Source organism: Bombina bombina, chromosome 3, assembly GCF_027579735.1.
Source record: "Bombina bombina isolate aBomBom1 chromosome 3, aBomBom1.pri, whole genome shotgun sequence".
NCBI lineage: Eukaryota > Metazoa > Chordata > Amphibia > Anura > Bombinatoridae > Bombina > Bombina bombina.
The window spans coordinates 337,664,927-337,809,105 of NC_069501.1; positions in this window are offsets into that span (position 1 = coordinate 337,664,927).

Genomic DNA, 144,179 nt, shown 5'->3' on the forward strand with positions numbered 1-144,179 from the left:
ATTTCTAAACTACTCAAATGCTATCTATAGTTTATACATTTAAAATATTGTTTCTTTGATGTCTTTTATAAAGTTTTTAATAACAGATTACTCAAATGCAACAAGAATACTAGCAATTAGTAAATCACATCCAGAGTCAGAATCTTCAGACAACAGTTAATAGAATAATCTATAGAAACATGTTGCACAGGTTGGGAAAAAATCCCACCATAAGCCTACCCCATGCACATAAAGCAAAGCCCCTAATTATTCCATGACGAACTATTGCAAATGGTATATATTTCTGATGAATACATTTTTTTATGGACTCACAAAAACAAAGAAATAAACCTACATAAGTGCACAGTTGTTTCTTTAAATGGGCATGAAACACTAATTGCTTTTGTGTAAAAAATGTGCTTTTTCCCACACTCACTCACTTATTTATTTATTTTTTAAATGCTTCAAATTGCCTAAACTGGCTGCTTATTTTCAGCATTTTGAAGAAAACGTTATAGATTTGGCTTTTTTTGTGTCTCTAAAGATCATGAGACAAATACAATTTTTATACAAACTTATGTTTGATCTCCCTTTAAAGCATAAATTGCTGCCTTCTAAACTTCAGTAGCTTTCTGATCCTTAATCATGCCTCTTCTCTTTAAAATGGGCATTAAAAAGTAAATAGATTTTATGCACCTCCCTATAATTATGGATGTCCCATTTGGAATCTAGGATTCAGTGCAAGTATGTGAAGGGGAGTCTCTGCACATGTGCAGAACACATCAGCAGTGTAATGCAGGGAAAGCTAGATTTTAACATAGCAGCAGCCATGACTAGAGGAATGAGATAAAATGATCTCAATACTATGCTTATAAAACATATTAAGTGTGTATTGCCCCTTTAAAGAACCAGTAAACACTGAAGAATTGCCCATTCAATAAATGTGTAATAAAACGACAAAGCAATAGCATTTAGTCTGAATTTTAAATGAGTAGTAGATTTTTTTTCTGACAAATTTCAGTAAATTGTTTCCCCTCCCTCTGCATCATGTGACAGCCATCAGCAAATCACAACTGCATATATGTATATACTGTGAACTCTCGCACATGCTCAGAAGGAGTTATGCATATAAAAAGTCTAAGCACATTTTGATAAATAAAAACAATAATAGGGGGGGGGAGCCTACAGCTGTTGCAGAGGGTCGTGTATGTGAGGAGCTCCTGACTCTTACTTGGATTTAACTACAATTTTCTCTTTCAAAAATTAAACTTTTGTGTCTGACACCTTAGTGAAAGTGCCCTGAAGTTTTTCCAGAAGAGTGGGTGAGGCACTACTATATTCTTATGCTCTTCAGCTAGACCGCATGGAATCTGACCACATGGCAAGCAGGCCTATGTTGTGACTCAGTTAATCTATGTTGTCGAGGCTGCCGCACTTATAACCCCCCCCCAGGATCCTATTGATTCTGGGTTAATAGCAGCATAAAATTGTTGCCTTCATTCTATCCCTTCCCTTATCTTAACTTCAAACACCACCTAAATCTTTGTTGTAACCGCTAAGATGGCATCAGAACAATGGGAACAGGAGATAATACAGCTTCTCAATGAACATTTTATAGCTCTTGAAAAAAGTTTCCTTGAAGCCTTTGGGAATATAACTAAGGATACGAACCTACTGACGCACTCCAACCCGGAGCAAAAAATTAAGCATCCAGACTCATTAGTGCGAAAGAGTGCTTCTACTCCTAAGAAGGAAATGACACCTATGGATTGTCACAGCCTCAAGGCACATAAGAGTACAACAGTGGGAGCCCCTCCTAACGAAAGTCCTAACACACTACCGCCAAAGGGAAATAAGGTCGCCTACACAAACCCCCATCCACTGATCCAAGACCAATCTTCTAAATGGAGTGACAGAGAGAAGACCTCCATCCCCACACAACAGAGAAATGCCTACGCTCTGAAGACGCCACATTGCATACCCATCCCCCAGAGCCCCCGAGGCCTGGTGGAGGTGGAGTTGCCGGGTTATGGCCCCAAACACAGCAAAAGCTAGAATCGATAAAGGAGGTAGGTTGTGTGTCAGGGGGGAGCTCCCAGTATGGGTCTCACCTAACACGGTCCCTATTCTTCTGCAATGTTCCCAGGAGCAAGATGGCGGCTACGGGGATCACAGATCCAAAGGGTCTGACGCTGCATGACAGTCACACTCAGCTTACCCATGTCCTATGGGTTGCACTCCTCAGACCGGGGAGTATGGAGTCCCCGCATTGGAACGACTGTCTCCCCTCGACTGATACCCCATCACGGCTGCAATCTGGCATTGGAGATCTTGAATGGCAACTATGGTGGTCATGTTCGAATGGTGGCAGGTATATAGTTGCGCATGCAGCCCCCAAGAGACTGGGAAAGAGACTGATGACTTTGTGCACTATGCGCATGGGAGTGAGATAGAGGCTTATTTGTCTTGATGTATGTCGGCTGGTGAGGTTAGCTTATGCTCATGTTTGTTCTGGATTCTTGGGAGGTTTAGGGGTAACTTTACTGTTTCTGTTGTAATCGTTAATGTCTAATATATGGTTGACTCACAATATGGGGTGGATACTTACTGAGAGGCCTTAATTGATGCTCCGTACTAAATGTTGGGACATATAGTGTTTCTTTTCAGCTCCACATAGGGAAGATAAATATCTGAGAACATTTGGGTTTCAAATTAATTTCACAGTGGACTCATGAAAAACTACCTTGAGGTTTACAACTCCATGGACTCCTTATAGCAGCCAGCTATTCAGTTATTTTTACAAGCTTTTTTTTTCATGGGATTCATGGATTGACAAAATCCGCTCCTAAGTACTTGTGTGTGTTTTGTTCCTTAATGTGGAGTAAGTGTTCGCTATCATTATTAATAACTCTTACAGTTCAAATGCTCACAGCCTAACCCAACAAAGGTTCTTCACTATTTCCCCCTTTTCAGTTTATCATTATCCAGTATGAGAGGCACAGCAGAGATTTAACACATACAAGTAATTTATCAGCAGACATATTTACTGTCTTCTTTAAATGGATTGCCCCCATAGTGCACTATATTGATATGCCCAAAATGTCTTTAACCAGTTGAACTACATTATTCCTAGAAACGCTAACTGTTATTTATACATACACACCTAGACTAGGTTTATATTCACTCAATTTATCTCTATCACTCATTCATGCTCCATAATAATATTTCCCTATGAGCAACTGTCACTTAGGCTATATAGCTATGTAGGGTCTGGCACAACTGAAGACTCACAACTTTACTTAATTGGGCGTACTACTGCCAATAATATTTATTCTGCTCCTAAAGTTGACAACTACTATATATGCAAACAGAATTAGACTAGATCTCTATATATCCTCTTTGTAACTATCACTCATAAGTGCGCCATATTTATATTTATATCTCCCTACGTGTAAATATCACTCAGGCTATATAGTTTTTTAAGGTCAGTGTGTGACTCTCGCAAGCTCCATGCGAATTTGTTCCCATATTTATTTATTAAGTAACAATTACCCCTTTATTTCATATAATGACATCTTTATAGTCTAAAGCATGTGTTATTTTTATTATTTTTACTATGGTTATATTTGACTATGCTTGTGTTACAGTATAGACAGAAAACAAGGTTATTCAATGGAGATACAAAAGTGGTCTCCTTAGTTGGTGCATACCTCCAATAACATGGTCATATAGATTGGAGGTCCAAAAGCGGCTTAATTTATCATTGTGGAGGTATATAGCATATTTGGTATACTACAGTATTTACATATTATGCCCTTTTCTTCTTTACCTTTTTCTGGAATGCATAACGCCAATTTACAATGCTATGCTGTATATTGTCTGCATCCCACTATTCTTACTATGTTACTTTATTATATATTCCATGTATGCCTTCTCTTAAACCTCAAATAAAAATACAAAAAAAACAAAAAAAAAAACAATAATAGACAAAGAAACAAAAAAGTGAGATATTAACACAAATAAAATAATTAATAAATGAAAACTGTCAATAATCAATGTAAATATACAATTATATAACTGTATAATCAGGGTGGCTGTATAAACAATTATTTTTGTTATCTTTAAAAACATAATTATGTTTCGTTTGCTGTCAATGACAATTTTGTATTTGTCATATAAGTGTGATATCAATTTTCTTGACTACATTTTTCAAGACATTGACATTAATAAATATGCTACATATGCAAACAATGTATATTCTCATCTTCTGGTCCCAAACAGAGCATGAGTCAGTTTCTATTACGTCATTTTAGGTGAATAAAATAGCAGCATTGTTTGGAGAAACTGAGTCATAACAACATAAAAATATCACTATTATGTTATAGAAACATATAAGTATAATGTAGAATAATGTCCAGTTATCTTCATCAGTAATTAATTTATGATAGCCAATAAGGCAAATTTAAAATTCATGGTCATTACCATTATTATTTTTCTAAAGCAATTTAAATGAAAAAATTATTTTAATCAAAACACTTTGGAAGCACGTTTTAAAAAGACGTTTATGTTAATATTTGCAATTTTAAATTATTTCATGTATTTCTCTTATGGAGTAGCCCTGCTTGATAGAACAAAACGTGTCTTTTAATGTTGATGAGGCAAGAAAGCAGGAGACCGTGAGTTTTTCTTATTGAGGAAGGATTTTGTAGTTTGTTTATTTTTACGTAAGGTTTTAAGAGTCTTTTCGTGATGCCTTCACAATAAAGTGCTTTCTATGCTCTAAGAAATGAGCAGTTACAAGATTAATTATAATCCATTATAACTTGCAACTTGTATTTGTAAGGAGATGCATTTTTAAATCTCTTTTAATTGTGTAATTCCTGAATTGCAATATTGTGTGTGTGTGTGTGTGTTCTTTTTTTTTTTTTAAATTGCATTATTCCAAAGATAAAAAAGAAAATGTACATTTGCAATATATTACAAAACATTTAAATCCATTTACATGTACCTTGGTTACCTTACATACAATATTCTATTACAACAAAACATTATAGTGCAATCAAAATCAACGTATTACTTGACCGTTAATCTTAGTTTACTAAGTTTCATGATAATACTTATCTATTGTCTACAATTAACCCCATTGTCGTCCTATCGGATATATTTGCATTATAGATAAATATTCTGCATTATTAAATGGATTACCCCTATTTTAACACAGTAAGGTGTAAGAAATCTGCTCACAACACTCCTTTAGAGTCTAGACTATTCCTCAAATATACTAGATGAAAGATGTTAACACAGGCTAATTATACATTTCCTTCAAGTAGGTTTCCCATGTTTCTTCCATTTGTATGTATATCCCTAAACTATGACGTTTAATATAAGAATATTCCTTTAGAGTTATTTGATGGTTAAATTAATTTATCCAATTGGCTAGTTTAGGATTAATAGTACTCTTTCAATTTCTTGCAATGAGAATTTTCAAACTATTGCTTGCTATATTTAACAGTTTATTCTGTACTACAGTAAACTTCTTCGGGACTTTATTGAACAACCATATGCATGAATCTAAGAGTATAGGTTTTTCTAACATTTTAGAAGTTTCTTTAACAATTTTATTCCAAATCGGGACAATCTCGGAGCATTGCCACCAAATATGGGCCATATTGCCAGGTGAATTATTACATCTCCAACATTGCTCCGAATAGTGTTTAAAAATCTTCCTTCATCGTGATGGTGTTAAATACTATCTGTGTAGGATTTTCAGATTTAACTCAAAGTACTTTCCAGATACTGAGGATTTTTTCACAGTTTGGTATATTTTAGATGCTTCGAGATATGTAATATCTATATTTAGTTCTTGATTCCACCTTTCTATATAATGTGGAATGTTGCCTATTTTGGGTTGTTTTAACAGTGAATAAAGTAACAATAAAGTATGCCTCACTGGTGGAGATTCACAGCACAAAATTTCAAATGAAGTCAGAGGTCTCAGGAGGTTCTGTTTCTGCCGGTGGGAGGTTATATAATTATAACATTGATGGTAAAAGAACCAACTGCTGTTTACAAGATCAGTTCTATTTTGTAAGATATTTTCATCCCCCATATGTGTCACAAATAATGTCCTTTCGAAGTTTGTAATGAGTGTAAGTGAGATAGTCATACCAGGTTTAAATTCAATATTATTCATTAATGGTGTTAACAGTGATTATTTTGATGAAATGTTAGGAAAAGCAACCAATACTTTTTCCCAGATTAAAAAAGTCTCTCTTATAAAATGTGTAGTGTTTTTTATTTGATTAGATTTGTTTTTTGGGGTCGAACATTGTGTTCCCAAATGAATTGAACCTGTAATATTATGTACTAGCTGTACCCATATTTTAGTTGTGTAATTTATGAACCTATCTACTATTCTTTGTAAGTGTATAGCTATCCTATAGGCTATAAGATCAGGGACTCCAAAACTACCATTATTTAATGTCTGACATATTATTTTTTTATTAATCCTAGCTTGATGTTTATTCCATATAAATTCAAATATTCTGTTTTGTAAGGTTATAAGATAATTTTTAGGTAAAGATATTGGTAATGTTTGCAAGAGGTAGATCATTTTTGGGAGTATACCTTTATTTCATTTTAAATGCGTTTATCCGTCCAACCGAATATATTGGTTTCCGTCTCCAGGATGATAATGTAGTTATTATAAAGGACTGGAGGGGTAAGTAATTAACTGCAAACAATTCATCTATCATGGGGGTTAAATACACCCCTAAGTATTTTAGTCTACGCTCTTCATCTAAATGTGCTAAGTGTCTGAATATGTAGTACCTCTCTCTCTGGCAGAGTAATATTTAATATTTCTGACTTACATTTATTTACTAAAACATTTGATATTCATCCAAATTCGAGTTGTCAATGCTGAGATTGATGCCTGAGGATTAGTCAGGAAGAAAAGGACATCATCAGCATATAATAGAAGTTTACGGTGAGTCTTATTAATTTGGAGGCGTTTTATTTCCATAGGAACAAATTTTTAATGCTAATATTTCAATTGAGCATGCAAACAATAAGGGGGAGAGTGGGCAACCCTGCCTTGTCCCATTAGATATTATAAATGGATAGGATAAAAATCCATTCACTCTCACCCTTGCTGTTGGTGATGCATACATAACAAACACCCTTGCTATAAATCCAGTACCTAGACCCATCTTCAGTAAGACTGCTTTTAAAAACTTCCAAAAAATGCGTTCAAAAGCTTTCCCTTCGTATTAACAGAGGTAAGATTTAATAATGATTTAGTTAGTGTCATATAGGTGTGGGTCTAATATATATAAATAGAAGCAAAATACATTATGGAGAGTAGTAAAATTGTATATAAGACATAATAGCTTATAATCTTCATTACTTACAGTGGGATAAGTTTGGACTGTTATCTTAAAGGGACAGTCAAGTAAAAAAAAACTTTCATGATTTAAATAGGGCATGTAATTTTAAACAACTTTTCAATTTACTTTTATTACCGATTTTGCTTTGTTCTCTTGATATTCTTAGTTCTCTAGGAGGTTCATAAGCTAATTTCTTAGACCTTGAAGGCCACCTCTAATCTGAAAGCATTTTGACAGTTTTTCACCACTAGAGGGCGATAGTTCATGTGTTTCATATAGATAACATTGAGCACAGGCACATGAAGCTCCTAGGAGCAAGCACTGATTGGCTAAAAATGCAAGTCTTTCAAAAGAACTGAAATAAGGGGGCTGTTTGCAGAGCCATAGATACAAGGTAATTACAGAGGTAAAAAATATATTAGTATAACTGTGTTGGTTATGCAAAATTGGGGAATGGGTAATAAAGGGATTATCTACCTTTTTAAACAACAAAAATTCTGGTGTTTACTGTCCCTTTAACACCGGTCAAGTATACATTGTACATGTGAGAATTATTATCAATAAAATCACTAACAAGACTTCCGGTGGGCGGGACTAGCTGATGGAGGTGCTGAGAAGAGCTCCGCAACACCAAAGTGGAAAAATTAACTAAAAGCGGCCCCATCTGCCCCCCACATGCAGAGCTTGTTGGGCGCTGTGATCCTGCAATGAGCCAACCGCTCATCGAAGTGTGAAGGGCATTGTCATCGGCCCTGTCCTCCGGGAACGCTGCAGAACTTACTGCGCCATTCTATCGGCACCATCTTGCCAGAGCAGAGAGACCTGGCGTGGAATAACAGAGTGCACAATTTCCTGATACTGCATCGCCACAGCTCGATCTGATGTGTGTCTGAATTAATGGGACACTGAACCCAAAAAAAATATTTTGTGATTCAGATAGAGCATGCAATTTTAAGCAACTTTCTAATTTACTCCTATTATCAAATTATCTTCATTCTCTTGTTATGTTTATTTGAAAAGCAAGAATGTAAGTTTAGATGCCGGCCCATTTTTGGTGAACAACCTGGGTTGTCCTTGCTGATTGGACAGCAACAATAAACAAGTGTTGTCCATGGTTCTGAACGAAAAAATTGCTGGCTCCTTAGCTTAGATGCCTTCTTTTTCAATAAAGATAGCAAGAGAATGAAGAAAAATTGATAATAGGAGTAAATTAGAAAGTTGCTTAAAATTGCATGTTCTATCTGAATCATGAAAGAAAATTTTTGGGTTCAGTGTCCCTTTAAGTGAGTACCTCTCATATTGTCTGAGGCATGACAGATTAGGCACGGCCTGGGAATATACATAGTGACATGCCATTTTGGGCCTGGCATAAGCAACCCTGACAGATCACCTGTACATAAAATTGCTGCTGGCGGTGGTCATGGCTTCCTGTCACTTATACCATTATTAAATGCAGCCTACAGATAATTATAGTATGGAAGTTGCAGTGCTGGGGGCTGAAGTTGCCTAAGTTGCCCGCATCCTATTACCTACACAGTGTTATCGGCACATGAAGTGGGCCTGAGCAGAGGGATTGGGGCAAGAGCCGTGAAGAAATTTAAACTCTGACAAACTTAACATTTCTCACCACGACTCGGATAACCCTGATTGGAATCAGAGACTAAGCAAAAACATACAGTAGGTTGATAAATAATGCACATGCATCATTGCCAATGAAGGAGGTGATGGAGACTTCTTGCTGACATATCTACATACCTTCTTATAGCACAGAAAAAGATTGTATGCATGCAGTTGGTACAGCTGAATTTTTTTTCTCTCTCTCACTCCATACACCCCATGTGTTGGGGGAGTGGGGGTATTGAAGATTAATTATTAATTTTGGAATATAATATTTATTTTAATAATATTAATAATAATTAATTAAAGCATTTGCTTGTGAGAAAGACTGCTTAATATAACAACTTTTATTAGTCACAGCACTCAAAATCTTAGATCACACGATATAATATTCTATGCTTCTTTATATGGTGCCATTAATATGAGTTACATTAAATACATTACATAAAACACATTGACATAACTGCATACAATTTCTTAAATCAAATGCAAACAGACATAAAAACAAGCTTATAGCTATAAAGTAAGTAAGTGCATAATATAATTACCTCTGGGACCCAGTAAGTTCTTGTAGCCTCTCTTTCCTTTCCTTTCCTTCTCTTCTACTACTCTCTCCCTTCTCCCTATACCTTATATACCTATAATGACAGGCCTCTTCAGCTAATACAACCCAAAAATGGATAATGGTGGATGCTTTGAGTTGGCTAAGAGTATGATTGGTTCATAAGAGCTGAATGTATATTTTTGTTTCTAAAGTAATTTGTATCTCAGAATTTTGCCTATCTCTGTATGCTATTTCTGATGGTTGGACAGCTGCTAACATGGCTTCTGACTTCTGGACTTTTTCACTAAACTATTTTAACTAAAGGAATTTATTGCCCTATCTCTGTACATAAACAGGTGTGTCCTTGAGAGACTTTTAGCAAGCTGGACATATATATATATATATATATATATATACAAAATAAACAGATAGAGTCCAGTACTTATTGGATTACTTTACAATGGGCTATCAGCAAGAACCCAAACAGATACAGTCCATATGTAGAAAGTAACAGCACCACTGCATCAATATTCTTAAAGGTGAATTATTTCTTTATTGGAGATATCACAACAGATAAAAGCGACGTTTCGGACCTACATGGTCCTTAATCATGCATGATTAAGGACCATGTAGGTCCGAAACGTCGCTTTTATCTGTTGTGATATCTCCAATAAAGAAATAATTCACCTTTAAGAATATTGATGCAGTGGTGCTGTTACTTTCTACATATGGACTATATATATATATATATATATATATATATAAACTGTTTCAATTAGCCTGTGGCCCAGCACTCCAACCTGGATGGTGTATAATAGACCTGGGTGCAATCCTCAAAATTGAGAAGTATATGAATCCATGCAGAAAAGGGCACTCTCAGGATTTGTGCATAAACCCAATTATTCCTTGAAAATATTAACAGAACATGGTCGACGTTTTGGCCCTCATTCAGACCTTCATCAGGACATATATAATCTGAAAATAAACATAAAAGAAAAAAACTAATATAACGAATACCTAAAAGTGAACAAACAACAAAACCACCCATCACCAACCTATACATAAATGGTTAAAAACAATATTAGAAGAATTCTGCAATTTACCAAAAGGGACAGACAACAATAACCAGTACCACTATTCAATTATATAAAACCAGACAAACTCTCAAGCTTGTACATAACAAGACAAACCGATACAAAGTAGGTTATGTAAACATCTTTTTTATCTGATGAAACGACCCGTTTGAGGTTGAGAAACTCGTCATAATAAGTATTAAAAGCCATTTTATTTGAAGTTGTCTGTGTTGTGGTTTATCATTACCAACTGAACAACACACAAGATTACACCTTTGCAGCACCTGAAGTCCAGCTAACAGGAGATACATACAGAGTTTTAACCAGGACAAGTGCTTTTGGAGCTTGGCTTCCACAGTGTACTAATCACTGACAAGTGCTAGCCTGCTTTCTTGCACTGGTCACAGCACAGTACCACATCTTTTGGTAAGCATAATACTTACTTTTATCTGTACCCACATATCCAGACGGTATCACGCTATTGTGGCGCCCTCTTTCTACTTTCTATGTAAACATCTACGCTGGGTAATAAGAGGAACCTTCAAGAAATACCAAAGTACCATGTTGCCTGACAAGACATAGCAAGAGTGAAAACTCATTATTATAGGTACGCAAATCAGGTATAAATAACAACACAGAGAGTAAGTCTATGTGTAAACAAACTTCATAATGTCCACCAGGAACAACCCAGAGGGAGATAATAAATGACATGTAAAAACAAAAACAAGTCAGGTTATACCTCATAAGAAAGGGAAAAATTAATTAGAAAATTAAACAAAAACCAAATTCAGGGAGATCTACCCGTCCAAAATGTACAATCAGTATGTACAAACCTCAAAGCAAATAATATATATATATGTCGTCTGCATGCACAGACTAACACATCTATGCTGTCTACAAGAAAACCACAGGGGATGCATCAGATGAGTCTAAAAGTAAGAGGTACACAAGCTTTGTGCCCAGTGAGCTCAATATGTCTTACCACATCAGATTCAAAATCGTAGCAGTAATATCAACTAAGCACCAAATCGTGACATACTAATCTCTGTCTGTACTTAGTGCTATCAGCAACCATTAGGAACAGACTTAAAACAGTGGTAATGCTAACAATAGCGGAACAAAAAGTGGCATATTAAAAGTGTCGTGCCAGAAAGCGCCATAAGACATAATAGAAAGTCATCCTACATCTAGTGTGGTCATTTGTGTATAAATATGTAATCACGAAACACTGGGTAAAATATCATCAAACAGCACTACAGTATGTCACCCATGAATTGGTTGTTGCTAGTTCAAAATCCCCATCATGTAATAGTTCATTAAGTTTTACATCTGCCTTCTCTATCATGTTGCTAATGTGCATGATATGAGTGTCTTTTCTTTCTAAAAGTTTTTCTAAATTTAAGGATAGGGAATCTATGTGCACATTGAAAATGGGAATGTAGTCCTCAGGATTGGGGATATGATTGCTATCCAGTATATTTTCTTCGCCATAGACAGGTACAGGTGTAATTACAGTATTACCAATGGTAGTGTACCCATGTGGAGTGAAACAAAAATTTGGGTTAGATATTGGACACGACTGGCCCCCATAGAGATACTCCCTATAGTTTGTGACAATACAGTACTGTCCGTCCATATTGTATGTCGCCTTCACCATAGGAGTCCTCCATTTTGTTAACTGTATAGGACATGTGGCTTCCTCTGGTATATAACTTGATCTTTCCTTGTTGCAGCAAGGCTCATTACAAATGTCTTCTGTCTGTCAGCTGTGGATAGTCTATCAGCTCTCTTTGCATCATAAGTTGCAGCTGCTGGGCTTGCCTCAGTATCCAGGATGTATGGATTCATCATACCATTCTGTTTCACGGCTTCTTTTGTGTTAACATTGTCATCCCAACTGTTAGCATTTTTTGGTGCAACTGAGGGGACTGATCCTTTGTGCCTCTCATAGGGGTTACTCGCAGCATCTTGCTCAGTATTCATGGTAGATGGGTTGCCTGCCCCACCGGACCCTAGACCACAGACTGTAACGTCAACTTCAAAGATATTGCAACGACACAGGTACTGGCTTTCCTTGACTGTGCAGCAGGTGGTGTGCAGTACTTTCCAGCTCCCATTTACTTGTATCAGAAGTTCAGGAAGGTTTAGTTGTTCTTTGTATACATTTTTCTCCAGGTATCCCACTGAATGAACCTTTGCCAGCTTGTTGAAGAAAGACTTGCTTGGATGAAAAACAGGAAGTGACATAGTGAAGGAAACAAACAGAATATCATTCAATGAGCAGGATCCTGACTTGCACCGACAATAGTCAGCACCTCTATTCAGGTGTGGTGTCACAAATCACAATACCTAAATTTCTAATAGTGGAGGTAGGCAAAGGCCTACACCCAATTCCCGAAGAGTCACTTACACTATTCACCCCCCTCCATTATAGGATTATGGACAATACCATCTAGTAAGATCCCTGTCTCTTAAGATGTCTGGGACTTTTCCTGATTGTATGTCTTTGACTACATTTGTGATTGTGGTGAGGATATAACTATCATATGCAGTACAAATGATCTCTCTAACCCTCTGATTCATTGTTCTCTCCTTATTATTTAATTCAATGATCTCATTAATTTTATCTTGAGTTTTGGAGAACAATTTCGCAATATCATGCATATTATACACAGTGAATTTTTCCTCTTTAGCCAGATCCTCAATACCTTTCAGAACAGGTTTTAAAACATGTTGCCTTTCTTGCTGTTCAAAATTGCCTATGTGTCTACGTATTACTTCCAAATCAGCCCTATTCCAAATTCACATCTCAGATCCAAAAAGACCAGGGATGGTCCCAATGATCCCATCTAAAGTTTGGAGTTTTCTAGATTGGGGAGGGCTGTCTCATCCTACAAATGGGTCTTGAGTTCTGCTGTGATAACTGGCAACAATATCTACTAATAACGAAGCATAGAATAATGATACATTGGTATTTGTGCAGACTCCAACCTCTGCCATGTTCCAATTATACAAATTTAAAACAATTGGCACATGCATGAACTGTACATTATTTAAAAGATTTCCAGGGATTGAGGTAGCAGTAAGCCCACTGGTTAGTCCTTCCTCTGTTTTTGGGCAGTCAGGGAAAATGGTGTTGGTAGGGGAAGAAAGTTCATTAATTTGAGTTGTTGTTATGGTACTTGTGGATAAAACTCTTGGGGACACCTTGAGAGTGAAGCTACCTGGAACATATTGATCCATTGTTGCTGAAGGATTAATAAAACTGGGTATAGAGAGAATAAAATTATAGGCCCATCTGCCATTGTCTGTTATTTTAGCTTCTTTAATCATTATGGATCCGTTTTGGAAACTTCTATTCTGTTTTTGTATTTCATTGAATTTACAAGTTTACCATTGTCCCAAGCTTTGTTGTCTTTGTCAGCAGGACCCCACCAGGATACACGTTAACTTCCTGTACCCTGCATGGCAATGGGAAGAATGACAGAGTCACCTTCATTACACTCAAGATTTTGTAGCTTTTGGATTGAGATAATTGCTTTGCTGCTTATTGGCCTGGATATGCTTACGAGCACAAGCAGAACCAGGATTCTTGTCATTCTTATCTGCTGCTATGGTACTCCCGTCACATGTGACTTTAATTCCCAGGAATGATACTGATTCCCTGAGTATCTGTACCTTTGATGGATTACACTTCAAACCTTCATCTTTGAGGATGCTCAGGAGTTCCTCTAGTAGCTGTAGATGCTGCTCCTTGGTGCTTGTCGCTAGTAGCAAATCATCTACATACTGCAATAGATTCTTAGGCGAAGATAAATTAGCCAAAATGTCTCTCATTTTTGCATGGAACAGTGAGGGTGAATTATGAAATCCTTGAGGGAGACAGGTGAAGGTATAGCTTTTGTCCAAGAATTTAAATGCAAATTTGTACTGGCATATTGGAGAAAGTGGCAGTGACCAAAATTGATTACTTATGTCTAAGGTACTGTACCATTTATGTTCAGGCCTAAGCATTTTCAAGACATCAGGAGATGATGCAACAGTGGGAGCACAACAAGGTGTGACATTGTTGAGTTTTCTGTAATCTATTGTTAATCTCCAGGACCCATCTGGCTTTTAAACAGGCCAGATTGGAGAATTATTTGTTGAAATGTATGGTCTGATCACACCCTGTTTCAAAAGTGATGTGATGGTTTCTGGTATGAAACTGACAGCTTCTTCTGGGAAACTGTATTGCTTTTGAGGAGGGGGATCAGGACCATGAACCTCAATCATTGTGTTAATTCTCCCACAATCATGCTTGTGTTTTGCAAATGCGTCATAGTGTCTTTCAAGTATGGGTTTTATCAAAGTTATATCTGGGTGATCCTTAAACATTTGTAAAATGTCGTATGTGGCATTGTTTGGTTTTACTGCTGCAATTGCATGTGAATCTGAAATTACCACAGTTGCCCCCAATGAATCAGTACAACTTTGTAATAACACCAGGTTAGTAAAATCAAGCATGCATGTATTTGGTACAAGAAAGTCAGATCCCAGAAGATTAGTTTCATTTGGTAATGAGGCTAAGGCAAAGGTTTGTTTGACATTGAGATTTCCTATCTGTATGTCTAAAGGTTTTGATAGCATTGTGTCCACATTATTTCCAGAAAAACTTTGCAGATGTATTAGCTTCCCTGATGACAGAGATGAATTATGTGGTTGTTTGGTATTAAGAATATATATGGCTGCCCCTGTGTCTATTAACATCGTACATTGATAGCCCCCAACTTGTGCTGACACCTGTGGACGTCCACATTTATCTAGTGTGATTGGCCATTGATTGTCAATTCACACTATTTTGAGGAGTAGATGTTTGTTGAAGGGAATTACTGTTGTCTTTTTGCAAATATTCCTGTGTGTGGTGTACCCTATTTGGTGTTATTTCATTGTAGTAATGATTTCCCCGTCCTAAGCCCTGCATTAGGTATTTTCCTCTGAGAGGTCTACCCCTAAAACCTGATTGATTGGTCCTATACCAATGTGGATTGTATGGAGTGTTCATTTCTCCTGGGGGATATGGGCCTTCCACTATGTATTTTTGTTCCCAGTTTGTAAAGATGCCACCCTTTTTACCAGGTACCTATCATTCCTGTCCTGTAGTCTGCGTTGTTTATTTGCTTGCACTGCCTGAAAAGATCTCTGCATTAATTCTACAATCTTTGTATAGCTATGCTTTCTTGCATCTATTAGGTGTTCACATTTACTTTTAATTAATGGGTGAGAATTTTGTAAGAGGAGGCTTTTATATTCTGGGTCATTTCTGTCTACAGCCCTGCCATTGCCAATATGATATGCTGCCCACAGTCTATTAGCATATACAAGGGGGTTTTCCTCATTGTGTTGTGTTATTTGGCAGGCTAGCATTGTTATTAGTTATTAGTTAGTTATTTGGCAGGCTAACAGCTGAGGGATGCATGATTTTCTGTAGTTCCTCAACAGTCTCTATACTCCTTGTGTTGCTGGCCTTTGCAGACCTGCGTCTGTTTCAATATGGTGGATCTGCCGGGTCAGATGCACTTCATAAACATGGGTTAGACAAACAACCGATAAATTTCTACTCTTGTCCTCGAGAACTATTTTCAAAGAATACTACTGTATCAGGTATTACACAAGAGACTGTTTTTATGTTTGTTTTGGTTTTTGTATTGTTAAAGGCACAGTCTAGGCCAAAATAAACTTTCATAATTCATATAGGGCATGTAATTTTAAACAATTTTCCAATTTACTTTTATCACCAATTTTGCTTTGTTCTCTTGGTATTCTTAGTTGAAAGCTTAACCTAGGAGGTTCATATGCTAATTTCTTAGACCTTGAAGGCCAACTCTTTTCAGAATGCATTTTAACAGTTTTTAACCACTAGAGGGTGTTAGTTCATGTGTTTCATATAGATAACACTGTGCTTGTGCACGTGAAGTTATCTGGGAGCAGGCACTGATTGGCTAAACTGCAAGTCTGTCAAAAGAACTGAAATAAAGGGGCAGTTTGCAGAGGCTTAGATACAAGATAATCACAGAGGTTAAAAGTATATTAATATAACTGTGTTGGTTATGCAAAACTGAGGAATGGGTAATAAAGGGATTATCTATCTTTTAAAACAATAACAATTCTGGTGTAGACTGTCCCTTTAACTGTTATTATTGGTTTAGTTAAGTTCCAACACTGTCTGCCATATATGACTATGGGTCTACATATGCAAAAATTAAATAAGTACACCCCAACTACTGATGAGCATCGTCAAACCACGAGGGAAGTGGGATTATAAGATGGCTATACTATGCGGGTATTAACTTTCCCTCTTGATGTTTTGCTGGGTCTGCGAGGTTGACTTCACTCTGCAAGTATTAGCCAAACAAACCATTGATGAAGGAGGTTTTCTGTCATACAAATCTCAAATTTATAGCTAGAAATGCTCTGTGGTTTACTAAAAAAAAAGTTTTTTGTGCTAGTTTTAGTCTTAACTCTGTTATTTACTGTTAATAGTTCACATATATTCTTTTAATGTATTCCATATGTATACTCCTCTCTGGGGGGGCGGAGGTCGAAAGGATACCATCTAAACATCACTGTGACCCTTAGGGAACCGACACTGACATATACAAACACCAAGGGGAGGGCAATCTGGACAATGGATTCTAAATCACCAACATCTAGTACCCTTGGACATCTGACAAATAGCAATATACCAGATGGGATAACTAAATGAATATGTCACTCTATTGGGGACATCATATGGCAACGTAATGCATATCTTACCTATTCTACACATCTTCAATAGCCCAGGGTTGATTCTTTCTCACACGGAGGCCCAATACAACTAAGGGTGCCCTACTCTAGGGAGGACATGGGGTATAACATGGAAAAACACCTTAATAGTAACAGGCATAGAAACCCCAGACTGTTATACATCTACTTAATGCTAGGTATCTCACCTGGATTGATAGTTTCTTGGAAGCCTGGGAGAGTGGTATTTGAGGGCTATGGTCTAAATAATTTGTGCTCCAAGGCTGTTCAAGGGAGCCTTTCTTGCCGGCAGGCAGTGTACCCCAGGGTGCAAGTCATTATGCCCCCCTAGATGAATCATATGTGAATCCCACCCAGTATGGGTCTCAATATCCTTCTGACCACACCCTTATGTGTAGATATAAAAGTTATTGTGTGCTATTCAATGAATCCAGAATTTGCCCTGCCTTGGGAGAGAGGAGGAGGGGAATTTTTTTTTTTATTTCTCTTTTTTTGTCCTTTATTGGTGTAATAAATGTCACTTAAATTAACTTTGTGGAATGGGGAGGGTATTAACTCCCCAGTGAAGAGAAGCTTGGTTCTGACTCACCTGAAGAGACTTGACACTCTGCTGTGTACATTTTAGGCTTTCCACATTATTCAGGCTAGTGATCGGGCAATTCCTCCACACGGAGTGATCTCACTTTGCAAAGTTTTAACATTTTAAAAAACAAACTTTATTGGAAAAATTGTTAAAAGTCACGTAAAAACATGTAGAAATCCAAAATTCCAATTGCAGGCCTACAACTAGGTTTAGAACAAACAACCAAACATGTTTCAGGCCAAGTCTCAGCCCTTGTTCACTGGCATAACCTGTGTTCCCATCTACTAGCTCTATTTAAAGGCTTAGTTATCTGATAATTGCAGATACCTGTTCTCTATTAACCCTATAACAAAAAAGAGACTCCAATGACATATTTCTTTAAGTATAGACAATAAAGATTTGATCCAATAGATCATATAGTAGATATAAATAAATGTACAAAAATGATGAAAGCATCCGTGTTTGAAACCAGAAGTTGCTAAATATAGAAAAATAAATGGGATGAGACTTATAGTCATACACTACAGGGAGTGCAGAATTATTAGGCAAGTTGTATTTTTGAGGATTAATTTTATTATTGAACAACAACCATGTTCTCAATGAACCCAAAAAACTCATTAATATCAAAGCTGAATATTTTTGGAAGTAGTTTTTAGCTTGTTTTTAGTTTTAGCTATTTTAGGGGGATATCTGTGTGTGCAGGTGACTATTACTGTGCATAATTATTAGGCAACTTAACAAAAAACAAATATATACCCATTTCAATTATTTATTTTTACCAGTGAAACCAATAGAACATCTCAACATTCACAAATATACATTTCTGGCATTCAAAAACAAATCAGTGACCAATATAGCCACCTTTCTTTGCAAGGACACTCAAAAGCCTGCCATCCATGGATTCTGTCAGTGTTTTGATCTGTTCACCATCAACATTGCGTGCAGCAGCAACCACAGCCTCCCAGACACTGTTCAGAGAGGTGTACTGTTTTCCCTCCGTGTAAATCTCACATTTGATGATGGACCACAGGTTCTCAATGGGGTTCAGATCAGGTGAACAAGGAGGCCATGTCATTAGATTTTCTTCTTTTATACCCTTTCTTGCCAGACACGCTGTGGAGTACTTGGACGCGTGTGATGGAGCATTGTCCTGCATGAAAATCATGTTTTTCTTGAAGGATGCAGACTTCTTCCTGTACCACTGCTTGAAGAAGGTGTCTTCCAGAAACTGGCAGTAGGACTGGGAGTTGAGCTTGACTCCATCCTCAACCCGAAAAGGCCCCACAAGCTCATCTTTGATGATACCAGCCCAAACCAGTACTCCACCTCCACCTTGCTGGCGTCTGAGTCGGACTGGAGCTCTCTGCCCTTTACCAATCCAGCCACGGGCCCATCCATCTGGCCCATCAAGACTCACTCTCATTTCATCAGTCCATAAAACCTTAGAAAAATCAGTCTTGAGATATTTCTTGGCCCAGTCTTGACGTTTCAGCTTGTGTGTCTTGTTCAGTGGTGGTCGTCTTTCAGCCTTTCTTACCTTGGCCATGTCTCTGAGTATTGCACACCTTGTGCTTTTGGGCACTCCAGTGATGTTGCAGCTCTGAAATATGGCCAAACTGGTGGCAAGTGGCATCTTGGCAGCTGCACGCTTGACTTTTCTCAGTTCATGGGCAGTTATTTTGCGCCTTGGTTTTTCCACACGCTTCTTGCGACCCTGTTGACTATTTTGAATGAAACGCTTGATTGTTCGATGATCACCCTTCAGAAGCTTTGCAATTTTAAGAGTGCTGCATCCCTCTGCAAGATATCTCACTATTTTTGACTTTTCTTCTTTTGACCCATTTTGCCAAAGGAAAGGAAGTTGCCTAATAATTATGCACACCTGATATAGGGTGTTGATGTCATTAGACCACACCCCTTCTCATTACAGAGATGCACATCACTTAATATGCTTAATTGGTAGTAGGCTTTCGAGCCTATACAGCTTGGAGTAAGACAACATGCATAAAGAGGATGGTCAAAATGCTCATTTGCCTAATAATTCTGCACTCCCTGTGAAATATATATATAGACTTTCTATTTAATATAAAAAATGAAAAACACAGAATTTTCAATAGAATAAATCAACATCCATGATCGAGTTTAGACCAGAGGGGTGCTTTGTTTGAAGATTAAAAATCTAAAACACCTCCCTCTGGTCCAAACGTCTCTCCCTGTCTCCCCATCATCTATGTCTGGGGACATGATCATTGCCCTGTACAGTTAACAGGGAATAGTTTGAGTTGTGTTCCTGCCTAAAATGTTTGCTATAGGGGTAGTACTCTCAGAATTCCCTATAATTCTCAGATGTTGTAATATTATGTCCCGGAGGGCACGTTTCGTGTACCCTACATACTGGTTTTTGCACCCCTGACACATTAATAAGTAGAAGTGTTGTGATACATGTGATTCTAAAGCGTATGTCAAATTCTTTCTTTGTAGTACTTGACTTAAATTTGGTCCCTTGTTCAATGTGTGTACAAGTTTTTCAAATTTTGCCATTGCACTTATTACAGCCTATTCTTCTATTGAGCCACGTCTGATTTTTATTCATAGGTAGCATTGAAGGAGCCAATATACTTATCAATGTTTTTGCTCTATGGGCAGAAAAGTGGCAGCCTTCAGCAATAATTTTATTCAGTTTGGCATCACTCTTAAGAATAGGCAAGCAACTATGTACAATGCCACATATTTTGGTGTAATCCTTACTGTAACTAGTAACAAAAGTAGGCTTGATACCTATTCTTTGTCCTGATTGTTTCTTATGCTTACATGTGTAGCAGATCTTCCCTACTCAATGTGTCTACTCTGGATTTGGTTTCATTCAAGAAATTGACATTATATCCACAAGCTTTTGATATCTGGTTAGTATGTGATGCATGTAACTGATATTTATGCTCTGTTGTACAATTTCTTTTGGTTGTAACTAATTGTCAATATGGAATGGATTCAATGGGGTGTCTAGGGTGACAAGACGTGAAGTGCAAAATAGTGTTTCCTGCTGTACTTTTTCTATAGCGTTCAATCTCAATAGAATGTGTTTCAATACATAAAGTCAAAGTGACTTCCAAAAATCTTATAGTGTTGACATTCAAAGTCATAGTGAATTCAAGATTAAGTCTGTTGCAGTTAGAATACTTAAAAAACGGAAAAAAAGATTGTTGGTCTCCATCCCACACTAACAGCAAATTATCGATGTACTTGACAAAATAAACAATATTCTCATGAAAGGGATTGTTTTCTTCAAAGACGTGGCATCGCTCCCAGAATACCAAATAGAGATTAGCATAGGAAGGGGCAAATTTTGCCCCCCTAGCAGTGCCACACCTCTGGAAATAATACTTGCCCTCAAACATAAAAAAATTATGTGAAAGAAGATACTGTACTGCAGTGAAAAGAAATTGATTAGTGAAAAAATCATATGTGGTATGATTGGTTAAAAAAAGTATAATGCCTTCAACCCCAACTCATAGGGCATGGAGGTGTAAAGTGAAGTTACATCTAAAGTGACAAATCTAAATCTTTATATATATATATATATATATATATATATATATATATATATATATATATATATAAATGGCTATACATATATACATACAGTGGGGCAAAAAAGTATTTAGTCAGCCACCAATTGTGCAAGTTCTCCCACTTAAGAAGATGAGAGAGGCCTGTCATTTTCATTATAGGTATACCTCAACTATGAGAGATAAAATGTGGAAACAAATCCAGATAATCACATTGTCTGATTTGGAAAGAATGTATTTGCAAATTATGGTGGAAAATAAGTATTTGGTCAATATCATAAGTTCATCTGAATACTTTGTTATATATCATTTGTTGGCAATGACAGAGGTAAAACGTTTTCTGTAAGTCTTCACAAGGTTGTCACACACTGTTGCTGGTATGTTTGCCCATTCCTGCATGCAGATCTCCTCTAGAGCAGTGATGTTTTGTGGCTGTCGCTGGGCAACACAGACTTTCTACTCCCTCCAAAGGTTTTCTATGGGGTTGAGATCTGGAGAATGGCTAGGTTACTCCAGGACCTTGAAATGCTTCTTACAAAGCCACTCCTTCGTTGCCCAGGTGGTGTGTTTGGGATCATTGTCATGCTAAAAGACCCAGCCACGTTTCATCTTCAGTGCCCGCAGCCCTTGCTGATGGAAGGAGGTTTGCACTCAAAATCTCACGATACATGGTTCCATTCATTCTTTCATGTACATGGATCAGTTGTCCTGTTCCAATTGCAGAGAAACAGCCCCAAAGCATGATGTTGCCACCCCCATGATTCACAGTAGGTATGGTGTTCTTCGGGAGCATTCTCTCTCCTCCAAACACGATGAGTTGTGTTTCTACCAAACAGTTCTATTTGGGTTTCATCTGACCATATGACATTCTCCCAATTCACTTCTGGATCATCCAAATGCTCTCTAGCATACTTCAGACGGGCCTGGACATGTACTGGCTTAAGCAGGGGGACACGTCTGGCACTGCAGGATCTGAGTCCCTGGCAGCATAGTATGTTACTGATGGTAGCCTTTGTTACGTTGGTCCTCTTAGCTCTCTGCAGGTCATTCACTAGGTCCCCCCATGTGGTTTTGGGATGTTTGCTCACCATTATTGTGATAATTTTGACCCCACGGGGTGAGATCTTGCGTGGAGCCCCAGATTGAGGGAGATTATCAGTGGTCTTGTATGTCTTGCATTTTCTAATTATTGCTCCCACAGTTGATTTCTTCACACCAAGCTGCTTGTCTATTGCAGATTCAGTCTGGTGCAGGTCTACAATTTTGCTTCTGTGATCCTTCGACAGCTCTTTGATCTTCACCATAGTGGAGTTTGGAGTGTGACTGTTTGAGGTTGTGGACAGGTGTCTTTTATACTGATAACAAGTTCATACAGGTGCCATTAATACAGGTAATGAGTGGAGGACAGAGGAGCCTCTTAAAGAAGAAGATACAGGTCTGTAAAAGCCAGAAATCTTGCTTGTTTGTAGGTGACCAAATACTTATTTTCCACCATAATATGCAAATAAATTATTTCCAAACCAGACAATGTGATTGTCTGGATGTGTTTCCACATTTTGTCTCTCATAGTTGAGGTATACCTATGACGAAAATTACAGGCCTCTCTCATCTTCTTAAGTGGGAGAACTTGCACAATTGGTGGCTGACTAAATACTTTTTTGCCCCACTGTATGTATTTATGTATTATTTGTATATATGTACAGTATCTCACAAAAGTGAGTAAACCCCTCAGGGCAAAGGGCTTTAACATAGAGATACATATATATATATATATATATATATATATATACATGTCTAAAGATGGATATGTATGTATGTATGTATGTAAGTAGACCCCTCACATGTTTGTAAATATTTTATTATCATGTGACAACACTGAAGAAATACAATTTTGTTACAATGTAAAGTAGTGAGTGTACAGCCTGTATAACAGTGAAAATTTGCTGTGCCCTCAAAATAAATCAACACACAGCCATTAATTTCTAAACCGTTGGCATCAAAAGTGAGTACACCCCTAAGTGGAAATGTCCAAATCGGGCCCAAAGTGTAAATATTTTGTCTGGCCACCATTATTTTCCAGCACTGCCTTAACTCTCTTGGGCATAGAGTTCACCAGAGCTTCACAGGTTGCCACTGGAGTCCTCTTCCACACCTCCATGATGACATCACAGAGCTGGTGGATGTTAGAGACCTTGCGCTCCCCCACCTTCCATTTGAGGATGCCCCACAGATGTTCAATAGGGTTTAGGTCTGGAGACATGCTTGGCCAGTCCATCACCTTTACCCTCAGCTTCTTTAGCAAGGCAGAGGTAATCTTGGAGATGTGTTTGGGGTCGTTATCATATTGGAATACTGCCCTGTGGCCCAGTCTTCGAAGGGAGGGGATCATGTTCTGCTTCAGTATGTCACTGTACATGTTGGCATTCATGTCTTTGTACTCCTCACCTGGTTGCCACCACACACGCTTGACACCATCTGAACCAATTAAAATTATCTTGGTCTCATCGGACCACAGGACATGGTTCCAGTAATACATTTTAGTCTGCTTAGCAAACTGTTTGCAGGCTTTCTTGTGCATCATCTTTAGAAGAGGCTTCCTTCTGGGATGACAGCCATGCAGACCAATTTGATGCAGTGCGCGGCATGGTCTGAGCACTGACAGGCTGAACCCCCATCCCTTCAACCTCTGCAGCAATGCTGGCAGCACTCATACGTCTATTTCTTAAAGACAACCTCTTGATATGATGCTGAGCACGTGCACTCAACTTCTTTGGTCGACCATGGCGAGGCCTGTTCTGAGTGGAACCTGTCCTGTGAAACTGCTGTATTGTCTTGCCCACTGTGCTGCAGCTCAGTTTCAGGGTCTTGGCAATCTTCTTATAGCCTAGGCCATCTTTATGTAGAGTAACAATTCTTTTTTTTGGATCCTCAGAGAGTTTTTTTGCCATGAGGTGCCATGTTGAACTTCCAGTGACCAGTATGAGAGAGTGTCACATAGATTATAAGTTTTGCACTATAGAGGGTTGGAAACGAACGCGACAAAAGTTGCATTATTTCACCCTCCATAATGCTTCCATTACAAGTTTCTGAAAAGCTGCCTTGTGCGTGCGATATGGTGGCGATATGCATCATACCGCACAAAATACAAGGGCTGCTTTGACGTGCTCGTGCACGCTGTCCCCATAGATATCAATGGAGAGAGAGTGTTAGAAAAAAACACCTGAAGTGCCGAATGGCGATCGAAGTAACGCAACCCCAATGATGTCTATGGGGAAAAAAAGTTACATTTAAAACCTAGCACCCTAACATAAACCCCAAGTCTAAACACCCCTAATCTGCTGCCCCGACATTACTGACACCGAAATAAAGTTATTAACCCCTAATCTGCCACTCCCAACATCGCTACAACTAATAAAGGGTATTAGCCCCTGTTCCGCCGCTCCCCGACATCGCCACCACTAAATAAAGTTATTAACCCCTAAACCTCTGGCGTCCCACATCACTGCCACTAAATAAACCTATTAACCCCTAAACCTGCCAGCCCCCCACATCGCAAAAAACTAAATTAAACTATTAACCCCTAAACCTAACAACCCCCTAACTTCAAATTAAAATGATAATATCCCTATCTTAAAATAAATAAAAACTTATATGTGAAACTAAAAAAACTAAGTTTAAACTAACAATTAACCTAACATAACTATTATACTAAAATTAAAATAACTACCAATTAAATTAACTATATGACATATTAAAAAAAACACTACTAAAAAAAATAACATACACTAAATTATGAAAAATAACAAACAAAATTATCCAAAATAAAAAAAACAATTACACCTAATCTAATAGCCCTATAAACATAAAAAAAAACGTTCAAATTAAAAAAAAACTAGCCTACAATAAACTACCAATAGCCCTTAAAAGGGCCTTTTGTACGGTATTGCCCTAAAGAAATCTGTAAAAAAAATACAAAGACCCCCCCAACAGTAAAACCCACCACCCAACCAATCCCCCAAAATAAAAAACCTAACTCTAACAAAAATAAACTAATCATTGCCCTGAAAATAATATTTTTCTTTCATACCTCATACCACCTGCTGATTTGCTGTGCTTCAGGCTTTTTACAAGGCCATGTTTGAACCAATGCAAATATCATGGTAATCATGAACTAAGAGCCAAGGCAGTTCAAAGATTTGGTTTTATATCTAAAGAAAGTATTTAAACAATATTTGTGTATGTAGCTTTATAAAGCAATTAACTGCAACTATATCATAGATGATAACTCAATGCCATGGAGTCCAAAGAATACTTTGTTATTGATATAGCAAATATTAATTAAGACAAAATGGTAACACATTCAAACACATTTTGAAAGGTTAGCAAAATAATTTAAATAATTTACTTGCAGTAAATAATTTATAACAAATCAATAACAATATATTTGTATAGAAAATTCCATGAAATTATATTTATATTAACATCTTTACATTATTATGCATATTTATATAGTAAATTGTCTACATTTGGAAGAGTTTCATGTTCATATAAAAGCAAAGCGGAAAAGCATATTTGGTTGCCTACTTTTATGTGTTCCATGTCATGTGAGCAAAAAGAAGCAAGATCTATCTATCTATCTATCTATCTATCTATCATTATCTAGTATATGCTGAAGAAGTAGTCCAAGGGACCTGGAAGTATGTTAGGAAGCCTCCATCTGATCCATCAAAATTTTGCCTACTTTTATGTGTTCCATGTCATGTGAGCAAAAAGAAGCAAGATCTATCTATCTATCTATCTATCATTATCTAGTATATGCTGAAGAAGTAGTCCAAGGGACCTGGAAGTATGTCATGAAGCCTCCATCTGATCCTTCAAAATTTTCACATGGAGAGTGCCATATCCAGTAGAAGAGATCTGTATCTTTCAGTTTCACAGAGTAATCATTATTTGTTAGTAATGCTGATAAAGATGTGTCTATAAATTACAGCTATTTTATTGAAAGCTTTTATAAATGATCTTCAATACTGAAATTAATTTTAATATTAAACCCAACAGCTCTTAAACCATTGTATCATATTAAATAAATTGGTATTAAGCATATGGATGAAAACTGCTTTTTCAAAGAAAGCTCTTTCACAATTTCTCTTTCATTTGTTTTTTTGTCTATTAGCCTGATATACTAACCAAGAAGTCTACTCATCACAAATAGTGTATTTTTCTATACATATACAGTGGGGCAAAAAAGTATTTAGTCAGCCACCAATTGTGCAAGTTCTCCCACTTAAGAAGATGAGAGAGGCCTGTAATTTTCGTCATAGGTATACCTCAACTATGAGAGACAAAATGTGGATACACATCTAGACAATCACATTGTCTGGTTTGGAAAGAATTTATTTGCATATTATGGTGGAAAATAAGTATTTGGTCACCTACAAATCAAAAGATTTCTGGCTTTCACAGACCTGTATCTTCTTCTTTAAGAGGCTCCTCTGTCCTCCACACATTACCTGTATTAATGGCACCTGTTTGAACTTGTTATCAGTATAAAAGACACCTGTCCACAACCTCAAACAGTCACACTCCAAACTCCACTATGGTGAAGACCAAAGAGCTGTCAAAGGATCCCAGAAACAAAATTGTAGACCTGCACCAGACTGAATCTGCAATAGACAAGCAGCTTGGTGTGAAGAAATCAACTGTGGGAGCAATAATTAGAAATCGTGTTTGGAGGAGAGAGAATGCTCCCAAAGATCACCATACCTACTGTGAATCATGGGGGTGGCAACATCATTCTTTGGGGCTGTTTCTCTGCAAAGGGAACAGGACAACTGATCTTTGTACATGAAAGAATGAATGGGGCCATGTATTGTGAGATTTTGAGTGCAAACCTCCTTCCATCAGCAAGGGCATTGAAGGTGAAACGTGGCTGGGTCTTTTAGCATGACAATGATCCCAAACACACCGCCTGGGCAACAAAGGAGTGGCTTTGTAAGAAGAATTTCGAGGTCCTGGCGTAACCTAGCCATTTTCCAGATCTCAACCCCATAGAAAACCTTTGGAGGGAGTAGAAAGTCTGTGTTGCCCAGCCACAGCCCCAAAACATCACTGCTCTAGAGGAGATCTGCATGCAGGAATGGGCCAACATACCAGCAACAGTGTGTGACAACCTTGTGAAGATTTACAGAAAATGTTTTACCTCTGTCATTGCCAACAAAGGATATATAACAAAGTATTGAGATGAACTTTAGATATTGACCAAATACTTATTTTCCACCATAATTTGCAAATAAATTCTTTCCAAATCAGACAATGTGATTATCTGGATTTGTTTCCACATTTTGTCTCTCATAGTTGAGGTATACCTATGATGTAAATTACAGGCCTCTCTCATCTTCTTAAGTGGGAGAACTTGCACAATTGGTGGTGGCTGACTAAATACTTTTTTGCCCCACTGTATTGTGTTTTCCATATGGACATTTTTCTTTAACATTTAATTTTGTAAGGGTTATCGTAACTGTAGGACCCAGTAACACTGCCCCAACACCTGGATAATACCCAGGAGAAGACTTCCAGTAATTCAGCTCAGAGAATGTAATTGGATGCAAAAATAGAAACACTCATGTCTCAGATAGCAGGATGTAAGAAGCTCAGAGAGTGGTCAGGCAGGCACAGGTGGGTAAGCCAGACGAGCAACAAAGGTACCAAAACGGGAGACAAGAGGAAGGTCATAGATAGCCAGAAGTCAGATACCAGACAAGTAGATTTAGGCATTCTGACAGGTGCCCCCCTCAGGGCCCCTCCGAGGACCACATGGTTTATCAGGATGAGTCTGATAAAAGTCTGCAATGAGAGAGAGAGAGTGTGTAAGTCTTTAGCAGATACCCAGAAGTGCTCAATAATTGGATATTCTTTCCAGTGGACCAAAAAGAACAAGCCTCGACCCCAATGTTTGCAGTCTAATCTGTTTATTCATACTCTGGTGAACCATCAACTACCATGGGTGTAGGTTGAACAATTTTGGTGGTGTACCAATTTTGCAGGTAAGGCTTAAGCAATGAGACGTGGAACATCGGGTGAGCCCAGAGGGATAAGGGCAAAGCAAGCTGATAAGCCACAGGATTTACTTGACCTAGGATGCAAAATGGTCCAGTAAACTGAGGACCCATCTTGGTTAAGACTTGTTTAACTGCAAATTCTTACTAGATAGCTAGATTTTTTCACCAATACGAAACTTGGGGGCCCAAAGATGGCATCGGTCAGAGGCTCTTTTATACTGGGAGATAGATGTTTTCAGTACACATCAAATTTGTTGCCAATGCTGCAGGATAGACATGTTAATTTTTTCTATTTGTTTTTTTGACTGTTTTTTTTTTAGATATTGAGTGTTGTTTTTTTTAGATTTTTTTAATGGGCACTAAAAGAGCTGATTGTCCTTTAAGGGCAATACCCATACAAATGCCCAATTAGGTGCCATGGGTGGATTAGGTTTTATTATAGTTATTTTATTTTTATTTTGGGGGGTTGGTTGGGTGGGGGGTGGTACTGTTACGGGGGACTTAGTATATTAAAAGTGAAAGTAAAAGAGCTGTTAAACTTAGTGCAATGCCCCACAAAAGGCCCTTTTAAGGGCTACTAGTAGTTTAGTGTTAGATTAGGGGGTGTTTTTATTTTGGGGTGGCTTTTTTTGTTTTTATAGATTATTATAGATCATTTTTTTATTTTGGATAATTTTGTTTATAATTGTATGTAATCTTAGCTTTTGTTATTTTTCACAATTTTAGAGTTTGTTATTTTGTGTAATGTTAGGTTTGTTATTTTTCATAGTTTTAGGATTTTTTAATTTTTTAATTTTGTAATTTAGTTTTTTTATTTTGGTATATTTTATTGTTTTAAAATAGTAATGTTAGGTTCATTTAGAGAGTCACGATGTGGGGGGACAGCAGTTTAGGGGTTAATAAGTTTATTTAGTTTTGGCGATGTAGGGGGACAGCCGTTTATGGGGTTAATAGGTTTATTTAGTGTTGGCAATGTGGGGGATGGCGGTTTAGGGATTAATAGCTTTATTTAGTGTTGGTGATGTGGGGGGCAGGCGGTTTAGGGGCTAATAGACTAGGGGCTTATGCTAGGGTGTTAGGTTTTTAAATAACTTTGGTTTCTCCATAGAGTTCAATGGGGAATGCAATCGCCATTTCGCACTCGCAGGTGTTAGGTTTTTTTCCTAATTTTTTTCTCTACTGATCTTTATGGGGGAAAACACGCACGAGCACGCAAAAGTCAGAACTCTTTTATTGTGCAGTATGGGGCTTACCGCACCATATAGCACAACAAAATAAAGTTTCAGGGTGACTTCTAATACCTCCGGTATAGAAATAGCGTAACGGATCCATTTCACACAGTGTGTCTGCTATGGCTATACTGCACAACTTGTAATTTGGGTTATTATTTTTACAAGGTGGCTCCTATAGTCTAGATAGCTATTAAAATCTACAGTTTTAAAATGATTAATTGATTTGATCTTCTTTTTATCTCCTTAGAAAGAAAGACACAAATCCAGAAATACTATTAGTAATATTAATAGAATATAAATATATAAGAGGGGAGAGAGGTGTAAATACTACTATTTTTCAAAATGATTCATGGTGCAGTCCTCAAAAATGAATATAATAGAAATTACAAGAGAGAGTCAAAGGAAATACATTACTATCTTTTGATAGAGAGGATATACAGCACTCATGAAATTGGATCAAAAAACTTTTATTTCTTCTTAAACACATGCAAAATCCGGTGAGCATACATTCAATAGACATATAACCTGTTTAAAATAGAAGACACAACAGAACCGCTGTCATTATCAAACTTGCAAACACATAATCAATAAATGCATTTACTATATATAGAGCAGTATAAACAATCTTGCCAGCCGACCAAACATATGGCAAACCAGATGCCATACTTGTCCCAAGGGAGTAAAAAGTCTCAGAGCACAAATCCCGGATAGCTTACGACCGCAGCAAGCAGCTGCACATTAGGTCAATTTACTCCCGTATCCCATACGTTCAGCTCCAGGATCTCTGTCAGAGAGACATCGCTCGCAGTGAGGTCCGATTACATGATCCTGTGACATCACAGAGGAGGATGGGCTAGCCTTGGGTAAGTAGATGAAAAGAAGCATGCTGTTAAAAACTTGTTATTGGTGGAGACAAACACCTCCCAGGTGCTGATAGGATCTCCGTCTTTTAGTGATTATCATCCACAAAATTAGCCCCAAAGTAAACCAGCATCATCCGGTGGGTACAAATCACCACGATTGTGTGTCTCCAAAAAACTATTTTTTATCTGTAAGCGGTCAGTGCATCCACTTGCCAACTTAATAGGTTTAAACTTGCCAACTTTGGGAGAGTAGATAAAAAAGGTTTTCCTTGATCATTAGATGAAACTTATCCTTTCTAGAGCCGCACATTAATGCAGTATTGCGTGCATCTAGGGGCCATACCTCGGCACCACAGATATTTCATACCTTGTACCAGACCTTTTAAAAGCAACAGTTCTCCTGTTATAATGCAGTAATAAATAGGTAATGTCCTCAGTAAATAGGTATATAGGTAATGTTCTCAGTAAAAAAACAACACTATTAAGGCTCAAACAGTGAAGGTAAAAGAAGTGCACATCAGTTTTAATCAGACACATATTCAATGTGATTAATAACAAAATGGAAAAAAATAGTAATGGTGCTAGTGTCCATAAAATATCTTTATACTACTTAAAAAGAAGAGAAGTTACCACAGACATTATTATTATTATTATTATTATTATTATTATCATTTATTTGTATAGTGTTGAAAACCACTGGGTACAGTCGTAAGGGTATACAATGAATAATACAATAACAGACTAAACATAATTAATACAGACAAAGTAGGGCCCTTCTCAGAAGAGCTTATAGTCTACAGGATTTGTTTTGGGTAGGATGAAAAACAGAGGAGAGATGTAAGCCTCTCTGAATAGGTGGGTTTTCAAAGGGCATATGTAGCTATACAAGGTTAGAGACAGTGGGTAGAGAGTTGTAGAGGATATGAGCAGCACGTGAGAAATTTTGGAGGTGTGAGAGGGATGTAGAGATAATAGGAGAGGAAAGACATAGGTCAGAGCTTGATTGAAGAGGACAGCTTGCAAAGTATTTGGAGATGAGAGAGGAAATATAGTTGGGAGGGAGGTTATTAAGTGCTTTATAGGTTAGAGCTAATACTCTGCTCTATAGAGACTGGCAGAGCGGAGTAGCTGATGTAGATCGGCAACTTAGGTGGATGATACTATTGGAAGTATTCATGATAGATTGGAGGGGTTGAGATGAAGTTTGGGAAGGCCATTTAGAAGTAAATTGCAGTAGTCAATGTGTAACAAAATGAGAAAATTAATTAGTATTCTTGTAGTTTCTTGAGTAACAATAGGATAGGTGGACTTGTGAGCTTACATTCTAAATTAAATGCATGGAGACGTTAAGGGACATATATGTATCCCTGAACAGATATTTATTTTAAGGAACGCTCCAAGCTTTGGAGACTAGAGGCAGGTCTGACTGAGCAAGACAAGACGTTTCATATGAAAGCTGCATCCTTATGCTTTATAAAGTCTTGTGATGCATATTCTAACATTATTTGTGAGGGTTGAGAATAAAAAACTAACGGCTAGATTACGAGTTTTGCGTTATTAGTGAAAAAGCAGCGTTATGGGTTATAACGCTGCTTTTTCACAACCGCTGATATTACGAGTCTTGTCAAAAAAGCTGTACCGCACACTTTTTTTGCTGTAACGCAAATTAACTTACGCAGTTTGCGTAAAGTCTTTTTTCAATGGGACTTCCATAGCGCCGATATTACAAGCTTTTCTGGTAGGCCAAAAAGTGAGCGGTACAGCCTATCCCGCAAGATTTGTAACGCAACCTAAAGTCAGTAGTTATGAGTTTTACGCTATAACCAAAGTGCTAAAAAGTACACTAACACCCATAAACTACCTATTAAGTCTTAAACTGAGGCCCTCCCACATTACAAACACTAAAATAAGATTATTAACCCCTAATCTGCCACTCCGGACATCGCCGCCCCTATAATAAACATATTAACCCCTAAACTGCCGCACTCCAGCATCGCAAACACTAGTTAAATATTATTAACCCCTAATCTGCTGTCCCTAACATCGTCACCACCTACCTACATTTATTAACCCCTAATCTGCCGCCTCCAACGTTGCCGCCACTATACTAAATTTATTAACCCCTAAACCTAAGTCTAAACCTAACCCTAACAGCCCCTAACTTAAATATAATTAAAATAAATCGAAATAAAGCCTACTATTATTAACTAAATAATTCCTATTTAAAACTAAATACTTACCTATAAAATAAACCCTAAGCTAGCTACAATATAACTAATAGTTACATTGTAGTTAGTTTAGGTGTTATTTTTATTTTACAGGCAAGTTTGTATTTATTTTAACTAGGTAGAATAGTTAGTAAATAGTTATTAACTATTTACTAACTACCTAGCTAAAATAAATACAAAGTTACCTGTAAAATAAAACCTAACCTGTCTTACATTAACACCTAACCTTACACTACAATTTAATAAATTACATAAATTAAATACAATTACCTAAATTACAAAAACAAACAAACACTAAATTACACAAAATAAAAAAAATAATTATAAGATATTTAAACTAATTACACCTAATCTAATAGCCCCATCAAAATAAAAAAGCCCCCCAAAATAAAAAAAAACCCTAGCCTAAACTAAACTACCAATAGCCCTTAAAAGGGTCTTTTGCGAGGCAGTGCCCCAAAGAAATCAGCTCTTTTACCTGTAAAAAAATACTAACAACCCCCACAACAGTAAAACCCACTACCCACACAAATGACCCCCCAAATAAAAACATAACTAAAAAAACCTAAGCTCGCCATTGCCCTAAAAAGGGCATTTGGATGGGCAATGCCCTTAAAAGGGCATTTAGCTCTTTTTCAACTGCCCAAACCCCTAATCTAAAAATAAAACACACCCAATAAACCCTTAAAAAGCCTAACACTAACCCCCGAAGATCCACTTACAGTTTTGAAGACCGGACATCCATCCTCAATGAAGCCAGGAGAAGTCTTCATCCAAGTGGCAAGAAGTCCTCAACGAAGCCAGGAGAAGTCTTCATCCAAGCCGGCAGAACTGGTCCTCCAGATGGGCAGAAGTCTTCATCCAGACGGCATCTTCTATCTTCATCCATCCGGCACAGAGTGGCTCCATCTTCAAGATAACCAGCGCGGAGCATCCTCTTCAATCGAAGTCTTCTTCCTGAATGAAGGTTCCTTTAAATGATGTCATTCAAGATGGCGTCCCTTGAATTACGATTGGCTGATAGAATTCTATCAGCCAATCGGAATTAAAGGTGAAAAAATCCTATTGGCTGATGCCTGTCATGGGACAGGCGAATTTTAAAACCCACAGGGACTCTTTCTGGTCACAATAGTGATGGAAAAGTTGTTTCAAGGGGACTAACACCTGGACTGTGGCATGCAGGAGGGGGATCCATGGCAAAACTCCCACAGAAAATTACATAGTTGATGCAGAGTCTGGTTTTAAGCCATAAAGGGCATAAATCACCTAACATTCCTAAATTGTTTGGAATAACATGCTTTAAAACATCAGGTATGATGTTGTATCGATCAGGTAGTGTAAGGGTTACGCACGCTTCACAGTGACAGACCAAATTCCCCGTTTAACGCACCGCAAACAACCGCAAACAGTACATTTGCACAATACGAGATCGATAGATAGATACATAGATTACATAGCTCAATAGATGCAATATACATTTGATAGATACCAATTACATAGATCAAAAGATGCAATATACATTTGATAGATATGAATTACATAGATCAAAAGATGCAATTTACATTTGATAGATACGAATTACATAGATCAAAAGATGCAATATACATTTGATAGATACGAATTACATGGATCAAAAGATGCAATATACAATTGATAGATACGAATTACATCAATAGATGCAATATACATTTGATAGATATGAATTACATAGATCAAAAGATGCAATATACATTTGATAGATATGAATTACATAGATCAATAGATGCAATATACATTTGATAGATACGAATTCCATAGATCAATATATGCAATATACATTTCATAGATACGAATTGCATAGATCAATAGATGCAATATACATTTGATAGATACGAATTCCATAGATCAATAGATGCAATATACATTTGATAGATACGATTGATAGTTAGATAGATTTGATAGATAAATAGCTAATTTGAAAGATATATAATTTCCCATACAGAGAATTACAAAGATGTGCGGTCTGTGACCCATGGTAAGGTTACTTCCTTTTGCACAATCGATTATACCAGTTGCAGAGGTTCTGACCCTGCATTCTGGCTGCACCTCTCCCTGCAAGAGAGATCTGTTACAGAGTTTGTGGGCCTGAATGCAAAGAGCTGGCCTCCCTGAGAGGAGCAGCAAGGCAAATCAAAATATCCAATATACATTTGATAGATACGAATTACATAGATCAAAAGATGCAATATACATTTGATAGATACGAATTACATGGATCAAAAGATGCAATATACATTTGATCGATACGAATTACAGAGATCAATAGATGCAATATATATTTGATTGATATGATTGATAGTTATATAATTTCCCTGACAGAGTATAACAATAAGACATGCAGTCTGGGACCCGTGGTGTGTTAAGTACTAAGTAGTAATATTCTTAGCAGTTTAATACCTGTTACTCCCCCTATCAGGGGAGGTCTATATGGCCTTGATTTTCGGAACAGGGAGATGGAAGAAAATGCTTGGTCTGTCAATTAGATTACACTAGCAGACTGATGTAAAAGTTTTTTATAAAAAAAATTACACTAATGTTACACCAGATATGAGTGGTGGAAAACAGAGTAATTAGGCAAAGTATATGCTGTGGGCCTGACACACAGGCCTGATGGAAAATGAAATTAGATTACACTAGCAAACTGATGTAAAAGTTTTTTTTTTTTTTTAAATTTACCCTAATGTTACACCAGATATGAGTGGTGGCACAGAGCAATTAATTACAGTCGCCTAGATTTAGAGTTTTGCGGCCAAAGGGGTGCGTTAGCTACGCATGTTTTTTTCCCCCCCGCACCTTTTAAACAACGCTGGTATTTAGAGTTCTCTGAAGGGCTGCGTTAGGCTCCAAAAAGGGAGCGTACAGGCATATTTATCGCCACTGCAACTCTAAATACCAGCGTTGCTTACGGACGCGGCCAGCTTAAAAAACGTGCTCGTGCACGATTCCCCCATAGGAAACAATGGGGCAGTTTGAGCTGAAAAAAAACCTAACACCTGCAAAAAAGCAGCGTTCAGCTCCTAACGCAGCCCCATTGTTTCCTATGGGGAAACACTTCCTAAGTCGGCACCTAACACCCTAACATGAACCCCGAGTCTAAACACCCCTAACCTTACACTTATTAAACCCTAATCTGCCACCCCCACTATCGCTGACCCCTGCATATTATTTTTAACCCCTAATCTGCCGCTCCGTACACCGCCGCAACCTACATTATCCCTATGTACCCCTAATCTGCTGCCCTAACACCGCCAACCCCTATATTATATTTATTAACCCCTAATCTGCCACCCCCAACGTCGCCGCCAACTACCTACAATTATTAACCCCTAATCTGCCGACCGGACCTCACCGCTACTCTAATAAATGTATTAACCCCTAAAGCTAAGACTAACACCCCCCTAAGTTAAATATAATTTTATTCTAACGAAATAAAATAATTCTTATTAAATAAATTAATCCTATTTAAAGCTAAATACTTACCTGTAAAATAAACCCTAATATAGCTACAATATAAATAATAATTATATTGTAGCTATTTTAGGATTTATATTTATTTTACAGGCAACTTTGTATTTATTTTAACCAGGTACAATATCTATTAAATAGTTAATAACTATTTAATAGTTACCTAGTTAAAATAATTACAAAATTACCTGTAAAATAAATCCTAACCTAAGTTACAATTAAACCTAACACAACACTATAAATAAATTAACTAAATAAACTATCTACAATTATCTACAATTAAATCAACTAAACTAAATTACAAAAAAAACAAAACACTAAATTACCAAAAAAACACTAAATTACAAAAAATAAAAAAGATTACAAGAATTTTAAACTAATTACACCTACTCTAAGCCCCCTAAAAAAATAACAAAGCCCCCCAAAATAAAAAAATGCCCTACCCTATTCTAAAATAAAAATTTTACAGCTCTTTTACCTTACCAGCCGTTAAAAGGGCCTTTTGCGGGGCATGCCCCAAAGAAAACAGCTCTTTTGCATTTAAATAAACATACAATACCCCCCCCAACATTACAACCCATCACCCACATACCCCTAATCTAACCCAACCCCCCCTTAAAAAACCTAACACTAAGCCCCTGAAGATCTTCCTACCTTGTCTTCACCACGCCGGGTATCACCGATCCGTCCAGAAGAGGGTCCAAAGTCTTCATCCTATCCGGCAAGAAGAGGTCCAGAAGAGGCTCCGAAGTCTTCATCCTATCCGGCAAGAAGAGGAGATCCAGACCGGCAACAGCCAATAGAATGCAAGCTCAATCTGATTGGCTGATTGGATCAGCCAATCCGATTGAACTTGAATCTGATTGGCTGATTCAATCAGCCAATCAGATTTTTCCTACCTTAATTCCGATTGGCTGATAGAATCCTATCAGCCAATCGGAATTTGAGGGATGCCATCTTGGATGACGTCATTTAAAGGAACCTTCATTCGGACTTAGGACATCATTAGAAGAGGATGGATCCGCGTTGGCTGCTTCAAGATGGTCCCGCTCCGCGCCGGATGGAAGAAGATAGAAGATGCCGCTTGGATGAAGATGTTTGCCGGTCCGGATCTCCTCTTCTTTCCGGATAGGATGAAGACTTCGGAGCCTCTTCTGGACCTCTTCTTGCCGGATAGGATGAAGACTTCGGACCCTCTTCTGGACGGATCGGTGATACCCGGCGTGGTGAAGACAAGGTAGGAAGATCTTCAGGGGCTTAGTGTTAGGTTTTTTAAGGGGGGTTTGGGTTAGATTAGAGTATGTGGGTGGTGGGTTGTAATGTTGGGGGGGTATTGTATGTTTTTTTACATGCAAAAGAGCAGAATTCTTTGGGGCATGCCTCGCAAAAGGCCCTTTTAAGGGCTGGTAAGGTAAAAGAGCTGTAAAATATTTATTTTAGAATAGGGTAGGGCATTTTCTTATTTTGGGGGGCTTTGTTATTTTTTTTAGGGGGCTTAGAGTAGGTGTAATTAGTTTAAAATTCTTGTGATCTTTTTTTATTTTTTGTAATTTAGTGTTTGTTTGTTTTTTGTAATGTAGTGTTTGTTTGTTTTTGTAATTTAGTTTAGTTGATTTAATTGTAGATAATTGTAGATAGTTTATTTAATTAATTTATTGATAGTGTAGTGTTAGGTTTAATTGTAACTTAGGTTAGGATTTATTTTACAGGTAATTTTGTAATTATTTTAACTAGGTAACTATTAAATAGTTATTAACTATTTAATAGCTTTTGTACCTGGTTAAAATAAATACAAAGTTGCCTGTAAAATAAATATTAATCCTAAAATAGCTACAATATAATTATTCGTTAAATTGTAGCTATATTAGGGTTTATTTTACAGGTAAGTATTTAGTTTTAAATAGGAATACTTTAGTTAATAAGATTTATTTTATTTTGTTAGATTTAAATTATATTTAATTTAGGGGGGTGTTAGGGTTAGGGTTTGACTTAGCTTTAGGGATTAATACATTTATTAGAGTAGCGACGAGGTCCGGTTGGCAGATTAGGGGTTAATACTTGAAATTAGGTGGCAGCGATGTTAGGGAGGGCAGATTAGGGGTTAATACTATTTATTATAGGGTTTTTGAGGCGGGAGTGAGGCGGATTAGGGGTTAATACATTTATTATAGTAGCGGTGAGGTCCGGTCGACAGATTAGGGGTTAATAATTGTAGGTAGGTAGCGGCGACGTTGGGGGGGCAGATTAGGGGGTAATAAATATTATGTAGGGGTCGGCGATGTTAGGGGCAGCAGATTAGGGGTACATAGGGATAATGTAGGATGCGGCGGTGTGCGGTCAGCAGATTAGGGGTTAAAAAATTTTAATAGAGTGGCGGCAATGTGGGGGGGGGGGCCTCGGTTTAGGGGTGCATAGGTAGTTTATGGGTGTTAGTGTACTTTAGAGCACAGTGGTTAAGAGCTTTATGAACCAGCGTTAGCCCAGAAAGCTCTTAACTCTTGGCTTTTTTCTGCGGCTGGAGTCTTGTCGTTAGATTTCTAATGCTCACTTCAGCCAAGACTCTAAATACCAGCGTTAGAAAGATCCCATTGAAAAGATAGGATACGCAATTGACGTAAGGGGATCTGCGGTATGGAAAAGTCGCGGCTGGAAAGTGAGCGTTAGACCCTTTCCTGACTGACTCTAAATACCAGCGGGCGGCCAAAACCAGCGTTAGGAACCCCTAACGCTGGTTTTGACGGCTAACGCAGAACTCTAAATCTAGGCGAGTATATGCTGTGGGCCTGGCACACAGGACTGATGGAATATGAAATTAGATTACACTAGCAAACTGAGGTAAATTTTTTTTATTACAATAGCAAACTGATGTAATTTTTTTTTTTTTTTTTACCCTAATGTTACACCAGATAGGAGTGGTGGCATAGAGCAATTAATCACAGTATATGCTGTGAGCCTGACACACAGGCCTGATGGAAAATGAAATTAGATTACACTAGCAAACTGATGTAAAAGTTTTTTTTTTTACATTTAAACTAATGTTACACCAAATATCAGTGGTGGCACAGAGCAATTAATCACAGTATATGCTGTGGGCCTGACACACAGGCCTGATGGAAAATGAAATTAGATTACACTAGCAAACTGATGTAAAAGTTTTTTTTTTTTTTAATTACACTAATGTTACACCAGATATGAGTGGTGGCACAGAGCAATTAATTACAGTATATGCTGTGAGCCTGACACACAGGCTTGATGGAAAATTAAATTAGATTACACTAGCAAACTGATGTAAAAGTTTTTTTTTTTTTAAATTTACACTAATGTTACACCAGATATCAGTGGTGGCACAGAGCAATTAATCACAGTATATGCTGTGGGCCTGACACACAGGCCTGATGGAAAATGAAATTAGATTACACTAGCAAACTGATGTAAAAGTTTTTTTTTTTTTAAATTTACACTAATGTTACACCAGATAGGAGTGGTGGCACAGAGCAATTAATCACAGTATATGCTGTGCACCTGACACACAGGCCTGGTGGAAAATGAAATTAGATTACACTAGCAAAATGATGTAAAAGTTTTTTTTTTTTTTTTAAATTTACACTAATGTTACACCAGATATCAGTGGTGGCACAGAGCAATTAATCACAGTATATGCTGTGGGTCTGGCAAACAGGACTGATGGAAAATGAAATTAGATTACACTAGCAAACTGATGTAAAAGTTTTTTTTTTTTAATTTACACTAATGTTACACCAGATATTAGTGGTGGCACAGAGCAATTAATCACAGTATATGCTGTGGGCCTGACACACAGGCCTGATGGAAAATGAAATTAGATTACACTAGCAAACTGATGTAAAAGTTTTTTTTTTTAAATTTACACTAATGTTACACCAGATAGGAGTGGTGGCACAGAGCAATTAATCACAGTATATGCTGTGGGCCTGACACACAGGCCTGATGGAAAATGAAATTAGATTACACTAGCAAAATTATGTAAAAGTTTTTTTTTAAATTTACACTAATGTTACACCAGATATCAGTGGTGGCACAGAGCAATTAATCACAGTATATGCTGTGGGCCTGACACACAGGCCTGATGGAAAATGAAATTAGATTACACTAGCAAACTGATGTAAAAGTTTTTTTTTTTTAAATTTACACTAATGTTACATCAGATATCAGTGGTGGCACAGAGCAATTAATCACAGTATATGCTGTGGGCCTGACACACAGGCCTGATGGAAAATGAAATTAGATTACACTAGCAAAATTATTATTTTTTTTTTTTTTTTAATTTACACTAATGTTACACCAGATATCAGTGGTGGCACAGAGCAATTAATCACAGTATATGCTGTGAGCCTCACACACAGGCTGACAGGCAGGCAAATGCAATTAGATTTAAAAAATAAATAAAATAAATAAATAAACGACTGAAGTTCTAGCCCTAAAAAGGGCTTTTTGGGCTGAAGTTCTAGCCCTAAAAAGGGCTTTTTTTTTTGGGTGCTGTCCTTACAGCAGAGATTAGATGAGTCCTTCAGGACTGTAGTGGACACTGAATACACTAGCCTAGCTATCAATTTCCCTATAAAATCACCAGCAGCAGCACTAACCCTCCTCTCACTAAGGCCTAGATTTAGAGTTCGGCGGTAGCCGTCAAAACCAGCGTTAGAGGCTCCTAACGCTGGTTTTGGCCGCCCGCTGGTATTTGGAGTCAGTGATTAAAGGGTCTAACGCTCACTTTACAGCCGCAACTTTTCTATACCGCAGATCCCCCTACGCCATTTGCGTAGCCTATCTTTTCAATGGGATCTTTCTAACGCTGGTATTTAGAGTCGTTTCTGCAGTGAGCGTTAGAGCTCTAACGACAAGATTCCAGCCGCCTGAAAATAGCAGGAGTTAAGAGCTTTCTGGCTAACGCCGGTTTATAAAGCTCTTAACTACTGTACCCTAAAGTACACTAACACCCATAAACTACCTATGTACCCCTAAACCGAGGTCCCCCCACATCGCCGCAACTCGATTAAAAATTTTAACCCCTAATCTTCCGACCGCCACCTACGTTATACTTATGTACCCCTAATCTGCTGCCCCTAACCCCGCCGACCCCTATATTACATTTATTAACCCCTAATCTGCCCCCCACAACATCGCCGCCAGCTACTTAAAATAATTAACCCCTAATCTTCCGACCGCAAAGCGCCGCCACCTACGTTATCCCTATGTACCCCTAATCTGCTACCCCTAACACCGCCGACCCCTATATTATATTTATTATCCCCTAATCTGCCCCCCTCAACGTCGCCGACACCTGCCTACACTTATTAACCCCTAATCTGCCGAGCGGACCGCACCGCTACTATAATAAAGTTATTAACCCCTAACCCGCCTCACTAACCCTATCATAAATAGTATTAACCCCTAATCTGCCCTCCCTAACATCGCCGACACCTAACTTCAATTATTAACCCCTAATCTTCCGATCGGAGCTCACCGCTATTCTAATAAATGTATTAACCCCTAAAGCTAAGTCTAACCCTAACACTAACACCCCCCTAACTTAAATATAATTTTAATCTAACGAAATAAATTAACTCTTATTAAATAAATTAATCCTATTTAAAGCTAAATACTTACCTGTAAAATAAATCCTAATATAGCTACAATATAAATTATAATTATATTATAGCTATTTTAGGATTAATATTTATTTTACAGGCAACTTGGTATTTATTTTAACTAGGTACAATAGCTATTAAATAGTTAAGAACTATTTAATAGTTACCTAGTTAAAATAATAACAAAATTACCTGTAAAATAAATCCTAACCTAAGATATAATTAAACCTAACACTACCCTATCAATAAAATAATTAAATAAACTACCTACAATTACCTACAATTAACCTAACACTACACTATCAATAAATAAATTAAACACAATTGCTACAAATAAATACAATTAAATAAACTAGCTAAAGTACAAAAAATAAAAAAGAACTAAGTTACAGAAAATAAAAAAATATTTACAAACATAAGAAAAATATTACAACAATTTTAAACTAATTACACCTACTCTAAGCCCCCTAATAAAATAACAAAGCCCCCCAAAATAATAAATTCCCTACCCTATTCTAAATTTAAAAAGTTACAAGCTCTTTTACCTTACCAGCCCTGAACAGGGCCCTTTGCGGGGCATGCCCCAAGAAGTTCAGCTCTTTTGCCTGTAAAAGAAAACATACAATACCCCCCCCCCCCCCAACATTACAACCCACCACCCACATACCGCTAATCTAACCCAAACCCCCCTTAAATAAACCTAACACTAAGCCCCTGATGATCTTCCTACCTTGTCTTCACCATGCCAGGTTCACCGATCCGTCCTGGCTCCAAGATCTTCATCCAACCCAAGCGGGGGCTAGACATCCACTGAAGAAGTCCAGAAGAGGGTCCAAAGTCTTCCTCCTATCCGGCAAGAAGAGGACATCCGGACCGGCAAACATCTTCTCCAAGCGGCATCTTCGATCTTCTTCCATCCGGTGCGGAGCGGGTCCATCTTGAAGCAGGCAACGCGGATCCATCCTCTTCTTCCGATGTCTCCCGACGAATGACGGTTCCTTTAAGGGACGTCATCCAAGATGGCGTCCCTCGAATTCCGATTGGCTGATAGGATTCTATCAGCCAATCGGAATTAAGGTAGGAATTTTCTGATTGGCTGATGGAATCAGCCAATCAGAATCTAGTTCAATCCGATTGGCCGATCCAATCAGCCAATCAGATTGAGCTCGCATTCTATTGGCTGTTCCGATCAGCCAATAGAATGCGAGCTCAATCTGATTGGCTGATTGGATCGGCCAATCGGATTGAACTAGATTCTGATTGGCTGATTCCATCAGCCAATCAGAAAATTCCTACCTTAATTCCGATTGGCTGATAGAATCCTATCAGCCAATCGGAATTCGAGGGACGCCATCTTGGATGACGTCCCTTAAAGGAACCGTCATTCGTCGGGAGACATCGGAAGAAGAGGATGGATCCGCGTCGACTGCTTCAAGATGGACCCGCTCCGCACCGGATGGAAGCAGATCGAAGATGCCGCTTGGAGAAGATGTTTGCCGGTCCGGATGTCCTCTTCTTGCCGGATAGGAGGAAGACTTTGGACCCTCTTCTGGACTTCTTCAGTGGATGTCTAGCCCCCGCTTGGGTTGGATGAAGATCTTGGAGCCAGGACGGATCGGTGAACCTGGCATGGTGAAGACAAGGTAGGAAGATCATCAGGGGCTTAGTGTTAGGTTTATTTAAGGGGGGTTTGGGTTAGATTAGGGGTATGTGGGTGGTGGGTTGTAATGTTGGGGGGGGGGGGTATTGTATGTTTTCTTTTACAGGCAAAAGAGCTGAACTTCTTGGGGCATGCCCCGCAAAGGGCCCTGTTCAGGGCTGGTAAGGTAAAAGAGCTTGTAACTTTTTAAATTTAGAATAGGGTAGGGAATTTATTATTTTGGGGGGCTTTGTTATTTTATTAGGGGGCTTAGAGTAGGTGTAATTAGTTTAAAATTGTTGTAATATTTTTCTTATGTTTGTAAATATTTTTTTATTTTCTGTAACTTAGTTCTTTTTTATTTTTTGTACTTTAGCTAGTTTATTTAATTGTATTTATTTGTAGCAATTGTGTTTAATTTATTTATTGATAGTGTAGTGTTAGGTTAATTGTAGGTAATTGTAGGTAGTTTATTTAATTATTTTATTGATAGGGTAGTGTTAGGTTTAATTATATCTTAGGTTAGGATTTATTTTACAGGTAATTTTGTTATTATTTTAACTAGGTAGCTATTAAATAGTTCTTAACTATTTAATAGCTATTGTACCTGGTTAAAATAAATACCAAGTTGCCTGTAAAATAAATATTAATCCTAAAATAGCTAAAATATAATTATAATTTATATTGTAGCTATATTAGGGTTTATTTTATAGGTAAGTATTTAGCTTTAAATAGGAATCATTTATTTAATAAGAGTTAATTTATTTCGTTATATGTAAATTATATTTAAGTTAGGGGGGTGTTAGTGTTAGGGTTAGACTTAGCTTTAGGGGTTAATACATTTATTAGAATAGCGGTGAGCTCCGATCGGAAGATTAGGGGTTAATAATTGAAGGTAGGTGTCGGCGATGTTAGGGAGGGCAGATTAGGGGTTAATACTATTTATGATAGGGTTAGTGAGACGGATTAGGGGTTAATAACTTTATTATAGTAGCGCTCAGGTCCGCTCGGCAGATTAGGGGTTAATAAGTGTAGGCAGGTGTCGGCGACGTTGTGGGGGGCAGATTAGGGGTTAATAAATATAACATAGGGGTCGGCGATGTTAGGGCAGCAGATTAGGGGTACATAGGGATAACGTAGGTTGCGGCGGTTTACGGAGCGGAAGATTAGGGGTTAAAACTGTAATGCAGGGGTCAGCGATAGCGGGGGCGGAAGATTAGGGGTTAATAAGTGTAAGGTTAGGGGTGTTTAGACTTGGGGTTCATGTTAGGGTGTTAGGTGCAGACGTAGGAAGTGTTTCCCCATAGGAAACAATGGGGCTGCGTTAGGAGCTGAACGCTGCTTTTTTGCAGGTGTTAGGTTTTTTTTCAGCTCAAACAGTCCCATTGTTTCCTATGGGAGAATCGTGCACGAGCACGTTTTTGAGGCTGGCCGCGTCCGTAAGCAACTCTGGTATCGAGAGTTGCATTTGCGGTAAAAATGCCCTACGCTCCTTTTTTGGAGCCTAACGCAGCATTTGTTTTAACTCTCGATACCAGAGTTAAATTTATGGTGCGGCCAGAAAAAAGCCCGCGGAGCGTTAACAGCCCTTTTACCGCCGAACTCTAAATCTAGGCCTTAGAGTGCAGGATCGTAATGAATCTAAAATGGCTGCTGCCCAGGAGCTGGGAGGGTCTGGGAGGGAGTGTCTGCTGCTGATTGGCTCAAATGTTTCTGCAGACTGTGAGATACAGGGTCAAAGTTTCCTCAATGATGACGAATAGGGGGCAGATCGAACATTGCATATGTTCGCCCGCCGCGGCGAACGCGAACAAGCTAAGATCGCGGGGAACTGTTCTCCGGCGAACAGTTTGCAACATCACTATTAATAAGTATAATATAGGTGTCGGGCGGCAGATTAGGGGTTAATAAATATAATGTAGGTGTCGGCGATGTCGGGGGAGGCAGATTAGGGGTTAATAAATATAATGTAGATGTCGGGGGTGGCAGATTAGGGGTTAATAAGTGTAAGATTAGGGGTGTTTAGACTCAGGGTTTATGTTAGGGTGTTAGGTGTAAACATAAATTTAGTTTCCCCATAGGAATCAATGGGCTGCGTTACGGAGCTTTACGCTGCTTTATTGCAGGTGTTAGGCTTTTTTTCAGCCGGCTCTCCCCATTGATGTCTATGGGGAAATCGTGCACGAGCACGTAAAACCAGCTCACTGCAGCTTTCAGCAGCGCTGGTATTGGAGTGCGGTATGGAGCACAATTTTGCTCTATGCTCACTTCTTGCCTGATAACGCCGGGTTTATGAAAACCTGTAATACCAGCACTATAGGGAAGTTAGTGGTGACAATAACGTGCAAGTTAGCACCGCAACCCTCATAATGCAAAACTCGTAATCTAGCCGAAATATATTTATTTATTTATTTATTTATTTAATTAATTGATTACCTAATAGCAAATAATCTGCACCACAGTAAGAAAGTAATTATTTTATTAAATGGGCAGTCAAGTCCAAAAAAAACTTTCATGATTTAAATAGGGCATGTACTTTTAAACAACTTCCCAATTTACTTTTATCACCAATTTAGTTTTTTTCTCTTGGTATTCTTAGTTGAAAGCTAAACCTAGGAGGTTCATATGCTAATTTCTTAGACCTTGAAGACTGCCTCTAATCTGAATGCATTTTGACCCCTAGAGGGTATTAGTTCATGTGTTTCATATAGATAACATTGAGCTCCTGCACGTGAAGTGACTTAGGAGTGAGCACTGAATGGCTAAAATGCAAGTCTGTCAAAAGAACTGAAATAAGGGGGCAGTCAGCAGAAGCTTAGATACAAGGTAATTACAGAGGTAAAATGTGTATTATTATAACTGTGTTCGTTATGCAAAACTGGGGAATGGGTAATAAATGGATTATCTTTCTTTTAAAACAACAACAATTCTGGTGTTGACTGTTCCTTTAAGGTCTAGATTACGATTGGAGAGCAAAATTGCGCTTTCTCAAGAGCAATATTTGCGCTCTACTCAGTAATACCAGTGCATCCAAATGTGCGCTGGTATTACAAGTTAAGCATAATGCTAATACAACCTAACACACATATTAACACATAAATAAATATGTGAATATAAGCATATACATATATATTTGCGGTTTAAAACACAGTCCCCATAGACTGCTATGTAAAGGAATGTTTCAGTGCTGTTTTTTTTCTAACACCCCACATCCCCTCAGTTTAACCCCTTATAACTGCTTTGTGCAGTTATTTTTACAAAAAATAAAGATGTTCATATTTTATACCAGGAACCATACACTTTATTATGGGTGCAATTGGGGAACATTTTTTTAATTAACCAGAGGTCTGACCTCTGGTTAATTTGGCTTAACGCAAAGTGCTACAGCAAGCGCCCCTAAAAATGGGTTCAATTTGCCATTTGCCGGAGGCACGTTAAATTAGCACTCCACTTGTAATCTAGCCCTAAATAGCTTTCAAATGTTGAGTAATGTGTGTGGTTGTTGAATCATATTTATAAGTTTATATTATGCTGCTTTTATGCTAGATTTATCTGGGGCAAAATAAAGTCCTCCTCAATGTTCCATTCTTCCTCAAAGGAATTTAATGAAGCCTGCATTTGTTCTATAAATTCATTTGCATATGCATTTGCAAGTCTAAAATTTCTATTTTTAACAACATTCCAAAAAAAAATATTCTACTTCATAACCTATATTTGTAACAGAGATTGGGTTTTGTAACTATTATCCATTTACATTTTTAAATGAATAAATATGATTCACTACTATAGAACGTCACCTGCTGATTTAATACTTTTTGTTGTTGTTTTTTTTACTGTTAAACATGTTTACATCAATGTGTATTTTTATTATATTTAAGTCCACAGTAAACATTTAAAAATATTTTTATATTACAATGATGTAAAATAAAATAAAGTATGTTAAAGCACATATTATATATCAGATCAATTAATTAAATGTCTAATTTAGTAGTTAAACAAAACAAATATTTACAGCTCCTTTGCAAGGACAGTTATCTTCAAAATCTACATATTATAAAATGTTATTAGTACTTATGAATATAGCAGAGTCAACCACAAAAAGATACCTAGAGCCTTGGGCGTCCGCAGACATTTCTCCAGAGGGGCGCAAAAACAATAAACTGCCCTAAGCATAATAATATTAGTGACAACATGTGAAGCAGACAGAGTTGCTTGTTGAACACATGAGCTGCACATACCGGTAATTTTAAACATGGTAGCTCATTTTTGTTAAAAGAGTGACTCAAGTGACTGCTTATCCTATATAATAAAAGGCCAAGTATGTTTGCCTGATGCATTAATACGCAGTGGAGACTGTACACGGACAAATATACCTGGTCTTTAGGATGACATCAGAGCGGGGGGGGGGGCGTTGCCGGGGCATGATCAGGCGGAGTGGCCGTGATGAGGGGGCATAGCCGGCAGTAGTGCCGTGATGGGGCATGACCAGACGGGAACAGGTTGGTGGGCGTGGCCAGGGGCATGGTCATACAAAGTGACCGTGATGAGGGGGCGTGGTTGATGGGAGTGCCGAGATGGGGCATGACCAAGTGGGATGGGGGCATGGTTGTGCTGGAGTGGGCGTGGCCTGAGAGAGCCCTAAAGAGTGGAATAGAGCACAAAAGAGGGCACAGAGAGCAAAGAGAGGGGGAAAAAAGAGCAAAAGAGAGGGGAAAGAGAGCAAAAGAGAGGGGAGAGAGTTCAAAAGAGGGGGGGAGAGAGAGAACAAAAGAGAGGTAGGAGATAATGTAAAAGGGGGGAGAGTGCAAAAGAGGGGAAAGCAAAAGAGGGGGAGATAGAGAAAAAGAGGGGGAGAGAAAGCAAAAGAGAGGGGAGAGAGAGCAAAAGAGAGGGAAGAGAGAGCAAAAGAGAGGGGAGAGGGAGCAAATGAGGGGAGAGAGAGAGCAAAAGAGAGGGGAGAGAAAGCAAAAGAGGGGGGAGATAGAGAGCAAAAGAGAGGAGAGAGACAGCAAAAAAGAGGGGGGGAGAACAAAATAGAGAGGGGGGGAGAGAGAGAGAGAGAGAGAGAGAGAGAGAGAGCAATAGATGGGGGAGAAAGAGCAAAGAGAGGGGGGGGCAAAAGAGAGGGGGAGAGAAAGAGAGCAAAATAGAGGGGGTAGAGAGAGAGAGCAAAAAAGAGGGGGAGAGCAAAAGAGAAGGGTGAGAGAGCAAAAGACAGGGAGGAGAGGGAGAGGGGGAGAGAGAGCAAAAGAGAGGGGGGAGAGAGAGAGAGCAAAAGAGAGGGGGAGAGAGTGCAAAAGAGAGGGGAGAGAGAGAGCGAAAGAAAGGGGGGAGAGAGAGCAAAAGAGAGGGGAAGGGAGAGAACAAAAGAGAGGGGGGAGAGAGAGAGCAAAAGAGAGAGGGGAGAGAGAGGGCAAATGAAAGGGGGAGAGAGAGCGCATAAGAGAGGTGGGGAGAGAGAGAGAGCAAAATAGAGGGGGAGAGAGAGAGCAAAAGAGAGGGGGGAGAGAGAGAGAGCAAAAGAGAGGGGGGGAGAGAGAGCAAAAGAGAGGGGGGAGAGAGAGCAAAAGAGAGGGGGAGATAGAGAGCGCAAAAGAGAGGGGGAGAGAGCTAAAGAGAGGGGGAGAGAGAGTGCATAAGAGAAGGGGAGAGAGAGCGCATACGAGAGGGGCAGAGAGAGAGATAGCAAAAGAGAGGAGGAGAGAGAGCAAAAAAGGGGGGGAGATAGCAAAAGAGAGGGGAGAGAAAGCAAAAGAGGGGACAGAAAGAGAGCAAAAGAGAAGGGAGAGAGAGCAAAAGAGAAGGAGGAGAGAGCAAAAGAGAGGGGGGAGAGAGAGAGCAAAATACAGGGGATAGAGAGAGAGAGCAAAAGAGATGGGGGAGATGGCAAAAGAGAGGGGGAGAGAAAGAGAGCAAAAGAGAGGGGAAGAGAGAGAGCAAAAAAGAGGGGGGAAGAGCAAAAGAGAGGGGGGAGAGAGAGCAAAAGACAGGTGGAGAAGGAGAGAGATGGGGGAGAGAAAGAGAGCAAAAGAGAGGGGGGACAGAGAGAGCAAAAGAGAGTGGGAGAGAGCAAAAGAGAGGGGGAAGAGAGAGCAACAGAGAGGGGGAGAGAGAGAGCAAAAGAGAGGGGAGAGAGAGCAAAAGAGAGGGGAGAGAGAGAGAACAAAAGAAAGGGGAGAAATAGCACAAGATAGGAGAGAGAGAGAGCAAAAGAGAGGGGGGAGAGAGAAAGAGCAAAAGAAAGGGGGAGAGAGAGAGCGCATACAAGAGGTGGGGAGAGAGAGAGCAAAATAGAGGGGGGAGAGAGAGAGCAAAAGAGAGGGGGGGAGAGAGAGCAAAAGAGAGGGGGGAGAGAGAGAGAGAGAGAGAGAGAGAGAGAGAGAGCAAAAGAGAGGGGGAGAGAGAGCACATAAGAGAGGGGGAGAGAGAGCGCATAAGAAAGGGGCAGAGAGAGAGATAGCAAAAGAGAGGGGGAGAGAGAGGGAGCAAGGGGTGGGACCGCTGTACTACAAAAAAATGGCCCATGTACACGGCTTTAGGACTAGTACTTAGATATAAGACAAGGGTTGAGAAATTTAATTAGAAAACTAGGGCTGCAATATGATGAGAAAACATTTTATTTACACACACACACACACACACATATATATATAAAGACAAAAAGTCTGGCACTCTCTTGCACACACACAGCAAGATTAAAAGCAAAATGGAAGAGTTAGTTACAAAGTTTAGCCAAATGGTGATAGGCATAGGGCCATGTGTCATGGTCCCTTCCTCCATGGGTCTCTAGCCTACAACCACATAATAAATGCTTTTAATCAGACACACTAAAATACATACAGTATATATATATATATATATATATATATATATATATATATATATATATATACACTATCCCACAAAGGGGATATATATATATAAATAAAATGGCTATATATATATGTGTACATATGTATTTATGTATTATTTGTATATATATATATATATATATATATATATGTACAGTATATCACAAAAGTGAGTACAACCCTCACATGTTTGTAAATATTTTATTATCATGTGACAACACTGAAGAAATGACACTTTGCTACAATGTAAAGTAGTGAGTGTACAACCTGTATAACAGTGTAAATTTGCTGTCCCCTCAAAATAACTCAACACACAGCCATTAATGTCTAAACCATTGGCAACAAAAGTGAGTACACCCCTAAGTGGAAATATTCAAATTGGGCCCAATTAGCCATTTTCCCTCCCTGGTGTCATGTGACTTGTTAGTGTTACAAGGTCTCAAGTGTAAATTGGGAGCAGGTGTGTTAAATTTGGGGTTATCACTCTCACACTCATACTGGTCATTGGAAGATCAACAAGGCACCTCATGGCAAACAACTCTCTAAAAAAAAAGAATTGCTGCTTTACATAAAGATGGCCTAGTCTATAAAAAGTTTGCCAAGACCCTGAAACTGAGCTGCAGCACAGTGGGCAAGACCAAACAGCAGTTTCACAGGACAGGTTCCACTCAGAACAGGCCTCGCCATGGTCGACCAAAGAAGTAGAGTGGAGTGCACGTGCTCAGCATCATATCCAGAGGTTGTCTTTGGGAAATAGACGTATGAGTGCTGCCAGCATTGCTGCAGAGGTTGAAGGGGTGGGGGGTCAGCCTGTCAGTACCATACGCCGCACACTGCATCAAATTGGTCTGCATGGCTGTCGTCCCAGAAGGAAGACTCTTCTAAACATGATGCACAATAAAGCCTGCATACAGTTTGCTGAAGACAAGCAGAGTAAGGACATGGGTTACTGTAACCATGTCCTGTGGTCCAATGAGACCAAGATAAACTTATTTGGTTCAGATGGTGTCAAGTGTGTGTAGCGACAACAAGGTGAGGAGTACAAAGACAAGTGTGTCTTGCCTACAGTCAAGCATGTTGTTGAGAGTGTCATGGTCTGGGCCTGCATGAGTGCTGCCGGCACTGGGGAGCTACAGTTCATTGAGGGAACCATGAATGCCAACATGTACTGTGACATACTGAAGCAGAGCATGATCCTCTCCCTTCAGAGACTGAGCCGCACATGATAACGACCCCAAACACACCTCCAAGACGACCACTGCCTTGCTAAAGAAGTTGAGGGTAAAGGTGATGGACTGGCCAAGCATGTCTCCAGACCTAAACCCTATTATACTTGTGTTTCTACTATTTGTATTGTTTATGTGTAGTTAACAACGCAAAATAATGCTACCTCTAATAGTTATATTACAAAAATTTACAGAATTTTAGCCTGTCATACGCAGGGAAAAAGAAAAATCTAAATCCAAAAACGTACTAAAGTGCTTATGCTTCTGTTCTTAAGGTTATTTAAATATTGGCTAATCCAGAGTGCAGACATTTTTTTTATAACAAGGTGCTTCCTATAGTGCTTATGCTTCTACTAAATCTGGTGGAATTTATAACGTAATGTCTTTTATATATGTGATAGCGTTATTAAAAGCTTTCACAGAGAGTAAAGAGAGAGTGAAGTACCCCTAAACAGAGTTCCTCTTAATGTTGTGTATACTACTATTGCTAGTGTTACTATTACTCTTAGCAGCCCCACGAGGAAAAAGTTATGCAAGAAATGCTTCCTAGAAAGCTTATATTTCTATTGTGTGTGGTGGCCTCAGTTTAAGCTAGCCTAAAAAAGAAAAAGCGAATTGAGAAAAAGTGCTGCATAATAGTGCAAGTACATCTAACGTGAGTATTAAACTCCTAGTTCTTATATTTATCTAAAATTCTGGCCTGATGTAGCGACCACTTAGTGACAAAATACTTTCAGAGAGGTTGTGGTTGAATTACCTAACAATATTAAACCCAGAGGAAAAAAAAAAAAAAATACACACATGCTCTGTATAGTGCTAGCTGACTCCACAATACATAGAGACATCAAACTACAGCGGGGTGTGTGTAACCCTGGTAATTGTACAAAACCTTAAAGACAGTTCAACTATAACAAAAGGTCATGTGGAACATAGGATGGCATAAGCTGTGCAAGGTTTAAATTCAGTTAGCACAGGCTCTATTACGTCTGCATAAGTAACAGGGTATCTTTTCTGCAGCTACTGCCCTAAATAGAATAATAAACTTGAGGTATATCTAGGACCCTGTTACTGTGACCCGGCTAGTAATATACAACAATGAAAAAAGCAAAAAAAGAAAGGAAAAACAAAAAATAGCAGCAATGGGAGAGCACATCAATATACCACTGTGACCAATATATACCAACGATATAACAATGTTAAATTAAGGAAAGGAGATGGTAGCAATGGTAAACTCCTTAGTAGTGAAATGTCCCCAGACTCATCAGAACACAGCATCTAACTTTCGCTTGTGGCAAAACCTGCGTGAGGAACACTTTGTGATGAGGCAGTTTGATTAATAAATAAAAAACAAACTATTGTACAGAGTGTTGAGTACAGAGAGTGTATAGTATAATTCTTGCGCTGACAAACACCTAGACAAGCCGGTCAATAGTGAAACTTAACTGCCATATCTGCAAGTCTACTGCCAGTACAGTCCATTAGCACACGACTCTGAACTCACAAACATGTATGTGCTCCACGCACAGAGCCGGGCAACTGCCCGTGGCCAGCTTTAGAGCCACTATTCTCAACTGGACCTGGACGCCAAGTTATAAGACTATCGCCCAACTTCCTGTGGCCAGCTGATTAACTAAAGTCACAAAGGGGCAAATAAAAAACAGTACCTCGTATGAAGTAACCAGAGCCTTCACCGCAATCTTGCCAATCTCAGCGCTTCCGCCTTCCTTGCGGATTATCGGCGCTGGAACATGACGTGGTGGTAGTCCCAAAGGAGGATTTGCTCTGAGAAGATAAGCCAGTGGCCCAGCGTAACCACCGACCAATGTGGCCAGGCAAGCCAATCAAGGAGTCCTCTTTGCGCCCAGACCTGCAGCCGGACCCAACCGTTGAAAGTGGAGCAGATCTAAGAGTGGACAGCACACCTTCCGTCACAACCAGGGGACTCGGGTGCTGCCACTGATGGTATATCCCAACCAGGTGGGCTGGCGTAGCGCTCCTCCGATGTGGGTGAAACCAGGCACCCCGGGGCATACGTGGTCCGACTCCGGTAAGGTTAACAGCGGCAGTTCAAGTGGTCCTCATTAAGGTAAAGCTGCAGCTCGTCCACTGCATGTATAGGTAACAGAGCTCCTTAAGTTAATGTTCAGGTTAGCCGGTAGAGCACCGGGAGGCTGCTGGAAAGTGGTGTGCACCAGCCACCGTGCACGATTAGGCTGTAAATGCGAACTTCCAACGCAGGATCGCAATCCTAGGACCCAAGCCTAAATCTGGCCAAGGGAAACAGCGAAGGCTGGTGATGGCTTGGGCCTCACATAGAGGCGCGGAGCTTTCAGAGATGCCTGCAGATACCTGCAGTTACCTGTCGGCCCCGCCTCCAGTCAGAAGTCCCCAGACCTAAACCCTATTGAGCATCTGTGGTGCATCCTCAAACGGAAGGTGGTGGAGCGCAAAGTCTCTAACATCCACCAGCTCCATGAGGAGTGGAAGAGGACTCCAGTGGCAACCTGAGAAGTTCTGGTGAACTCCATGCCCAAGAGGGTTAAGGCAGTGCTGGAAAATAATGGTGGCCACACAAAATATTGACACTTTGGACTCAATTTGGACATTTCCACTTAGGGGTGTACTCACTTTTGTTGCCAACGGTTTAGCCATTAATGGCTTTGTGTTGAGTTATGTTGAGGAGAAAGCAAATGTACACTGTTATACAGGCTGTGCACTTACTACTTTACATTGTAGCAAAGGGTAATTTCTTCAGTGTTGTCACATGAAAAGATATAATAAAATATTTACAAAAATGTGAGGGGTGTACTCACTTTTGTGGGATAGTGTATATATATGTATGGAAAGATAAGCACAGTCCCACAATTGTAGTAAATGCCAGGGTGTACTTTGCAATAACATAGGAAGTCCCATGAAAAAAAAAGGCACTCACTGGTCTTGCATAAAACAACGTTTATTTTATCAGTTAGAAAGCATAACGTTTTGGTGCCATAACAGCACCTTTGTCAAATGCTAAAATGGTTCAAATAAATGAACCCAAAAACAGTTACTTACATTGTCAATCCCTCAACTATATATGCTCTCAGTAGCAGCATAGTCACAACCACGCCATCCCATCCCGTTGACGTCAACAGTACTATACGCAAATGTCACTGCTCCATATAGTAACACCAGATAGCCAATATGCGGGGAATAGTCAGATGGCGTTCAGTCATATTACACATTGCATCTGCCATCTTAACTCTTGCTGATCCTATATGGAGCACATCCTAAAAACTTGCTAAGTCAGCAATCAATAACGGATATTCACATTATATCAAATACTATATAAAACACGTGAACATCTGATGTATTCTTACAAAAAACTGCATATAAAAATAATAATTTATAATTCAGCTGTGCTCCCTATCAAAAGACATACATTTTTATCATTGTAAACCTTCTATGTTAGCCAATAAAAAAATTATAAATAATTCTTCAATATCAATTGAAGTATGGTAGAAACCAGTAGGTACCCACTAGAATGTGTAATCATGTGGATAGTTCCTGGTTAACAGGCTAATAGAAGATTATTGATATAGGCCTCAGTGGATCATTCATTATAGAATGGTCCAAAGTACAGGAAGGTGTTCAGTCCCCTGGGTATTAAAGTGTTGAACATATAGATCCATTTGGTTTCAAAGCAGAGGAGTCTGTTAGCTCTGTCACCCCTCTAGTCATGGGGGTATGTGATCAATCACCATGGTGCGCAAGCTTGAGATGCTATGTTTATGTTTTTCAAAAGGTTGCACGACAAGTTGGTCTGAATCACCTTTCCTTAGGGCCTCTCTGATATCACATTGATAGTTTGCCATCCTATACCTAAATGAGGTAATCATCTTCCCAACATAAACAAGGTAACAAAGGCAAATGAGGATGTAAATAACGTGATCACTGATGCACGTCAGCCTGTGATGAATTGTAAAACTTTTGTTCTTATGAGAGTGAGGGTGTTGAAAGGATGTATTAATCCAATATGTAGAAACCAGCAGTATCCCCAGATTGATACAAGTGCAGTTGCAGACAAGAGCTCACTGTTACCTCTCAAGTACATCCAACAAACATTATGTCCACAGCACTTGCTTGATAATTTTCACCTTTATTCAGGGGTAATATTCAGGGTACAAACAAGTAACATTTCCAGCAGTACACCCTTAGTCATGCCATGTAATACCGTTCACAGATTCACAATTTATAGCAACCTAGGCTAATCAATCATCATACACCTGACTGCTTAATTACTTACATTCCATGTTAAAAAAAAAAAACAGGTAAAAACTCACCTGCACCATCTAGTGGGGAATCCTAGATCACCTACTATCAAACATATTCCTCCTATCACCTCTAGAGGCATTAAAACAACGTGTACAATGAGTTAGCATTAGGGATGGGCGAATGTTTTGCAACATTCGAAAAAACGGCACAAATTTTAACACATTCGTTTGTTCTAATCGAATTTCGAATGTTTACATAACATTCTAACATTCGATTTTCGAATGTTCGGTTTCGAATTTTACGATTACATTCGAAAATATTCTTTTCGAAAAATTCGAATTTAGATTGTAATAGTATTTCTAATGCTTTTTCTTTAAATGTAATATTCGAATTATGCAATATTCGAATTTGAAAAATTCGAATTTAGATTGTAATAGTATTTCTAATGCTTTTTCTTTAAATGTAATATTCGAATAATGCAATATTCGAATTCGAAAAATTTGAATTTAGATTGTAGATTGTGATAGTATTTCTAATGCTTTTTCTTTAAATGTAATATTCGAATTATGTAATATTCGAATTTGACAAATTTGAATTTAGATTGTAGATTGTAATAGTATTTCTAATGCTTTTTCTTCAAATGTAATATTCGAATTATGCAATACGTGTATTCGAATTCGAAAAATTTGAATATAGATTGTAATAGTATTTCTAATGTTTTTTCTTTAAATGTAATATTCGAATTATGCAATATTCAAATTCGAAAAATTCGAATTTAGATTGTAATAGTATTTCTAATGCTTTTTCTTTAAATGTAATATTCGAATTATGCAATATTCAAATTCGAAAAATTTGAATTTAGATTGTAGATTGTGATAGTATTTCTAATGCTTTTTCTTTAAATGTAATATTCGAATTATGCAATATTAGAATTCGAAAAATTCGAATTTAGATTGTAGATTGTAATAGTATTTCTAATGCTTTTTCTTTAAATGTAATATTCGAATTATGCAATACGTGTATTCGAATTCGAAAAATTCAAATATAGATTGTAATAGTATTTCTAATGCTTTTTCTTTAAATGTAATATTCGAATTATGCAATATTCGAATTCGAAAAATTTGAATTTATATTCGAATTCGAAAAATTCGAATTTATATGTTTGTAATAGTATTTCTAATGCTTTCTTTAAATGTAATATTCGAATTATGCAATATTCTATATGGAAACATTCGAAATGATATATTTGTATCTATTATGCATCAATTTACTAGATTCCCGCCCTACCACATGAACTATTGAACTTCTGAATAGTATTTGTTAAATAGAATGTTAAATTCGAAATTTCGAATGTGGACATTCGATATAATTATAAACATTCGAATTCGAAAGTGACATTCGAAAACTGTAAATAACATTCGATTTTCGAATTTTTAAGAATATTCGGATTTAGAATTCAAATTTCAGTAATAACATTTGCTCTACATTCGATTTAGAATTCAAATTTCAGTAATAACATTTGCTCTACATTCGAAATTCGAAAATTTACACATTTGCCCATCCCTAGTTAGGATAATCTTCTTCATAAATACAGAAACATCAAAATCCTTATTTAGCCTTTACACACTTTTAAGTGTGGAATTTTGAGGTATTACAGGTTGTGCGGTCCTGCTATAATGCTAGCGTTATAGCTTATACCGTCGTGATCCATTCTGCGAGCTGAGACCAGTAGTTATGGATTTTGCAAAACAAAAATATTTCACAAAACTCAAAACAAAAATATTACAAAGTTCACTAACATCCATTAACTACCTATTAACCCCTAAACTGCTATCCCCCGCATCATAAATACTATAATAAACCGGTTAACCCCTAAATCGCAGGTCCCCCACATCGCTACTGCTATAATAAACCTATTAACCCTTAAACCTATGGCCCCCCACATTGCTTCTACTAAAATAAACCTATTAGCCCCTAAACCGCCGGCCCCCACATCGCTAATACTAAACTAAAACTATTAACCCCTAAACCGCGACACACTGAATTAAACTATTAACCTCTAAACTTAACACCCCCTAACTTAAAATTAAATTTACAATATAACTACCTTTAAATAATTAAAAACTTACCAGTGAAATAAAAAAACTAAGCTTAAACTATAAATTAACCTAAATTACAAAATTAAAAACGTCCCAACACTACAAAAAAAAAAAAAAAATAACATTACAAAAATAGCAGTAAAATTACGAAAATGTAAAATAATCTAATATTACAAAAACATTAAGATTGCAAAAATAAATTAAATTATCCAAAATAATAAAAATCTAATATATCTAATACCTCTATAAAAACAAAAAAGTCACCTCAAAATAAACACCCCCTAATCTATCAATAAACTACCAATAAAAAGGGCCTTTTGGACCTTAAAAGGGCCTTTTGTAGGGCATTTCCCTAAGTTAAACAGCTCTTTTACCTACAAAAATTACAAAGTCCCCCCTAACAGTAAAACCCCCATACCCAACTAACCCCCCTAAATAAAAAAAACCTAAGTCTAAAAAAACACTAAAAGCCCTAATCTAAAAAAAAAACACCCCAAAAAAAATAATAATCTGACAATAACCCCAGAAAATGTACTCACAGTTCCTGAAGTCCATACATCCATCTCTATCTTCTATCTTCATCCCAGTGGAGCAGATCTGTGGTGGCACGGAGCTGACCAGGACTGGCGGCAACAATGACATCCAGCACGGAGCCTCCTCTTCATGCAATCTCCACTGCACACTGAAGCTTGAATGCAAGGTACCCTTTTTATATTGGGGTACCGTTGCATTCCTATTGGCTGAAAAATTCAAATCAGCCAATAGAATTTAAGCAGCTCTCATCCTTCAGCCAATAGGAATGCAATAGTACCCCAATATAAAAGGTGTACCTTGCATTCAATGGGAAGCTTAGGTTTTTTTAGACTTAGGTTTTTTGTACTTTAAGGGGTTGGTTGGATGGGGGTTTTACTGTTAGTGGGGACTTTGTAATTGTTGTAGGTAAAAGAGCTGTTTATCTTAGGGCAATGGCCTACAAAAGGCCCTTTTAAGTGCTTTTGGTAGTTTATTGATAGATTAGGGGGTGTTTTTATTTTGGAGTATCTTTTTATAGGGGTAATAGATTAGGCTTAATTTGTATTATTTTGGATAACAAAAAATTTGTAATCTTAGTGTTTTTTTATTTTTCGTTATGTTAGTGTTTGTTTATTTTTGTAATGTTAGGTTTTTTAATTTTGTAATTTAGGTTTTTTATTTTTAGTTTATTTATTTTTTAATAAAGTAATGTTAGGTTAATTTATAGTTTAATCTTAGGTTTTTTTTATTTAACAGGTAAGTTTTTAATTATTTAAAGGTAGTTATATTGTAAATTTAATTTAAAGTTAGGGGGTGTTAGGTTTAGGAGTTAATAGTTTAATTTAGTGTGTTTTGCGATGTGGGTGTTTCGCGGTTTAAGGGTTAATAGTTTTAGTTTAGTATTAGCGATGTGGGGGGCTGTCAGTGGCCACTCGTTCTAATTGGTTAACCCTAAGTCATGTGGCCGTAGAGGAGTGGAATAAATGATCACTGATCATTATACAACATACCAACCATTGGAGAGAGATCAAGGTAATCAGAGACTGTGTTTGGTGCAGTCTCCTTTTCTATAGTTAATACTATTTGAAAGACTGGCCACTTTCAAGTCAAAGACTTACACATTTTTTGTACCATCTGAACAACGGACTTATATGCTTTCTGATTTTGAGCACAGATATACCAATTCTTCTCTATAGGAATCGCTAGGTCCACTAGATCACAATATTAATTATCAATTGTGTTTTAACTTATCTTGTATTTGTTTTTTATTGTAATTTTGATGCTGGCATCCATTTTTATGTTTACTATTATCATATAAACTATATACTATTTTTCTCACTGATATTTTTATGTGCATTTATTTGTATTCATTTGAAGTTTAATACATTTAATACATGGTACTTTACATCTCAGCACCTGCATATTAATTAAGGTTTCCCATACTCCTCTTGTTATTTGCTACCATAGTAGTGTTATATACACATTGCATTATATAGTTTCAATCATACAGTTAGCTCCTAGTTTTTGAGTGCTTTCCCTATTTTTTGTACACCATTTTTTGTACACCATACACACACTCTTGCTCACACACATGTACACACTCAGGAACAAACACACACTCTTGCTCACACACATGGGCCTCCATTACATATGCAGCGTAGCCCGCAAAATCCTCTGCCGCCAGTTTTTACGCGATTTTGGTATTACATATACGGCGTAGCATACAAGTTACGCGCGCAGAATTCAGAGAATCTACTCCATTCTTATCTCGCCACAAATTGCTGGCGCAGTAACCCTTGCACTGACTAAAAAAGTAACGTAACTCCCTGAAGGCCTAACAAACGTATGCGTAATCACATAAATATCAGCCGCAAATCTCAAAAAGTTAAACCTCTTCTAAGCATTTATTATTTCTACCCCTGCAAGTGTGTCAAACCAATCACAAACAGCACAACCTCTCACCTGCAGCCTTAAAACACCTGGTAATGCACAACCTCATTAGCCACCATGTTTCCCCTGCTTTACCTACAATACCTAGAGAGACAGCATTGTGGGGCACAAGGGGTGCTGGAAGCCCTACAAGCCCCTGTTGTTCAGGATATACCTGCTGGTGCTATAGTTGCTGCTGAAGACCCTGGTCATGCTGCTGTAGCAGTCCCTGCTCCTGCTGCTGCTGTCCCTGTTCCTGGTGCTGCCCCTGCTGCTGTTGTTGCTGCAGCTGGCCATAGGCCAGCAGGACCTATAAGACGTCGGCATCAGCAGAGGGGAAGAGCAAGGGCACCAAGGATACACAGGGTTAGGGTCACCCTGTTTGGAATGACAGAAGGGGAGGTCAGGGAAAAATATCGCTTGACTTCTGCAAGCCTTATTGACCTATATGAGGTCTTGAATGATGATATTGACCCTCAAGCGAATAGGAACCGATCTCTGACTGGTATGCAGAAGTTGTTGTGTGTTGTACACTTCCTGGCATCTGGCTCATTCCAGTCAACAGAGGGCCTTGTGTCTGGCCTAGCGCAGTCCACCTTCTCCAGGCTCCTAGGGGAGGTTTTGACTGCTCTAGATAACCAGACACAGCGATACATTCATTTCTCCCGTACCCCCCAGGAATGGAACAGTCTTAAACAAGGCTTCTATCGACTGGGGGGGTATTCCCAATGTCATGGGGGCAATTGATTGCACACATGTGTGTATCGTGGCCCCACATGAGGAGCCATTCCTCTATATTAACAGGAAAGGGTTTTACTCCTTGAATTGCCAGATGGTCTGCGATACCACTCTGAAATTCACACGTGTATGCAGGCTTTCCAGGGAGTGCCCATGATTCCTACATCCTGTGCCAGACCTCCTCTCGGGAGGTTGGCTGCTTGGTGAGTATGCACTACCATCATTCTTTCTGTATATTTCTACTAAAGGGACACTAAACACAAAATAATTATGTCATGTTTCAGATAGAGAATACAATGTTAAACAACATTACAATTTACTTCTATTATCTCATTTGATTTATTCTTTGATATCCTTTGTTTAAGAAATAGCAATGCACATAGATGAGCCAATCATATGAGGCATCTATGTGCAGCCACCAATCAGCAGCTAATGAACATATCTAATATGCTTGTCAGCAAATGATATTAATAGAATGGAGCAAATTACATAATAGAAGTAAATAGAAGTTGAATAAAATTGCAGGTTTTTTTTAACTCATGACATAAGAAATGTGTGTTTCATGTCCCTTTAAAGGGACAGTATACTATAAATAGTTTTTCACTTAAAAGGAAATTTTCTTAAAATGGCATGTTCTATCTGAATCATGAAAATAGAATTTTGTCTAGACTAATCCTGGCATAAAAGTAGATTGCTTACAATGCACCAGTGATGCAGGGTACGGCTGCAGACCATGCCTGTTAACCCCCTTGGCACACCCCCTTACAGAGCCACAACTCAGGTACCAGGAGGCCCACATACATAACAGAAATTTTATAGAAAGGAGCTTTGGCCTACTCAAAACCAGATTCAGGTGTCTGGATTTGACAGGTGGAGCTTTACAGTATAACCCCAACAAAGTGTGTTCCATTGTCAATGCATGTTGTATTCAACATAACATTGCTGTGGACACACGTATATTGGGATACATAGAACCAGACCAAGATCAGCAGCTGGTTCCTGTACCTGAGGATGTGGACAGGGGGACACTGAGGGGGAATGAAGTGAGGGACTTTGTCATCTGTGAATACTTCACCTGTAAGTTACTTGTTCATAGGTACAGTAAACTGTAACATTCACATATATTATGATCTTTGACTGTACCTCACCAACCATTGCATGTGTACAGGGAGTGCAGAATTATTAGGCAGGTTGTATTTTTGAGGATTAATTTTATTATTGAACAACAACCATGTTCTCAATTAACCCAAAAAACTCATTAATATCAAAGCTGAATAGTTTTGGAAGTAGTTTTTAGTTTGTTTTTAGTTATAGCTATTTTAGGGGGATATCTGTGTGTGCAGGTGACTTACTGTGCATAATTATTAAGCAACTTAACAAAAAACAAATATATACCCATTTCATTTATTTATTTTTACAAGTGAAACCAATATAACATCTCAACATTCACAAATATACATTTCTGACATTCAAAAACAAAACAAAAACAAATCAGTGACCAATATAGCCACCTTTCTTTGCAAGGACACTCAAAAGCCTGCCATCCATGGAATCTGTCAGTGTTTTGATCTGTTCACCATCAACATTGCGTGCAGCAGCAACCACAGCCTCCCAGACACTGTTCAGAGAGGTGTACTGTTTTCCCTCCTTGTAAATCTCACATTTGATGATGGACCACAGGTTCTCAATGGGGTTCAGATCAGGTGAACAAGGAGGCCATGTCATTAGATTTTCTTCTTTTATACCCTTTCTTGCCAGCCACACTGTGGAGTACTTGGACGCGTGTGATGGAGCATTGTCCTGCATGAAAATCATGTTTTTCTTGAAGGATGCAGACTTCTTCCTGTACCACTGCTTGAAGAAGGTGTCTTCCAGAAACTGGCAATAGGACTGGGAGTTGAGCTTGACTCCATCCTCAACCCGAAAAGGCCCCACAAGCTCATCTTTGATGATACCAGCCCAAACCAGTACTCCACCTCCACCTTGCTTGCGTCTGAGTCGGACTGGAGCTCTCTGCCCTTTACCAATCCAGCCACGGACCCATCCATCTGGCCCATCAAGACTCACTCTCATTTCACCAGTCCATAAAACCTTAGAAAAATCAGTCTTGAGATATTTCTTGGCCCAGTCTTGATGTTTCAGCTTGTGTGTCTTGTTCAGTGGTGGTCGTCTTTCAGCCTTTCTTACCTTGGCCATGTCTCTGAGTATTGCACACCTTGTGCTTTTGGGCACTCCAGTGATGTTGCAGCTCTGAAATATGGCCAAACTGGTGGCAAGTGGCATCTTGGCAGCTGCACGCTTGACTTTTCTCAGTTCATGGGCAGTTATTTTGCGCCTTGGTTTTTCCACACGCTTCTTGCGACCCTGTTGACTATTTTGAATGAAACACTTGATTGTTCGATGATCACGCTTCAGAAGCTTTGCAATTTTAAGAGTGCTGCATCCCTCTGCAAGATATCTCACTATTTTTGACTTTTCTGAGCCTGTCAAGTCCTTCTTTTGACCCATTTTGCCAAAGGAAAGGAAGTTGCCTAATAATTATGCACACCTGATATAGGGTGTTGATGTCATTAGACCACACCCCTTCTCATTACAGAGATGCACATCACCTAATATGCTTAATTGGTAGTAGGCTTTCGAGCCTATACAGCTTGGAGTAAGACAACATGCATAAAGAGGATGATGTGGTCAAAATACTCATTTTCCTAATAATTCTGTACTACCTGTATATATCATGTCTTTCAGAATTACATACTGCGGATTTCCACTGCATGTAAGTGAAACTACTACATCCCTCCCCCCTTCCCTTAACCACCCTAATTACTGAAACTGTCTCATTTGTTTAATTCATGTTTAGGTCACTATGATTTATTGACTATCATTAAGAAGAATGAAAATGTATGTTTATACCTTATGTTCACTCATTCTGTAAATACATTATTATTTATATATAACCATGTGTCAATTTATATTGTATGTGAGAAACCTTGATTTACATCTTATAAGTGAATATTACTATATGTACCCTTCATACACAACTATGTGATGTGGTTTATAGAACATGAATATGTCATAAACATGATAATATTACCTTTTTTGTCATTTCCACACAGGTCTTATTATATGTTTTAACAATATTAGTGTACTAAAACACACCTCACATGGATGTGGATGACAATTATATGGTAAATAACAGAAGACAAGATTTATCGTGAACTATAAGAATATTTATTTCTTTTTTGGCTTCTTGGATAAGGGAGCTGAGGTGGCTGTAGGGGATTGCCTTGTTCTCCTGGTTTGAGAGGATTTTGATGTTTCTGCTGGTGTGCTGGCCACAGATGATAGGCTGGAGGCAGTGTCCTGCTGGTGTATAAAGTGCTCAACCAACACACCCAAGAGCTGATTTTGTTCTCGCCATCTATTGTCCAACTGCATCTGCATATCAGACAGAAATCGCATCATCTGTGACTAGTTTTGAACACTTCCATTTAATGATGCTGCCATGTCCCTCTGCAGCCTCTCTTGGCTCCTGAAGAACCTCTCTTGGCTCCTGAAGAACCTCTCTTGGCTCCTGTGGAACCTCTCCTGGCCTCTTTGTCTGCTCTCGGAGCTTGTTATGAGCCTCCTCTGGAGTGCAATGTATTCCTCACCCAGGGGAGAATACAATGCATCCACAGGCTCTTGAGCAGCAGGGCTTCTAGGTGCTTGAGGTGCAGGTTCACCTGCATCTGCTGGTTCTGTTGGGACAGGTTCAGCTGCATCTGCTGTTTCTGGTGGGACAGGTTCAGCTGCATCTGCTGGTTCTGTTGGTACAGGTTCAGCTGCATCTGTTGGTTCTTGAGTACTTTAAGCTATATTTTCATCTGCAGTGATGAAGATAGTGGAGCTCTCCCAAGTGATGAGGATGGTGGAGCTCTCAGGGTGGATTAATAGTCCCACTGATGACCAGTGTGTGACCACTCAGCCTGTCCAGTTGGCACTTCTTGTGACATAGTCTGTGGGTAAAAGCCATGACTGCCCTGAGATTGTGTTGGGGGGGGGGTAAATACATGGACCCTTTGTGGCTGTTTTGGCTCCCCCTCAAAGCCAAAAGAAGAATATTCCTCTGGCCAGGAATCTTGCCAGGGGTCATATGGCAAAGGGTGTGGCATCACTCCCGGGTCCTCAACTGAAGCAATCCAACCCTGCTCATGCCTGGGAGCATACTGTTCATGTGGGTGCCTGAAGACTGGTGGTGGTGGTGGTGGCTGCATGCCTGTGACTGGTGGTGGTGGTGGTGGTGGCTGCATGCCTGTGACTGGTGGTGGTGGTGGTGGCGGCATGCCTGTTTGTATCCTTGTGACAGGAGGTTCTGTGGAGGAGTCAAATGATGAGAGGGATTAGTACAGTCAGATATATGTCCATGTGGGCATACAATGTACATTGATACATGCTAGGGCCTATACTGATTCTCATGTCAAACTCTATAACATGCATGTGCACATTGTGATTTGTGCTATGAGGGATTTTGCGCAGTATACAGGTATGTGTTTCATACAATAGTTATGTGTACATGTCAATGATGGAAACAATGTGTTCTTTAAGTGAAACTATGGTCACACAATTTACCTTAGCCTGATGTAGGCACAGAACCTGCTTTCTTGAGCTAAAAGTATTGTGATGGCTATAGTGTCCATTTACTGAAAACTCTACATGTGGCATGTGGCCTGTGGCCTGTGTTACTCTGAGACATGTTAGTATTACACTATTCCACCTCATATAATGAATTGCATTGTGTTAAGTAGCATTAATGTCAAATATAATTGTAGATGTTTTTGTTAGTAGGCCAAATACCATGCTCCTCATTGTGTACATGAATGTGTGATTTTAAAGGATGTTATATCTCAAATACATATAATACTGGTGTGTAGGATGTTACTCACCAGCATGATGTGCTGTGGTTGCAGCCCCTGAGTCACGAGCCCCTGGAAGTCCACGGACTGCTGTGATACTCAGAGACCTGCGTATCATCTCCTGCCAGGTGTTATATTCTATGTCCAGGGATGGACCACCACCTGTTCCCCTCTGGTGCATAGCTTCCTGCCCCATCTTTTCTTTCACCCGCCTCTTGCAGTCATTACACTGCTTTTTAAGGCCCTCAACAGTCCTCCTCTGCGGGGCCACACTGTTGACGGCATCCTCTACCGCCAACCATGCCGTTTTTTTTTTTTTGGCACTGCCTTTGCCCTTCTCCTGCCCAAAAAGGGCACTGTAATTGTCCATGATGGCCTGGACTAGGGCAACATTTTCCTCAAATGAGAAGTTGGGACATCTCATCCTCTCATCCTCCATGGACACATGGCTTGCTCCCTGGTGTGGGTTCCTCCCTATCCTCTACCTCCTCCCCCCTTCTATCCCCATGTGCACCCACTGTTCCTCTCCTAGATGTGCCTGGTCTCTGGGGCTCCCGGGCATCTCCCCACTCATCATCCCTTCTAGCTCTCCCTCTCCCCACTCCACTTACTCCCTGACGGGGACCCCACTGCTCCTCCTGTCCTCTACAATACTCCTCTTCCTGCCACTCCTCTCCCCTCCTCCCCTCCTCCCTACCTCTCCCTGCCATCCTCACACTAAATCACACTACACACACTCAACTCACTCCCAGTTCAATCACACACAATCACAACCGAACACTCAGCCTATCACACTTTAAAATTCAAATAAAATGTGTGAGGTGTTAGAAAAAAAAGTGTGGTGTTTTTGTATATGTATGTATGCAAAATGTGTGCAATATGTAAAAATATGTGTAAGTGTACAAGCTTAATCAAACAACAATGCAACCTAACTAACTCCTCTGTTTGCACCTCTCTCTCTACTCTCACTAATCCTCCACTCCAGTGTAGTGTGCTGTAGCTCAACGAACCATTCAAACACACTGAAGAAAATGGCGGCTGCGCATGGGTTTATATATGAATTTTGAATAGCGTAATTATGTGTCGCATTTTTATATGAAGTCGCGGTTCATTTTTACGAGTGCTAGCCTAATTTGCATAATACTACTCTTTATTGAGACTTTCCGTGGACAAAATACTGGCGTAAGTTACTTGCGACAACTAAAATGTTTATTTGCCCACATTTCGGAAGATCGCCAGTTTGTCCTACTTACACCAGTTTAGCATCTAACGGCGCAGTATATGTAATACCCCGATGTGCAAGGTGAAATTACGAGGGGCGCGGGTTCCCACGCTTGCGCCGAAACCTGCGCAGTATATTTGATCGTGCCCATGAAAGCTACATTCTTGCTCACACTCACACACACAAGAACAAACATACACTCTTGCTCATACACAAACTGGTTGTTTCTATATTCTTCTGGGGCCCAACCAAGGTCCTCAAGTACCCCCAACAGTCCTGGTTTTCATTATAGCTGAACTAGAGCAAAGGTGAAATAATTATCTGATGGATGAGAGCAAGTTGGTTACTGATCAGCTGATTATTTCACCTGTGCACTGGTTCAGCTATAATGAAAACCAGGCCTGTTAGGGGTACTTGAGGACCGCGGTTGGGAAACACTGTTATAGTAAACTGCTTATTAACTGCTTCGCATCATTAGGATGTTCCATGCCTTTCTAACCAGCGATGTGCTTTAATGCCATTAGGACAGCGGCATAAAACATGACATAGCATCCTGCAGCCTCCTCAGACTGGGAGGTGTGGCTAGCAGTGTAGGCAGTCCCCCATGATCTGATCCCAGCCTTGAAATCATGTGATTGCCTCAACAATCTCTTGATTTCATTTTTTCAGCAAGTGTTTACATCGGTACTTGATGCCAATATGAAGGGGTAAAAAAATTGTATTTGTTTGTGTTCTGTTTAAGTTTTTTTTCAGTAGTTTGAATCATTATGAGAGAAACAGAAATGTTGTTGTTTTTATTTTAAACATAGCTTGCAGATATCTAGTTAACTAATAATCATGGGATCACATAAAATTGATCCTTTTTCATGTACTTGACTGACCCAGCACAATTCATTAGAGACTTACACCTAGATTTGGAGTTTGACATTAGCCGTGAAAACCAGCGTTAGAGGCTCCTAACGCTGGTTTTAGGCTACCGCCGGTATTTGGAGTCACTCAAAATAGGGTCTAACGCTCACTTTTCAGCCGCAACTTTTCCATACCGCAGATCCCCTTACGTAAATTGCGTATCCTATCTTTTCAATGGGATCTTTCTAACTCCGGTATTTAGAGTCGTTTCTGAAGTGAGCGTTAGACATCTAACGACAAAACTCCAGCCGCAGGAAAAAAGTCAGTAGTTAAGAGCTTTCTGGGCTAACGCCGGTTCATAAAGCTCTTAACTACTGTACTCTAAAGTACACTAACACCCATAAACTACCTATGTACCCCTAAACCGAGGTCCCCCCACATCGCCGACACTCAAATACATTTTTTAACCCCTAATCTGCCGATGGCCACCTACGTTATCCTTATGTACCCCTAATCTGCTGCCCCTAACACCGCCGACCCCTGTATTATATTTATTAACCCCTAACCTGCCCCCCACAACGTCGCCTCCACCTACCTACACTTATTAACCCCTAATCTGCCGACCGCAAAGCGCCGCCACCTATGTTATCCTTATGTACCCCTAATCTGCTGCCCCTAACACCGCCGACCCCTATATTATATTTATTAACCCCTAATCTGCCCCCCTCAATGTCGCCTACACTTATTAACCCCTAATCTGCCGACCGGACCTGAGCGCTACTATAATAAAGTTATTAACCCCTAATCCGCCTCACTAACCCTATAATAAATAGTATTAACCCCTAATCTGCCCTCCCTAAAATAAGGTTGTCCTCAAAAACTCAGACACCAACCATACTTTTGGGGAGCTACAGTATATGTGTACCAGTCAAAAATTTCAAGAGTTCTGCATCAAACTGGCCTGTATTTGAGGGTAATAAGAAAAAAAACATATAACTCCAAAACCAGCCATATGAAAGCAAGTCTGGAATTTATTTAAATTGCTATATGTGGAGCAAACAAAATACATGTAATTGTATCACTACTAACAGGGGTTAAACACTTAATTAAATTACAGCTTGGGAGCCCCAGTGCACTGCTGCTCCTGAACAGAAACTGCAGATTATCCAATCAGCCATGCTAGTCATCAGTAGGATCAGATGAATTTTCTGCACTGGATTAGCAACACTGTGTCGCTCCAGAACAGTACTTTAGCTGTGTGTTTAACCCATTTGTGTATGTTAAACATATAGCATTGCAACTTTGCTAGTGATAAAATTAAATGCTCATATAGCAAGGAGATAAAGAGAGTTCAAAGAAGAATCATGTTGTTTCTAAGTGACCCCTCTAGATCAACTCTAACAGAAAAAGCTCAAAAATCAGAAAAAAGAAAGAGTGCTAGCTAAAGCACGGGTAATATTTATAAGATATATAATACATTATAAAAGATTGATGCAAAATCTAATTTATTAAATGGATATCATACTTAATACATAATGAATCAATAAGGGACGTCCCCCATAAAAGCAGTTAAAAAACTCTGATTATATGTACATTAAAAAAACACAGAGACGGGAATAAAAGATAATATTAAAGATATAAAAAAACGTCATCCAAATAAAAGTTTAACAAATGCCCATTCAAATTATGTGGTTAGTATAGCAAATGGTGTACCTTAAAAGTCACAGTTCTGCTTAGGTGGAGGTCTGTCAGATATAAGCCTGTTGTCCGTATACAAAAACACAGGATCCCTCGGCGACTATTTTCTGCATCTTGGGCAGCAGTTTAGCATTTACCACTTACTCCTACATGTGTAGGTCTTTTCATGCAGCAGTTGTTTTACCCAGGATAGGGTTATTGGAGACAGTGGTAAGAGCTCTGGTTAAACTGCACGGAGCAATGCACATGTGACCTATACAGAGGTGATGCTAGGTCATAGGTCAGCCGTGTGTAACAATGTAATATCAATTAGATGATCAAAGATTGTATCTGCTCACAGTTTGTAACAGATGTAGATATACTTGTATGTAAGAGCTGAGGGCGAAACGCGTTGACAGACTTTTTGGTATCACTGCTGCAATTGTCAATCTGCCATTCATTCTAACCTACCCTGAAGAGTTCAAGCTGAAAACAGAGGGAGGTGCAACTTTAAAACAAAGTTCATAAAGGATCGGCACTAGAATCAGGAAAGAGGTACATGCTTGCAAGTATATCTACATTGGTTACAAAATGTGAGCAGATACAATCTGTTATCGTCTAATTGACATTACATTGTTACACACGACTAACCTATGACCTAGCATCACCTCTGTATAGGTCACATGTGCATTGCTCTGTGCAGTTTAACCAGAGCCCTTACCACAATCTCCAATTACCCTATCCCGGGTGAAACTACTGCTGTATGAAAAGAACTACACATGTAGGAGTTAGTGGTAAATGCTGCTGTATAAGACACGGAAAATAGCCACCGTGGGATCCTGTGTTTTTGGATACGGACAACAGGCTCATTATCTGACAGACCTCCACCTAAGCAGAACTGTGACATTTAAAGTACACAATTTGCTATACTAATTGCATAATTTGAGAGGGCATGTGTTGAACTTTTATCAGGATGCCATTTTTATATACTGTATATATTTTATATATATTTTGTTTACCCCTGTCTCTGTGTTCTTTTAATGTGCATATAATCAGAGTTTTTCTAACTGCTTTTATGGCAGACGTCCCTTATTGATTCATTATGTATTAAAGTGAATGTAAATTTTGAGGATAAAGTGTCCGTTTTTAAAAAAATTCAATTAAAAACAGGGGAACTTTAACTCATCAAAATTAAAATTTCACTTGTGTTGTGAAAATACTTACCTTTTAATCTTGATAGCCGTTGCATCGCATCCTCCCCCCGTCGCAAAGCCCCTTCCTGGGTCTAAAATTAGGAATCCAGCTTCCTCCATTCAAGGCATTGAATCAGACACTGAATCCCCCTGGGGGGGGGGGAAACCGTGAACCGTGATTGGAAGATGACTGATCCGTCATTTATGACGTAGGAAGAGGCTTGCGATGACCGTGGGAAGCTGGAGCGGCTGTCAGGATTAAAAGGTATTTTCACAACACGAGTGAAATGTAAATTTTGATGAATTAAAGTGCCCCTAGAATTTACATTCACTTTAAGTATGATATCCGTTTAATAAATTTGATTTTGCATCGAACTTTTAGAATGTATTATATATCTTATAAATATAATCCGTGCTTTAACTAGCGCTTTTTCTTTATTCTGATTTTTGAAAATTAAATGCTCTAATGAATTAAAGCATGTATTTTTTTTTAATTATAGTCTTCCTTTAATTATTATAGATTAACTAATTGTCCTACTGTCAAAATATGGATGAAACATTTGATTGATTTTATTAATGTGTATAAATCGAACCTAACATTTGTGACATTTCAAATGGAATGTACAGATATTTTGCTGAAATCAATACTAGCCCTAGACTGTAATCCAGTTGTCAGGTTTAACAGGTGTGTTTGTGACTACTAAGCATATTTGTGGTTTAGAGAAAATACAGGCGGCCCAATAGGAGTTTTTCAAGAGCTTTTCTGATGATATCAGGCAGAAGACTCAGCATTACAGGCTTCAAGCAACACAATAAAACAGCAATTTAAAACTATTTCTTACGTGTAACAATTTCTTATACCCATTACGTCTGATCTAAAGATTGAGAGCTACAATTTTGTGAACCTGTGCAAGAAATTAATGCATTTTTACCTCCTGTTTTTACAAGATCTAGTTTTGGATTGCAATTTAAAAATATCCAAGCATATACAAATTTTGATAGATAACATGAATACAATAAAAAAGCATACAGTATATGGTGCAAGGAACGAAAACTTAGAATCTGTCAATCTCGCCAAGCTGAATTGCTTTCTGAGTGAATTAATAAAGTTTTTCTCTGATGTATGAAAAATAAATCTTTCCTTTTACTTTAATGTTCATTTATTTTTCATAGAGCAGTACTGAACACCTGCCATTGAACTGTCCTTATATTAAACAGAATAGAACAAAATGTATATAAATATTCATTGAATTTTTACAATAACATTAGCATTTTGTTTTCTGCTTCAGTGTGTTTCACTTTCCTCTGAAAAGCAAATCCAATAACCTCTAAAATATTGTCAATATTATTCCCTGTAATCAGAAAACAGTCTGAAAGTATTCTGAACTGTTACCTACAAAGAGAAATATTTTACTTACATGTAGAAATGCATAACATCAGTGAGAAAACAGTTTTAAAAAGGGTATACAAATAGTTAAAATAAGTTTAATAAAGCAGTTTGTGACAAGGATTTTGATAGTCAGATACATTTTAAATCAACTGTACTGCTATTTGATCTCCAAACAAGCAATGAATTCTCTAATACAGAAAGGGAGGTATATTAATCATAAGAAGCACTGTATATCATATGAGGATTTTATAGAAGAAAAATGCTATAAATATTGTTGGACACATTCTGTTCTCTATTTATATTTATGAAGTGAAATATAAATGAATAAAAACAAATATATAAAGGATACATTATGATATATATATAATTATATATACGCACACACGTTATATGCTTCAAATAATACATGTTGCACACATATATATATATATATATATATATATATATATATATATATATATATATATATAAATCGGTGTAGAAGAAGGGCACTCTCAGGGTTTGTGTAGAGAAGAATATTTTCTTTAATCTTAGATCATTAATACATGGTCGACGTTTCGGCCCTCATTTGGGCCTTCATCAGGACAGGTATAATCTGAAAGACATACATATTGACAAATACTAGAAACATAAAAGAAATGAAACAACACACAACGTGACACAAACAACCTATATCACCATCACCAATAAGTTTAAAAATAGACTATGCAGTCTGAAATGGGAATCTTCCAGCTTTCAACAAAGGACAAACCAAGAACCAACAAGACTGAAATACATAGAAAACTCTGTGCGGAAATAACAAAAATAACAACAATAACAAAGATGGCCAGAGACTAACAAAGATAGTGTGATACAAACCATACGAATACTATATATCTAAATGCATCACAGAGCAATGGAGTATACACAACTTAATAACACCGATGTGCTTCTATATATTAGAGAATTGAAATAGTGCAAACACTAACGAGTACTGAGAACCAGGCTAGAAATGGGCAAACAAAAGAAGAAATATATACAATTAACTGAATAAGCCAGCAGGACATGGGACCAAAACATAGAAAGAGTAACAATAGCGGATGCGTGGAACGCCTGCTATATGTATAACCAAGCACGTAAAACAGGTAACGGCAGAGCGCAAGAGGCAATCAAAATGTAAAAATTGTATATAGAGTCATAGCGGGTGATAATAGCCAGTAGTGTACTTACGCTAGAAGGCAACTAAGTGAGGACCAAGTCCCACATATTTAGACATTAACCGCAAAAGTATAGAATAACATGCGTGGGTAACAATAGCAAAAGTACCAGCGACCAAACAACGCAACATAACCCAACATAACTCAACATAACCCATTAATGTGTGGCACAAGCGTGTAAAAAATAGCAATATATACAATAAGTCAAGCGGGTATAAACTAGGTAGTAACACAAATCAGGGCCATGTAAATCAAAATCAATAAAAGTGCTAGCAAGAAAGTCAAATACCTTAAAACTGCCGAGTGGCAACGATCACAGATCCATACAGACGAGTGAAGGTGGATACAAGGCAACGCCTTAAATAGGGGGAGCCATAGAGACAATTAGACCGTGATAGGGTGAGCTCAGCCAACGCCTACCATGGTTATGACAACCAAACATCTGTTTGAATAAATCATTGTGATACACCTAACGCCCGATATAAAAAGGGAGCGAGACATAGTAACCTGAAGCTGGAAGTGAACAAACACGCTGTCAGCATACTCAGACGGACAATATAGAAACCAAACCTACATAGGAGACATGTTATCAGATCATGCCGTGCACAACATACACAAAACAGTTACTGCAGAGATTTAGCTGCAGACATATGAAATATGGGAACACCGTAATCAACTGAATATACAAACACACCCAAGAATATTGAGTGCGAGTAAATACGAGAAGGGATCCATATATCTGCACAGAGAGGGCTCTACAGAGCGCATAGCTCAGATAAAAGCAGCGTTACTGAGAGCACAAACTAGGGGGTTCAAACACCGAGCGACCGCTGTAAAAATAAAGGGCACACTCACCAGTACTAGAACGAAACCATCAGGTGCACTTCAAATATATGTGTCATAACTAGTATGAACAACCGTATTTCCAAAAGCAGAGGGCAAAACATCTGAGCTTGGATGCGGAAGCCCCGATAGGCAGATGCATATACACCAAGATTCAGATCATGTAAGTCATGTCAGTAGGGGACAGCATCACGTTCCAAGGCAGAGGGCAAATACTCTAAACCTAGATGTGAAGGCCACGACTGGCACATATATTCACATATGTGTAACCCCTCTCTAAATTACAAATATAAATACGTCTAAAAATGTATGTTGTATCTGAAAGGGACAGCAACATCTGCCCAAGCAGAAGGCAAATGATGTAAACTTAGATATGAAAGCCCAAGCTGGCGCATAACCTAGAATGTTAATACACCCACAGATGATTACATTTACACATAAGGCAAAATTCAAATCGTATCATGCACAATCAGGGGAATAACAAAGATAAGGGAACCAGGGGGATGACCAGGATGGTGATATGGTGCACATACATCAAGGATTCACACAAGTATCAACGATAAAAGAAGACACAAAGACCATCATACTGTTAGATGGAAAGTCTGTACGGTAAGCAAGCACAGAAATACAAAGATGCAGGGTACAAGGAGACAATGAATGCAGTGTGAACAAAGAGGAAGACAAGAGCTAACAATGAAATAATAATAGAGGGGCATCATCCGCAGCAGAATTAGTACCCTAGGGAAAAAAAGAATAGAAACAAGAGCAAAGAGACTATTGTAGCTCAAAAAAATACAGAGAAATCTAAATGGGCATTAAGTCCATGTGGGCTTAAAGTGTTTAATCAATATATCCATTTGGATTCACACTTTAATAGTTCATGGTTGCGATCACCACCTCTCTTCAGAGGTACCACTGTGTCAATCAACATGGCATGGAGGGAGGCGATGGGATGTTTATGTTCCAGAAAATGCCTAGGCACAGGTTGATCCGCTTTGCCATCCTTGAATGCGGCTCTTAGGGCACTTTTGTGGTTGGCAAGTCTTTCCCTAAATGTGGTGCTGGTCTTGCCGATATAGTAGAGGCCACATAGGCATGACAACAAGTACACAACGTATTGGGACGTGCATGTGAGTCTATGCCTGATTGTGTACTTTTTTGTTAACCCTGGGTGATTAAATTTTTGGCCAGTAATGACGGAATTACAGGTGACACAGCTGCCACACTTGTAGCAGCCGGTCTTGGTTGAAGCCAGCCAAGTTCTGTTTCTGTGCCATTGGTCAGTTTGCATGAGAAGTGTCTTTAAACTAGAGCCGCTTTTGTGAACCACTCTGGGGGGTGGAGTATTTTCAAATGGGAGTGTCCTATCTTTGTTGATCAAATGCCAGTTAGACCTAATGAAATCAGCAACCAGTTTAGTTGCTGGTGTGTAGCTGGTGACGAAGATAATGGAGGGATTTGTCTCAGCCGGGGCAGTCTTGGGTTTTCTCTGCAAAAGAGAAGATTGTTCATGACAACTAACTTCTGTCATGATGTCGGATATCATCTTACAGCTGTAGCCCCGTTCAAGGAATTTCTTCTTCATGGACTCAATCTGGATCTCCCTCTGGTCTTGTTCTGAAGTATTACGTAATACTCTCATGAATTGTGATTTGATGATACCACATTTTAGTTGCACAGGATGGTAGCTGCTGTTTAAGAGGAGGGTGTTTCGATCCGTAGGTTTCGAGTAAAGGATTGCCCTCAGAGAACACCCTTGGTCAGTATTACACTTATATATGCATAAATGCAAAAAATGAATTTTCTGGGAGTCATATTCGCTTTTGAGGACAATGGATTCATCTGCCATGTTTAAATGTTGTATCCAAGCTGATAGTTCAGTTTCCGAACCCCCCCATATGACCAACAAATCATCAATATACCTGCGGTATAGAAGAACATGAGGGTTTCTGTCTTTGAAAATGTGTAAACCCTCAAACCAGGCCATAAATAGGTTGGCATATGAGGGGGGCATGCTGGAACCAATTGCAGTCCCCACCAGTTGGAGGTAGAAAGTATCCTCAAACTGGAAGTAGTTGTGTTGAAGGCAGAGTAACAGCCACTCCAGGAGAATTTCAATTGGTGGACCATCATAGGATTTACTTGCGATGAGAGCTTGTCTGGTGGCCTCAATACCCAGCTGGTGGGGAATAATGGTATAAAGGCTGTTGACATCTAGTGTCAAAAGAATACAGTCTTTAGGAAAAACTTGGCCTTGTAGTAGTTGCATAAGTTGTATTGAATCCAAAAGAAATGCCTCAGTGGTCTTCACCAGGTCCTGTAGATAGAAGTCAATAAACTTGGCTAGATTTTGAAAGAGGGAGCCCTCAGCAGAGACTATGGGTCGCCCTGGTGGATGGGCTTGATCTTTATGTATTTTAGGAATCGTATATATACAATGGGATGCACTGGATGTTCGGTAATCAGGACATTGTACACACTCTGATCAATATGGCCACAATTTAGAGCATACATCAGACTATCATCTAACTTCTTCTTGTAGGAAGTGGTGGGATTGTACGAGAGTTTTCTGTATGTCGTTCCATCCTCGAGTTGTTGAAGCAACTCGTTGCGATAGTAGGTGTAATCTAGGACCACAATAGCCCCGCCTTTGTCAGCTGGGCGGATGACAATGGAATCATCTTTCTGAAGATGTCTGAGTGCTTGCCACTGTTCTTTGTTCAGATTTGTGTGGGTTTTCATGTTGGTGCGACATACTGTTTCAATTTCATTAGAGCAAATCCTTGTGAAGGTCTTAATTGTTGAATGGGTCAATTTTGGTTCAAAAGTCGATTTCTTGGAAACCACAGGCCTTGGGGGTTCTGAAGTAGTATTTTTGAAGAAGTCTCTCAATTTTAGTGTTCTCTGTAATTTATGAAGGTCAACCAGGTAGTCAAACGTGTCCACTCGAGGAGTAGGGACAAAATTCAAACCCTTAGCCAATAGGACGATCTAATCTTTGTCCAGAGTTCTACTACTAAGGTTGATGATGACACTGGTGTCAATACTCAAAGCTTTGGAGGTTTTCTTCCACCAGCCACCACGTCTGTTGGCGGGCCGGCGTCTCCTCCAGGTGCATTGGAGTTTTTCGGAACAATGGGAGGCTTTCTCTGTGATCGAGTGAGGATTTTGTCCGGTTGTTGTTGTCTACCATGTCCACCATCGGCTCGGTCAGAGCCACTGGAGTCCCCACCACTGGTATCGATGGTGTTGGCAAGGGGTGTATGTCTCCTTTCATCCCTCCTGCGCCTATATGAAGTTGTCTTAACGGACAGCCATTGGTATACATTGCATTCCCTGTAATCGATTTCAACTGAATTCAACTTTTTATTTTTAAAGCTGATCTTTCTTGTACTTGTCCACTTGGGTACTCAATTTGTTGATCCAATCATCACTAGTATCATTTCTGAGGATGAACATCTTTGAACTTTCAATCATTTGGACATCATCGATTATCAGTTTTTTTAACCTAGTCACTTCTTCTATAACTAGTAAAATCCAATCCAGGGAACACTTGTTCGCAATGTGACACCATTTTCTGCAGAACTCATTATTGCTGCAGCCTATGGTGGGAGAATTCTTAACTCTAAATCCTCGTGGAATGAGCTTCCTTTTGTAATAGTCGGTCAGGTAGTTAGTGTGTAACTGATAGTCAATCTCTTTCGTTTTGAGGTTCAGAATTTTGTAGTATATATTAATCGGTCCCTCCTCAACATTCTCAGATTCACACAGACTGAGAATGCATGCTGCATCCTCGTCTGTGAAGGCGAAAGTCCCCTCTTCATGTGTGCTAGCCTGTCTTCCAGGCATAGAGTCAGATCTAAACAGGTCCTCATCCATCATATACTTGGTGGTCAGGGTAAAAAGGCCCTTGTTGATGTTGGAAGTGATAGATTCCTGTGAAAAAACACCAATGTGGTATAAAAACAATAGGATCCAGATGAACTCAGTATAGGAATAAGTAGTTTGTATCAGATAGAGCAATCCGGGGGTGCGTGGGAATAAATGTATCAAAAGTCAAAATAGCCTGTAGCCCAGCACTCCAACCAGGTGGAGCAGCCACAACCTGGGTGCAATCCTTATGGGTGATAATTGTAGAAATCGGTGTAGAAGAAGGGCACTCTCAGGGTTTGTATAGAGAAGAATATTTTCTTTAATCTTAGATCATTAATACATGGTCGACGTTTCAGCCCTCAGTTGGGCCTTCATCAGGACAGGTATAATCTGAAAGACATACATATAGACAAATACTAGAAACATAAAACAAATGAAACAAAACACAACGTGACACAAACAACCTATATCACCATCACCAATAAGTTTTAAAATAGACTATGCAGTCTGAAATGGGAATCTTCCAGCTTTCAACAAAGGACAAACCAAGAACCAACAAGACTGAAATACATAGAAAACTCTGTGCGGAAATAACAAAAATAACAACAATAACAAAGATGGCCAGAGACTAACAAAGATAGTGTGATACAAACCATACGAATACTATATATCTAAATGCATCACAGAGCAATGGAGTATACACAACTTAATAATACCGATGTGCTTCTATATATTAGAGAATTGAAATAGTGCAAACACTAACGAGTACAATTAACTGAATAAGCCAGCAGGACATGGGACCAAAACATAGAAAGAGTAACAATAGCGGATGCGTGGAACGCCTGCTATATGTATAACCAAGCACGTAAAACAGGTAACGGCAGAGCGCAAGAGGCAATCAAAATGTAAAAATTGTATATAGAGTCATAGCGGGTGATAATAGCCAGTAGTGTACTTACGCTAGAAGGCAACTAAGTGAGGACCAAGTCCCACATATTTAGACATTAACCGCAAAAGTATAGAATAGCATGCGTGGGTAACAATAACAAAAGTACCAGCGACCAAACAACGCCTAACTCAACATAACCCAGGGCCGAAACGTTGACCATGTATTAATGATCTAAGATTAAAGAAAATATTCTTCTCTATACAAACCCTGAGAGTGCCCTTTTTCTACACCGATTTCTACAATTATCACCCATAAGGATTGCACCCAGGTCGTGGCTGCTCCACCTGGTTGGAGTGCTGGGCTACAGGCTATTTTGACTTCTGATATATATATATATATATATATATATATATATATATATATATATATATAAAGCAAAGTCCTGTGTAGGAATGCACACCATATATTTAGTAGCAGCTGCCAGGGTGCAATGTCAAAACAGTATGTACTATGCAAAAAAGGCAGCACTCACTGGTCATTTGTAAGTAAAATTTAGCTTTTAATGATACAAAAAGTTAAAATCTTGGGAACTTTTTGTATTATTAAAAGCTAAATTTTACTTACAAATGACCAGTGAGTGCTGCCTTTTTTGCATAGTATATATATATATATATATATATATATATAATCCAAAAGGGACTGCACTCAAAGTTACATAAATCATAAAAAAGAGGATCGCACTCACAGGATTTCAAACATAAATATCCATTTAATTTAAGTGATGTTTTGCGGGACATACTCCCCTTCCTCAGACCAACTTACATGTTCAAGCCGCACCCCAAATGAACAATTGTGCCAAAACAGTTGTCATAGCAACAGAGTCCCCATATCCACAATTCAAGCAACTTAAATAGATATGTGTATTATAGCATCATTGTTAAAACAAACAATCCGAATGCATTAAGTCACCAATCTGTGACCACAGAAACATCCTATATCTCCAATCACTACCATAGCCCCTGTCATTATTTTCTACAGCTCATGGATACCAAATGTATGCAGCCTGAGATCTATTTCATGCCATAGATGTATAGGCTATTATTAACATCCCTAATAAATGCATGTTCATATAAAAAAATGTGTACTTTACATGCCGGTTATAAATGCAGATTCAGAGCATCACAATTTAAAGATAATAAACAGAGTGATTTCGCTATACACTTAAAGGCACATAAAAACCAAAAACATACTTTCATGATGTTGAAAGAGCATGCAATTTTAGACAACTTTCTAATTAACTTCTATTATCTAATTTGCTTCATTCTCTTGTTATTCTTTGCTGAAAAGCATATCTAGATAGGCTCCATAGCTTCTGATTGGTGGCTGCACATAGATGCCTGTGTGATTGGCTCGCACATGTGCATTGCTATTTTTTCAACAAAGGATATCTAAAGAATAAAGCAAAATAGATAATAGAAGTAAAATGGAATGTTGTTTAAAATTGTATTCTCTATCTGAATAATAATAGAAAATATTTGGATTTAATGTCCCTTTAAGCATTTGTTCCATGTTATCAGCAAGCATCACTAACTATGGTGTGTTCAGAGTATCAAACTTCCTGTCAAAGCAAAAGAATTAGGAAGTTTCAGCATACACTAACCAGCTTGATAGATTTTGCTAAAAATATATTGCTGCAAGTAGTTATATACATGAGAACCAAAATAAAATATTCACAACACAAAAATCAATAGGTGCTTAAAGTGATACATATACAATTTTCAACCCCCTTGAAAATAATCCCATTTTGTTGCTTTGCAGCCTGAAATAAAGACAGACACAGTGTTTGTTTATCCAGTTGTAATCACTCGGTACAACTTATAACATCCAAGTGAAAGATATAACACCAACATGTCAGGCAAAAATAAAGACATTTCAAAAACAAATTTACTGAGTTGCAAAAAAGGATCACCACTTCCTAAAATTACTTGTAAACTCAATCAGGTGTAGTTGATCACCTTCTCAACGGCATAGACAAAGCCATTTAACCTTCAACTGTGATCAGATGTGGGTATATTGATTAGCTCAGCATGAAAAGAGCTTTCCTGGAGCATCTCAGTCGCTGGTAGTGCACCTGAAGCAAACAATCATCTATGGGTGGCAGGCACAAGTCAGGAGACGGATACAAGAAAAGATCAAAGGCTTTATCAATGCCTAGAAGCACAGTGAATTCTATTATTAGGAAGTGGAAGGTATTTGGTACAACACAGACCCTCTCTGAATCAGGACGTTGCTCCAAACTGTATGAAAGAGCCAGGAGGAAACTGGCCAGAGAGGATACCAAGAGGCCCACAGCAACTCTGAAGCAGTTGCAGGAATTTATGTCAAAGAGTGGTCATTGTATGCATGCAACAACAATAACACACATTCCCCACAAATGTGACTAGTATGGGAGGGTTGCAAGAAAAAAGTCACTCCTGCAGTCATTAATAATCTTTGCCATAACACACCTAGGAGATTCTGAGGCCACATAGAAAAAGGTGTTATGGTAAGATGAGACTAAAATTTAATTATTTGGCCTCAACACCAAACAATATGTCTGGAGGAAATCCAATACAGCTCATCATCCAAATAACACCATACCTAGAGTAAAGCATGGAGGTGGTAATATCCTGTTATGTGGATGTTTCTCTGCAGTAGACTCTGAAGCACTTGTCAGGATAGAAGGAATAATGAATGGGACAAAATACAATCAAATTCTTGAAGAAAATGTGCTGCCCTCTGCCAGGATCTTGTCAATGGGAAGAAGAATTACCTTCCAACATGACAATGACCCAAAGCACACAGCAAAAATGACCACACAGTGGTTGAAGGAGAAAAGGGTGAATGTCCTTGCATGGCCTAGTCAGAGCCCATACTTAAACCCCATTGAATATCTGTGGCATGACTTGAAGGCTGCAGTCCACAAACGGTCACAATCAATTGTAACAGAACTGGAGAGGGGGGAAATATTGCATAGTCTAGATGTGCAATATTAGTAGAGACATATCCCAGCAGACTTAAGGCTGTAATTATAGCAAAAGGTGGTTCAAGAAAATACTGACACAAGGGGGTGATTTTTTTTGCAACTCAGTGATTCTGTTTTTGAATTGTCTTTATTTTTGCCTGACATGTTGGTGTTATATATTTCACTTGGATGTTACTAGATGCACTGAGTAATTACAACTGTATAAGATACACTGAGTAATTACAACGGGATAAACAAAAACTGTGTCTGTCTTTACCTTGTCTTGAGGTGGTGGATTTAAATTATCCTGGTCAACTGGGATGATTGACAAGTCCTGCTCTCACTCAATTACTTGAGCAAGAGCTAGATGTGTAACTGCACAAACAATTGGGTTCAATTTATCAAGCTGTAGAAGCAGCTTCAGAGACCCAGCAGTCCAGGCTCATACGAGGGAGCTTGCAAAGCTAGAAAAAGCAGCGGTACTAATGGCACTACTAAAATAGAATGACAAGGATGCTAATATAAGTATCAATTGTGAATTACAAATTCTTATAGCTGGGGTGCTGTGTACTGGTTATACAAAACTAGATTTTATCAGTGTAAAAGTGACACTAATGTACACTTGTGAAGCACTCACTTTCCTTTTAGGCCGTATTGGGCAGATTAGTAAAAAAATTACAAGAAAGATTACGAAGTTGGAGGAGGAGTTTACAATTTAAAATCAACTCTTTAATAGAAACGTGTTTAAAAAGAACTATTGGACATACACACAGAAAAAACAATTTTAAAACCACAGGGAGATAGTGGTAAAAGATAATTTATTATTGAGTATCTGACAATATAACTTTATTCGTGAGTGTAATACGTATTAAATTAGACCTAGGATGTGGATGTTAATCCATAGTCTAACAATATATATATATAGGGTTTCACTTATAAAGTAACTATCATAGTTGAGAAAGATGTTCAAACCATATAATTTAGGAGGTGATTAGTGGTGTTTATATGGTGAACTGCAAATAACGTTATCAGTGAATGAATATCTATATATCTGATTCAATCAGATCAGTATACTGAATAGTGATATAGGAGTATATATTAACTATAAATATAGTTATTTAAGGATGAGTAGGTTGTAGTAACGCTCAGATTAACAGTTCACTATGTGATAATATTTCAATGTACTTTACTCAGTACCTGAATATCGAATGCAGTCACTTCTTATAAATATATCACATACTGGTGCACATTGTATGATACACCTTTAAGTGTGAAGTGGCTATCGGTATGCTTTATATCAGGTAGGTAATAGTTGTTATGGGTTAAATACTTGTACGGTACTAAAGGATGATATATAGTCTAACTGTCAGATCACCCATATACTCAAACACTCAACGTCACCAGTGCTAACAAGTATGGCGTAATGCCAGATAATTCAAAGCGGTTGTTTAAATACTGTAGTTAACGGTTTGTATTATCAACCAAATAATAAAAATGTTTGGCATTGATTCACATTGGTCGATATATACTGAATATAGTAACTGCGTTTCACTTGCAGTCACTTCTTATAAATGTATCAGATACCAGTGCATATAATACGGTACAACTTTCAGTATGAAGTAGCTATCAGTATACTTTGTATCAAGTAAATAGCGATAGTTAGTGTAAGTTAGATGCTTATACGGTACTGATGGGCTCTGTGTGATCTGTCTATCTGATCACCCACACAATCACATATACTAAGCGTCACCAGTGCTAAAGAGTATGGCGTAATGCCAGGTAATTCAGAGAGGAGTATGCAATTGATACTATATGGTATATCTATTAGTGACCATTCACTGTTCTAAGTATAGTAAATGTTAGTATGTACTAACTACTAATGATCGCCAGTGTATTAAGTATCAGTGGCCGTCCACCTTGTATAATTAATGCATATATTTACTCTTCTACGATATACAGCATAGCTGTTGTTAAATAGTATTAACTTTAGTCACGGTGCAAAGTGGAGATCAGTATTAGCTAAATGGTAGAGGCAGGTTAACTGTAAAAGATCTTCCATATCATGCTATCGTACGATTATCTAACAAAACCGCTATAGATGTTACCACTATTGTATCCCTGCAAATGCTAAAATTACATTACAACAAACATTAGCCTGTCCCTGACATGTTTCGCCACAATTGGCTTTATCAAAGGGTACAGCGCGGCGTAAAGCGTGAGTATTTATAAGCTTAAACACTCCGCCTCCTGTGATGTCATTTACCACTTAGATTGAGTCTAACATAGATCCAATCATGATTCGATTAAGAGAACTTCACTCTCTGTGTTGCATCGTCATTGGCTTGTTCTTGCTTGTATATTGAATCGTTGAGAATTGGATATATAATATAGTTGACAAACTAATCTACTTCACTTATATGATGTGCAAAATATTGCAATAATTGTATATGTATAATTAAAGATTCTACATATAATCAAACAGTAGGAAAAATGTACTTAGATATTTCTCTAATCCGTAGATCCATTTCAACAATATCCATAGTCAATACTATTAGTAAAATTGATTACCTTGGAGAGAGATGGAATTTATTCCAAAAAGATAATGCAAGTGTAACAAAAGTAAAGTGATTATAAAAAAATAATAAAAAAGTATATATGTATATTTTATGTGGATATATAATAGTGTAAAATGAAGTGCAGATATACACTGTGAGGAGAGATGATATATCAAAAATTCATAAGTGAAATGATACATTAAAGTATGATATATATTTTTTTATTTTTGTAAGTAAAATAATTGTTTAATTTTGTTAAATGTGAAGAGTGTTAAAAAGAGGGGGAAAATATAGTGAACCAAACTTATATGCAAAAAAAAATTTTTATTATAGCAAAATTATATTTCTATAGTAATGTGATAAATGCTAAAATCAAGTGAATAAGTGTTACATAAGATTATAATGTTAAATGACCAAAAGCTGATCTTTATAAAATTGAATTAAAAAGTGACAGTTTACCTATTGTTATCCTACAGTATCTTTGAAGATTGGATAGTATATTAAATGTACATTCTGACCATTCTTAAAGAATGATGTTTATAAAAAAATGTTACAATAATTCAATGTTAGATTCTAGGTTAGTAACAACTGTATCAATATAGCCAACCTTAATGGTTGTTATTTTCAGATTCCAATTCACAGATAGGAAAAATAGTTATTGTGTTCATTTAACCCATTTGGCTAAACTGCATTTAGCAGGTATATCCACCTGCTTTCTAGTTGTAATAACACTGTTTCTTTATCGCCACCACGTATGCCTAGATTGACTTTTTGAAGTCCGTAGCATTGTAGGCCATCTGTTATGGTTTGATGATATCTATAAAAATGGCATGCCACTGATGTAATTGATTTCTTGTTCTGTATATCTTTGGCAGCATTTTTAATATTTCGTACATGTTCTTGAAGTCTTGTACGTAATTTTCGTGTGGTCATACCAACGTATACCTTGGGACATTTGCAGTGTAATACATAGATCACTCCTGTTGTATTAGTTGATAAAAGATTTGATAGTATGTATTTTATTAAATCTGTCTTTGACAGACACTGTCTTTTTTAGAAATTTACAGCTGATGCAGGTACCACAGGGGAACGATCCATTCGGTATACTTCTGTTGGTTGTGCTTTTGTTTTTACGGACATAGTGGCTAGGGCTTATAAGATCCTTTAAATTTTTTGTTCGCCTGTAGCTCACCTCTATTTTTGGTCCAATTAGCTTTTCAAGTATAGGATCAGACTGAAGAATAGGCCAGTGTTTTTGTACTATTTTAATCACCTCATGACTTTGAGCATTATGGGTTAGTACATGTTGGTTTTACCATCATCTCGACGTGGTTTTGTTTTCAGTAAGTCATGTCTCTTAGTATTTTTTAGCTCTTTGCCTTGCATTTTAATAGATGACTTGCTATACCCTCTTTGGCTGAGTCTATCTTATACCTCTTTCGCTGGAATTTGAAATAATTCATCATCTGAGCAGTTTCTCTTAACTCTCAGGAATTCTCCTATAGGCAGGGACCGGATTCTGCTTGGAGCATGTGCGCTTGTACTATGCAAGATTGTATTAGTAGCCATTTCCTTTCAGAATAGATCTGTTCCGATCATGCCATCATCTTTCTTAAAGATTCTCAGATCTAGAAATTATATCTCTGTTTGACTAGATTGGTATGTCAGTTTAATATTCAGATCGTTGGTGTTTAGTTTTTGTAAAAAGGCGTCTAATCTGTCTTTAGGTCCCTCCCGTATGAATAGAATATCATCTATATATCTCAGCTAAAGAGGGATATGTTTGGTATATTCGTCATTTTCTTCACAGTGTTATGCTCCCACCACCCAAGAAAAAGTTTCACATATGTAGGTGGATCAAATTATGCAGGGGGGAGCGCCAAAGAGTCCTCTAAATGAAGAGTCTATAGGCTGAAGAGTGGGATCAGAAGGTTAATGAGGGAGTATTAGGTGGGGTATTAATTTAAATAGGAGATCAATATGACCCTCATAAATCTCATAGAAACCTAAAAAATGTCTAATACAAAAAAGGGGTTATGTAGAATTATAAATGTTAAAATACTTATAAATGATAGGATATCCACATGTGTGTAAAAGTACAGTATATAGGCACTGGTAAAATTAAAATCAATAAAAATAACTAAGAACCTTAAAAGTATACCTAATTTAATAGCACAAGTATATAAACACAAATAAGTTAAAACAAATATATAAACAAATATATAAACAAATATATAAACTGATTTTACGGATCGGTAAAAAACGATTGTTAAGATTATAACATTTTTTTACCGGTTTTCCGGAAGTTACCATGGTAACATTATTAGGAATAAAGGTTTACCTAATTCCGGAAGTCAATACATATAGCATTGCAAGACTTCCGGCCATAAAACTGATAACCTTCCGAAGGGGCTCTGGTATGGTGGAAAACCGGAAGTTACGGTAAAGGATGTGACACGAAACCCGGTCACTTCCGTTTACGCATTGCCAACCAGGTTAAGTCTCTGAAGGCGGAAGTAAATAACGTCACTACAATATCTCCTATTACCACTTCCGGGCTACACATGATACTACATGGCTCCAAAGGTAAAATGTTTGGCACGAAATTCCAGCAAATAACATTGGCTGGCTATTACTATAAAAGGTATGTGAATACAATAAGCCGATATCAGTCTTGAAAAAGGTCCGAGGAGAGAACCGAAACGCGTAGATAATTTCTGATATCACGGCTCAGATCATATTGGTAAGCCTATTACCTATCTATTCACTTGTTTTTAGCTTTATTGCACCATATATTTTTATCTTATTTTTAGGACTTTGGATACAGTTTGCGGATTGCACTTGAGAATCTCCCTAAGGAAGAGGTTTTCATCTGATTATCAAGTTGGAAATAAGATTTAGGACCTCTTTCTTTTCCAATCCTTTGGATTAAAACTAAAGGGATTATCTATATACCTCTGGATATACATTCTTATAGGAAATAGACTATAACTTTTAGCAACTCTTAGTGAATAACTCCACTACAGGGGTGTAATTACTGAATTACCGAGTAATCGTACCACATTACATATCAGGTGTACACCTGTTTTTTGGCCATTTTTTTAAATTTTTTAAATTTTTTCTTTTTTCTTTCACATTGCTCACACACTTTTTTTTTCACATTTTTTACACATTTTTATACACTTTTCACATATATTTTTTAGCACTTTCCTCATATTTTTATTTTTATACACTTTTCACATATATATTTTTTACATTTTTTAACATTTTTTATTACACAATTTTATTACACAATTTTTCACACGAACATGTTGATAGTGGAGTACACCTAGCACCTACTAAATAAGACCTCTGGCTTTGATAATTTGACACCTAGTTGTCAAAATGGAAAGATGAAACTAATAAGGTATACCAAAGCGCCAACTATACGAAGGCTGGGTCTGGACCTAATGCAATATTGTCAAACGATTACAATAAACAATTTATTGAGTACACAAATAAGTTAAAAACATGGATCCATGTATAAACAATCAAATTTATACAACAATAATAGCTAAATGAATAGTTAAAACAAATAGTTATGTAACGGATATAGCATTTAAAATGGTGCAAACATTGATCTTAAAAATATTCATAAAAAAATCCAAATTTAGTATAAGGCTCACAACAAAAATTCAACTTTGTGTTTACCACATACACATAATAGGTGAAATTTATTAGTCAGTTATATAATATTATCTAACCAATAATGTTCTCGATTCTATGCAATACTAAATATTGCCAATAGTGAATAATGTGTAAGGCTCTGAGTAAGACCTTTAACTGTGTGTTTACCACATATGCATTGTCAAGTAAAAAATATTGTGACAGCAATAAGCCAATGTAAAGAATGTGTATCAAAAAAGTTGTGTGCAAAAATTAGTGTACAAAAGATATTAATGGTCAAAAAATAGGTTGATCTTCAAAAAACGTGAATTAAGAACAAAGATTGTGAAAAAATGAAAAACCAAAAATTTACAAAAACATTGTGGTGTGTTCCAATAGTAACTTATATAAATGTAAATAATAGTCCAAAAAATAGTCCAACAGTGAAAACTTAATAGAAAAAATAATCCAACAATAAATTATAATAAGTAGTGTGTCTCTTTAAGAAAAAACAATAATCCTTAAAGTGTTGTGAATCCTAACAGCAATAGTTATGGTGATTTTCCAAGTGTTTTATACTGAATAGCAGTGTCAGTACTTGCTATCCGTTTTCCAACCCAAAATTCTAACTTCTTGGCAAATATTTTGCTATAATCCCTGGATGATCCTTCTGTAAAAGAAAGATATGATGGTGTAGATTGTTTTTAGATCAATAGAAAATGAAATTATGCTTACCAGTCGACGCGTTTCGGTCACAAAGAGACCTTTATCAAGCTTATTAGTTATTATTTTCACACAAACACACACCACCTTTTTTTCACTTCTTATACACTATTTTTCATATTTTTTATATTTATATTTTAATTTTTTGTAATTTTTTTGTATTTTTATATATATTTTTATTATTTTTTCATCATCTACTCTTTCACCCTACCGCACCTTGGAGTTATCCCCATTGGACACACTAGGATATACTGGATTACATGGGAACTATCTGGACTTAATTTATAACTCAAATACTCTATCCGGGACATTTTTTAGACATCCGTAAAATCAGTTTATATATTTTGTTTTAACTTTTTTTGTGTTTATATACTTGTGCTATTAAATTAGGTATACTTTGAAGGTTCTTAGTTATTTTTATTGATTTTAATTTTACCACTGCCTATATACTGTACTTTTACACACATGTGGATATCCTATCATTTATAAGTATTTTAACATTTATAATTCTACATAACCCCTTTTTTGTATTAGACATTTTTTAGGGGTTCTATGAGATTTATGAGGGTCACATTGATCTCCTATTTTAATTAATACCCCGCCTAATACTCCCTCATTAACCTTCTGATCCCACTCTTCAGCCTATAGACTCTTCGTTTAGAGGACTCTTTGGCGCTCCCCCCTGCATAATTTGATCTAATTAAACTTGAGATCGGGTTGGGAGATCTCGCTTTTTTCGGAGGGGCTTGAGTGGATGGCTCTCTTTGGCGCTTGAGATACACATAAGTTATACGGTCACATTTATCTATCTCAACCACTAATCTCTAGCAGCCTCTTTGAGCTTATTCATTAGGTTATAGGAGGGATCACCTTCTAGAACTTTGTAAACTTTATAGAAATTATCCCAGTCAACCCACATGACTAGCTTAGTTACTCCATAAGTTGGAGCACAGACTAGTTGACATTATTTTCATCTCCAATTACCAGCCTCTAAGATCATACAATAATGGAAGATGCTACATCTAGTAATCACAGCCTCACTTCTACCATCAGTAGTTTAAGGACAGATATTAATTTTGATATAGAGCAAGGCGCGCAACAAAGACAACCAATCAGAATGATGGCAAAGTGGTAGATATAGACGCCACCTTTAAAGTTTTGGAGAAATTATTAATATCCAAAACCAAATACACTGCAGAAATCTCATTTTTAAAGAAATGCCTAGAACTAGGGATCATACCCAAAGGGCTAATTATACAAAAGAACTGTTCTTTTAATATCAAGAGCCAAAACTTCCTAACCCAGTGGGAAAATGTGATTAGAGAGGCAACACACAAATTAATGCAGATAATAATTGATTATAGAAAACATTTACTTGTTAATCTAGATAAAAATATAAAGGAGGAAGAGGAAAAGATGGAGCATATAAAAGATCTGAGTGTATTTAAAACAAAACAGGAGCAACTATGTACCAAAATTAAGAAGCTAAAGGATGGCATACACAGAGACTTAAACATAGCAACTCAAAACAAGGAAAACGCTAGGTACTAAGCAACGAAACACATAAGGAGAACACTATACCACATACAGAAGAAGAGTGGATCACAGTAGCTCCAAGGGGGATTAAAAATAAAAACAAAAATGAAAATAGAAATCCACATACACAGTGGACAAATACTAATAACCACAATTTTAGAGATTATATATAGAATGAAAATGAATTTCATAATAGACACTACCAAAATAGAGAAAGGTACCATAGGAATCCTCCAAACTATAGGGACTACAATAGAGAAGTACCAAGAGGATTCGATAGATCCCGTGATACTAGAAATTGGGATCAGGTACAATATCAATCTAATAAACCCTCACAAGATAGATACTATTCAAACTATTATACACATCAAGTACCAACAAAACGAGAATCAATTTCAGATATGGACACCCGAGAGGGGATGGTCACCATTTTTTTCAACAAGAAGAGAAGGGTTTAGAGGGTAGGTCACCTCCACATTTTAATAATGGATATGATAATAGATTTGCCATCCTATGAGGAAAGACATACCCCATACTATGGGACATAAACAGGGTTATAAAGAAACACACAATATCCAATACAACATAGGGATAAATTGGGGACAGATTCCCTCAAGAAACTCCATACAATGGGTGGGACCGAGACAGTATTGGAGTAATACTTATACACCCACTGCAAATAGATTTGAAGCCCTTAATGATGACACTGCTAATAACATCACCCTTGAAACTCCAAGACAGACACACAATGCCACATTGGATATTACAGATGGTCAAAACAATCAGCATCATTTTTTAGGGGAAGGAAAACCGGTTAATAACAGATCAAAACAAACCAACACAAAAGAAAGAACACAGTACAAGACACAGGAGAATCCCCAAACGGTAAAAAGAAAAACAATAGAGGGACAATAGCAGGGTTAAAATACAACAAAAGAAGAGAAAAGAATACACAGAGATCTAAGGAACAACAGATCACCGAATTAAAAACTACCCCCTCCACTAGTGATCAGGACAATAAAGGAATATATAATTTGAGTGATACCAAATTGAATCAGAAAGACATTGAGGTATTAACCCTGGGTCTTTCCTATGCTATATCTAGGGGTCTGGATAAATTCCAGACATATACACATGTGAAACAACTAGTCAGGAAACTTACCTTAAAAAGATTTTTCTGTAAATCTGCTTTGGAAAAATTAAATTTCCGTCAAAAGAATAACAGTAATAACACTGAAAGGAGACACAGAGAATAGCCTTCCACCAAAGGCATCATATACAAATCTGAAACCAAAATCTACGTTTTTTCCTGTTTCACACAAGGGACCACAAATCGAGACATTCGAAAACATAGTAATGTAATGAAATTAAGAGGCTTTAAAAATACACAAATTAAAAAATTCATCATAACTTAACTAAAGCACAAACAGATGTTTATAAATAAATTGGAGATGAATAAGGACATAATAGTGAAATCCAGCCGATAGGGAGGCGGTATTGTAATTTTAAATAAAGAAGAATACAATACCGTAATGTGATAGAATTTTAGGGGACACAGACACCTACAAAATCCTAAAGAGAGATCCCACGGAGGTCTTTAAAAGAGATTTGGACAGTATGCTGCTCTCTGTAAAAAAGAAAGGAATAATCAGCACACAAGAATACAGGTATATCTCTTATATCACACCCTAGAATACCTGTATCTATTACCTACTAGAAGATACATAAGAGGTTGGTGAATCCACCAGGGAGGCCCATACAATCGGGCATAGGGTCTATAACTTGCAATCTGTCCTGAATATATTGATAAAAGACTCCAAAAAGTATGTACAGATCTCCCATCATATCTAAAAGATTCAACCACGGTATTACATTTACTTAATCATTTACAATGGAAGGATAATTATATCCTAGCCACATGTGATTTCATCACTCTCTATACGAGTATCCCTCATGATCTAGGTATAGAAGCGGTAAGACATTTTTTTGGGATAAGGATGGAAATAAGTACAGATCAAAAAGAGTTTATTCCTGGATGGTATCGTCTACATACTAACACATAACTATTTCCACAATAGAGGGAAATTCTATAATCAGATAATGTGGGACGGCGATGGGGACCAGGTTTGCCGCCTAGCTATGCTAAACCTTTGCATGGGAGCATGGGAGGGCATCTTTTGGGACTCCTGTCCAGCAGGCGCAGACCTGGTCCTCTATAAGCGTTACATAGACAATATCCTAATAGTCTGGAGAGGATCCGTTGAGGACCTCAAACACACTATAAACGTGATGAATAATAATACAAAAAATCACGTATGAACTAAAAAAAAAAACTAAAAAAAGAAAAACATGGAGCGCAAAAAAGAAAACAAAGAAAAGATCATTGTGCAGTAAATCAGGATAAAAATGACAATTTAATAATGACAAAAAACAAACTCACAAACAAACCCTCAAACAATATGAGGTATGTGACAGCGTGTTGTATAGATGTTACTATACGATCTCACAATATCCTTTTTTCTCCCTCCTGGCTAACTTGGTTGTGACCGTTCAGTCTCAGTGTGTCTCACAGGAAGTCAGGATACAGGGTCTTAGTTACAGTCCTTCAAGCAAAATTTCCAACTGTGATTTCCCTCATACGGTAGGTAAATCCGTATAGCTGGCAACAGATACTCCTAACCTTAGGGATCACAGCGTAACTCAGCATGTGCGTGGCCTTACGCGTTTCGCGGGACTCCTCCCGCTTCGTCAGAGGCTTATGCCCACTACTCCTTGTGTTCCCCTTTTTAAGCTGTGGCTCCCATAGTCAATAGTGTAATTCAGTAATTCCACAATCTGTCACATTTGCCTATGCACGGGAATACAATGTTTGCTCTACATATGCTGTCAATTAGCAATGTCCATTGTCTGTAGAAATTTGCTTACTCTTTAAAGCAAACATTACCTGCTTATATCTAAACATAGATTCATTTGTGTACAGACACATAAAAATGCTACAATGGTAAACTCACAAAAGGATTATATAATAACACTTCATACATACATAGATAAATTTAGTGGATACTCAAATATAATGCTAACAATCTGACCTTTAATAAATAAATAAATAGATAAAGATATATGTAAAAATATAATTTAAATATAGGTTAAAATTTTAAAATATTTTAAGAAATTTTAAAATATGCATCCACTGCTATTTTAATTGCTAGAACCAGATACACTACTATTTTAATAAAATACATTATCTTAGTATTATTATTAAAAAAATTCCATTGTTCAGAGACATGTTTATTTCATAGATTATAAAGAGGCTTCCAACAAATTAATTCCTCATAGTGGATTAATGTACATATCCACTATTCTTCTATAAATGCTGCTAGATCAATATCTCTATTGAGACCCACTGGTTCCATAGTTCCCAATTTGTGGATCCAGTAGGTCTCACGTTGCCTGAGTTTGAGTAACTTATTCCCCCCCCTAATTTTATTTTTAACACATTCAATAGATCTAATGCTTAGCCCTGTCCTATCTTTATTATGTGCTTCAGAAAAATGTGCCGACAACCCATGTGTCATCAGCCCATTTTCTATGTTCCTCAAATGTTCACTAAACCTTATCTTCACGGGGCGTTTAGTACGTCCTATGTAAAGCCTATTACACGGACATTTCAACATATACACTACATATTTGGTTCTGCAATTCATTAGATCTTTGATTTTAAATGCAAATTCATTTCCTTCTTCTCCAAAATTTTTATTATTTTTATCTATATGTTCACAACAAGTACAACCTGCTCTTCCGCATCTATAGAAGCCACAGGATGCTTTGTTTAGCCAATTCATCTCTGTTCCTACTCTGAACATACTGGGACTGATGCGATTCCTTAGGTTCATATTTCTCTTAAAAACGCCCCGTGGTATGTGGTATGTACTTAACAAGGACTCCATTTTAAAACTGCAACACATATTAGAACTTCATATTTCCCCCACAAAACTTTATCTCTCTCTGGTATGTGCTTAACAAGGACTCCATTTTAAAACTGCAGCACATATTAGAACTTCATATTTCCCCCACAAAACTCTATCTCTCTCTGGTATGTGCTTAACAAGGACTCCATTTTAAAACTGCAACACATATTAGAACTGCATATCTCCCCCACAAAACTTTATCTCTCTCTGGTATGTGCTTAACAAGGACTCCATTTTAAAACTGCAACACATATAAGAACTGCATATTTCCCCCACAAAACTTTATCTCTCTCTGGTATGTGCTTAACAAGGACTCCATTTTAAAACTCCAACACATATTAGAACTGCATATTTCCCCCACAAAACTTTATCTCTCTCTGGTATGTCTGTATTACCTTAAAAAAAAAAGCTTTCTTTTCTGTGTTACATTTTGATAAGAAAGGTGCCATTTGCAATGTTTGGTTAGGCCTTGTTTGATCCTGCTCTAATATATGACCTATGCTAATTAGGATTATGTGACTGTTATTACCTTTAAATTGAATATCCCCAGCTTGTTACATCAAGCTTAGCTTATTAGATCATAGCAGCACTGCATGTGTGTAGTTCCCTAAGTGTGCTAGTTCATAAGTGTAGAGAGAGTTTTAACAACGGAGTTAGACAAAGGAGTGGACAACAGAAATATGTACTTTCAAATTCCAACAATTAAATGCAAACATGCTACACTTTCTAATGTCTGCTTTAACCTTTTCCTCCCTTCTCTTTAAAGTCACAGCTCTTCCATTCACAAACTGCACTCAGAACATTCATATTTCTCCTTCTATTCTACCTTCACCCCTCTACAACACACATTAACTTTATTCCTATCTCACATCCCTCAGCCAGCCATGCTTTACTGATCCTAAACTTAAACACTCACATAAGACACATTCTCATCTCCTTTCAATCAACATATTTCTTCTTCTTGCAGCTGGGGATGTCTTGCCTAACCCAGGTCCACCCTCTGCTTCCCTCAGATCACTACCCCAAATGACACCTCATACACCTTGCACACGTAACCCTCTAAACCTCATTAACTGCACCTCTATTACTACACCCCAATTCTCGTGTGCCCTTTGGAATGCACGCTCGGTATGCAATAAGCTTACATCTATTCACAACCTATTTATTTCACATTCACTTAGCCTGTTAGCCCTCACTGAAACTTGGCTCTCCTCCTCTAACACAACTGCTGTAGCCTCTCTATCCTATGGCGGCCTGCACTTCAGTCACACTCCCAGGCCTGGAGACAAACAAGGAGGAGGAGTAGGAATTATCCTGTCTCCACACAGTACTTTTCACTGCAGTCCTTCACCCCCCTCTCTTTCTTTCTCATCTTTTGAAGTTCACGCTATCCACCTCTTCTCCCCTATAGCTCTTCGTGTTGCAGTTATCTATCGGCCCCCTGGCCCAGCATCACAATTTCTGGACCACTTTGAAGCCTGGCTTCCACATTTTCTCTCTTCTAATGTCCCTTCTCTCATCTTAGGGCACTTCAAAATACCCCTTGATAAGCCTAACACGCCTGCTGCCTCTAAACTTCTATCCCTTACCACCTCTTTAGGCCTGTCCCAGTGGACAACATCTCCAACACACTGTGAAGGCAACTCCATAGACCTGGTCTTCACAAATCTCTGTGCTGTTTCCAACTCCCTTAACTTCCCCTGTCCTCTCTCTGACCACCATCTATTAACTTTCTCTCTCACTCTACCTGCTACATATTTGCAAGCCCCCCAAAAACTGCTACCTCACAGGAATTTAAATGACTTGGATCTCATAGACTTTTCCACTCAACTGAGTCCTCTGCTCTTTGAAATTTCATCCCTCTCTTGTCCAAACCTCGTGACTCTACAGTATAATTCGGCACTAAAATCAACACTTGACAAAACTGCACCCTCCACTCTTCGACGTACGTCAATCACTCGACAGCAACCGTGGCACACTAAACAGACCAGATATCTTTAGCGATGCTCGCGGGCCACTGAACGGCAGTGGAGGAAATCATGCACCTTTGCTGATTTCCAACATTATTAATCCACCCTTAAGTCCTACAATTCTGCACTAAGCCTGGCAAAACAAGTCTATTTCTCCTCCCTCGTGTCATATCACGCATCCAACCCCAGAAAACTGTTCTCAACCTTTAACTCCCTTCTACGTCTGCCTGCCCCCCGCACACTACCAACCTCACTGCTCAAATTATTGCTGATCACTTCAAAAATAAAATAGACACCATTAGAAAAGAGATCTGCACCTCTCACCCCGCAAACCCAGCGATCCTACCCACCCCTTCTATTAACAAAAATCTATGCTATTTCCCTCCTGTAACACATTCAAGCATGCGTCAATCATAGCAATCCTAAAAAAGCCCTTGCTTGACCCCTCCACGCCTTCTAACTATTGACCAGTCTCCTTACTTCCCTTTGCTTCAAAATTATTGGAACGACTAGTCTATAATCAGCTAACTCAATTTCTCACAACTAACTCCTTACTTGATCCACTACAATCTGGTTTTTGCCCTAAACACTCAACAGAAACCGCTCTTGCTAAAGTAACAAATGACCTGTTATCAGCCAAAGCAAAAGGCCATTACTCCTTACTAATTCTTCTTGACCTGTCCGCAGCTTTTGACACAGTTGACCATCCTCTCCTCCTAAAAATACTACATTCATTTGGCATCCGAGACACAGCCCTCTCCTGGTTTGCATCATATCTTTTAAACCGCTCGTTTTCAGTTTCCTTTAACAACATATCTTGTGATCCTATGCCTCTCTCAGTTGGAGTACCACAAGGCTCTGTCTTGGGTCCCTTGCTTTTCTCTCTTTATACATCCTGCCTTGGAAAACTTATAGCCTCCTTTGGATTCTAGTACCACCTATATGCTGATGATACCCAAATCTATCTTTCCTCTCCTGATATCTCTCCCTCTTTACTCAACCAGATTTCTTACTGCCTCTCTGCAATTTTCTCTTGGATGTCTTCACACTACCTCCAACTCAATCTGTCCAAATCTGAGCTGCTTCTTATTCCCCCCTCTTCGAGACATCCAACACCTGACATTTCTCTGATGGTTGGAGACTCTATTCTCAACACCTCACCCCAGGTCCGCTGCCTTGGGGTCACACTAGACTCAGAACTCACATTCAACCCACATATACAAACGCTTACCAAATCCTGCTGTTCACACCTGCGCAACAATTCCAGAATTCGTCCCTTCCTTACTCAAAAAACTACAAAAATACTTATTCATTCCCTCATCCTGTCACGCATTGATTATTGCAATCTACTCTTAAATGGCCTTGCAAAACACCGCCTCTCCTCCCTCCAATCTATTATGAATGCTTCTGCTAGACTCACCCGCTCCATCAGACTGTCTCCAACCTTGTATATCTTCAGAAGTTCCTTGAAAACCCACCTATTCAGAGAGGCTTACCATCTCTCCTCCATCCCGCATCCGAACCAAGCTAATACATGTACATGAACTGCCTGACTCACTGCTGCAAATACAAGCTACCCCAACCTTATGTCTCTGCACCCTAAACCTATAGACTGTGAGCTCTCCGGAGCAGGGCCCTCTTCCTCCTGTGCTAGATTTGTTTAGTCTTGTTATGTTTTGTATTGTATCACAAATCTTTGTCATTGTATACCCCTATCAGTGTACCAAGTGCTACGGAATTTGGCGGCGCTATACAAATAAATGATAATAATAATATTCTATTCATATGGGAGGGACCTAAAGACAGATTAGACACTTTTTTACAAAAGCTAAACACCAACGATCTGAATATTAAACTGACATACTAATCTAGTCAAACAGAGATATAATTTCTAGATCTGAGATTCTTTAAGAAAGATGATGGCATGATCGGAACAGATCTATTCCGAAAGGAAACGGCTACTAATACAATCTTGCATAGTACAAGCGCACATGCTCCAAGCAGAATCCGGTCCCTGACTATAGGAGAATTCCTGAGAGTTAAGAGAAACTGCTCAGATGATGAATTATTTCAAATTCGAGCGAAAGAGGTATCAGATAAACTCAGCCAAAGAGGGTATAGCAAGTCATCTATTAAAAAGGCAAGGCAAAGAGCTAAAAATACTAACAGACATGACTTACTGAAAACAAAACCACGTCGAGATGATGGTAAAACCAGACTTGTACTAACCCATAATGCTCAAAGTCATGAGGTGATTAAAATAGTACAAAAACACTGGCCTATTCTTCAGTCTGATCCTATACTTGAAAAGCTAATTGGACCAAAAATAGAGGTGAGCTACAGGCGAACAAAAAATTTAAAGGATCTTATAAGCCCTAGCCACTATGTCCGTAAAAACAAAAGCACAACCAACAGAAGTATACTGAATGGATCGTTCCCCTGTGGTACCTGCATCAGCTGTAAATTTCTAAAAAAGACAGTGTCTGTCAAAGACAGATTTAATAAAAAACATACTATCAAATATTTTATCAACTGTAATACAACAGGAGGGATCTATGTATTACACTGCAAATGTTCCAAGGTATACGTTGGTATGACCACACGAAAATTACGTACAAGACTTCAAGAACATGTGCGAAATATTAAAAATGCTGCCAAAGATATACAGAACAAGAAATCAATTACATCAGTGGCATACCATTTTTATAGATATCATCAAGCTAAAACAGATGGCCTACAATTCTACGGAGTTCAAAAAGTCAATCTAGGCATACATGGTGGCGATATAGAAACAGTGTTATTACAACTAGAAAGCAGGTGGATATACCTGCTAAATGCAGTTCAGCCAAATGGATTAAATGAACACAATAACTATTTTTCCTATCTGTGAATTGGAATCTGAAAATAACAACAATTAAGGTTGGCTATATTGATACAGTTGTTACTAACCTAGAATCTACTTTTAACATTGAATTATTGTAACATTTTTTATAAACATCATTCTTTAAGAATGGTCAGATGTACATTTAATATACTATCCAATCTTCAAAGATACTGTAGGATAACAATAGGTAAACTGTCACTTTTTAATTCACTTTTATAAAGATCAGCTTTTGGTCATTTAACATTTATAATCTTATGTAACACTTATTCACTTGATTTTAGTGTTTATCACATTACTATAGCAATATAATTTTGCTATAATAAAAAAAAAAAAATTGCATATAAGTTTGGTTCACTATATTTCCCCCCTCTTTTTAACACTCTTCACATTTAACAAAATGAAACAATTATTTTACCTACAAAAATAAAAAAATATATATCATACTTTAATTTATCATTTCACTTATGAATTTTTGATATATCATCTCTCCTCACAGTGTATATCTGCACTTCATTTTACACTATTATATATCCACATAAAATATACATATATACTTTTTTATTATTTTTTATAATCACTTTGCTTTTGTTACACTTGCATTATCTTTTTGGAATAAATTCCATCTCTCTCCAAGGTAATCAATTTTACTAATAGTATTGACTATGGATATTGTTGAAATGGATCTACGGATTAGAGAAATATCTAAGTACATTTTTCCTACTGTTTGATTATATGTAGAATCTTTAATTATACATATACAGTTATTGCAATATTTTGCACATCATATAAGTGAAGTAGATTAGCTTGTCAACTATATTATGTATCCAATTCTCAACGATTCAATATACAAGCAAGAAAAAGCCAATGACGATGCAACACAGAGAGTGAAGTTCTCTGAAACGAATCATGATTGGATCAATGTTAGACTCAATCTAAGTGGTAAATTACATCACAGGAGGCGGAGTGTTTAAGCTTATAAATACTCACGTTTTACGCTGCGCCGTACCCTTTGATAAAGCCAATTGTGGCGAAACATGTCAGGGACAGGCTAATGTTTGTTGTAATATAATTTTAGCATTTGCAGGGATACAATAGTGGTAACATCTATAGCGGTTTTGTTAGATAATCGTACGATAGCATGATATGGAAGATCTTTTACAGTTAATCTGCCTCTACCATTTAGCTAATACTGATCACCACTTTGCACCGTGACTAAAGTTAATACTATTTAACAACAGCTACGCTGTATATCGTGGAAGAGTAAATATATACATTAATTATACAAGGTGGACGGCCACTGATACTTAATACACTGGCGATCATTAGTAGTTAGTACATAGTAACATTTACCATACTTAGAACAGTGAATGGTCGCTAATAGATATACCATATAGTATCAATTGCATACTCCTCTCTGAATTACCTGGCATTATGCCATACTCTTTAGCACTGGTGACGCTTAGTATATGTGATTGTGTGGGTGATCAGATACACAGATCACACAGAGCCCATCAGTACCGTATAAGCATTTAACTTACACTAACTATCGCTATTTACTTGATACAAAGTATACTGATAGCTACTTCATACTGAAAATTGTACCGTATAATATGCACTGGCATCTGATACATTTATGAGAAGTGACTGCAAGTGAAACACAGTTACTATATTCTGTATATATCGACCAATGTGAATCAATGCCAAACATTTTTATTATTCGGTTAGATAATACAAACCGTTAACTACAGTATTCAAACAACCGCTTTGAATTATCTGGCATTACGCCATACTTGTTAGCACTGGTGACATTGAGTGTTTGAGTATATGGGTGATCTGACAGTCAGACTATATATCAGAAGTGACTGCATTAGATATTCAGGTACTGAGTAAAGTACATTGAAATATTATCACATACCGAACTGTTAATCTGAGCATTACTACAACCTACTCATCCTTAAATAACTATATTTATAGTTAATATATACTCATCTCACCATTCAGTATACTGATCTGATTGAATCAGATATATAGATATTCATTCACTGCTAACGTTATTTGCAGTTCACCATATAAACACCACTAATCACCTCCTAAATTATATGGTTTGAACATCTTTCTCAACTATGATAGTTACTTTATAAGTGAACCCTGTACTTATATATTGTTACACTATGGATTAACATCCACATCCTAGGTCTAATTTAATACGTATTACAATCACGAATAAAGTTATATTATCAGATACTCAATAATAAATTATCTTTTACCACTATCTAACTGTGGTTTTAAAATTGTTTTTTCTGTGTGTATGTCCAATAGTTCTTTTTAAACACGTTTCTATTAAAGACTTGATTTTAAATTTTAAACTCCTCCTCCAATTTAGTAATCTTTCTTGTAGTTTTTCTACTAATCTGCCCAATACGGCCTAAAAGGAATGTGAGTGCTTCACAAGTGTAAGTACATTAGTGTCAGTTTTACACTGATAAAATCTAGCTTGCAAAGCTAGTTAAAAGCAGCATCATTGAGGTGACAGAGATAAATCATTTTGGTTAGATCTGACTGGGATGAATGTCAAGTCCTGCTCTTGTGCAATTGGTTGCACTAGTGCAGAGGACGAATATTTGCTTGTGCAATGGTAAATCGAGACACTAGGTGTTACCAACTGCCATGGTGCCAGTTGAACAGGTTCTCAGCTGGGAACATTATCCACCTGCAGTACTATAAATGGAGCTCAATGAATATATTTTTTGTTTTCATTTTTATGCTGATAAAGGATCACAAAACAGTACATATCATTAGTTGTATATATGACAAGAGCTATGTAAAAACAATCTGTGAATGATTGGGTGATTTTTGGCTTCCTTTCCTAAAATACATGTTACAGGAAACCTTTGCAGGTACTAACTTTCGAAAAATTAAATAAATTTTAACACATTCATTCTTTAATTTACAATTTAAAAAAAAAATCTAATTCAGGTATTGCATCATTCGAATTTAATTTTTCAATAGATTAAATAGATTAAAATTCCAATCAGAAAAAAATTAAATAAATATATTTGCAATAGTATTTCTAATGCTCTCTTTAAATGTAATATTTGAATTATGCAATATTTGAAATAGAAACATTTGAATCAATATCTTTGTAATAGTATTTCTACTGCTCTTTTTATATGTAATATTAGAATTATGCAATATTTGAAATAGAAAAATTCTAATCAATATACTTGTAGCTATCATATATCAATTTACTAAATTCTCTACCACATGGACTATTAAACTTCTGAATAGTGTTTGTTAAATTGAATGTTACATTCAAAATTTCTAATGTGGCTATTCAATCTAATTATGAACATTCAAAAACAAAAGTAACATTCGAAAACCAAAATAACATTTGATTACCAAATTTGAATGGATTTTCACTCTTATCAACATTCTATTTTCTAAAATGGATATCCACAGAACTATTCATTATACCAAGCAAATTGCACTTTCACCACATTCGCCCATCCTTAGCATTAACTTCCCTCTAGGTGTTCAGCTAGAAACCAGTAGCTAGCACCTGTAATTGAATCTAAAGACCCACCTTTCTTGAAAAAAAAGTTAATGTATATGTGGGTGTAATTTGCCCCCCCCCCCATCTGCCACTGTTTCTTTTCTGCTAACAAGTATTTAATACTCGAAAACATATTTTCATGAAATTTTCTGTTGAAATCATAATTGTTGCTGTAGACTTTTAAAGCACAAATCCATTTTGCATTATGATCACTTCAAAAAGACGCTGACCAATTTGGACAGAAATCAAAATGCCTTTTTAGGAGCAATCAGCCTATTTTCACTTAAAATCCAGAGGAACAATAATGGTATATCTTGTCTCTACAGTGTCAGAAAAAGTTTTAACATGGGTACATATTGGTACCCTTGCCGTTTGTACCTTTTAAAGGCAAATATGTATCTTTGGTGACTAAATTGGACCTCAGTGTTATGGTACCATGATGTACCCTTAACAATTGTGATAACTTGTCTTTTTAAGGGTACTGCCCCAGTGACGAGCCCTTTGTACCTTGTGATGACAAATTTATACTCAATACAGCATATTAAAAATGCCAAAATGCTGTTCCATCGCATTTATTAAATAACATTCAAAAATACATTCACCTACATTGTGCTCTTGCTCAGAAAGATAAGTATATATAAATTTGTCTAGCTTTAAATAATAGTAATAAAAATTACAGTACCCACTCTGAAGTTTGATGATTTTGCTAAGTATAGCCAAAAGGCAGGTTTTAAGACTCTCCCATTGGAATTCCTGAAAGACAAGCAAGACCAAGTGTTCTAAAAGTAATTGCTCATAGTGCTTTATTTTACTCAAGACTTAAACAACACACCATTTAGTTTATGGTGACACACTTCACATAAAACATATAGAAATCATTTAGCCAACAACAACATAATAATAATAATAGTAATAAAAATAAAAAAAACTCTAACAAAATTAAGGGGGATTCAGGGGAGGTATAAATAATAAAACTCACAACCATACATTTGCATTGTCGCCCTAGGCAAAATTTATGCAAATTAGCCTTTTTCCCCCGTACACATTTTGGTGATGAACCTTCTATCTATGTTATACAATGTCCAGGAACTTTCAACCAATAGATTGTGATGTGTTACACAATGCCCAGGAACTTTCTACCAGCAGATAGTGTTGTGTTACACAAAGTCCATGTATGTAACAAGGGTTAATTATGTAGCTTGTAGGGAGCCTGCAGGGTTAATTTTAGCTTTAGTGTAGAGCTCAGCCTCCCACCTAAAACATCAGACCCCCTGATCTGTCCTAAACAGCTCTCTTCCCTCCCCTACCCCACAATTGTCCCCGCCATCTTAAGTACTGGCAGAAACTCTGCCAGTACTAAAATAAAAGCTATATTTGGGCTTTTTTTTAACGTTTATTATTTTTTTCTGCAGTGTAGTGGTTCCCTCCCACTCCTGCCCGTGCACGTGCCTGCTCGCCGCCCCCCGTGCACGCGCAGGCTCCCGTGCGCGCCCCCGTCTGTCCCACCCACGAACCCGCCCCCCTCCACTCCACTCGGCACATCGATGGCCGCCCACCCGCTTCCCAGACTTGCTCCCACCAACGATACCGGACACCGATGTCCGGTGCAGAGAGGGCCACAGAGTGGCTCTCTCTGCATCGGATGGCCAAGGGTGGTTATTGCAGGATGCCTCGATATCGATGCATCACTGCAATAACCGGAAAGCAGCTGGAAGCGAGCAGGATCGCTTCCAGCTGCTTTCCAGACCAAGGACGTACGCCACACGTCCTCGGTCATTAACTGTATTTTTTTTGAGGACGTGTGGTGTATGTCCTTGGTTGTTAAGGGGTTAACATTGAGATACATACATACATATACATCTATAAAGCTGTGAATGTTTGTTCGTTTTTCACTGGAGACAAAGTAACTGAACTAGTAATAGTAGTTAGGGAAACTACTGTTAGCTAGTCTCCTAACATGAGTAGGCCTTTTTTTTTTTTTTTCATTTAAAGGGGAAGTATACACTGACTCTAGAAAAAGACTGTTTTACTTTTATTTAAGAAAAGTAAAATTCAAAACACAGTTGCCTGACTGTATTTGCAGTGGCCTTTCCACAAATGGTGTGGGATTGGTGTTGCACTGACTCAACTGACACAAGAGCCTTTAGGTACGGAACCAAAAAAATAAATAAAAATAATAATAAAAAAAAAAATGGAGGATATTGTAAAAGCCCTGCTATAGGCTACTTTGAAGCAGTAAGATACTAACAGGCAAGCTGCAGCTTCTGTAGCAGCCCAACACGGAAACTAACAGGCTCCTAGCTAGACAAATTGGAGCTTTAAGCAAAACACAGAAAGAGATCCTAGAACGCCTTTGTACCCAAAGGGTACCTGCACAAGCTGGAGGGGTAAGCAGGATACAGGAAAGCAGCTGTTTGCAGAAAATTACTCCAGATGATGATGTGGAGACCTACCTGCTCGTTTTCAAACTAACGGCAACCCATGAAGCTTGACCTCTAGAACAGTGAGCAAGTATAATTGTTCCTTTCCTCTTTGGAGAAGCACAAACAGCTTATTATGACCTGGAAGAGGAGGCTGCTGCAGGCTACCCAAAATTAAAGGCTTAACTTCTGGCCCGGTTGGGGGTGACAGCGACTTTAAGAGCTCAGCGATTCCATAAATGGCGATTTAATGAAGGAAAGGCTCCCAGGTTACAGATGTTCCATCTAATTCATCTGGCCTGGAAAAGGCTCATACCGGAGAGTCAAAGTCCTGCACACATCATGGAGAACCTGGTGCTAGACAGATTTTTGAGAGAGCTTCCCCATGGTCTATGAATAAGTCAGTCAAGGAAACCCCACAACTTATGATAGCATGGTAGCTCACGTAGAACAATATCTGTCTGCAAAGGACTTTGAAAAGTCTTCCACTAAGGTGTTTGCTTTGATTCCAAGGCCAAGACCCCGAATGGGTGAGTCTGAAGCGGAGTCTCGATTGGGAGTGCGTTTTCACAGAATAGACTCTAGAGACCACACTAATCACTTTGGTGGAAATACTGTAATCTGCTTTGAGTGTGGCAGAAAATGACATGTAAGGGTGAAGTGTCCTAACCTCGCAGAATTGATGCTGTGTGGACTAATGGAGGATCCAATAAACCTTTGTGGACTATTATGTTTAGCTGGACTGGTGGAAAGTTTGCATACCTATAGAGTTACAGTCCTTATGAACAATCAAGAAGTACGGGCACTTATTGACTCTGGTAGTGCCTTGACTTTGGAGGCAGGTGGCTTAATCAAGCCTGCTCATGTACAAAAACATAAAACAATGTGGGTGCTTTGTATTCACGGGTGCACTGTACTATATCCAACTGTCAGTGTAGAGGTTTTTGTGTAAGGAAGACTAGTAAAGATCTCAGTAGTAGTAGTAGTTACCCTATCCCCTAGTCTTAGGGAGGAACTTCCCTGACTTCAGCTTCCTGTTATCCCTATTCTATCCTAAAAAATTATCTCCTTTACAGGGTAACCTAAGACGATGGCCAAGAGATAGAACAAATAGTCGTGCCTTCCTCCTATACCAGGAAGGTGCTTGATTTTTCCCACTCTCACCTCTTGGGGGGACACCTGGGGGTGGAAAACCCAAGAACGGGTTATCAGGAGATTCTTTTGGCCAGGCGTATATGAGGAGATTAAAAGGTTTTGTGCCTCTTGTCCGGAGGGCCAATTGAAAGGCCCCACTCATCACTCTCCCCATAATAGATGTGCCATTTGAGAGGATTGGCATGGATCTAGTGGGCCCATTGGAAAAATCTGTTCAAGGTCACCAGTACATTTTAGTGATACTTGATTATGCAACCCGGGAATCCAGAGGCTATTCCTCTACATAAGGATAGGATACGGATGCCAAAATGCCAAAACTATAGCAAAGGAATTGGTTCTAATTTTTCCCAGGGTTGGCATACAAAAGCACCTGGAACATGCTCAGAGTACCCAAAAACTCTACTATGACCAGAGAGCTACAGTAATACAGTTCAACAGGGGTGACCGAGTTATGGTTCTAGTCCCTACTGCCTAAAGTAAGCTTATGGCAGGGGCCATATAAAATTTTAGATCAGATAAACCTAGTAAACTATAGGGTTCGTCAGCCAGACCACAGTAAGGAGGCAGTGCTTCATGTAAACCTCCTTAAGCCATGGAAGGATAGGGAAGCCTGTACAGTAGCAGTGGGGGGACACAGGCAGATTCTCAAACCCCAGAGCAATAAGTATCAGTTTCTGTAGAACTGAACTGACCCCTCAGCAAGCAGAAGAAGCTAGAAGCTTAGTTGAGAGGAATAGGGATTTTTTCCCCCAATACCTGGTAGAACCCAAGAGATTGCACATGACATTATCATGGAACCAGGAGTGACCCTTAGGGTTAAACCATACAGAATTCCTGAAGCAAAAAGACAAGCTGAAAGGGCTGAAGTTAAGAAAATGCTCGAGATAGGGGTGACAGAAGAGTCTCAAAGAAATTGGTCAAGCCCAATCGTACTAGTGCCTAAACCTAATGGGTCTATCAGGTTCTGTAACAATTTTAAACATAGAAACATATAATTTGATGGTAGATAAGAACCAAAAAGGCCCATCAAGTCTACCCATATTAGATGTTACGTTTTCCTTAGGATAGCCTTATGCATGTCCCAGGCATTTTTAAATTCCTTTACAGTCTTTGTGTTTACCACCTCAAATGGAAGTTCATTCCGTGAAACCACCACCCTTTCTGTAAAAAAATGCTTCCTTAAATTTCTCCTGAATCTGCTACCCTCTAACTTTAGATTGTGACCTCTTGTTTTGGCATTTTTTTTTTGTGAAAATTGCTTTCAGCTTCTATTTTATTAAGTTCCTTCATATATTTGAAGGTTTCTATCATGTCACCTCTTTCCCTTCTATCCTCTAAACTATACATATTTAGATCATAGAGTCTTTCTTTGTATGTTTTATATTTTAGACCATGTACCATTTTAGTAGCCCTCCTTAGGACAGCTTCTAGTTTATTTATATTTTTCTGAAGATATGGTCTCCAGAATTGTACACAGTATTTCAGATTTGGTCTAACTAATGATCTGTACAGTGGGATAAGAACCTTGCTATTTCTGCTACTAAAACCTCTTCCAATACAACCAAGCATTTGACTGGTCTTGCTGGCTGCACTGTGGCATTGTGTACCAAACTTTAAATCATCTGAAAAAATAATTCCCAAATCCCTTTCTTCTTTAATTACAGTCAGTAATGTACCATTGAGACTATAATTGGCCTTTGGGTTTTTGGATCCTATATGCATAATTTTGCTCTTGGTAATATTACATTTCAGATCCCATTTATTTGACCAGTCCTCTAGTTTATTAATATCACAGTTCATTTGATCAACTCCTCCTGGAACATCTACCCTGTTACAAATTTTTGTATCATCAGCAAACGAGCAAACCTTCCCCTTAAGCCCACTTCCAGTATCACTTATGAACATGTTAAACAAAACAGGCCCAAGAACTGACCCTTGGGGAACACCACTAGTAACTGATGCCTCATTTGAATGTACTCCATTAATTGAAACCCTCTGTCCTCTATCTTTAAGCCAGCATTCTACTCACTTAACAATCTTAGCATCTATTCCAAGGCAATACATTTTGTGAATACGTTTATTGTGTGGGACGGTGTCAAATGCTTTGCTAAAGTCTAGATATGCAACATCTACGGCTCCTCCCTGGTCTATTATTTTAGTTACATGGTCAAAGAAATCAATTAGATTAGTCAGGCATGATCTTCCAGCAGTGAAACCATGCTGTCCATGAAAGCATTTAGGAAATTAAATCTCTAAGTTTGACCCATATCCCATGCCCGGGTCGATGAATTAGTAGAGGCCAGATGTCTCTCTGTTTTGGACCTGACAAAAGGCTACTGGCAGATACCATTAACAGAGCGGGCCAGAGAGAAAACTGCATTTGCTACGCCCGATGGGCTATTGCAATATAAAATAATGCCTTTTGGACTCGATGGAGCCCAAGCAACCTTTCAAAGGTTAATGGATAAATTGCTTAGACCTCATGCCATGTATGCTGCTGCATATCTGGATGATGTGATCATTCATAGCTCAGACTGGGATTCCCATAAAAAAAGTGCAGGCGGTGTTGGACACATTTAGAAAGGCGGGCTGACAGCCAACCCTTCTAAATGCACTATTGGTCTGGCTGAGGCTGAATACTTAGGATATGTAGTTGGTAGAGGAATGGTAAAGCCCCAACTTGACAAGATAGAAGCTATACAGCACTGGCCAAGGCCACTGAGGAAAAAGTAAGCCCGAAACTTTCTGGGTATCGTAGGCTACAACCGGAGGTTCATTCCCCATTTTGCCACAAGGGCAGTTCCCCTTACTGATCTTACTAAAGCAAGGAGCCCAGACACTATAAGGTGGGATAGCAAGACTGAAGAATATTTTGCTGATCTACGTGCAGCACTTTGTAGGGAGCCTATCCTTGTGGCTCCTGACTTTAGTAAGGAATTCTTCCTCCAGACAGATGCATCTGGGGTTGGTTTAGGTACCGTAATGTCTCAATATGTTAGGGATGAGGAACATCCTGTTCTCTATCTGAGCAGGAAACTGTTGCCCCGGGAACAGGGCTATCCTATGATATACTACGTATACTATGCTACGATAAAGAAGGGGTGCTTAGCGATTAAGTGGGCTTTGAAAATGCTCCATTATTATCTATTGGATCGGTGATTTACCCTTGTCACCGATCATGCTCCGTTAAAGTGGATGCACACCAACACAGACAAGAACTCAATAATCACCAGGTAGTTCTTGTCCTAACAACCTTTTACTTTTGTGGTTAGACACAGGGCATGTCTTCTTCATGGAAATGCTAATGCCCTTTCAAGGGCACTGGCCCTGACAGTGGCAGCCGCTTCACACTCCTGTGTTAAGCTGGGGAGGGGATATGTGACAGGGTACAGACTTGAAGACTCTAATTGCAAAACTGTTATGTAGTCTACTTGTTACAGTGCAGTTGTAATCTGCAGTACATCAGAAGAACCACTAGGCCATATAAGTAACGTCTTTATGAATATGTGACTAATATAAAAATGGGTCTTAAATCTCAATCTTAAATTTGTCCGGTCATTACAGATTAGTATAATCAGAACCCTGAATGTTTGAGAGGTACTATTCTAGAGCATGTCAAAATAGGGGATAGAGGGGGAAGTAAAGAAATTATTTTAAGACAAAGGAAAACCTATTGGATACATGCTTTCAATAGTCAGGTACCCTTTGGTAACCTTTTTGTAAGATATTAGGATTTTTCAGGTAGGACCTCACAGGGGGCACAATAGGATGATAATGACCTTCCTATTGGAATCCAACTAGTGATAATTATATAGCAGAGATAAGTTAGAAATGGAAGTTCTTTGAAAATGTAATGGAATAATACAATATAATATAAAATAAAATATAAAAAATAGGAAGAAGTCTCTTGGTAAAGTAAAATGTACAGTTTAGCTCCTCCATAGATTCTTTTTCCTTTAGTTATTTTATTTCATACTGCGGATATCTGCAGTCTAGGGTATTAGGTATAGGTATTGATAGTCTTTCAAGTAAGGCTGGATCCGCACTTTTTAGATATGTTACCATAGGCTAATTGTATACCTGATGTGTCTTGGATTGTTTGGGTTTGTTTAAATTGATAATTTCTTGTTTTAAATTTTCTAATTCTCATAATTAGGTGGGAGAATTTTCTGTTTTTTTTAATGATAAACCTTATATATAATTAGAATTGAATTTGGATATTGTTCCAAAATACCATCAGATATATTTAGAAATATCTATTTAAGAATAAATAGAAGAACATTCGACTGTAAAATTTTCATATTTTCATGTCAGTTTAGTGTAAATGAGAATATGCAATTGGGTTTGCATGAGAATAGGGTGTTTTTTTCCTCCATTTACTTCCATGGGCGAATTTGTGAACGCACATTCGATATTGTAAGTCCGGCTTTTTGCACTTGTCGGGTTAATGCTCTAGCAAAAAAAGCACAACCCAACAAGAGCAAAAAGCTTACTTCTAGTGCAATTAACCCTTAAGCAGGAGTGTTAATTAGTGCTCCACTTGTAATCTGGCCCTATGTGTTCATTAAATAATTGAGATCACTGTGGATAACTCAATGTAGCCTAAGTATAAAAAAGCCGTGAACAAATTATATTGACTTGTAGGGTTTGGCAGCATTGAACCACCAATCCCCCCCCCCCAAACCTTTTGGTCACACAAGTGATTGTACCTTTGTTTGTGGATTAAATGGTACAGACATGGCAGTTGGAAACATATTTGTACCTTATTTACACCTATATAGTACATATTAGTTCCTTAAGGTGTAACTATGACCCATTGAGGGTATAACCACAGCAGTTGTACCCTAATTGTTCACAAATAGACCCAACTTTTTTATGACAGTGTTTGTAGGTAATGAAAATAATGATTGTACTGAAACCTTCAATAGCAATGGAATAAATGGATTTGTTGGCTACACAGCTCCTTTTTTATTTTATATTTAGCACCAAAATATTAAATTAATCAAAAGAAGTAGAGGAGTAGTTTGATAATATGTTATAGATTAATTGAACAAAACTCAAATATAAAATATTGATGAGAACATAGAATATAAGATTCTTGTGCTCCAATTAATCACCAGTGACGTGCAGTGATGTCAGAGGCTGGTGAGGCAGTGGCTTGGATACGCCTTCATTCTTTAGATATCCTTTGTTGAAGAAATAGCAATGCACATGGGTGAGCCAATCACATGAGGTATCTATGTGCAGCCACCAATCAGCAGCTACTGAGCATATTTAGACATGATTTTCAACAAAGGATATCAAAAGAATGAAGACAATTAGATATTAGATGTAAATTGGAAAGTTATTTAAATTGCATGTTCTTTCTAAATCATGAAAGAAAACATATGGGTTTCCATGTCCCTTTAAATGGTGTCTTGGAAAACTGGTCAACTTAGTAAACATCTGATTTTAGTCTAAAGGATTGTAACAGAAACACTTGCCAGATAACAAAATGCTTGCTCTAGATCTAGAAATCCATGCCCATTAAAATATATGTTTAAAACATACTTTTTACTTTAATGCTGCAAATTATGCTTATAGATTCTTTCATTATTCAGTAAATATAAAAATGTCTTGATCCAGTGGCGGCTGGTGAAATTTAAAGATGGTGGGGCGCTTGACCCCACCCCTTTAAATAAAGCCACACCATCAGATGGCACTTCCAATTCATTAATTAAATAAATAAAAGGTAGACAGAAACACATACACAGAGGGTTAGAGAGAGAAAGAGAGAGAAAGAGAAAGACACACACAGAGGGTTAGAGAGAGAGAGAGACACACACAAACGCAGAGGGTTAGAGAGAGAGAGAGAGAGAGACATACAGAGGGTTAGAGAGAGAGAGAGACACAAAGAGGGTTAGAGAGAGAGAGAGAAAAAGAGAGAGAGACACACAGAGAGTGTTAGAGGGAGAGAGAGAGAGACACACAAACAGAGGGTTAGAGAGAGAGAAAGAGAGAGAGAGAGAGAAAAAGAGAGAGAGAGAGAGAGAGAGACACAGAGGGTTAGAGAGAGAGAAAGAGAGAGACACACATAAGGTTAGAGAGAGAGAGAGAGAAAGAGAGAGAGAGAGAGAGAGAGAGAGAGACACACAGAGGGTTAGAGAGAGAGAGAAAGAGAGAGAGACACACACAATCACACACAGAGGGTAAGAGAAAGAGAGAGAGACACAATCAAACACAGAGGGTTAGAGAGACACATAAGGGATGAGAGAGTCAGAGGGGGAGGAAGAGAGACAGAGAGACCATGGGGAGAACAACACATAAGGAGAGAAATGGATAGATAGATATAGATAGATAGATAGAGAGAGAGAGAGAGAGAGAGAGAGAGAGACACAAGGGAGAGGGAGAGAGACCACTGCATTTTTAAGTAATAAAACAGCAGAGCTACAGAGAGTTCAGAAAGTGAAGGCAAGCTGTTAAGTTAGTGGGTGTAAAGGTTGAGGAAACAAAATACAAAAATGACCCTGCTGTAAAAGAGTAAAAAAACACTAAACCACATTCATTAAATTATAATTTTCACTAACAGAATCCCTTTCAGTGAAATCTAATGTTGTAGAACTTACTTCAAAGATGTGTCTTAAACACTGCTTATTGACTGAATCTCTTCCTGCTCTGCCTCTGTCTGTATTAAGGAAGGGACAGTGGAACATTCCACTGCACTTAGAGGGGAAGTACAGAACTCTCTTTTTCACTTTAGCAAAAGCTGGCAGCTTCACAGCACAGCACAGCAACAAAATAAATGAAAGTTGTTTTTTTCCGTTTTTGTTTTGTTTTATATGATTTAACATCCAGCCCCAACCCTAAGTTCCACTTACTAATGCCTCTCACTGGATTGGGTCAGCCCAAATAGGACTGCCTCAAATAAGCAGATAATGGGCCATCCAATGATCTTAACCAATGTTATCCAGTAGATGGCGCAGCATGTTGTGTAATGGTGGGCAGACCTGCTTGTGCCTCTCCATTGAACAGCATGTATCTGTGAAGAAAAAAAATGCTGGGGAAAAAAATTGCAATTTTTTAATTTTATTTTTTTAAAGCCCATAAAAAAATATATATTTTTGCCCATATGAGAGGTGAAGCACTGCCTCACCTGCCTCTAGTGACTGCACATCACTGTTAATCACTATAAGCAACCTTGAAGTGCTTAAGAGTTAAAAGCTAACCATGAAATTATCTTGCAAATAATGCATTTTATTTTTCCTAGATTTTCTTTGTTTACTTATTTTTTTTTTCATATTTCTGATCTTTTAATAAAAAATGTCTTACATTGACTATAATATATTGTCACTGTTTTCCCCAATAGAATGCCTTGTGTGTAAGCTATTGGGAGGCTTTTATATAATATAGTAATACAATAATTCTCAGTTTTAGAAAACAAGGGTTTAAAAGCATTTGTTTTCTGTCCCTTTAGATATTTGATTCTTATTCCAGAGATAACATGTTTCTTTGCAGAAGCAACTGTCTTTTCTGTGCCCTTGAGTTGTCATTTTGACTGAAAAGCTCTTCTGATCACTTCATCGTTGGAAATGAATTCTGTTTACTAGATTTCTGGCCTTGATCCAGCTTTGCAAATTCTTTAACAGTCATTTTATGTTTGTTGCTTTTTTCTTTTTTTTTATATAAAAAAAAGCTTTATTTTACTCAATTCTATATAGCTTTAAGGATATTCTCCAGGTAGTAACAACGCATACAGTTAACATTAAAGGGACTGTCTAGTCAAACTGAAACGGTCATGATTCAGATAGGGCATGCAATTTTAAACAACTTTCCAATTTTCTTTCCTCATCAAATTAGCTTGTTCTCTCAGTATTCTTTGTTGAAAGATAAACCTAAGTATGCTCATATGCTAATTTATAAGCCCTTGAAGCCCACCTCTTATCTCAGGGCATTTTTACAGTATTTTAAAGCTAGACAGCACTAGTTCATGTGTTCCATATAGATAACATTGAGCTCAATCCCTTGGAGATACCTAGGAGTCAGCACTGATTGGCTAAAATGCAAGTCTGTCAAAAGAACTAAAATAAGAGGGCAGTCTGCAGAGGCTTAGATACAAGTTAATTACAGAGGTAAAAAGTATATTAATATAACCTTGTTGGTTATGCAAAACTGGGGAATGGGTAATAAAGGGATTATCTATTGTTTCAAGCAATAAAAATTCTGGTGTAGACTGTCCCTTTAATTGTTCAATTCAGTAAAATATGAATCTAAATGATGTAGCATATTTAGCATTATCTTTATTTTTCCAACATTTGTGTATTAAAAAGACTGCTTATCTGGCATTTCCTCCTGGATGGCCTCTCACCAAATAAAAATAAACATGTCCAAGACTGAACTACTTCTAATCCCCCCCCCCCCCTCTAACTCTACTACAGTTTCTAATTTTTCAATCACTGTTGGCGGCACCACTATCTCCCCCATCACCTCAAGTCCACTGCCTCAGAGTCACACTTGACTCAAATCTGTCCTTCATTCCCCACATCCAAATGCTCTCTTCATCCTGCCGCAACCACCTATGCAATATCTCCAAAATGTGTCTGTTTCTGAATGACTAAACTGCTAATCCACTCCCTGGTAATTTTCCGACTTGACTACTGTAATAACTTGCTAACTGGCCTCCCTCTCTCCCACCTCTCTCCCTCTCCCCTTCAATCCATCCAAAATGCATCTGCAAGGCTAATCCACCTCTCTTGACGCTCCGTTTCTGCTGCACCTCTCTGTGAGTCCCTTCACTGGCTCCCCATTCACAGCAAAATTAAATTCAAAATTCTCACCCTGACCTACAAATCCCTCACCAAAGGGGCGCCTCATGTGTGGTATCATCAAATAAGCACAAAGCCACAGAAAAAAGCCAAATGGGTACTCACAAGGTTCTGGAGCACACCTATGTGCTTGTAGGGACAGGCTGCAGATTTTATCAGGTGTGACAGCTCACCCATAGAGGATATTAGTCATTAACTGTAGTAGAAAGATAAAACACAGGAAAAGCACCAAATTGTGCAGATCACAAAGGATATGGTGTTTGACTTAGCACAAAGGAAGATTGGGTACTCACATGTTAGATGAGCACACTTATGTGCTAGTAGGAGCAAGCTGGCATATTATGGTAAGGTGTGTCAGCTCACCACCAAGGGACTTTTCCTTAGGATGCAACATCCAAAAGTGGCAGAATTCTGTGTGTTAGGTTCCACTCCAAGCAGGTGCAGGCAGGTAAAATCACTCACAAGAGTATTTTTACAAATTGAAAAATACTATTTATTAAAAACAAATTAAAATACATGTACAAAGGAGTGAACTAGGGGCATACAGTCAAGCCCCCTGTAAATGCAACGTGTTTCTCGGCTCATACGCCATTTTCCTCAGAGGACAACATTTTTAAAATGTTTCCAATTGACTTCTATTATAAAAAAATGTTTGGTTCTCATGTTATTCTTTGTTGAAGAGATACCTAGGTAGGTAGCGTACACATGCCTGAAGCACTACACGACAGGAAATAGTGCTGCCATCTAGTGCCCCTGCTAATGTATAACATTATTGCAAAACTGTTGCTATACAGTGCTGCAGACACATGCACATTCTTGAACTTACATTTCTGCTTTTCCACAACGGATAACAAGAAAACTAAGACAATTTGATAATAGAAGTAAATTAGAAAGTTGTTTAGAATGTTATGTTCTATCTAAATCATGAAAGAAAAAAATTGGGTTCTATGTCCCTTTGAAACATAAGGAAGGTGCACTCTCACAAACAGTTTTCCAATGCCAGGGTGCTGAATGCAGGGTAGGATATAGTAGATAGACGACAGCACTCACTGGAGTTACATTAAAGTGCAATAAATGCTTTTAATAATATATTTATATTTAAAGGAATACTAAACCCAAATTATTAATATTTTTTAATATGTTATATTTAATATTTACCTAACACACCTTAAGATTAGTAATTTTTCATTTGCGCTAACCCGACACCAGGTTAGACCTAAAGCGAGAAACACAAAGAAACACAAAGCTCTTTACGCATACTTTAAATTCCTATGTTCTTCACGTAAAATTTGTTTTTATTATTAATTATATATTTATATAGTATATGTGTGTATATATACAGGGAGTGCAGAATTATTAGGCAAGTTGTATTTTTGAAGATTAATTTTATTATTGAACAACAACCATGTTCTCAATGAACCCAAAAAACTCATTAATATCAAAGCTGAATAGTTTTGGAAGTAGTTTTTAGTTTGTTTTTAGTTATAGCTATTTTAGGGGGATATCTGTGTGTGCAGGTGACTATTACTGTGCATAATTATTAGGCAACTTAACAAAAAACAAATATATACCCATTTCAATTATTTATTTTTACCAGTGAAACCAATATAACATCTCAACATTCACAAATATACATTTCTGACATTCAAAAACAAAACAAAAACAAATCAGTGACCAATATAGCCACCTTTCTTTGCAAGGACACTCAAAAGCCTGCCATCCATGGATTCTGTCAGTGTTTTGATCTGTTCACCATCAACATTGCGTGCAGCAGCAACCACAGCCTCCCAGACACTGTTCAGAGAGGTGTACTGTTTTCCCTCCTTGTAAATCTCACATTTGATGATGGACCACAGGTTCTCAATGGGGTTCAGATCAGGTGAACAAGGAGGCCATGTCATTAGATTTTCTTCTTTTATACCCTTTCTTGCCAGCCACGCTGTGGAGTACTTGGACGCGTGTGATGGAGCATTGTCCTGCATGAAAATCATGTTTTTCTTGAAGGATGCAGACTTCTTCCTGTACCACTGCTTGAAGATGGTGTCTTCCAGAAACTGGCAGTAGGACTGGGAGTTGAGCTTGACTCCATCCTCAACCCGAAAAGGCCCCACAAGCTCATCTTTGATGATACCAGCCCAAACCAGTACTCCACCTCCACCTTGCTGGCGTCTGAGTCGGACTGGAGCTCTCTGCCCTTTACCAATCCAGCCACTGGCCCATCCATCTGGCCCATCAAGACTCAATCTCATTTCATCAGTCCATAAAACCTTAGAAAAATCAGTCTTGAGATATTTCTTGGCCCAGTCTTGACGTTTCAGCTTGTGTGTCTTGTTCAGTGGTGGTCGTCTTTCAGCCTTTCTTACCTTGGCCATGTCTCTGAGTATTGCACACCTTGTGCTTTTGGGCACTCCAGTGATGTTGCAGCTCTGAAATATGGCCAAACTGGTGGCAAGTGGCATCTTGGCAGCTGCACGCTTGACTTTTCTCAGTTCATGGGCAGTTATTTTGCGCCTTGGTTTTTCCACACGCTTCTTGCGACCCTGTTGACTATTTTGAATGAAACGCTTGATTGTTCGATGATCACGCTTCAGAAGCTTTGCAATTTTAATAGTGCTGCATCCCTCTGCAAGATATCTCACTATTTTTGACTTTTCTGAGCCTGTCAAGTCCTTCTTTTAACCCATTTTGCCAAAGGAAAGGAAGTTGCCTAATAATTATGCACACCTGATATAGGGTGTTGATGTCATTAGACCACACCCCTTCTCATTACAGAGATGCACATCACCTAATATGCTTAATTGGTAGTAGGCTTTCGAGCCTATACAGCTTGGAGTAAGACAACATGCATAAAGAGGATGATGTGGTCAAAATACTCATTTGCCTAATAATTCTGCACACAGTGTATATATATATATATATATATATATATATATATATATATACTATGTTAATGTAAAATAGATATCTATACATATATATCTAAAGGAATATCTATACATGTATATGTATACAAAGATATATATGTAGATACAAAAAAGAGGCCTGGATGGCGCTTGTTTGCAAATATAAGTATGTCTAAGTTGGCAAATAGTACAGGAAATAATAGTGTGGATATTGTTGAAATAAATCCTGAATTATATATATATCATAAATGAAACACACAGTTCATGCTGTAACAGATAAGAGTTCATATATAATATAAATTATAGGATGGTAGAGACAAATGTCGATCTTCTCTTGTTAAAATCCCCCACTCAGATGTGCACTTACTTCAAAAACCCTCAATCATATGAGGTAAGGATGATTCGTGTCAGCGAAAGAAATGGCACTTCCTGGAGTATGGATACTGGGTCACCGGAGTTTTAGTCTCCCCCTGATGTCAGCAGTAAAGAACTCTCTATTAGCACCTTGTTGTTAGTCTTGCTTCACAGCTTGTGTGCAGATTCAAATGGTAACTCCCGGTTATATGTATGCAGAGAGAAGAACCAGAGAGAAAATCATAGTGCAACACTGTAAGCTTTAATAATTGAATAAAACATCTACAATCTAGTGGAATACCACTCACATTTAACACCCTCAATGTATGAGGTATCAAGCAAGCCAAAGTAAAGAATCTATACACACAGATTTCATCCAATACAATCCAAAAGAGGAAGACCGCCTTATGTATATAAATATCAAGATACAGTTCACACAGGAGATTCAGTGTGAAATTCAGAGTTCAATTGAGCCCATATAAATTAACCAGGCAAAACAATGCCGTAGAGTACCGGACCTTACGCGTTTCGAAGGGCTGTATGTGAATAAAAATCCCCTTCTTCCTCAGAGGTACATTGTACTTTTACATCTCACCTTTTATGCGGTTCATAATTGCTGCGGCACACTCATCATCCTTGTTGTGTCTACTGCGCATTCCCGGAAGTGCAGAGCGTCCCACGTGTGAAGCGTGTTAGAGGATACATCATGCGTATAGCGGAAGAAGCCCTAGGTAGCCTGGTTGCTACGGACGCTACTTTCACTTCTGGTTATGCTTGGCGCTCTGCACTTGCGGCATAAACTATCAGGCATATACAAGCAATTATTATACACTAATATATCAACTTAATGTGTCCTAATAAATATTCTAATATACATAAAATATATATAATTTGATTTTATAAAAAACAGTTAAAAACATACTCAACATAAGATATTAAGATTGTACTTAAAGCTCTAAAAAATACTTATTGTGCCATAAATAGGGACATAAAAAAGGGGGGTACACAAAAAACCATATATACATCGATAATGAAAAAGAGGGTGTTTTAAATAAAAAAAACCACATTGCAAAATTACTCTTTTTGTCCCCCTTTCCCCACCGATGTATCTGTTTATTTGCATATCACAAGCTAAATATAGAGTATGTAGAAAAAATGAACTACATATTTTCTATCATCATTTAGTCAATTAATAAACTGATCCCATACTCGAGAAAAGCATAAATAGGTTAATAGAACATATGAATAATAAAATTAAAATATTAAATATTATATGTTAAAAACAGGTGATACTTATGTACTCATCCTAGAATAATAAAAAAAAATGAATCTATAATTTTTTAATTTTTATACCCAACCATCTTTTAAATAGAAAGGGGGTAGGTGGGGGGGTTGTTTTATATAGGAAGGATTAATTTAGTAAAATTCATTTTTTATTTATTTATATATATATGTTTACTCATGTATTTGTCTTTGTGTGTTCAAATTCTATTTGTCTTTATAAAAAGGCTACAATGTCAATGTCCTTATTTAGACCTGAGGGGGTTCTGGATCCAAAAGCATGGATCCAGTATGTTTCACGTTGTCTCAGCAATATTTCTCTATCACCCCCTCTATTTCCCACATGCACATGTTCCAAAATGGTTCCTTTTAGGCAACTTGCATCTTGATTATGCATTAACCTATAATGTTCTGATAAGTTATGAGATTTATAGCCTGTTTTTATGTTCGTTACGTGTTCATGCAGTCTTTTTTTGTATGGACTAGTAGTTCTCCCAATGTATTGAAGATTACAGGATTTTAACAAGAGAAGATCCACATTCGTCTCTACCATCCTATAATTTATATTATATATGAACTCTTATCTGTTACAGCATGAACTGTGTGTTTCATTTGTGATATATATATAATTCAGGATTTATTTCAACAATATCCACACTATTATTTCCTGTACTATTTGCCAACTTAGACATACTTATATTTGCAAACAAGCGCCATCCAGGCCTCTTTTTTGTATCTATTCTTTGAAAATAAAGTAAAAAAAGTACGATATAAAATCATACAATAGGGTGCGCTATACTGATGCACAAAAAATGTGCGTGTAAATCTGTGCTAACGTGACAAAAATAGTGTGTTCGAAATATGAATCTAATAGTGATCATGAATTGTAATATTGTGTTAGTATTGGCACCTAAGTGAATATAAACGCAAAAGAAATACAATGTTTTTAAATGTGTATACCTAAAAAACTAAATGTGTCTAGTTGAATGAATAAGTAACTTCACATAAATAGTGGTGTGTACTCAAAAAAACTTCATCCCAAAAAAGTGCATACGTATGAATCAAGTGATAAAGTATTACGTATATTGACAATAAATAGAATATAATAAAATATTAAAAAAATAATAAAAAATATATAAAAATACAAACAATTTCACATAAAGTGCAGAGTCAATGATAGATAGGTGAAATCAACACTGTTGGAATCAATAATTCTGGAAGGCTGCTCCACTCCAAACTGGTGGTAAATCGGTTGAACTGAAAAATTGAAAACACAAAGAGAGAGCGCCTAGGCGCTCTCTCTTTGTGTTTTCAATCTTTGAAAATAAGCCTGTGGGACTTATTTGTGTATTTATATCTGGATAGGCAGCTGTTTACAAATATCGCTATATACTACTTTTCAGAGGTAATATATACTACTTTTTCAGAGGTAAAGATGGCTTGTGGTTCATTTTTTTAAGATAGCGCTGGTAAGTTTTTTAGAGAAAAGATATTTTTTTCTTTCTCTGATTAACTGTGATTATTTCTTTCTGTTGCCAAAGATATATATGTATAGAAATATGTATTTACCCATGTAGAACAAACTACATGGGCAGTGCAGCAAGTAGACCACATAGCTTGTTGTGCACGTCATCCTGTGCCTGTGTATATACTTTTTCCTACTTCTTGGGTGATGAAAGAATTTACCCGTTATCAACCCGTTGCAGGTGGTACACCCACTACATTTAAAACAACCAGGCTTGACATCCTCCAGCCATGTCCTGGATGCGTAACAATGTACAGGGTCTGTGAGTTGTAGGATATCCTTTAAGGATTTACCTCTCCGGTACCCAACTCTTGGTTCACCCATCCCTTTAAACGGGAGGGCATCCTCCAGACTTAATATCCTCCAATTCTTTTTCAGGATAATACTTAAACCATTCTTGTCTGCTGCGTACGTGGTTACCAGGGTCATCTTTTCTTGCTCTATCATAACGGGTAAATTCTTCCATCACCCAAGAAGTAGGAAAAAGTATATACACAGGCACAGGATGACTTGCACAACAAGCTATGTGGTCTACTTGCTGCACTGCCCATGTAGTTTGTTCTACGTGGGTAAGACCAATGATAACCTGCGGATACGGATGGCCAATCACAAAAGTTCCATCAGAAGGGCTCTTAAAAAGGGTGAATCGGATCAATCGGTGGCTCGCCACTTCTTGGAGAGTGGACATAATGTCTGTGATCTGAGATATACATTAATAGATCATGTCCCTCCCCTTCGAAGAGGTGGTGACAGGGGCAACATCTTATTACAGAAAGAATCTAGATGGACATATGAACTGGACACCCTTACCCCTAAAGGCTTAAATGTGAAGCTGGACTGGCAGTGCTTTTTTGAGTAATCTCTAGGATGGTGTATGGGCCGTATACATCCCTATATTATGGCTGATTCTTTGCTGTTCTGTTTTTCTGTTTTTCTAAGGTTGCTCCTGGGTTTAGTTTTATTCATGTATTTAATTTCTACCATTTCTAATGGGTTCATCATTAGGTTTGTAGCCATTCCTTTGCCTATGTGTTTAAATCTAACCTAATGGGTTTTGGTGGATACTGGCTGGTGTGATTAGCGGCTTGTATACATTAGATGTATTGAATGAAGAAATAATGAGGAACTACATTTAACATGTGTACTGGCATAATCCTGGTAGTTGTTATTTTTATTTTTATTTTTAGTGATAATGCGGGTAAATGTTGCTGATGCTTTTAATTTTGATTGTAAATAACATATTGTCACACATGTTTTCATTTTTTCACAGGTTCTTTTGTGTGTTGATGACACGATCACCGGCATTTGCGCCTCCAGCCACAAACAACGTCTGAGATGACGTGTATCTGCTGTGGTTGGCGCCGGTAGGTGATTGGCGGCTTCCGGGGGTGTGACCCAGTAGAGCGTGGCGTCTCCTTGTAGATGACGTTATTGAAGCGCCGGGTATGCACCGCTGCAAGCCGAGGCACAATGGTGATATGTAGGTGATTGTATGGTATTGTGATAATGGTATTATTGTTTAATTGCATATGTAATTGGTGTGGGGAGGTGGTATCAGTAGGGCCACTGTTTTGTAGTCACTTTTTGCTGTAAGTCTGAGGACGGGGTGATAACCCCGAAACGTCACTAAGTAAATAACTTGAAATTTAAAACGGAGAAGTGCCTGCTTCTTTCTGGGATTATATATATATATATATATTATATATATATATATATATACTGTATATATATATATATATACTGTATATTATATATATATACTGTGTGTATGTATGTGTATATATATATATATATATATAATATATATACAGTATATATTTAGACATGTATATGCATTTATATGCACAATATAGCGCTTCCCAGTCAAACACCTGGCCATATACCTTTTTAAAACTTATAACTTTTTAAATATTTCTATGAATAGTTTTTATCAGAGAGTGGTTTTTATGAGTGTAACTGCAATTTACAATTTATTTGTCATATGTATAGTATCACTTTATGCTGATGACAACCCAAATCTACCGTTCTGCACCAGACATTTTCTCCTCACTTACTGTGTACATCACCTCTACCTCTCAGGCCTGCTGCCTTGGGGTCACACTTTACTCAAAACTTTCTTTTCCTCCCCATATTTAGTCCTTATCTAGCTACTGCCAATGCCACCTTTAAAAATATATCTAAAATTTGTCACTTCCTAACTCAAGAGACAAGTATGATTCTTATCCACGCCCTTATTTTTTCCCACCTTGACTATTGCAATTCTGGCCTCCTGTCTCCACTGCAATCCATCATGAATGCCTCTGCCAGGCTCATTTTCCTTAAGCATCGCTCTATATCTTCTGCACCTCTCTGCCAACACTTCCAATGGAGTCCCTTAGCCTTAAGAATACAATTCTAATTTTTTACCCTAACATACAAAGCCCCAAAAGCACCAACACTGCACCCTTCTATATCTCTGACCTTGTGTGCAAATACTCCCCAACCTGCCCCCTCCACTCTGCTCAAGACTTGCTTCTCTCCTCATCTCTTATTACTTTCTCACACTTTCGTCTGCAAGAATTTTCTAGAACTGCACCAATCATATGGCACTACTTGCCTCGCTCAGTGAGACTTTCCTCTAGTCTCAAAAACTTCAAGTGTACCTTAAAAATATTTCTCTTCAAAGACGCATACAATTTACTTTAAAGAGACATAATACTCATATGCTAAATCACCTGAAACTGATGCAGTATAACTGTAAAAAGCTGACAGGAAAATATCACCTGAGCATCTCTATGTAAAAAAGGAAGATATTTTACCTCACAATTTCATCAGCTCAGCAGAGTAAGTTCTGTGTAAAAACTTATACTCAGTTGTTGCTCAACTGCAGGTAAAAAAAAAAATGAAGAAATGAACAGCAGCCAATCAGTATCAGCAGTGCTGAGGTCATGAATTCTTTTACTTTGATCTCATGAGATTTGACTTAACTCTCATGAGATTTCATTGTAAACTTCCTTACACTGAATAGGGAAATAAGATGAGTGTGCACGTAAGCTCACTCCTTCAGCTGTACCGGGACAGACATACTGATTTGCTGCTTAGAAGTCCTTTACAATGGGATGTGGCTACTGAGAAACTTTTGAGGTAAAATATCTTTCTTTTTTACATAGAGATGTTCAGGTGATATTTTCTATTCAGCTTTTTACAGCTATACTGCATCACTTTCAAGTGTTTAAACATTTGGGTATTATGGACCTTTAAGATGCCTCTCCTACTTATATTTCCCTCTCCCTTAATTTCCTTATCTATTTCCTTTAGATTGTAATCTTGAAAGCCACTCTAACTGTAGCTCACTTTGGGCCAGATTACGGGTGGAGTTATCTCCTGCTTGCGCTTTAACTCTGTTAGAAGTAAGCTTTTTTGGTTCATATTAATAGTTGAAAGTAAACTTGACGCTAACCTGACGTGCACAAAAAGCTGAACTTCTAATATCCCGACCGTGTTAAAATATTCCCCCATAGATTTCAGTGGAGCACGAAAAATGCAAAAAAAAAAAAAAAACCTACGCATGTGCAAACCCAATCACATTTTCTCAAGTGCGCTAAACTGACATAAAAATTTTACATTCCAATGTTCCTCACACACACATATACATATATATATATATATATATATATGTGTGTGTGTGTGTGTGTGTGTGTGTGTTTGTGAAGGAAGCAAAATTATTAATAGATATACATTCAACAGTTGTTTAAAATTGTATCTCTATTTGGAATCATGCAAGACAAATGTTGGGTTTTATGCCCCTTTAAGCATTACGTGTCTTATAATGCCAGTAAGTTGCAAAATGCTTTTAAAATAGAAAGGCAGTGTAGGGCGCAATTGGGCCTGTAGCAAGCTAAGAGTTAAGGCCGTAGGGAGTGATAGGAGAAGAGGGCTGGCTAGGGAGGTTAGTGGCAACAATGTTGCTTAGGAGGGAGGAGCCCCCCCCTTGCTCACCTTAAAAAGTGGAGAATTCAGCTTCCTGGCCCTCTTCTTCCTGGAATCCGGTGCAGAGACGTTTTTTCTGTGATTGTTCAGGGAAATTTCCAATTTCTCTTGACAATGCAGCGTTCCAGACGATCCACACTCCCTCCACAGCATTTCCACGAGTTGGCGTTCAGGAAACCTGGAACAGAAAAGCAGAAAAAACAGATAAGTGCATTAGATACTATTGAAGAGCTAGATGATATCATACCACCTACACAATACACACAGGCTCAATCGATTAAACCCCCTGCATTGGCAAAGCAAGTAGTGCATACAGTTAGTAGGGCTGACATTCATGCCCTTAGTGAGGGGGATCATTCGGCCTCTGCAATTATTGCAATGGCTCGGCCTGATCAGGAATTGGCCTACCTCCAAAATCAATGCCAGATTGTTAGCCCCCAGAGACTCCAGTCAATCAGGGCGGTCCTGGGGGTAATTGAAACAATGCAATGGCCTCTCTGATTACTATGCCTCAATCCGATAGGCCCCCTATACATGTGCTAACTCCTAATGAGGCTCCAGCCTACTCGGATGGCAATACAATTGCCTCTCCGATTTCCAGGCCTCAATCCGACAGGCCCCCTACGCATGTGTCTACTCCTAATGAGGCTCCAGCCTACTCGGCAGACCACATGGTGTCCCCAGGGCCTGTTTCAATACTAATAGGCCCTCCTTCGGTTGGTGGGGGAATTATTGTGCCACCACTGTCCACCCCCAGTACCTCATCAATCGCCCATGCAGGTCCCGGCATACCCCCAGTAGCAGCCCCTATACCTCCTGTAGCCTTACCTGAATTGGCAGCATCCTCTCTGTTCACCACGATCCCTCCTTCTGCTGCGTCGGCCGTGTGCCATCTGTGGCAACGCCTTGGCTCTCATGGGTCTCCCTCCTCCTTCAACAATTCTTCTAATCAGTCCTTTCGCTCCTCTAAGGCTAAGCATAGGGGGGTACTTGCTGGGCATTCCAGGAAAATAAATGTGACAGAGGTAGTTCTTGCACATTAAGACACGAATGCAGGTATTGTGGCGGAGCCCATGCAGGGCTCGAATGTGCAAAGAAGCGTGACTTTGCATCCATCAAACCACAAAATAAACTTGCTCTTGTTCCAAAGAGCTCCAACACCGTTGAAGGTACACTCCCTTGAGCCTTGGCTCAGGGTGTATCCGAACCGCCAAGCAGCATCACTGCTATCCGACGGTTTCTCTAGTGGTTTCCATATCCCAGTAACAACCGGCATTAAGGGTTTTTCATGTGCTCGTAATTTGAAATCAGCTTACCAATACCGGGAGGTGGTCAGGGAAAAGCTTCAAAAGGAAATTACCTTGGGGCGTGTTAGAGGCCCCTTCCCTTCCCCCCTTTGCCGAATTTCATAATATCACCCTTAGGTGTAGTGCCTAAAAAAGAGTCAGGTACATTTTGTCTAATACAGCACCTCTCCCACCCTACAGGCAATTCAGTCAATGATGCAATTCACCCTGTGCTTAGCTCGGTGCATTACCAATCCTTTGATAGTGCAGTGGAGTTGGTGTGTAGGGTGAGACCAGGTGCTTTGTTGGCGAAATTGGACATTGAATCTGCCTTCCGTTTGTTGCCACTGCATCCCTCCTTATTTCATCTTATGGGTTGCAAGTTTGAGGGTGGTTTCTATGTGGACAGGTGTCTGCCCATGGGCTGTGCCATCTCATGTGCCTTGTTTGAAAAATTTAGTACATTCTTGCACTGGGCAGTAGCTCATCAGGCGGGCACTGATCATATAGCTCACTACCTTGACGACTTCCTCTTAGTAGGAGGACATGGTACCGACGAGTGTCAGCAATTAATGTAGTCCATGAGTAGATTAATGTTGCAATTTGGGGTTCCTTTAGCGGAGGATAAGTCTGAGGGCCCAGGGACTTGCATTACATTCCTGGGTATCGAAATTGATACCATAGCCAGGCTTTGCAGGTTACCCTCCGGTAAAGTTCAAAATATGCTGAAGGCGGTTAAAGCGTCCGTTTCTAAGTTAACAGTAACACTTAGGCAGTTGCAGTCCCTTCTTGGTCTTCTGAATTTTGCGGGTAGAGTCATCCCGATGGGAAGGGTCTTTAACCATAGATTGGAATCTAAACTCAAAGTTAAGCCATCAGACAAAATTTGGGTAACTGAGGGTATGAGAGCTGATTTACAAATTTGGGAAACCTTTCTCCAGCAGTTCAATGGGATTTGATTATTGTGGTCTGAACCCATTTCAAGTCAACTGTCGCACCTGTTTACAGATGTAAGTGGGATCCAAGGGATATGGGGCATATTTCAGAGGTCAGTGGAGTGCGGGACCGTGGCCTGAGGATTGGAGAATCAAGGGTCTAACCCGTAACCTTACCATTTTAGAACTCTTCCCGATAGTATTGGCCATTGAAATCTGGGGAACTCAATTTGCTAATAGGACAGTTATTTTCTGGACAGGTAATCTCAGCATTGTACACGCCATTAATGGTCTCTCGGCCACATCGGCCACTGTAGTTTGTCTGTTGCAACATCTGGTATTACGCTGTCTAGAACTTAACATCCAGTTTCAAGCGCGGCATGTCCCTGGGGTTAATAATGTCCTAGCGGACGCTCTATCGAGGTTTGATTGGGTGACATTTCGACGTTTAGCCCCTCAGGCTGCCGCTGAAGGCTTACCTTGTCCCGGTTTCCTTTGGCATCTCCTCCATCCTGGATATCCCTGCTCCCTTTAGTGTAGGTGTCATTAGCCCCTAACACCTGGCGCTCCTACGTGAGACTGTGGCAGGAATGGGAAGTATTTTGCTGTCATCAGAACATTGAGGCAGCAGAGGCATCACAGGTCACCCTGTGTGACTGGCTGGTGAGTCTTTGGCATGCAGGCGCCCGTCAGGGAGCCGTTCACTCACGCTTAGCGCCTTTATCCTTTTTCTACCGCACGCTCGCCTTGCCGGATCCAGCTAACTCTAAATTTGTGTGTCAAGTTGTGAAAGGTTGGGGCAGGCTGCAACCACAACATAAGGACTCTAGGGAGCCCATCACGCACGACCGGCTTGAGCGGCTGGTAGAGGCTTTGAGGCACGTTTGCTCTACCAACTATGAGTTTTTATTATTTAGAGCTGCGTTCGTGTTAGCTTATTCAGCAGCCCTCCGGATAAGTGAGCTTGTGTCGCCATCCAAGACTAGGATAGATAAGGGTGTTCAATTCAGCCATGTTTGAACCACTGCGTATTCCCTATTGCTTTACCTACCAAGATCAAAAACGGATCAGGATGGCAAGGGTGCGTGGATCCCTATACCAAAATCCGAGGGGCAATGTTGCCCAGTGCTTTCCAGTAACCAGTTTTTAGAGTATAGGCCAGCAAAGCAGGGCCCCCTTTTAATGCATGCCAATGGAACTTCTCTATCACTGTTCCAGTTCCGCAGAATTCTAGCTAGGGCAGCCTCCCACGCCAGTTTGGATGTGTCTAAGATAGCCCCTCATTCATTCCGTATTGGGGCTGCTACTAATGCTGCTTTGCGGGGTTCTTCCGCGGACACCATTCGCCAGCTGGGTAGATGGCATTCTAATAGATATAAGAGTTATGTTCGACCGGTTGTTGACTAATTGTTTGGTTCAAGTGCTAACTCTGTTTGTTTTTACAGGAGCATCCAGCTGCGCCAAGAGGATTCACGTGATCATTATTCATCTAGGAGGCAATGATTTGGGTGCCATCCCGGTCTTGGAGTTAATTAAAATCATGCAGGCAGATATTGCATGGATCCGGGCTCGGATACCTAACGTGTTGGTTGGGTGGTCCAACATAATTCCAATACTGGAATGGCGTCACATGTCTAACCATAGCATAGCATATAGAGTTAGAAAAAAGATTAATTCATCAGTTGGTAGAACCGTCACAGGAAATAAGGGATTCATAGTTAAGCATGAGTCCATTATGGCCGACAAGTTACACTATTACAGGCAGGATAGGGTACATTTAGAGACCGTAGCCCTAGATATTTTTATAAAGGATATCCGTAGAGCCATAGCAACCCTCCTCCAAGTCCGGTTGGGTATATATGTACTGTGGCGGCACAGTTATCATGACGATGCTACCTTGTGGCGGGAGGTAGCGGCCCTGTTGCGCTGGAAAGGGTGAACGGGGGAAGTGATGACCAATCTAAAAGTGAGAGGGGTGGATAGCCTCAAGTGCACGTGAGGTGCCCCTCCTTCCCCTTGCGGGTGGGTCACGTGATCTCATTAACCCCTTAGTAGCATTTCCATGAGAAGAGGTCCCTCTCTGCTGCAGATTCCGTTTGGGCCGCTTACCTCCAGCAGTGCTGGGTTTTTATTGTAGCATTCTTTATAGCCGCCATCATAGTCCTTGTTGGTTCGTTATTATTATTTCTTTAAGTTAATAAATATTTTTAACCTGTGACGGTTAAAATTTACCCATAAAAAGTTGTTTGGTGTTTTCTTTATAGAAGTTAGTTATTTAAAGTGTACCCTCTCTGTGGCTAGCGACTGTTAGGCATTTAATCCCTTAAAGGTTTTGAAAGGAAATAAATGCATTGCTCAAAGAATTAGACTTAAAAATTAATAAGAAAAATATACCTGTACCGCAAGCATTTTAGCCTGTAATCCAACGTCAATCCCGCACTAAAACAAAATGATGTTTTTGCATGGGATTTCCATAGCGCCGGTATTACATGTTGTGTGGTGAGGCTAAAATGCTTGTGTTACAGCCTATACTGACACGAAGACTCATAACAAAACTGTTACAAAGTACACCCATAAACTACATATTAACCCCTAAAACAAGGCCCTCCCACATCTCAAACACTATATTAAACTTATTAACCCCTAATCTGCTGCCCGCCCACATCCCCGCCACTATAATAAAGTTATTAACCCCTATTCCGGCCGCTCCCCAATACCGCAACCACTAACTAAACCTATTAACCCCTAAACCGCCAGCCCCCCACATCCCCACTACTAAATAAACATATTAACCCCTAAACCACCAGCCCCCTTACATCGCCACTAATAAATTAAACTATTAACCCCTAAACCTATCACCCCCTAACTTTAAATTACAATTACAATATCCCTATCTTAAAATAAATAAAAACTTACCTGTCAAATTAAAAAAAACTAAGTTTAAACTAACAATTAACCTAACATAACTATTATACTAAACTATTATACTAAAATTAAAATAACTACCAATTAAAAAAACAAAATTACACATTAAAAAAAAATAACTCTACTAAAAAAAAATAATAAGTCTAAAGTTACATAAAATAAAAAATACTTAATAAAGAATAATAACCAACACTAAATTACAAAAATAACAAACGAAATTATCAAAAATAAAAACAATTACACCTAATCTAATAGCCCTATTAAAATAAAAAAGCCACCCCAAAATAAAAACACCCCCTAGCCTACAATTAACTACCAACTGCCCTTAAAAGGGCCTTTTGTGAGGCATTGCCCTAAAGAAATCAGCTCTTTTACCTGTAAAAAAATACAAAGACCCCTCAACAGTAAAACCCACCACCCAAACAACTGAAAAGGGCATTTGTAGGGGCATTCAGCTCTTTTACATTGCCCTGAAAAGGGCATTCAGCTCTTTTAAAAAAGCCCAAACCCTAATCTAAAAAATAAAAAACGTAAAAAAAAAAAAAAACTAACACTAACCCCCGTAGATCCACTCACAGTTTCTGAAGTCCGGACATCCATCCTCATCCAGGTGGCAAGAAGTTCTCTTGAAGACATCCGCGTCGGATGTCTTCAAGATGGACCTGCTCCACTCCGGATGGAAGAAGATAGAAGATTCCGCCTGGATGAAGACTTCTGGAGGTCCTCTTCTGGCCGGATCAGAGTAAGACTTCTGCGCCTCTGGACGTCCACTTGTGCCCGGCTGGGTGAAGACGGCTCAAGGTAGGGTGATCTTCAAGGGGGTAGGGTTTTTTTAAGGGGGGATTGGGTGGGTTTTAGATTAGGGTTGGGTGTGTGTGTGTGTGTGGTGGGTTTTAATGTTGGGGGGGGGTATTGTATTTTTTTACAGGTAAAAGAGCTGATTACTTTGGGGCAATGCCCCGCAAAAGGCCCTTTTAAGGGCTAGTTGTAATTTAGTATAGGGTAGGGAATTTTATTATTTTGGGGGGCTTTCTTATTTTATTAAGGGGATTAGATTAGGTGTAATTAGTTTAAAAAATTGTAATTCTTTTTTTATTTTCTGTAATTTAGTGTTTGTTTGTTTTTGTACTTTAGTTTATTTAATTTAATTGTAGTTCATTGTAGTTAATTTATGTAATTAATTTAATGACAGTGTAGTGTTAGGTGTATTTGTAATGTAGGTTAGGATTTATTTTACAGGTAAATTTGTACTTATTTTAACTAGGAAGTTATTAAATAGTTAATAACTATTTAATACCTATTCTACCTAGTTAAAATAAATACAAAGTTGCCTGTAAAATAAATATAAATCCTAAGCTAGCTACAATGTAACTATTAGTTATAGTGTAGCTAGTTTAGGGTTTATTTTATCGGTAAGTATTTAGTTTTAAAAAGGAATAATTTATTTCATTGTAGTTAATCTACTTAAATGTATTTAACCCCTTAATGACCGAGGACGTGCAGGGTACGTCCTCAGAAAAAAGGCAGTTAACGCCTGAGGACATACCCTGCACGTCCTCGGTGTGGAAAGCAGCTGGAAGCGATCCTGCTCGCTTCCAGCTGCTTTCCGGTTATTGCAGTGATGCCTCGATATGGAGGCATCCTGCAATAACCTTTTATGGCCATCCGATGCAGAGAGAGACACTCTGTAGCCCTCTCTCCACCGGACATCGATGGCCGGTATCGTTGGTGGGTGGGAGCCGGTGTGGGAGGTGGGTGGCGGCCATCGATGGCCCTGGTCATGTGGAGGGGGCGGGATCATGGGCGGGGAAGTCCGGGGGAGCGCGCGTGCGTGCGCACGTGCACGAGGGGGCTGGCGCGTGCACGGGGAGGGAGCGGGTGGGAACCGCTACACTACAGAAAAAATGTGTCCCAAAACAAAATAAAAGTGGGACCTATAATGTAAAAAAAAAACCCTTAGGTGTCATTTAGGTGGTGGGGGTTGGTCCGTGGGGGGGGGGGAGCTACACTACAGAAAAAATAAAAAAAAAATAAACATTTGATTGTGCAAACTGGGTACTGGCAGACAGCTGCCAGTACCCAAGATGGCCCCCAATAAGGCTGAGGGGGGAGGCTTAGAGAGCTGTTTTGGGGGGGATCAGGGAGGTTGGGGGTTAAGGGGGGATCCTAAACACAGCATATGTAAATATGCTTCTTTTTTTTCTTTAAAAAAAAAAAAAAACTTTTATTTTAGTACTGGCAGACTTTCTGCCAGTACTTAAGATGGCGGGGACAATTGTGGGGTGGGGGAGGGAAGGGAGCTGTTTGGGAGGGATCAGGGGGTGGGGTGTGTCAGGTGGGAGGCTGATCTCTACACTAAAGCTAAAATTAACCCTGCAAGCTCCCTACAAACTTCCTAATTAACCCCTTCACTGCTAGCCATAATACACGTGTGATGCGCAGCAGCATTTAGCGACTTTCTAATTACCAAAAAGCAACGCCAAAGTCATATATGTCTGCTATTTCTGAACAAAGGGCATCCCAGAGAAGCATTTACAACCATTTGTGCCATAATTGCACAAGATGTTTGTAAATAATTTCAGTGAGAAACCTAAAATTGTGAAAAAAATAATGTTTTTTTTAATTTGATCGCATTTGGCGGTGAAATGGTGGCATGAAATATACCAAAATGGGCCTAGATCAATACTTGGGGTTGTCTACTACACTACACTAAAGCTAAAATTAACCCTAGAAGCTCCCTACATGCTCCCTAATTAACCCCTTCACTGCTGGGCATAATACACGTATTGTGCGCAGTGGCATTTAGCAGCCTTCTAATTACCAAAAAGCAAGGCCAAAGCCATATATGTCTGCTATTTCTGAACAAAGGGGATCCCAGAGAAGCATTTACAACCATTTATGCTATAATTGCATAAGTTGTTTGTAAATAATTTCAGTGAGAAACCTAAAGTTTGTGAAAAAATTTGTGAAAAAGTGAACAATTTTTTTTATTTGATCGAATTTGGCGGTGAAATGGTGGCATGAAATATACCAAAATGGGCCTAGATCAATACTTTGGGATGTCTTCGAAAAAAAAATATATACATGTCAATGGATATTCAGGGATTCCTGAAAGATATTAGTGTTCCAATGTAACTAGCGCTAATTTTGAAAAAAAGTGGTTTGGAAATAGCAAAGTGCTACTTGTATTTATGGCCCTATAACTTGCAAAAAAAGCAAAGAAACTATTTAGCATGGGTGTTTTTTGGTGGTTGTAGATGTGTAACAGATTTTGGGGGTCAAAGTTAGAAAAAGTGTGCTTTTTTCCATTTTTTCCTCATATTTTATAATGTTTTTTTATAGTAAATTATAAGATATGATAAAAATAATGGTATCTTTTGAAAGTCCATTTAATGGCGAGAAAAACGGTATATAATATGTGTGGGTACAGTAAATGAGTAAGAGGAAAATTACAGCTAAACACAAACACCGCAAAAATGTAAAAATAGCCTTGGTCCCAAACGGACAGAAAATGGAAAAGTGCTGCGGTCATTAAGGGGCTAAATTATATTTAAGTTAGGGGGTGTTAGGGCTAGGGTTAGACTTAGGTTTAGGGGTTAATAAATTTATTATAGTGGCGGCGATGTTGGCGGCGGCAGATTAGGGGTTAATAAATTTAATATAGTTGCAGCGACGTTGGGGGTGCAGATTAGGGGTTAATAAATATAATGTAGGGTACGGCGATGTTGGGGGCAGTAAAGAGGTTCATAAGTATAATGTAGGTGGCGGCAGTGTCCGGAGCGGCAGATTAGGGGTTAATAATATAATGTAGGTGGTGACGATGTCGGGGGCAGCAGATTAGGGGTTAATAAGTGTAAGATTAGGGGTATTTAGAATCGAAGTTCATGTTTGGGTGTTAGGTGCAAACATAAAATTAATTTCCACATAGGAAACAATGGGGCTGCATTAGGAGCTGAACGCTGCTTTTTTGCAGGTGTTAGTTTTTTTTCAGTCAGCTCAGCCCCATTGTTTCCTATGGGGAAATCGTGCACGAGCACGTTTTGACAACTTACCGCTACCGTAAGCAGCGCTGGTATTGAGGTGAGATGTGGAGCTAAATTTTGCTCAACGCTCACTTTTCTGAGGCTAACGCCGGCTTGAAGAAAACTCGTAATACCAGCGTTGGCTTAAGTGAGTGGTAAGAAAAAAAAGGCTCGTTAGCACCGCACAGCCTTACCGACAAAAACTTGTAATCTAGCCATAAATGTTTTAGCCAGATTTCTATACTGGCAAAAAAGGAAGGGGTCCCTCTAGTTTATAATATAATCCCCCAAAACCCAAAGGGCCCCTATTTCACATTAGGCTACCCTTGAGGACAATTTAGTAAGGTTATCACAGTAACATTAGTGGTCACCTGGCCATTTTTATTATTATTTACTAATTTTTTTGTTGCTTCTTTCTCATGTGCCATAAAATCTAAATATAATAATGGTATTAACTATATGGCCCAGATTACAAGTGGAGCGCTAGTTATCAATATTGCGGACCTGCACTCAGGATAGCACACAATCTAATATTAGAAGTCAAAGATAAAAATGAATTGCCAGAGAATGTTAAGTGCAACCAACATCTCTTTAGTATGCCTTATACTTTCACTGGATAAAGTGGCCACGCTAAACACCGCTCATATTACAAGTTGCACGCGAGCATAACACATAACAGCATTAAAACATTTAGAATGACTTGAAACCTGTATATATATATGTGTGTTTGAGTATTACATGTATAATATAAGTTTATTATTAGTGATGTCCCGAACTGTGTCACACAGCATATACTCTGGTTCATTGCTCTGTGCCAGCCACCAGTGTTAATATCCGTTTATAACATTATTTTAAATTAAAAAAAAATATATATTTTGCTAGTGTAATCTAATTACATTTACTATCAGGCCTGTGTCTGTCAGGCTCACTCAGCATTAATATACCTCATTTTTTTTCAGTCTTTTGGTTAATTGGTCTGTGCCAGGCAGCCACCCAGCACTTATATCTTCTTCACCTTAATTTAAATATAAAAAAAAAAAAAAAATTACATTTGTTTGATAGTGTAATCTAATATAAGTTTCTATCTGGCCTGTGTGTTTTGCTGACATACAGAGCCTACTTCATAGAGTCATATGTGCATTGCACTTCTTAACATAATTTTAATATTAAAATCTAAAATTTTAAAATATTTTGCTAGTGTAATCTAACTTAATTTTCTATCAGGCCTGTGTTTTTGTCACTTACACAGCATACTGTGTTAAATTGCTGCCCTACCTACCATCCACGACTCATATCTTCCAGCCTGTGTGCCAGGCCCAACTAGCCAATTAGTGGCACCAACCATAATTCTTCTAACAGTAAATTAAAAAATAAAAATCATGGGGGTGGAGCCAGCTGCCTAAGAGAAAAGACGCACACTAATTGAGCTCCTGAAGACAGATTACTAAAACCCTGTTTCAAACAACCTTCTGTACCTACATTTGTCCCTTAACCTATTCTTGGAATGGCAGTCTGTTCCCTGCACCTTGCTTCCTTGCTCGTAGAACTATGCGAGCAGGCTGACAGGCAATTCTATAGTTTGAAAGCTGTTTTTGCAGAGCTGCGCAGTCAAGATGGCGTCTCATCCTCTCCCAGCTCAGAAGCTAACAAGGGGGATTTTTCTGAGACTACACTATCCACACAACTCCTGCCAGATCGACTGAGAGAGGGGAAGCCCAGCTGGGGACTAGTTGACAACCTGCCTAGTCTATCTGGAAAAAACCCGGCACCACTACTTGCAGTAGATCTACACCACATGGCTGGTGGTCACCTACAACAAGGGGAAACCCCACAGATCACTGCTGAGCGGCGCGTGCAGTCCTCCGCTGCTATAACAAAATTGGAGCCGCATCGCTTAGTCCAACAGGAGATACCCCCGATACAGAGGAAGGAGTTGATCCAAGAAAGCAGCCTAAACACCTCATCACTCATTCTCAATGGCAAAATGAATCACGCTATTATCAGGTGCCTTCCCTCGGGAGCCGTGCTACAATGCATCAGACCGGGTAAGACTGTCAGCGCTACAAACTCTGCAATATATATCCTTAGTGAGCTGAGTAAGCTCTTGGTTCCGTTATCCCATGGAGGGCTGACACCGCTCAACATTCCTCACACATCGGTCACATGGAAACTGAGGACAGGCATCGGCTAAGTTATTTTTTTGCTGCTCCCAAGCTACTTACTAACTTTTAGCAGCTACTGCAGGGACCTGCCGCTTATTATTCTAGAGACTTGGTTGTAGATGAAAACCTCACAGTTTGATACCACTAACTGAGTCTGACCTTCTGGGGAAAAAATTATTGTGAGACACGGTTCTTAATTACTATTTTAACACTTGCCTGTTCCTCTTTATTCTCATGCTAAATGTTTCACTTTCTAGATCTGTTTGGAGGGCTGTATATTGCTGCACAAACTGTCTGTTCTCTATGCTGCCCCACAAATGTTTTCTCTCTTATCTATTACATTTGTTCTCTACAGACGGTCTACCACTGCATTACTTTAGTTGTATGTTTGTATAGATATTAATGTTGCTGATTTTTACTCCTGAAGTTATTATTACTATCCCCCATGTACTTTATTACCCTCAATGTTCTGCATTTTCAGTGTAAAGGTAACCCTTGGAGATGTTTACCATAATGTTCCCTTAATGTTTAGCAAACTGTACTTTGGAGAATAGCAAATCTATTTTTTTTTTTATCCTTTTCCCCTCCACTTGCTCCTCTTTTCTGATACCCTCCATTTAAGAGGACATTTTTGTGACAACACTAAGTCACTGGGAAAGCGGCAAAAGGGTATAGGATAACTCTCTCTTTATTTGTAGCAGAACTTAACAAAACTGGCACTGAAATCCTTTGCAGAGTTCCTTCTTATCGCATTTACTCCCCACAGTTTGGCTTCCATTGGCTTACAAGCCTTATATTTCATTAGCTGTTAATTTGCATTGGTTTTATCGTTAATGGGTTCTATCTTTAGATTTGTGGTTACTGCCCCTCATGTACTTTGTTGCCCTCAATGTTTTACAGCCTTATTCCTAAATTAGTCTGACATTGACTTATATGTGCTCTCCACTATCTACATAGGCAGCGTTATATGTATTGATACTGTTTAATCACAGAGAGGCTCCAAATAAGGGTTAAATACCCATCCCACACTGCAAAGCAGGTATCCTACCTATATGTAACTAGGCTGAGCTTTAAGAGATATATGCATAGATTGTAACCCTATTTTCCTAAATCAAGGTCAATTTATTATATTACTATTTCAACCAGGCTATTTGATTTTCTCATGCTGTAGGTTGTTACATAAATATTTCTGAATAGAGTTCAGTGTTTAGGTCCTATCCCCATAATACTTAGTCACTGATATGGAGTTGACCCACCTTATTATTAAGCACTGCACAACATAGCTACTCCAAGACAGCATCCTCATAACGTTACCCAGTATATACAAGCTAGCAGCTTTAGTAGCTCATTTTAAGCTCTACAGTAACAAAGTCTGTATGGTTATGTTCAGCTTATACAAAACCCGCTAAATGTTTTATGATGGTTTTGCTATCTACTGACATGTATTTGGCGTATACTTGTTGAATTTAACTGCTTCTGTGCTGTCTCACAAAACCTATCATTTTTGCAGTTAGCATATAGACTTGCATACCACATACCGCCTGGTACTATTGGGGTTAAACTAGGTTTAAACCTCCATACAATAGCAGTTCAGCTCCTAATACAGCTCTACAGGTTCTTGCAGCCAGGGCGGTCTCACTTCAGCACTTAGATTCCTTGTCCAAAATACTGTTGCTTCGTAGAGGGGGCCTCACTTTTAAAGCCTCACTATCAGCATACATTTAATATGTTTCCATACCACTATATACGCTATTATAATAGTAAACTCTGATGCATAATTTGATCTTGATAGGACATAGTTGCCTGTAGCCCCACAACTTGCCAATATTTCTGCAATACGCTGATATTACATATGCTAACTATCTCTATCCCTAGCTGTAACAATATGGAGGGTTACTGGATGTGAGACTATGAATGTTTCTTTTCTATACATCTTAGGTACTGCTTACAATGCCCACACCCTATTTCTATCGAGCCCTCTCCTTCCTTTCCCGCCGGTACTGGTTGTCTGCGGGTCATACCCCTTCTCCTTTTTCCTGCATCGTCTATAGCTGACATTTCCCCAGGAGAGGAGCTCACCCAGAAACCCCTTATATCCCATACATACTAATACACCTCCCCTCCCACATAACCCTCTTGAGACCTACCCTTATCTATCTTATTGATAGCCCCCCAACTATGCATATAAATTACTATACCCTGAACAACTTTTGTTTACAACCCCGACATACTAACTGGCTCCGCCCTCCCCCCCATCCCCCCCCCTACTCTATTTTGAGAGGCTCTTGCCCGCTGCTTCCCCCCTGCCCCATAAAAATATAGAGCTATCTCCTCCCTAACCCTAACCTGAGTTGATTAGATACCTTAATCTTTTTCTTACATAGCTGGGAGGGGACCATTACTGTTCATTTTACACTTCTCTTACTCTATAATAAAACTGAAGTCTTATTGCGAATTAGCCCACGTTGTGTAGTAACGATTGAGATATGTGAATGTGTTATGTCACTTACTATACTGCGCATATATTGATGTATAGATGTTTTGGGGCTTACCCCATATTCTGTATCTTTTTACGACTTCAATAAAAATTATTTGAAAAAAAAACAAAAAAAAAAAAAAACATTATTTTTTGGACTGCAAATATTCAGTCTCCTAGTGCCATTGAATTGCATTTACCTCCTGCCTGCCACTGCCAGCCTTTTGTGCCAGGCCGTCTAGCCAACTATTTACACCAATCATAATTGTTGTCACAGACAGTATAGTTACTAATTAAAATTAAAAAAAATTTGATTGTTGATCTTAATCCTCAGTTTGCTCGTGCCATAGAATTGCACTTTTCTACTGCCTTCCAAGCCTGTGTGCCAGGCCTACTTGAAAAATATTTACACCAATCATATTTGTTGTCACAGTATTCTTAATAATTAAAAATTAAAATTTTTGGTAATAGTTGTTGTGAATCCTCAGTTTGCTGGTGCCATTGAATTGCACTTTCCTCCTACCTTGCAGCCTGCTGTGTGCCAGGCCCACCTAGCCAATTATTGCCAGCAATCATATTTCTTTTAACAGTATTGCAAAAATTGTCAATCATCACTGTTTTGACTGTCAGTATTCAGTCTCCTAGTGTCCTTGAATTGCATTTACCTCCTGCCTGCCAGCCTTTTGTGCCAGGCCATCTTGCCAACTATTTACACCAATCATAATTGTTGTCACAGTGTAGATACTAATTAAAATTAAAAAAATATTGATTGTTGATCTTAATCCTCAGTTTGCTCGTGCCCTAGAATTGCACTTTTCTACTGCCTTCCAAGCCTGTGTGCCAGGCCTACTTGAAAAATATTTACACCAATCATATGTGTTGTCACAGTATTCTTAATAATTACAAATTTAAATTTTTGGTAATAGTTGTTGTGAATCCTCAGTTTTCTGGTGCCATTGAATTTAACTTTCCTCCTGCCTTGCAGCCTGCTGTGTGCTAGGCCCACCTAGCCAATTATTGCCAGCAATCATATTTCTTTTAACAGTATTGCAAAAATTGTCAATCATCACTGTTTTGACTGTCAGTAATCAGTCTCCTAGTGTCCTTGAATTGCATCTACCTCCTGCCTGCCAGCCTTTTGTGCCAGGCCGTCTTGCCAACTATTTACACCAATCATAATTTTTTGTCACAGTATAGTTACTAATTAAAATTTCAAAAATTCTTGATTGTTGATGATCTTAATCCTCAGTTTGCTCGTGCCCTAGAATTGCACTTTTCTACTGCCTTCCAAGCCTGTGTGCCAGGCCTACTTGAAAAATATTTACACCAATCATATTTGTTGTCACAGTATTCTTAATAATTAAAAATTAAAATTTTTGGTAATAGTTGTTGTGAATCCTCAGTTTGCTGGTGCCATTGAATTGCACTTTCCTCCTGCCTTGCAGCCTGCTGTGTGCCAGGCCCACCTAGCCAATTATTGCCAGCAATCATATTTCTTTTAACAGTATTGCAAAAATTGTCAATCATCACTGTTTTGACTGTCAGTAATCAGTCTCCTAGTGTCCTTGAATTGCATCTACCTCCTGCCTGCCAGCCTTTTGTGCCAGGCCGTCTTGCCAACTATTTACACCAATCATAATTGTTGTCACAGTATAGTTACTAATTAAAATTAAAAAATTCTTGATTGTTGATCTTAATCCTCAGTTTGCTCGTGCCCTAGAATTGCCCTTTTCTACTGCCTTCCAAGCCTGTGTGCCAGGCCTACTTGAAAAATATTTACACCAATCATATTTGTTGTCACAGAATTCTTAGTAATTAAAAATTAAAATTTTTGGTAATAGTTGTTGTGAATCCTCAGTTTGCTGGTGCCAGTGAATTGCACTTTCCTCCTGCCTTGCAGCCTGCTGTGTGCCAGGCCCACCTAGCCAATTATTGCCAGCAATCATATTTCTTTTAACAGTATTGCAAACATTGTCAATCATCATTGTTTTGACTGTCAGTAATCAGTCTCCTAGTGTCCTTGAATTGCATCTACCTCCTGCCTTCCAGCCTTTTGTGCCAGGCCGTCTTGCCAACTATTTACACCAATCATAATTGTTGTCACAGTATAGTTACTTATTAAAATTAAAAAATTCTTGATTGTTGATCTTAATCCTCAGTTTGCTCGTGCCCTATTATTGCACTTTTCTACTGCCTTCCAAGCCTGTGTGCCAGGCCTTCTTGAAAAATATTTACACCAATCATATTTGTTGTCACAGTATTCTTAGTAATTAAAAATTAAAATTTTTGGTAATAGTTGTTGTGAATCCTCAGTTTGCTGGTGCCAGTGAATTGCACTTTCCTCCTGCCTTGCAGCCTGCTGTGTGCCAGGCCCACCTAGCCAATTATTGCCAGCAATCATATTTCTTTTAACAGTATTGCAAAAATTGTCAATCATCACTTTTTTGACTGTCAGTAATCAGTCTCCTAGTGTCCTTGAATTGCATCTACCTCCTGCCTGCCAGCCTTTTGTGCCAGGCCGTCTTGCCAACTATTTACACCAATCATAATTGTTGTCACAGTATAGTTACTAATTAAAATTAAAAAATTCTTGATTGTTGATCTTAATCCTCAGTTTGCTCGTGCCCTAGAATTGCACTTTTCTACTGCCTTCCAAGCCTGTGTGCCAGGCCTACTTGAAAAATATTTACACCAATCATATTTGTTGTCACAGTATTCTTAGTAACTAAAAATTAAAATTTTTGGTAATAGTTGTTGTGAATCCTCAGTTTGCTGGTGCCAGTGAATTGCACTTTCCTCCTGCCTTGCAGTCTGCTGTGTGCCAGGCCCATCTAGCCAATTATTGCCAGCAATCATATTTCTTTTAACAGTATTGCAAACATTGTCAATCATCACTGTTTTGACTGTCAGTAATCAGTCTCCTAGTGTCCTTGAATTGCATCTACCTCCTGCCTGCCAGCCTTTTGTGCCAGGCCGTCTTGCCAACTATTTACACCAATCATAATTGTTGTCACAGTATAGTTACTAATTAAAATTAAAAAATTCTTGATTGTTGATCTTAATCCTCAGTTTGCTCGTGCCCTAGAATTGCACTTTTCTACTGCCTTCCAAGCCTGTGTGCCAGGCCTACTTTAAAAATATTTACACCAATCATATTTGTTGTCACAGTATTCTTAGTAATTAAAAATTAAAGTTTTTGGTAATAGTTGTTGTGAATCCTCAGTTTGCTGGTGCCAGTGAATTGCACTTTCCTCCTACCTTGCAGCCTGCTGTGTGCCAGGCCCACCTAGCCAATTATTCCCAGCAATCATATTTCTTTTAACAGTATTGCAAAAATTGTCAATCATCACTGTTTTGACTGTCAGTAATCAGTCTCCTAGTGTCCTTGAATTGCATCTACCTCCTGCCTGCCAGCCTTTTGTGCCAGGCCGTCTTGCCAACTATTTACACCAATCATAATTGTTGTCACAGTATAGTTACTAATTAAAATTAAAAAAAATTCTAGATTGTTGATCTTAATCCTCAGTTTGCTCATACCCTAGAATTGTACTTTTCTACTGCCTTCCAAGCCTGTGTGCCAGGCCTACTTGAAAAATATTTACACCAATCATATTTGTTGTCACAGTATTCTTAGTAATTAAAAATTAAAATTTTTGGTAATAGTTGTTGTGAATCCTCAGTTTGCTGGTGCCAGTGAATTGCACTTTCCTCCTGCCTTGCAGCCTGATGTGTGCCAGGCCCACCTAGCCAACTATTGGCAGCAATCATATTTCTTTTAACAGTATTGCAAAAATTGTCAATCATCACTGTTTTGACTGTCAGTAATCAGTCTCCTAGTGTCCTTGAATTGCATCTACCTCCTGCCTTCCAGCCTTTTGTGCCAGGCCGTCTTGCCAACTATTTACACCAATCATAATTGTTGTCACAGTATAGTTACTAATTAAAATTAAAAAAAATTTGATTGCTGATCTTAATCCTCAGTTTGCTCGTGCCATTGAATTGCACTTTTCTACTGCCTGCTAGCCTGTGTGCCAGGCCCAACTATCCAATTTGTGCCAGCAATCATATTACTTTTAACAGTATTGCAAAATTTGTCAATCATCACTGTTTTGACTGTCAATCTGCAATCTACTAGTGCCCTTGAATTGCATTTTCCTCCTGCCTGCCTGCCTGTGTGCCAGTCCCAACTAGCCAATTAGTGCCACCACTCATATTTATTGTAACAGGATTGGAATTTTTGTTAATCATAACTGTTTTGACTGTGATTCTTCAGTCTCCTAGTGCCATTGAATTGCAGTTTCCTTTCTCCCAGCGTGTGTGCCAGACAGGCCCATTTGCCAACGAGTGCCAAACAATCATATTTTTTGTCACAGTACTTGTAATATTTTAAAAAATTAACAATTTGTGATTTTTAAAACATCTGTCTTTTTTGTTGTTGTCAGTCTCACAGCGTATACTGTATCCACTTTCACAGTGCCACCACTCAATTGGTGTAATATAATAGTATTGTTAGTGTCCATTTAAAAAAAAAATGACAGGCAGAGGCAGGCCACCCCGCAGGTTCCGTGGTTGTGGTCGTGGTGCTGTGATTCCTTTAGACCCTACAAATATGCACATTGTTCAGACGCCGGGTGCCAGGGGGGACGCAAAAACTTCTGAGGAGGACCTAGTTGAATGGCTAACACAGGACACCCAATCTTCTTCAGCTTCCGCTGCTAGTCCTCCTAACCTTGACGCACCATCTAAGTCCAGCTGTGCTTTGGGCAGGTCTCAAGTGACCAGTGCCACTCCGCCGCCTGTCGCCACCAC